Genomic DNA, 140,152 nt, shown 5'->3' with positions numbered 1-140,152 from the left:
TGGTAATTAATATATAATTAATTATAAATAATATATAATTAATTATCAAAAGATGGGCTTGGGACTCTTGGGCTCGGGCTCTAATAATTAAATTATTTAATTAATTATTTTTCAGATTTAATTAATTATTTTTTAAAATTTGAATTTGAAGTCTGAGAGTTCTTTCTGAACACAGAGCAAAGCACCCCTTGAAGAGAAGTCTCCCAACAGTCACACCCCATTCTCATACCTGTTGCAAACAGGGATCTATCTGCTACATATACATCCATCTGCATGACATTTAGAAAAAAGAAAATAATCTTCATCTTCTACATTCCTAAACCTTCTTACTGAGAGAACCACACTAAATTCTCCAGAAGTTAAATTTTCCGGTGCTGGAATTTTAACTTGATCGTTGAATCCTGGTGAAGCAGACGTCCGTAGAACTACAAGCACAGAGTAGGGACGAAATTTCTGTTTCAAGGACATTGCGGTACACAAGCCTCGATCTTCAAATTGTTTGTTTTTATAATTCATATTCTAGTTTATATTCTGTTAATTCCTATTGCATTTATTATTTATTTATTAGCATATATATATATAAATTGTTCACATACTTCCAACACCCGACAGCTTGTTTTTCGGTATGGATTTGGATTGTCTGCCCTCTAATTGTGGTGCCCTTCCCGTGCCCTCCTGTTTTTGTGGTCACGGTTAAGCCACGTCAACATTTTATATTACTATTTCTTTTTGTTTTATTATTTTTATAAAAAAATAATATAAAATATTAACGTGGCTTAACTGTGATCCCACAAAACAGGAGGGCACAGAAATAGGAGGGCAGACAATCCAAGTCCTTTCGGTATAACAAATCCAGCCCTGGCAGCAAACATGGAGACCTTTTGTGTACCAGCTGATGATGCAGGTGTCATCGTTGTACCAGACATCTCAACAGTGCGAGGTTCGACTGCGGATGCAGCGCCAACCTTTGCAGTCATCCTGTTCTCCATTCCAACGGGCACATAAATGCCGAGAAAACGTAAGAGACCAAACCGAAGCTGATAACTTTTAATCTGAAGAATTTCACTTCAACTCACCAAACACTTATAAATTTCAGTATTTCACTAAACAGACAAGACAACCACGAAATTAGGTAGACAAGATACAATTTCAATTAGGGTTTAATTTCCCAAAGCCTTTGATTTCAATGGAACTGCAAATTGCTGACCTTAATTCAAAGAATTCATTGAACTCTAAAGTAATTAAAATAGAAAATTGACTATTTAATTCACCCCACCAACTCCAATTTCTCTTCTTTCTATTATTTTCCTCAGGTTTCTCATCAGCCAAACAAAATTTTGTCGGAAAATACAACCTACCTGCCTAGAACTATAGGAAATACAGAAAGAGAGAGAGAATACCAGTGTGAGGATTAAGGAGAGAGATGATCAGAACGCTGCGTTTTGGGAGTGTAGACTCGCAAGTCGCTCGCAACCCAATTGCTATGCTCTTTTGATAAGTGTAAAGTCTCCAGAGGGAAATAAGATCATTGATGTCTACATGAAAAAAAGCTCCAAAAAGATCATTGATGTAGACATGAAAAAAAGAAATTGGCTGATGCATTGCCCACGTCTTGGATATATTGTTTTTTAATAAGCAAGTGTTGAGTTTCCACCTTGACAAGACAAAAAGAAGGGGATCCAGTACAGAAGGGGGATCAAGTGTCGAGTTTGGGCCCAATTTAGAAGCGGATCAAGTGTTGAGTTCCCCATTTTGACAAAACAGAAAAAAAAAAGCGATAGTGTTGGAAAAAAAATTTCATTATGCTTGGAACACATGTGATATACCACATATTATTATAAAAATGAAATAAAATTTTATTTTTTAAGTTGTTAATTTTTTAATACAAATATTTCACTACTTATATAATGACGTGTGATATATTACCCCGTATTCTGCACAAATTCCAAAATCTCCCCAAATGTTGGGTTTCCACTTAAAAAAAGAGAAAGAAAGAAAGGGATCAAGTGTTGACTTTCCAAGGGCCACCCTTATCATGATCCCTTCTTGCACGCAAGCATAGCTCTGCCCCAGGTGTATAAAGTCTAACATGAATTCTCTCATGGACTTAAAAATTAAACCATCACTCTCCCTTCCTCCCCAGCTGTGTAGGGTTATTAGCTACTAGTATGAACTACCATATTGCTAGTGCTTATCGGTGCCTTCGGGCATTTCTGCAGCAACTACTCAATAAGGTATTCATCAGTGCGTTGGATAATGATCTTGACCTATAAACAATAGTACCGGCTGATCAACCCCCACCGCCGTTGCTGCCAGCCACTGCCGCCAGCTCTAGGACCAGGAAGCACAACTTAGACTGGGCAAAGACTATCGTGGTGTATTGCTTGTCGACAGCCATTGTAATGGCTCTCATTCCCATCCAACTTCACTCCAACCAGCTCCCTCTAACCTTTTGCTTTCTCGGTCTTGCATTCCTACTTGCCTTTGCTTGTATCATGGTTAGCAAATTTATTCAGCACTCCAACTCTCCACGGATAATAGTTCATCTCTTCCATTATTTCGGGGTCTTCTTCGGAGTCACTGTCTTCTACATCTCCGTCACGATCCCATTTCCTGTCTGGTTCAAATGTATGGCCTCTCTTATCTATGTGGCCTCAGGCCTTGTAGTACTCTTTTGTCAGCACTACTATAAATAAAGCTATAGCAAGCAAGGAGAAAACATCATAAACAAAACGTTCGATAGTGGAAACATAGTTGTAATGTACTAGCTAGATATCTGCATAAAATTCCATGCAGACTCGTTTTTTTATGTCGGGAACGAGCAACATTTGCTTTTTTAATATAAGTATTTTCTACATATGATGGTCGATTTCTTTTTAATAAGATCAGTGTGAGGATTATGGTTGTTGGCCAATTTCTTTTTAGTTTGGGTTGCAATTAAAGTATTTCATTCCGTATGGTATGTCATATTCAACGAATGTTATTTTTCCTTTGCCACGCGTCGATTTGTTACGTATGTTGGGATCGGGGTGTGACAGCTCTTAATCGAGAACTTCATCAAAAACACAAACTTACCAAAAAGAAAATCTATTATAGCATGCAAAGATACCCACAGTGTATTTTTTTCATTGCATCATCCATTTTGCAACACATTAAAAAAAAAATTTGTTTCAAAAAGAAGAAATAATACCAGCCTTCTTCTCTTCGGCATCCATAATTCCATCATTGAATTAAATCACAGAATGGAAAAAAACCAGAAGAAATCATCACATAGAATTAAATCACCCAAGTAAAATTAGATCATGGACACAAAAAGAAATGAAGGCAGTTTTATTTGACTTAATCAATGACTTACTGAATAACCTTCGAATCTGTGTCACACATGCGTTTGACTTCAACTCCCATCCTCGTTGCCCCTATGATAAGCAGACACAAAGAAAAAAAATTGACTTTAAATTATAAGTTTAAACGCATTACCTGTAAGGATATGCCCCTGTGATAGATGACATATTACTTGTAAGGATGAAGACTTGGTAAAACCATCTACCATATGAATTTAAGAGAATGAACTTACTCATGTTAAACCCAAAGCAAACACAACCACCATACATTAACTAAAAGAAAGACCATATTCTTATAGGATAAGAAATCGTCTCACTCTTCAATTCATCCAATTTGCCACCCAGCTCTGTATCTATATTCTATAGTTCAGTCATAGGAATGAGCTTATTGTAGTGCCTGACTACGCTAATAATTGATAACCAAACAAAATTAAAGATGAAAAGCCTTGGTACCTGTAGCAAAGGCTCAATCTACCAATCTCTTTCTGATCAAAGTAATAATAGCTGCAAAAAGACAATTTTGTCGACATAACTTGATAAGTTAAAAGAGCAGAACATATATAAATAGTTACTTTCCATGTAAACCGTGTACGAAGAGAGCTAAGATTTAACCTTGAACTTGCCTTTGCAGGCGATTGCACTTGGCAGACAAACTCAGCTCTTACAACCGAAAGAAAAGATTAGGGGTTCTTAGTTTCTTACCCAAATCCATAAATTTGAATAAAATCTCAGCAGCCCAGCTTGAGATCCCTTTGAAATGACCTCTATGAACACAAATCTTATACATGCAGAACATTTTAGATGAAGTTGTAAGAAGGGGTGATCAACAGCGAGAGAAGAGGCGAGAGGCAAGGCAGAGGTGTAATCAACTCAGTTAACATTTTGCGAGGCTAACCTATAGACTATTGATATACGTTCAGTTCCTAAGCAACACACAGTATGCAATTGTAGCTCAAACTAACTTTCTACATCACACTTTCTTCTCTCATAAGTGAAATACAGGACTGAAATTAAGCAAAAATTAGTCAACAAAAAGTATAAAAGAAATGTACCTGTGAACAACCGGTAAGCATTAGGCAACATCCTATTCTGTGTAGCATAGAACATGTCAGTTTTCTCCTAAAGATACAGAGAGGAAGAAAGTACCAAATACTGAATTTGGGAAAAAGGAGAACATCAGTGCAGTTACAATTTTGTCAAGCTCTGCACCAACAATTAAAAAAAGATAAAACCATCAAATAACACCTTATCCTTTATCAGTCATCTCAAGCATTGATTCTAGGAAGATTCTACATCACGCAGCACAACAAAATGTAATTTGACAAAACATAAAAATGTATCCAAAATCTACACAAAGATACATTCACCATTATTACCGGAAGCTTGGCCGCTTTCTCTAAAGCCTTCTGCTTTTCAATTCCACTTCTCTTGCCAGCCCAAATATCAAAAAATCAAAATTACTTTCTCTCGAAAACTCAATAATTCACATAATTATGTCTACATTATACCCATTTCTGTAAGAATTTGAAATTAATTACATTTCAATATTACAAAGTATTGTATAAACACTGGGACAAAAACCTGGCAGCAACGAATGCAAAATCATTCACAATACAAACAGAAAACATTAACTCACACAACATGATACAAAATCCTAACACACTAATTCATCCAACATTATAATCCACCATCCCATTTGTCAACATAGTTCACCTCTCTGACTATCTCCCCCCTTAAATTATAGACCCTTAAATTAATGGACTTTGACAAGAATGAAAGAAGGAAGGACCTCAAAAAATCATGTACCTCGCATTTTGGATGACCATCGCTACTTTGATGAACTCTAGGACACCAATCTAACGCCCAAACAGGCTCTCCAACATACATCACAAAGTCTTGGCTGCAAAAATGTATAAAGGACATTTGGAGATGGGAAATTTTATTTGAATCCATGTAACTTTTTTCTACACCTAATTTAAATTTAAATTGTTAATTGTCTATTTTACCCTATTACATAATTAATATTAAGTACAAAATGAAATCAATAATAAAACTCAAATTTATCAATAAACGCATTAAACCCTACCATCACTTCTTGTTTATTCTACGTTCATTCTGGCTAAAACCTTAATAAGTCTTGTAGAGAAAAAAAAGTGTTTTTTATTGATGGATGGTGATTTTGAAGTTTTGAATCCTCCAACTAAAGTATGACTCAATTTATGAATATTTTGTTCGTTTGATTTCAATTTTTTTCATCAATCCCGAATGGTTTGTTAAACTTTCTGCAATTAGAAAATTCTAAGGAAAAACTTCTTCTTACCAATGTTCTTAGATTATAAATGTCACATCCTGGCCTAGGCCCCCACCACATCCCGTGCTCGATTCTACCGTAGCTCGATATTGTCTGCTTTGGGTCCCGACCACGCCCTCACGATTTTGTTTCTAGGAACTCACACGAGAGCTTCCTAGTGGGTCACCCATCATGGGATTGCTCTCGATCGAACTCGCTTAACTTCGGAGTTCCGATGGAACCCGAAGCTAGTGAGCTCCCAAAAGGCCTCGTGCTAGGTAGAGATGTGAATATACATATAATGCTTACATGATCTACTTCCATGGGCGATGTGGGATGTTACAATCCATCCCCCTTTAGGGGCCCGACGTCCTCTTCGGTACACATTCGGCCAGAGATTGGCTCTGATATAAAATTATCACATCCCGGCCTGGGCCCCCACCACATCCCGGGCTCGACTCCACCGTAGCATGATATTGTCCGCTTTGGGCCCTGACCACGCCCTCACGATTTTGTTTCTGGGAACTCACACGAGAACTTCCCAGTGGGTAACCCATCATGGGATTGCTCTCGCGCGAACTCACTTAACTTCATAGTTCCGATGGAACCTGAAGCCAGTGAACTTCCAAAAAGTCTCGTGCTAGGTAGAGATGTGAATATACATATAATGCTTACATGATACACTCCCCTAGACGATGTGGGATGTTACAATAAACTTCCTTGCTTGCTTGTTGATAAATATAAGGGGATGAATTGTTTGATTTGTTACTTATGTAGTAGAAAAAAAAAACAAATGTATAGGTTTGGTAGCATAAAGAAAAAGAAAAGTAGCCATGGAAATGCTAGTGGGAGGTGGGGGTGAGGCAAGGACACCTCTTTTAAAAAAGAGGTAAGAGGTGTCCTTGCCTCACCCCCACCTCCCACTAGCATTTCCATGGCTACTTTTTTTTTTTTTTTTTTTTCTTTCTGCTACCAAACCCAGACATTTGTCTTTTTTCCTTCTACTGATATGCATAAGTAACAAATCAAACAATTCATCCCCTTATATTTATCAACAAGCAAGCAAGGAAGTTTATAATCTAAGAACATTGGTAATAAGTTTTTCCTTAGAATTTTTCAATTGCAGAAAGTTTAACAAATCATTCGGGATTGATGAAAAAAATTGAAACCCAAATACTCATCTTCTAAACTTAAAAAAAAAAATTGAAATCAAATGAACAAAATATTCATAAATTGAGTCATACCTTAGTTAGAGGATTCAAAACTTCAAAATCACCATCCATCAATAAAAAAAACTTGTTTTTCTTTACAAGACCTATTAGGGTTTTAGCCAGAATGAACGTAGGATAAACAAGAAAAGATGGTAGGGTTTAATGGGTTTATTGATAAATTTGAGTTTTATTATTAATTTCATTTTGTACTTAATAGTAATTATGCAATATGGTAAAATAGACAATTAACAATTTAAATTTAAATTAGGTGTAGAAAGAGGTTACATGGGCTCAAATAAAATTTCCCATATTCAAAAAGTAGAATAGCAAATGAAATACCTGAGCCAGTGGCCGAACTGTAAATAAGTGGAAATTCTGGTCAAAATAAATGAACAGTGCAACTGCAATCCTTACGTTAGTAATACGTTTTGCTAGACATGTCTTTATAATCTCTTTTTAAAAGACATGAGACATGTCTTTTGAGATTTTAAAGGCATGTCTTTTTTAAAAAAACTTTTGTCTTTTTGCTAAATATGTCTTTTTGTACTCTTCAGGGAGGAAAAAAAACCAATGTTTCGACTCAATTATTCTTTCATTCTTCTCTTTCCATTCTCTCTTTCTCGTCTACTCTTTTCATTGACAAGGCATTTCTGCAGCCACTGCATAAGAGGATATTTCTTTCTAATTATATAAAAAAATTAAATGTACACTTAGGTTGTACATTTTCATTATTTTTAACAAACGATATAATTTACACTAATTGCAAAGGGAAAGTGGACTAAATCTCACAATAAGCTAGTCATAATGTGGTTTAAATTCACCTTTGGTGATAATCGAACTTAAAACCTCTCACTTACAAGTAAAAAAAAATACCACTTAAGAGCGTAGTATTAAGTGATTACATAATTAGATTTTTAGAATAACAACAATAATTTTTAAAAGATTAAAATAAATAATAAATTTAGAAGGGGCAAATGACGAGCTTAGCAATAGTACAACTTCCTTGACATTTCGTAGAATATGCACTAGTCGATTTGACGTTTATATGGGATCAGGATCCTGAGCCTTAAAATATGAGCTTGCTGCGTAGGGGATTGTGATCGTTGAAATTTGATCTAACAGCTGCAAATAGGGAGATTCTCTAAAAGTTATAATAATTATAATCGTTAGATCAAATTTCAACGGTCACGATTGTCTACTCAGCAGGCTCATGAGAGGATCCTGATCTGTTTATATGTGTGTACATGTGTATTTTTAATCTATATGTATATGTATCATGTGCGATTATTTGGAAATTAACAAACGTGTCTCTCCTCGACCGAAAACCAATAAACAAACCCATCTCTCCTCGACCAAAAACCAATGAACAAACCCATCTCTCCCTCTCCCCTTTCCACAAGAATGAAGGCATGTTTGCAGCAAGTAAACAAAATCTTCACTAGCGCGTTGGATAATGACCTGGAAACAACTGCACCTGCCGAGCCACCACCAGCAGCAGCTGCCGCCAGCTCTAGGCCGCCTAGGAAGCACAACTTTGATTGGGCAACGATTATTCTGTCGTATTGCTTGTCAACGGCAATTGCAATGGCTCTCGTACCCATCCAAGTTCACTCCAAGCAGCTCCCTCTAACCTTTTGCTTTCTCGGTCTGGCAATCACACTCTCCTTTTCTAGCATCTTGGTTAGCAAGTGCATTCAGAACTCCAAATGTCCACGAATCATCGTTCATCTATTCCATTATTTTGGTGTCTTCTTTGGAGTGACCGCCTTCTTCGTTTCCATCACAATCCCATTTCCTCTCTGGTTCAAGTGTACTGCATCTGTCATCTATGCGGCCTCAGGCCTTGTAATACTATATTGTCACCACTACTATAACTGATGAGATGTATCCAGCAAGAATTAAAATAATTCCAGAAAATAAAAAAGCATTCGAGAGGAGAGAATTGAATTGCAATGTTTGAATATTACTCATATGTATGTGTGTTCTAGAATTAAGACAGTTTGTATGATATGGGTGAATCTTGTTGGAAAATACTAGTATCTAAAAATTAGGATCACATCATTCTTTTTGCTACTTCATTGATTAAAATCTTATTCATTTTCAATTTTTAATCAAGGTCATTGGGTATTAATAACACCATTAATTATTTGAATAATAAAATATTTTTATTTTTAAATATATTCCTTTAGTGTTAAAAATGTTACAATTAGTATATTTATATTTATGGCTAAATTTTTTGTCATATATTTTCATTTTTAGTTTGTACCTATTTTTAATTTGTACCAATTTTTTTTTCATTTTTTATTTGTACCCATATATTAGTTTCTTTTCGTGCCCATATTTTTTAAAGTTTTATTTGTGTTTGTACCCATGTGTATACCGTCACGTGACATTATATATTTAATCAATGATAGAAAAATTACATATGGTATATTTATGTTTTATGCCTAAACTTTGTATCATATATTTATATTTTTAGTTTGTACCCACTTTTAATTTGCAACATTTTTTTAAAATTTGTAGTATTCTCTTTTCAGTTTTATTTTGTACCCATGTATTAATTTCTTTTAGCACCTATTTTTAAAAATTCATTTGCACTCATAATTTTTTAATCTTTTATCTGTACCCTAATTTATTTATAATGTACCCATTCTTCTTTATTAATGTATTACTTTGTTATATGTGAAATGTACCAATTTTTTTTAACACTATGGATACATTCTTTTGCCATTTAGTATTTATTATTTATACATAGTTTTTATCCATTTATTCAATCAAAATGTTTGAATTTTTTTATTGTAACCGTTTCTAATAGTATTATAATGAGGGATTTTAAATTTATAGGATTATAAATCTCATAAAATATCTAACAATTAATGTCAACACTATAAAACTATAAATATTAATTGTAATATAATGAGGTGTACAAAGTCAATGGACTTTGATTAAACTTTGAATATCATTAAGGTTTTAGTCAAAGAATGTTAAGAAGTAGGAACCGCATCCAAAGTATCTCTTTATTTTAAGAGTAGCTATTTGTATCCTCACGTGTATCATCTCTTTAATGGATGTAGGGTCCGCAAACTCATGTAAATACAAATAAATGGTAAGAATAACATTTTTGTTATTTTAATGTTTGGTGTTTTGAACCTAACCCATTAGTACTGGGGTTTTATTTCCTTACTTATTAAGCCAACGCATGCGAATACAAATAAATTGTAATAATAACATTTTTGTTATTTCAAATTTCAATGTTGGATATTTTGGGCCTAACTCGTTAGTATTAGGGTTTCGTTATTTTTTTCCTATTAGGGTTATGTCAGTTTTCTATATTTACATGATACTTTGTAATTCTGTAGAATAACAAGTTAGTCGCGATGTAACATCTTGAAGTTTTATAGCCATTTCGACAATTTTGTTTGTTTAATAATATTCTTATCATTTATAAAAACTACATATATCATGCGGAAAAGAACAAATCTGTCGCCTCTTCCGAACCGACAGTCGCACGATGCTTATACACAGAGGCAAGCAACTAAAGATATTAAGCCGTGGGACTCCCCAAACAATAGAAGAATATCCTTCAGTATGCAAATTCAATCTGAGACACTGTGAAAGGCACAAACTCTTCGATAGAAAAGCTTTCAGCTGAGACTCCCTGCTGTACAGTATCAAGTGAAAGGATAGAAGTTCGAAAAGAGCAAACTGCCTAGAAGAATGTACGCAGCAGAGTATGCCCAAACTATATATCCCCATCGCTTACCAGTACCATGAGATTTCATTATATACGACGCAAACCAATAGAGGGGAGGGCTGAAGGATAAGAAACGAGTAGCAACCTGTCAAACATGAAGCATTCAAAGTTATGATATCGATTTTCCAAATACAAACCTTGCCAGAAAAATAACATAAGAATACCAGTAAAGTGCACAGGCTGAAAACCAAGATGGTAATCACTAATCTATTATGCCATTCTGATTACCAGGCAGCATCATTACACCATCTCTGGAAGAGAACTTTACGCGTCATCTAAGTAAGTGAAAATCTTTAGTCTTGGTGCATACAAATTTGGAAATACATGCATAGTTCGGAGTTTTTGGTGAGTTAGTTCTATTCAAAATGTAAAACTTCAGCATGATTAATCTTTACATGATTGGTTAATCTTCATCTATCAAGCTTTTCGTCTCTGAAACAATTTGTCAATTACAAGGGGAAACAAGCAACCGATTCCCTCTAGCTTGCTTTTTCCATTGAAAGATAAAATAAATCATGATGCCAGTGATGATCGAATTTCTTTTGTTTTAACATAAGAATCCAAATATGAAACCAAAAAGTTGACAAAATTATATTGATCAAGTCGAAGAGAATTACTGACAACCATAATTTCATGAAGCTGAAATATAGTATTCTATATTTCTCAAATACTCCTAGCTTAAACTTTTTTGGCAAAATAAAGAACTTTAAGAGGGAATAAAATCAAACCTGCACATGCATGACAAAAAATGCGGTGGCTGCCATAAATCCCAAATGTAGAATACATGGAAGCACAGCAACAGACAAGTATCCTTGCTTTGCTGATACCTTATGTTCTTCTGGGAGTAAAGCAGGACAATCTTTGTTCACTTGCTTCCTTGTGCGATTTTCTGTTACATTTGCAAACGATTGATTACACGGTGTTGAAAGTCAGCATGAATGGAAGAGAAACAATATTCCAAATTGAAGGCGTTGCCCGAAGACATGCACAATTTCAACTCTCTTGAGAAATTGATTATCGACTACCATGAAGGTTTGACTTGCTACTTTCCAGCCAACCTAACATTACTTCTGATTTGGAAGTCAAGAGCTGTAAGTCATTGTGGGAGTTGGAGTGGGGGTTATGCAGACTCACCTCTCTTAGATACTTGTGGATTGGTGGTGAAGACCCGGATACGGTATCGTTTCCACCAGACATGGTCCGGATGGAGACGCTGCTCCTCAAATCTCTCACTGAACTCTCAATTGGTGGCTTCCCGAATCTGAAGAAACCGAGCAGCAGCAAGGGCTTTCAATTCCTACCCTCCCTTGAATCTCTGCAACTCTGGGATTGTCCAAAGCTAGCATCCATTCCAGCGGAGGGACTGCCTCTTTCACTTACGGAACTTTGCATCTATGAGTGCCCTGTGCTAAAAGAGAGACGTCAACCAGGAAAATGACGCTTCTGGCACAAAATATCCCACATCCCTTACATAGATATAGATTGAAGATGATTTGAAGCTGATGGTCAATTCGATCCCATTCTCCATGTCCAGGTATGATCTTCTCAAGGAACGTTTTTATTATTATTATTATTATTATTATTATATTGTTAATCATCTTTATTCTAGCTGCATTGGGCAGCTTTTTGGCGGGAGAAGGATTGTGCTGCTATGACTGCTTGTCTGGGGAACTGTTTGGAAGGATGGATTCTGTGGTCGGTGAGGCTGAAAGTGAAATCGCAATGGCTTGGAGCCGTCATCACTGGTGGTTTTAGGGGAGTGAAATTTGGAACACTTCCAGAAATGTTGCTTGCAGAGATGATGATAGAGATGTTGAAGTCAGTCCCGCTTGAGGCCGTGGAATAGAAGTAAAACTTGGTGGTGCAATAGGATGGTTTACAGAATATTACCATATCCACCGTTGATATATTTGAAGGTGGTGGCAACTGGCATGGATGTAACACCTGGTTGTGGAGCTGGTAGACCGCTTGACCATCTAGTAGAGCTCCCAACAGGCAGTGATCCAGGAGAATTATTAGACGTATGTTAGGGAAATGTAGGTGCAAACGGGCCAGTTGGTGGTGGTTGATTTCCCATGAATGTGAGTGGAGCTGGAACATTAGTTTAACTGATGCTGGCTGGGGAGCCATATATGCATGCGGAAAAAATTGTGTTACTCCAAATTAGAGCCTATACGCTACCTAATGTAACTTCATTTGTACTAGCTTTTGACAGTAATGCGGTTGCGCCATGTCGATGTTTGTTCATGCTGTGCCTATGCAACTTGTACTACTGCATTTGCAACTACATTCTCTCTTTCTGGAACCAACACCATGTAGCTGCAGTCTTTCAACACAACAAATTAAACCAATTTATAATCAAATTTCCACAAACAAACCCACTCAACCCCGGATTCGCTAGACATCAACACGATCCTACTATTTTCCCGGCTCCCAAACAGTCACCACTCAAGTATGACAATGATCTTTTCTTTTTTTTTTCAGCATTTTCTACCTTAACAAGAAATTTCAGGCTAATCTGAAAAGTACAGGAACTTCAGTTTGTTGTGTGTTTAATTTCATGCCCTAAACGGTGAAAGGTGTACGTTTATAGTGTATTCTATTTACTTAGCTCCAGAAATGTGCATCGCTTTTCAGAATTTTTTCAGGAATCAAACAAAAATCAAAATTAAAAGATATCACCAAAGTTTGGAGACAAAAATTGTGCTGTGAAATGGAAATTACAAAGTTTGTGGATAGGAAAATTACCTCGGAGGTAATCCAGGGCGAAGATCTAAAACTCTTTGAGACGAACTTCAATGGCGGAAGCAGAGCGGTAGAGAGAGAGGGTCGGGACGACGTCCTTGACGACAGATTTCCTCTAAGATCGAACGGGTTGCATTTTTGCTCCTCTCTCGGGCCCGGGGAACCGGAAGGATGAGAGTAAACCCTTCTTTTTTTTCGGTGTGTTTCCATTTTGGTTAGGTATAACAAGATTATATAACTTCATCAGTTTTTTTTTCATGGTGAGATTAATCCAATGACTCGTGTAAAAGAGGTCCTCCAAAAGTTATTAATCATATATAATATATAATATATATATATATATGGGGTGAAGTCCGTTAGTAATTTTGGTCCAAATCAAGTTTTCATCCAAATTCTTGAAAAGTTGCATGTGATGTCACATGTAAGGATATAAATGTCTGTACAGCTCATTAACCATGAGTTTTCTATTGTCATTTTCAGATTTTTTCTTTCAGTTTTTTTCTTTCTATCTTTTTTTCTTTCTATTAATCCAATGACCATGTGCCGATTTGTCATTGGCTGTGGCGGTCTATAATATAAAATGAACAAAAGTTCATTTCATGTGAGCGGCACATACAATTTTTTTGCGGCAACTTGTATGAAAGTTTTGATTTTTTGGACTAAGATTGCTAATGGACTCCACCGGAGCGGTGTACGATTGTTAACTTTTTTTTTTATCATGGGGGTCATTTTGAAAGTAACCTATCACTACAGGGACAATGACAAAAATTTGGTCTTTTTTTAAGGGAGATTATATTCACACATCTTAAATTATTTTTCTCACACTCTTTTAATTTTTTAATATTTTTCTTTCAAGTGTTAATGATTTGTATAAAATATTAAAAACTGGTGTGAGAGAAGGAATTTAGAATGTGTGAATATAATTTCTCTTTTTTAATTGTTCTCCGTGCATGTGTCGTATTTGACTTGATTGCTTTAGCTGACATATTGAAGTATTAGCAGCAACATAAATTGGGAACTTTAACGAAAAACACCCGGTACTGTTCACTTTAACGAAAAACCACATTTTTACACTAAAAAATCAATCCTGGTACTATTCACTTTACCCTTTATTTTGTCCTTATCATTAAAACTCAAAGTTTTCAAGCCATTTTCATTAATTTTCTTTATGTTTAATCCTTAATTTACTAAAAAAATGGTTCATAGAGTCCAACGATAGTTCAAAATCCTCCTCCCTAACAATTTAATTAGAAAGGGGCAAAACTAAAATTAGTTAGTGGGTTTTTAAAATTATTTGAAACTAAAAATTGAAATTTAAGTTTTTAATAAATAAAGAATAAAATGTAAAAAATATAGAATAATTAATAAAATAAACAATGACAGAGAAGGGCTTTGGGCACTCCATTAATAATACTTATATTTGGGATAAGTCTTTACCTTATACTTGTAACGTTCCATAAAAAAAAAAGAATGTAATATACCATGAAGCCACAGTGATCAGATCAGCAATCCAGTCCAGACTCCTAGTCCTGACTCTAATCCTCCTATGGCGGACTCTCTTGTCCTCGTACGACACCTCCGCCCCCATCAATCCCGATTGCCTATCTACCATCCCTGCACAAAAAAACCTTCTCTTTCATTCCCTGGGTTCGGCTATCGAGTCCAGCATTGTATGGGACAGTGTCTACTTTGTCCGGATCGCAGAGTGTGGCTACGAGTACGAGCAGACCTATGCTTTCTTCCCCCTTCTTCCTCTTTGCATGTCGTTCTTATCCCGCACAGGTTAGGCCCAGATTATCAGCTTTCAGTAATAACATTTTGGAAGTATGTTAGTTTCTACGGTTTCAAGCAATACCCAATTGGCAATTTGTGAACTTTAAGCAAATACCCAATTGGCAATTCGTGAACTTTAAGCAATATCCAATTGGCAATTCGTGAACTTTGAGCTTACCCAATTGGCAATTTGTGAACTTTGAGCTTACCCAATTGGCAATTTGTGAAATTTGAGCTTACCCAAATGACAATTTGTGAACTTTAAGCTTACCCAATTGGCAATTTGTGAACTTTGAGCTTACCCAATTGGCAATTTGTGAAATTTGAGCTTACCCAAATGACAATTTGTGAACTTTAAGCTTACCCAATTGGCAATTTGTGAACTTTGAGCTTACCCAATTGGCAATTTCTGAACTTTAAGCATATCCAATTGGTGTTTTATCAGTTTGTTGAGTTTGAATAAGTGCTTTTTTATAGTTAGGAGTTGTGCTTTGTGTTTCAGTTTTGGCGCCATTGGTTCCAGTTATTGGGCAAAGAGCTGTGTTGGGATTATCCGGCTATGTGATTAATAACATTGGCTTCGTGTTTGCGGCAGTTTATTTATACAGGTGAGCTAGTTAGGATTTTCATAATTTCAATTCGATTCGGAAAAGGTTTATCCGGACTGTAACTATTTGGCATCTTCAAGTGTGTTTCTTTCCAGCAATAATTAGAGCTTGTCTGCCACCTTAATGAGGCCCTTATTCTCTGAAATTGGATTTTGTCAATAATTAAAAGGAAAGAATGTAGATATATATCAGAATGAAGTTTCGAGAATGGGGAGCTATAAATATCAACCTGGATCCTATTGGCTGCCCTTGATTATTTTACATTGACTTTTCGATTGGTTTAAAACTTTTGATTACTTGTCTTTCCCTTGTCACTTTAACAGGCTTTCAGTTGTCATTTTGAAGGACCAAGAAGCAGCAGTGAGGGCTTCGATTTTGTTTTGCTTCAATTCAGCTTCCATATTCTATTCATCAATGTAATTTCCCTTTTCTTTTGTTTCTTTCTTGTTGGTACCTATGATATTGCATCAGGCTGAGGTTGTCATCTGCTTTATACTGCAGATATTCAGAGACATTGTTCGCCCTTTTTTCAGTTGGAGGATTGTACCATCTAATATCTGGAAAAGATGTCATTGCTGTTCTTTGGTTTGCTCTTTCGGGATTTTCAAGGTTCAATGGAGTGCTTAATGCTGGTTATTTCTGTTTTCAGACTATGCATCAGGCCTATGATGCTGTTTTCTTGAGAAAGCGTCCTTTTGTAGGTTTCAATTTTTTATTTTACATATGATTTTAAGTTGATACATATGAAAGATTAAGCTTCAGTATCATGATTATCAATAATTTATTTTGCCCACTCGGTTCCACGAAAGTAGACTTTCATTCAGCAAACCATACCACTCCATACCATGTAGACGTGGTTAGAATATTCTTGTACAGTATCAGAGGAAAACAGAACATGTCAATTATGTAGCACAAAGCAATTTGTTGGTTTATACTTATCAAAAAGATGATCGCTTAGTAATTTTCATTTCTGTGGCAGTTGGTATTGCAGGCTGTTGTTGGTGGAGCTCTGCGCTGTATATGTATATTTGTTCCTTTTATTGCATTTCAAGCATATGGATACAACAATCTTTGTCTTGGACATCTTCCATCCGATATGAGGCCCTGGTGCAATGCAAGGGTACCATTGTTGTACAATTATATTCAAAGTCACTTTTGGTATGTGATCCTTAACCACCAATGCTTGTTCATCAGACTAATACCTTTTTTTCAGGTTTAGCTAAACGTTCACAATCATTACTGTCAATTGTTGTAGAGCACTGTTACGAAAAAAGTCCTTGTCCTGCTGATTATTGGAAAAGCATCACTAAATAGTAATAAAGGATAGTCTATTATGTATAAGATGCAAATTAGTATTTGATTTTGCAAGAAATGGTAATTGGGCTAGCTCTATATACATCTGTACTGTTTCATCTTGTTATACTTATAGTTATACCGTGCAAATAAAGGATAAATGTAAAAAAATTGGAATAAAATAGAGATATATTCATAGTTGATGGTTTACGTTCATGCCAGGGGAGTAGGTTTCTTGAGATAATTCCAAGTTAAACAGTTGCCAAACTTTCTGCTGGCGTCGCCAATATTGTCTCTGGCACTTTGCTCAATCGTCCATTACGCGAAGTCAAATCCTGAAAATTTCTTCTCTTTGGGTTTCCGTGCACCTCTTGAGGATAAGGATTCTGCTGCTGTGCTATTTTCCCTAGCAGAATACTCCTCCAGAAGTCAGGGTTTTACTTTTAAACAGCCATTGCTTTGTGATTTGACATATTATTACTGTCATTGCTTTATAGCTTATTCTGTTGACGTATGTGAAGCTAGTAAATCAATCGTTTAGCATAAATCAATATGTGCACATGCATCCAATTGTTTTATTATGCATGACCTAATCAGTATTTTTGGAATATTGTTTCTCTTCCATTCATGCTGGCTTTCAACAGCGTGTAATCAATCGTTTGCAAATGTAACAGAAAATCGCACAAGGAAGCAAGTGAACAAATATGGTCCTGCCTTACTCCCAGAAGAACATAAAGTATGAGCAAAGCAAGGATACTTGTCTGTTGCTGTGCTTCCATGTATCCTACATTTGGGATTTATGGCAGCCACCGCATTTTTTGTCATGCATGTGCAGGTTTGATTTTATTCCCTCTTAAAGTTCTTTATCTTGCCAAAAAAATTTGAGCTAGGAGTATTTGAGAAATATAGAATACTAAATTTCAGCTTGTTGAAAGAGTCAAAAGTCTAGTCGTTAGGGTTCCTTTATTCTAGGGTTTACTCCTGGACGTGCTAATAACCCTCCTATACTTGAGGGACAAGTTGTTTTCTGTTTTTAACCTAGTCACTCACCACGATTTTAGGGCCTGTATAATCGTGGGTTGTTATTTGATTTCCTGTTTTGGAAAATTATATAGGACGGCAATAAGGCCAGCGATGTTGTATGGCACAGAATGTTGGGCGCTGAAGCATCAACACGTACACAAAATGGGTGTGCGGAGATGAGGATGCTTCGTGGGATGTGTGGGCACACGAGAAAGGATAAGATTGGGAATGAGGATATCCGAGGTAAAGTAGGAGTAGCCGAAATTGAAGGAAAGATGAGAGAAAATCGGTTCCGGTGGTTTGGACATGTGCAAAGAAGGCCTACTGACGCTCCGGTTCGAAGATGTGACTACGGGACAGAGGTTCAGGGCCGAAGGGGTAGAGGAAGACCTAGGAAAACTTTGGAAGAGACCCTAAGAAAAGACTTAGAGTACTTGGATTTAACGAAGGACATGACACAAAACCGAGCGCAATGACGTTCTAGGATTCATAGGCCAACCCCACTTAGTGGGAAAAGGCTTTGTTGTTGTTGTTGTTGTTATACTAGTGCTTCCATACTTTGCATTCTCAAAGCTCTTGATAACCTAGTTCAGTTCCAACACAGCTTCATGAAATTATGGTTGTCAGTAATTCTCTTCGACTTGATCAATATAATTTTGTCAAATTTTTGGGTTTATATTTGGATTCTGATGTTAAAACAAAAGAGATCCGATCATCACTGGCATCATGATTTATTTTATCTTTCAATGGAAAAATCAAGCTAGAGGGAATCAGTTGCTTGTTTCCCCTTGTAATGGACAAATTGTTTCAGGGACGAAAAGCTTGATAGATGAAGATTTACCAATCATGTAAAGATTAATCATGCTCAAGTTTTACATTTTGAATAGAACTAACTTACAAAAAACTCCGAACTATGCATGTATTTCCAAATTTGTATGCACCAAGACTAAAACTTTTCACTTAGTGAGATGACGCGTAAAGTTTTCTTCCAAAGATGGTGTGAAGATGCTGCCTTGCGATCAGAATGGCATAATAGATTAGTGATTACCATCTTGGTTTTTAGCTTGTGCTCTTTACTGGTATTATTACGTTATTTTTCTGGCAAGGTTTGTATTTGGAAAATTGATATCATAACTTTGAATGCTTCATGTTTGGCAGGTTGCTACTCGTTTCTTATCCTTCAGCCCTCCCCTCTATTGGTTTGCGTCGTATATAATGAAATCTCGTGGTACTGGTAAGAGATGGGGATATATAGTTTTGGCATACTCTGCTGCGTACATTCTTCTAGGTAGTTTGCTCTTTTCGAACTTCTATCCTTTCACTTGATAATGTCCAGCAAGGAGTCTCAGCTGAGAGCTTTTCTGTCGAAGAGTTTGTGCCTTTCAGTGTCTCATATTGAATTTGCATACTGAAGGATATTCTTCTATTGTTTGGGGAGTCCCACGGCTTAGTATCTTTAGTTGCTTGCCTCTGTGTATAAGCATCGTGCGACTGTCGGTCCTGAAGAGGCGACTGTTTTGTTCTTTTTCGCATGTTATATATAGTTTTTATAAATGATAAGAATATTATTAAACAAACAAATTTGTCGAAATGGCTATAAAATTTCAAGAGGCTACATCGTGACTAATCTTTTATATAGAGTTACAAAGTACCATATAAATATAGAAAACTGATCTAACCCTAATAGGAAAAAAAACTAAACCCTAATACTAATGAGTTAGGCCCAAAATACCCAACATTAAAATAACAAAAATGTTATTCTTACAATTTATTTATTTTCACTTGGCTTAATAAGCAAGGAAATGAAACTCCAGTACTAATGGGTTAGGTCCAAAATACCAAACATTAAAATAATAAAAATGTTATTTTTACCATTTATTTGTATGAGTTTACGGACCCTACCTCTATTAAAAAAATGGTACACGTGATGGTACAAATAGCTACTCTTAAAATAAAGAGGTATTCATCAATTTACCCCTTGAACTTGTGACCATTGGCTAATTTCCCCCCTCAACTTTAATTTTGGCCAATTTCCTTTCTCAACTCTCATAATTAGTCAATTTGCACCATACTTTAATTTTTTTTTTAATTTTTCATGTATTCTTCTGTTAAGTAGGCATCCGCATGACTGCCTTTGAAGGGCAAAAGAAGTCAATTTGCACCATGCTATCATTTTTTCAATTTGCACCCTATTGTCATTTTCCGTTAAGTAGGTTTCCCTACACCTTACCAGAGGTAGACGAGGTCGGGGGAGGAGGCGACAGGGTGTGGGCAAATGCAAACTGCAAAAGCAGCATAACAAATGGACTGGGATGCAAATAGCGGAGGAGGGAGGCATTAGCAGTAGTCACGGGCTCATCATGGAGACAAGGAAGAAGAAGAGAAAGTTGAAAAAAAAGGAAGAAGATATAAGGTGTAAGGAAAATAACTTTTTTGCCCTTTAAATACAGTCATGCGGATAGCTATTTAACAAAAGAACAGATGGAAAATTAAATTTAAAAAAAAACACTAAGGTGCAAATTTACTAATTGTGAGAGTTAAGGGGGGGATTTGGCCAAAATTAAAGTTGAGAGGGGAAATTGACTAATTATGAGAGTTGAGGGGGGAAACTGGCCAAAATTAAAGTTGAGGGAAAAAATTGGTCAATCCTTACAAGTTTATGGGGTAAATTGATGAATACCTCTAAAATAAATCTAGATACTAGTATTTTCCAACACGATTAATTTACCCATATCATACAAACTGTCTTAATTCTAGAACACACATACATATGAGTAATATTCAAACGTTGCAATTCAATTCTCTACTCTCGAATGCTTTTTTCTTTTCTGGAATTATTTTAATTCTTGCTGGATACATCTCATCAATTGTAGTAGTGGTGACAAAATAGTATTACAAGGCTTGAGGCCGCGTAGATGACAGAGGCAGTACACTTGAACCAGAGGGGAAATGGGATTGTGATGGAAATGAAGAAGGCGATCGCCCCAAATAAGACACCGAAATAATGGAAGAGATGAACTATGATTCGTGGGCATTTGGAGTTCTGAATGAACTTGCTAACCAGGATGCTCGAGAAGGAGAGTGTGATTGCGAGACCGAGAAAGCAAAAGGATAGAGGGAGCTGCTTGGAGTGCAGTTGGATGGGTGCGAGAGCCATTCCAATTGCCGTTGACAAGCAATACGACAGAATAATTGTTGCCCAATCTAAGTTGGATGGGTCAAGGTCATTATCCAACACGCTTCTGAATATCTTGTTGAGTAGTTGCTGCAGAAACGCCTTCATTTTTTTTCTGGAAAGAAGAGGGGGAGATGGGTTTTTTAGTGAAGCAACTTCTTCACACCTCGTGTAGTGAACGGGGCTTTGGATCCCTATCCCTTTTTATAGAATATGAGGAAGAACTATTATATATATGTGCATCTAGAGAGAGAAAGAGGGGGGAGAGAGAGAGAGATGAGATGGAGTCGGGAGTGTGAGAGTTTGTTTCAGTTGGACCTGGAGACGAGGCATTTTATAGCAAAAACATAGAGCGTGGGCATTTTGGTAATTTAATATCGGCTCGATTGTTTGGGTGAAGAAGGGCATGCTACAGCAATTCGGTTTGTGCGCATAATTTGAAAGATGTTTTGATGACATCAGCATATTTAAATTAGGGGGTTTTTGAACTTTAATTCTTAAAGAAGATAATAATTTAAAAAAAAACCTGGTGTTAGATTGAATATTGATTTTAGTCCCTAATGTGTCTTTAATTCAAAATAATTAATGTGCATTTTATTTAATGTCTCCCATTAAATATTTAAATTTATTAATACACAAATTTTAATTTATTTTTTGACCAAAAAAAGAGTTTTTTAATTTATTAATTTTATTTAACATTCTTCAAACTTGAAAGCTCAATTAATGTACCTAAATGTTAATACCGAAATATATTATATTGAACTAATATATTTAAATGTTAGTACCGAAATGTATGTACCTAAATATATGCACCGAAATGTATTAATATTAAATTAATGTACCTAAATGTGTGTACCAAAATGTATACACCGAAATGTTAGTACCAAAAATGTATTATATTGAATTAATGTACCTAAGTGTACTGCATCTGTCATCTATGCGGCCTCAGGCCTTGTAATACTATTTTGTCACCACTACTATAACTAATGAGATGTATCCAGCAAGAATTAAAATAATTCCAGAAAATAAAAAAGCATTCGAGAGGAGAGAATTGAATTGCAATGTTTGAATATTACTCATATGTATGTGTGTTCTAGAATTAAGACATTCGAGAGGAGAGAATTAAAATTTAGTCTTATTCAACGTATTGATTTTCAATCGTTAATTGATATACTATAATTTGGAACTTCAACGCCTAGACGCATGCTTATGTGTAAGAAATTTAAAGTGTCAAATTCGGCACATTATTCTTCATCATTTTATTCACTTCCCTTTTTTTTTTTAATATCCTAAATAAAACCTCCCAATATTGTACTAATTAATTATATATAAATGATTATGGTGTGTTTAAACTTCTTTCATTAATTACTACATATTTTCTACACTCACAATGTTTGCCAGCTCGCTATATAATCAACTTAAATCAGTTAAATCCACCATGCAATGCATTTCCTTCCAATTTTTTGTGATAAACTAATAGATAATTGACTAAATAAACATCCTGCAAAGTTTCATTAAAAATTTCCAAGTTTTTCTTACAATTTCCGTGGTTTCCATGTAATTTTTATCGATATCGATATTATCCCGATATTTCCATCGATATTTCCGTGTTTTCGGACTACCGATATTTCCGATATTACCGATATTTTCTTCCTTGGTTGGTACCATAGACTTTATCTTGGCTCTGGTTTCCTTATTTGCATTGACCGATCGAAAATAAACTCTTGACAAAACACACACGACACATAGATAGGGATGGGCAACGGTTATGGTGGGTGGGTATCCTTAATCGTTTATGTTCATATTTTCATAACCGTTTACCCGTTGGATAATTGTATAAACAGTTATACTCATACTCATAACCGTTTATAAACGGTTAACCATACTCATAACCGTGTACCCATTTAACCATAATCGTTTACCTATTTAACCATAACAATTTATCCGTTTACCTCTTTTTCAACCAGTTTATCAATTTTTTTACCCATTTACCCATTTCTTCACCCATCTACACGTTTTTTCTAACAACTTGAAAATTACAATAGAAAAATTTGTCATAATTTTTGTTTTATGACAATTAAACATCATTATAGGTACATTTTAGCATGCATTTCCATATTTTAATCATTTAAGTCCCCATACAATTCCAATAATTGAAATAATAGTTTACGAATGATATTTTTTCGCTACACCCAAGCAAGTCTTTAATTATAATTCATATGATTACAAAGTAAAGATTCTAAAACCATTAAGTAGTCATTATCTTGAATACTAGATGATTCAAAGCTCCAAAATATTCCGAAACTAAACATTTTCGAACACTAATGCTTTAGCACGTTCAATCACAAAGTCTCATAGACTCGTTATCACCAAAAGAGGCATACAAAAGAAATGTATAAATTGAATTAGTATCCCATTTAGAAACACCAACACCAATTAACATGAATCCAACAGAGGTAAGTGATCACAGAAAGTTTATATTGTACACTCAGTTTACATTGATCACAGAAAGTTTACATTGTACACTCAGTTACAGAAAGTTTAAATGGTTAAATGGATACCCATTATAACTACGGGTAATACCCATAACCGATAGATACCCGTTATAACTGCGGATAATACTCATAACCACCCATTTAAATTTCATGGATAAACGGTTATACCCATAACTGTTTGTTCGTCTAAACAGTTACCTATAACCGTAATCGTGAACTTTAAATGGACGGATAATCGCGGTTACCCAAATCCATGGGTATTTTGCCCATCCCTACACAGAGATCATCAGCACATGCACATGCTCTTTTGGCATGACATTCATAAAGCATTACCACAAACTTACCTACAGCGGCACCGTTTCCCCATCTCTGCCTAATACCAATTGGTTTTCTCCAAAAATATATTATAAATTGGTTTTATAAAGGAGAAAAATACTTTTGTAAATCATTTTTGTTTATAATTTTTTAAGGCAAAAATTTATTAGGAATCCTGGTAATATAGTATTTTCAAATTGACCTCGTAATAAAAAGGTTATTAAACATATATGTGTGTGAAGTCCGTTAGTAATCTTGATCCTAATTAAATTTTTCATCCAAATTTCGTTGAGAAGTTACACGGGCTGCTCACATGTAAGGGTATAAATGTCTTTACAGCTTATTGACTATGGGTTTTCTATTGTCATCTTCAGATTTTTTTTTTCAGTTTTTTTTCTTTCTATCTTTTATCTTTTTCGATTTTAAAACATTAATTTTATGACCATGTGCCAATGTCATTGGTCGTGGCGGTCAATAATATATAAGAAGCTTTTGTTCATTGTGTGTGAGCGGCACATACAATTTTTTTACAGGAAGGAACTTGTATGAAAGTTTTGATTTGACCTAAGATTGCTAATGGACCTGCATTACAGGTGCACGAATGATAACTTTTTTATCATGGGGGTCTTTATGGTAGATCAGCGTCAACTGCTTCTTCAGGTCCCTTGTACATGATAGAAAAGTGAAGTGGTAAGATTAAAAGGGGAAGAAAAAAAAAAAAAAAAACCCATACATGCACAATTTTTTTGCTGCAATTAAAGGATTGACAGAACAATTGGAAAATTAAAGGATTGACAGAACAATTGGAAAAATCACAAAAAGAGATAATGAAAAGTACATGTTAAAAGTGGGGTTAGACTCCTCCGTTGGAAAGTAAAAAAAAAATAAATAAATAAATAAAATAAAATCGAAAATACATCCGAATTTAAGATCATACCCCAAAAAAGGAAAAGAAGGTGAGAGATTTGATGATACATGCAATGTTTTCCTGGATTCATGATTTTCTTCGCATGCAATTTGTTAATTTGTGTGGGAAAATTGACTGATTGAAGCAGAAGAGCCTTTTGGAGTTGTAGAAAACAACTCACCAAAAGAACATCTGTTACAATGAAGCAAAAGCAAAAATGGAGTTTTTGTAGTAGAGGCAGAGGATTACAGTGCCGAACTGCCGATGGGTGAATGTTGGGGGTGGATGGAGAAGCAAATCTGAAAAGGTTGAAATTGAACATTCCAATCTCCTTTTCAGAACGTGGGTCGTACATGGAGACAACAGTTTCCATCGTCAAATCCTTGCAACTGCCTCGTCCAGTCCTTTTTTTTTTTTTTTTTTTAATATATCATGTTTGGGATCACTAATCTAAGGGGCCAAATTTATTGATGAAATTTATGATGAATCTGCGAGGGTGAGTGTGATTCATCCAACCAATAGTAACAATCTTTGCTGAGTGTGCGTAAACAGTATCCCCCAGGCAAGCATTTCCCATCAATGTTGTGTTTCATTTTTACTATTTTACCTCTATTATAAGCGGTTAGTTTTGAGTTATCTCTCTTATTTAATGAGGATATTTTTGGCATTTTCAAATGCTTTACCAAACTGGGGCTCTCACTTTATATATATAGATATAGATACTTATATTTGGGATAATTCTTTACCTTATTTTGCTAGAAATGTTTTTTTTTCTTTAACTGTATGAGGTTCCACTCTAAATAAATTTAATATTTCATGAAAAAAATAGCAGATGACAAGACCAAGTACAAAGACTTGTCTTTTTGTACACTTCAGTGAGAAAAATGAACCCAAGTTTCGACTAAATTATTCATTAAAAAAAAAGAGAACTAATGTTTTGACTAAATTATTCTTTCATTCTTCTCTTTCCAAGCTCTCGCTCTCTTTCTCATCTACTTACAAAAAGGAACCAAGGTTTTGACTAAATTATTCATTATAAAAAAGAAAACCAATATTTCGACTCAATTATTCTTTCATTCTTCTCTTTCCAAGCTCTCGCTCTCTCTCTTGTCCACTTACAAAAAGAAACCAAAGTTTCAACTAAATTATTCATTATAAAAAAAATAAAAAATAAAAAAGAATCAATGATTCGACTAAATTATTCTTTCATTCTTCTCTTCCCAAGCTCTCTCTCTCTCTCTCTCTCTCTCTCTCTCTTACAAAAAGGAACCTAAGTTTCGACTAAATTATTCATTAAAAAAAAGAGAACCAATGTTTCGACTAAATTATTCTTTCATTCTTCTCTTCCCAAGCTCTCTCTCTCTCTTGTCTACTTTCTCTCTTCTCTTTCATTCTTATATTATCCATCTCTCTTCTCTTCTCCATCTCTCTTTACATTGATGATCATGATTGAACAAATATGTGGTGTACGAATGCGGGCTTATAAATATCATGTGATATTTGGAAATTAACAAACTCACTTCTATTTTCTATAGTTTTCAAAACATTATAAATTTAATTTCTCTAGCATTGCTTAATTTAATATTCCATAAAATAAAAAAGATGAAAAGATGAAAAGATGAAAAGATAAAGTACAAAGCAGGTGAAAAGATTAAGTACAAAGCAGATGACTAATATCAACTACGAAGACTTGTCTTTTGTACACTTCAGTGAGAAAAATGGACTAAAGTTTCGACTAAATTATTCATTAAAAACAAAAGAGAAGCAATGTTTCGACTAAATTATTCTTTCATTCTTCTCTTCCCAAGCTCTCTCTCTCTCTTGTCTACTTTCTCTCTCTTTCATTCTTATATCATCCATCTCTCTTCTCTTATCCATCTCTCTCTACATCGACGATCAAGATTGAACACGTATGTGGTGTACGAATGGGGGCTTATAAATATCATGCAATATTTGGAAATTAACAAACCCATCTCCCCCTCTTCTTTCCAGAAAAAAATGAAGGCATTTCTGCAGCAACTACTCAACAAGATATTCACTAACGTGTTGGATAACGACCTTGACCCGCCGAACGACCACCACCACCAGATGCCGCCAGCTCTAGGCCGCCTAGGAAGCACAACTTAGATTGGGCAACAATTATTCTAGCGTATTGCTTGTCAACAGCAATTGGAATGGCTCTTGTGCCCATCCAACTTCACTCCAAACAGCTCCCTCTAACATTTTGCTTTCTCGGTCTCGCAATCACACTCTCCTTCTCGAGCATCTTGGTTAGCAAGTTCATTCAGAACTCCGAATGCCCACGAATCATAGTTCATCTCTTCCATTATTTCGGTGTCTTCTTTGGGGTGATCGCCTTCTTCATTTCCATCACAATCTCATTTCCCCTCTGGTTCAAGTGTACTGCCTCTGTCATCTACACGGCCTTAGGCCTTGTAATACTATTTTGTCACCACTACTATAACTGATCAGATATATTCAGCAAGAATTAAAATAATTCCAGAAAATAAAAAAGCATTCGAGAGGAGAGAATTGAATTGCAATGTTTGAATATTACTCATATGTATGTGTGTTCTAGAATTAAGACGGTTTGTAAACTGCATGGACTAAATCCGATGAAATTGATATGATATGGGTGAATCTTGTTGGAAAATATAGTATCTAGATTTATTTTAAGAGTAGCTATTTGTACCATCACGAGTAGCATCTCTCTAATAGATGTAGGATCCGTTAACTCATGTGAATACAAATAAATTATAAGAATAATATTTTTGTTATTTTAATATTTGGTATTTTGGACCTAACCCGTTAGTACCAGGGTTTCATTTCGTTGCTTATTAGGCCAACGCATATGAATACAAATAAATTGTAAGAATAACATTTTTGTTATTTTAATGTTGGGTATTTTGGGCCTAACTCGTTAGTATTAGGGTTTCGATTTTTTTCCTAGTAGAGTTAGGTTAGTTTTTTATATTTATATGGTACTTTGTAACTCTATAAAATAAAATAATAAGTTAGTCACGATGTAGTCTCTTGAAATTTTATAGCCAGTTCGACAATTTTGTTTGTTTAATGATATTTTTATCATTTATAAAAACTATATATAACATGCGGAAAAGAATAAAACTGTCGCCTCTTCAGTACGGAAGAGGATCCGGTCCGGATCTCTCCCATCAAAGGCCCAGGATTAAGTGATCCGGACTATCGAAATTTGATCTAACGGTTACAAACAGGAAGCCCCTCTAAAAGTTATAATAATTGTAGCATTTTTATCAAATTTCAACGGCCTGGATCACTTGATCATGGGCCTTTGATGGAAGAGGATCCGGACCTTCGGGACCGACAGTCGCACGATCCTTATACACAGGGGCAAGCAACTAGAGATATTAAGCCGTGGGACTCCCCATACAAAAGAAGAATATCCTTCAGTACGCAAATTCAATCTGAGACTCTCTGTGAAAGGCACAAACTCTTCTATAGAAAAGCTCTCAGCTGAGACTCCTTGGTGTACACCATCAAGTGAAAGGATAGAAGTTCGAAAAGAGCAAACTGCCTAGAAGAATGTACGCAGCAGAGTATGCCCAAACTATATATCCCCATCTCTTACCAGTACCACGAGATTTCATTATATACGACGCAAACCAATAGAGGGGAGGGCTGAAGGATAAGAAACGAGTAGCAACCTGTCAAACATGAAGCATTCAAAGTTATGATATCAATTTTCCAAATACAAACCTTGCCAGAAAAATAACATAATAATACCAGTAAAGAGCACAAGCTAAAAACCAAGATGGTAATCACTAATCTATTATGCCATTCTGATCGCAAGGCAGCATCTTCACACCATCTTTGGAAGAAAACTTTACGCGTCATCTAACTAAGTGAAAAGTTTTAGTCTTGGTGCATACAAATTTGGAAATACTTGCATAGTTCGGAGTTTTTGGTGAGTCAGTTCTATTCAAAATGTAAAACTTCAGCATGATTAATCTTTACATGATTGGTTAATCTTCATCTATCAGGCTTTTCGTCCCTGAAACAATTTGTCAATTACAAGGGGAAACAACAACTGATTCCCTCTAGCTTGCCTTTTCCATTGAAAGATAAAATAAATCATGATGCCAGTGATAATCGAATTTCTTTTGTTTTAACATCAGAATCCAAATATAAACCCAAAAAATTGACAAAATTATATTGATCAAGTTGAAGAGAATTACTGACAACCATAATTTCATGAAGCTAAAATTTAGTATTCTATATTTCTCAAATAATCCTAGCTTAAATATTTTTTGGCAAAATAAAGAACTTTAAGAGGGAATAAAATCAAACCTGCACATGCATGACAAAAAATGCGGTGGCTGCCATAAATCCCAAATGTAGAATACATGGAAGCACAGCAACAGACAAGTATCCTTGCTTTGCTAATACTTTATGTTCTTCTGAGAGTAAAGCAGGACCATCTTTGTTCACTTGCTTCCTTGTGCGATTTTCTGTAATATTTGCAAATGATCGATTACACGGCGTTGAAAGCCAGCATGAATGGAAGAGAAACAATATTCCAAAAACACTGAATAAGTCATGCATAATAAAACAATTGGATGCATGTGCACATACTGATTTATGCTAAACGATTGATTTATTAGCTTCACATATGTCAACAGAATAAGCTATAAAGCAATGACATTAATAATATGTCAAATCACAAAGCAATGGCTGTTTAAAAGTAATACCCTGACTTCTGGAGGAGTATTCTGCTAGAAAAAAGAGCACAGCAGCAGAATCTTTATCCTCAGGAGGAGCAAGAAAACCCAAAGAGAAGAACTTTTCAGGCTTTGACTTCGCGTAATGGACGATTGAGCAAAGTGCCAGAGACAATATTGGTGAAGCCAGCAGAAAGTTTGGCAACTGTTTAACTTGGAAGTATCTCAAGAAACCTACTCCCCTGGCATGAAGGTAAACCATCAACTATGAATATCTTTCTATTTTATTCCAATTTTTTATATTTATCCTGTATTTGCACAGTATAACTTTAAGTATAACCAGATGAAACAGTACAGGTGTATATAGAGCTAATCCAATTACCATTCCTTAAAAAGTCAAATATTAATTTGTATCTTATATACAATAGACTATCCTTTATTACTATTTATTAATGATTTTCCAATAATCAGCAGAACAAGGACTCTTTTAACATTGCTCTTCAACAACAATTGCCAGTAATGATTGTGAACCTTTAGCTAGACACACAAAAAAAAGGTATTAATCTGATGAACAAGCATTGGTGATTAAAGATCACATACCAATAGTGACTCTGAATATAATTGTACAACAAAGGGACTCTTGCATTGCACCAGGGCCTCATATCGGATGGAAGATGTCCAAGACAGAGATTGTTGTATCCATATGCTTGAAATGCAATAAAAGGAACAAATATACATATACAGCGCAGAGCTCCACCAACAACAGCCTGCAATGCCAACTGCCACAGAAATTAAAATTACTAAGCAATCATCCTCTTGATAAGTATAAATCAACAAATTGCTTTGTGCTACATAATTTACATGTTCTGTTTTTCTTTGATATTGTATAATAATATTCTAACTGCATCTACAAGGTATGGAATTGTATGATTTGCTGAATGAAAGTCTACTTTCATGGAACTGAGTAGGCAAAATAAATTATTGATAATCATGATACTGAAGCTTAATCTTTCATATGTATCAGCTTAAAATCATAAATAAAAGAAAAAAAATTAAAACCTACAAAAGGACGCTTTCTCAAGAAAACAGCATCATATGCCTGATGCATAGTCTGAAAACAGAAATAACCAGCATTAAGCACTCCATTGGACCTTGAAAATCCTGAAATGGCAAACCAAAGAACAGCAATGACATGTTTTCCAGATATCAGATGGTACAATCCTCCAACTGAAAAAAGGGCGAACATTGTCTCCGAATATCTGCAGTATAAAGCAGATGAAAACATCAGCTTGATGCAATATCATAGGTACCAACTAGAAAGAAACAAAAGAAAAGGGAAAATTACATTGATGAATAGAATATGGAAGCTGGATTGAAGCAAAATAAAATTGAAGCCCTCACTGCTGCTTCTTGGTCCTTCAGAATGACAACTGAAAGCCTGTTAAAGTGACAAGGGAAAGACTTTAGTAATCAAAAGATTTAAACCAATCAAAAAGTCAATGTAAAACAATCAAGGGCAGCCAATTGGATCCATGTTGATATATACTATAGCTCCTTATTCTCTAAAACTTCATTCTGATATATATCTACAATCTTTCCTTTTAATTATTGACAAAATTCAATTTCAGAGAATAAGGGCCTCATTAAGGTGGCAGACAAGCTCAAATTATTGCTGGAAAGAAACACACTTGAAGATGCCAAATAGTTATAGTCCGGATAAAGCTTTTCCAAATCGAATTGAAATTATGAAAATCCTAACTAGCTCACCTGTATAAATAAACTGCCGCAAACACGAAGCCAATGTTATTAATGACATAGCCGGATAATCCCAACACAGCTCTTTGCCCAATAACTGGAACCAATGGCGCCAAAACTGAAACACAAAGCACAACTGCTAATTACAAAAAAACACTAATTCAAACTCAACAAACTGATACAAACACCAATTGGGTGTGCTTAAAGTTCAGAAATTGCCAATTGGGTAAGCTCAAAGTTCACAAATTGCCAATTGGGCAAGCTCAAAGTTCACAAATTGCCAATTGGGTAAGCTTAAAATATGTCATTTTGGTAAGCTCAAGTTTCACAGATTTCAAATTGGGAAAGCTCAAAGTTCACAAATTGCCAATTGGGTATTGCTTAAAGTTAACAAATTGCAAATTAGGTATCGCTTAAAACCGTAGAAACTAACAATTCCAAAATGGTATTACTGAAAGCTGATAATCTGAGCCTAACCTGTGCGGGATAAGAACGACATGCAAAGAGGAAGAAGGGGGAAGAAAGCGTAGGTCTGCTCGTACTCGTAGCCACACTCTGCAATCCGAACAAAGTAGACACTGTCCCATACAATGCTGGACTCGATAGCCAAACCCAGGGAATGAAAGAGAACGTTTTTTTGTGAGGGGATGGTAGATAGGCAATCGGGATTGATGGAGGCGGAGGTGTCGTAGGAGGACAAGAGAGTCCGCCATAAGAGGATTAGAGTCAGGACTAGGAGTCTGGACTGGATTGCTGATCTGATCACTGTGGCTTCATGGTGGAGTTTCGGTGAGAATTTGGTCGGAGGCATTTGGGTTTGGTTACAGAACTCCTATCCGCTCGGAGAAGAGGGACAGAAATGATCGAGGGTCTATGCAATTTCACGGACACCGCTAATTTACGGTTGCATATTCATTAAGAACATCAGAGGCTCGCAATGGGTTGCTCCGCCTCCCTTCCAGGTAAATCCGCGTGTAAAGTCAGATCCTTTTAGGGATTTTATTTGAGTAAATTGTAACAATCTCTCAATTTTATCTCAATTTTAACTTAATTAGAGCAATGATATCTCAACTAAAAATTCATTACCATTGGTCTCTCAACTTATCAAAGCGAGCAGCAATTATCCCTCAACTAAAAATTCATTACTAATAGTCCTGCAACTTTAATCCAATTACAAAAATGGTCTCTCAACTTTAATCTAATTGTAACAATAGTCCTTCCAACCTGACTCGTTTTGACGAAATTTTGACGAAGTTGACGAAAATGACCATAACTATAAGTTTTGATATGTTGACCAATGATAATGGATTTTTAGTTGAATGATCATTACTCCAATTTGATTAAAGTTAAAGAACTATTGTTATAATTTACTCATTTTATTTGTAGGATTTTACTGTTTCGATTCGATCACATTGAAATTTTCATCTGAGTGCTCTTTATTTGGTCTATTTCCTTTTTCTAAGCTCCACGAAATTGAAATGATAGAAAGGGAGGGGGTTGTTTGTTTGCTTAATTAGAATTTGAGTTTCGCTAATTGCTCTTAAGTATAAGGTGTGATTTGTAACTAACACCTATGTGCTGGTGTGATCTGGTTATATGGTTTACTACCTGTTTTTGTGATCCACGCACATGACCTAAATATTGATAGAGAGAGTGGTCCATTAATCTACCTTAAACTAGGAATATATGTCCGTACATTATTTGCCTTTAAACTTTGCAGGAAAAAGGAATATGCAAATGCATATTTAATTATACAACTTTACCTAATCTTGTCCATACATTATAAATTGTTGAATTTTATGTTCATCTCCTCGGGTGGTGTTAGCCATAATATCTTTGAGGGATAAAGGATTATCATGTCCCTGCCGTCTTAAGTTTGTACATGATAATTCTTTATTTATTTATTTATTTTGCTGCCAATAAGTTTTCCGTTTTGCAAGAATAGCTTCAAAAAAATTAAAAAATTGTGTGAAAAGTTTTTGAATTTCTATCATTCGATTGCTTTATAAGTATTTATTCTCACTCTTTTTTAGAGCTATTTATAGAAAAATCACTTTAAAACATTAATCATGGTACCAATCATGATGGACTTGTGAGATTGCACTTTTGGAATGGAAAGAAAACCAATTGGAGAATTATAAACACTCTTTTTATTTTTATACATACTCCGCTTAAACTTATTTTTTTAAATTTATTTAATAGATGATAAAAATAAATAAAAAATAAGTGAAAAGTCTTAAGAATTGTGTAAAAATCAGCTCCCAACCAAATTTACCGCATCATGAGCACATTGAAATTTCTGAATAGTAAAAGCAATTTATCACATGTGGAAGAGGTGAAAGTTGAAACCCTTAGAGCAGTTCCAGAGTGGGAGTCCTCCTCCCAGATAATTCACTATTCAATCCACCCAGTGAACAGTAACTGCCTTTAATGAACAGTAACTATCTTTTACATCTCCACCGTTGCACTTGAATAGCCCTGACAATAGGTATTAAAACATTAGTTTTTTTTAAATAATACAAAATAATTTTATTTGTAATTTCGGATATAATTTTTAATCGGTCTCGTTGTGTCATTTTCTATTAAAAAATTATTTTTATTTTTTCTTTTCCCATGGTGCATCACACCATTCCAAAACCTTTTTTCTTCTTCTTTTCACATGGTGCCAACGCACCATTCCAAAAGCACCCAAACCCTTCTTTTCAACCCGTGTCCCCCCACTCCCCCCAACGCAGCCAAACCATCATCGCCTCTCTTCCTCCATCTTCACCACCCCACCGTTGCATCTCTTCCTCCATCTTCACCATCCCACCCACCTCAGCCTCCATCAATTGTCCCGATCTTCCGCACTCCCTAACCAAACTCTCTCTCTCCTCTTTCCCCCAAAAACAAATCCCAAATCGTGCAATCTGGGCGTGCCAATGGAAGGAGGAGGATCGCGAGTGCGTGGCGGCGAAGGCGGTTTGGGGTGCTGTAGAGGAGGAACTAGATCTCTGCCATTTGTCTATGGGTGTTCATCAACCTCGACGACGAACTCCGGTGAGAGCCGTTGAGTTCGAAGCCTGGGTTTTACAATTTTTTTATTTTTTTATTTACTTTATTTTATTAATATTTTATATTTTTATTAATTTTATATTATAGCTGATGTCAGCCCACGTCACGTTGCCTTCGGGCTCTCGGGCTGGCAACTCGTGCCGGGCCTCTTCCTTGGGCCCGCTCGGGCTCCATCGCCAGCACACGCTGGGATTGGTTGCTCGGGCTCTCTACCACTGTTCACGGGCCTGTCCCTCGGGGGAGAGCACACGCTGGAAGTGCTCTTATGTATAAAATCAAAACAAGTCCACGTGGGGAAAGAAGGGGATCCTCTCCGGATCCCTTTTATCAAATCTACTAAATATATCAATTCGGACTCTTGAAATATGATCTAACAACTAAAGTTATTATAACTTCTAAAAGGATTCCTGTTTTTAACCATTGGATCAAATTTTATAAACCAGAATTTGTGGATTTGATGGAAGGGAATTCCTGTCCGTGGGGAAGAGGTGAAACCCAATTTTCTGGCAGTGAAAGCTTCTTTATGGCTTCCTTCTTTACCAGCATCATTGCGAAGGCAGAATTGTCTTTCTCCAAAGAATATTAGAAATATAAAGTAAGTTGTCTTCTTATTTCCTAATTCTTTTACTCATATAATTATAATATGAATGAAAGATTTTGTTTGGGGCCGGGCGCATAGCTTAATTAAGTACTATCTAATCACGGATGGATGAAAATGGTCACGGGTCCAGGATTTTAATCCAGATTAATTATCACGAGTTTCGATTCCAAAACTAAATACGTAAAAAATGATTTTGAGTGAAACAAATTAGAGAAATATTTAATAATTTTGTGTTTTCGCCTTCTGGTTTTGAGATTGATACTGCAACTCATCCTCCAGCCAACTGAAAGATCCCAACTTTCTCTTCTGTGGTCCAGATCTGTCTAAAACATAGAACACAAATGAAAAAAAGAAAAAAGATTACCATATTGTACTTTTAAGTAGCATGTACTAATTCAACGATTCTGAAACATACAATCATCGTAATTCACATCCCACGTAATGTATGGATCTATAAGAGTTACATATAAGTTACCATATGGGTGCTTCTTTACAATGGTAGTTTGCTAACTCAACAATTTTGATACACATAGTCACTGTAATATTCACATTCTATGTACGATAAAGAATTTCAGAAGTTACCACATCAATGTATCTTCACTTCAAAAGTCTTACTAATTAATTGAATATTTTGAATACATACAATCACCGTACGTAGATTTTACATATAATTAAGAGATACAAAAGTTACCACACCAGTGTCTCTTTTCTCTAGATTATTTTTGGAGGGTGGGGTCGTTATGTTGCAATGACAATATTTCAGTTCATTTAGGGTTTTGGGTAAATGGTAGGGCACTAGTGCTGGCAATGCGTTATTTCTCCATTATTTCTCCATTATTTCAGTTCATTTAGGGTTTTGGACAATATTTTCTCCATTATTTCTTCTAGTTTTAGATGCGTTATTTTAGTGCACAATGTGACAAGTATTAGCCATTTCAGGACAAAACATGTCCTTCACATAATTCACATGTGAAGCCTCCAATGAGATCACTTTATACCAGATGCTTGCATAAATAACAATTACTGCCACTCCACCACCCAACTACTTCTCAAATTGCATAAAAACCAAAAGGGCAGCCAAGAAAAAGCACAAAACCCACAAATAGCGCCCCATTTCTTCTCTCCCACCCTCCCTCTCTCTCTCTCTCTCTCTCTCTCTCTCTCTCTCTCTCTCTCTCTCTCTCTCTGCACTACAATGAATAACTCAAAGAATGTGAGTGTGCAGGTACTCTCATGCACCTTGGTGTTGATATTTCTAGTTGGTTTTGGCAGCTGCAACATAGACCAAGATAAGGCAGAATGTGCAGACCAACTAGTAGGGCTTGCCCCCTGCCTTCCGTACGTCGGCGGCGATGCCAAAAGTCCAACCATAGACTGTTGCAGTGGGATTAAAGTAGTGGTGCAGAAGAGCAAGAAATGCCTGTGTGTCCTAATTAAGGACCGCGATGATCCAAAACTCGGCCTCAAGATCAATGCCACTCTTGCCTTAAACCTTCCCAGTTCCTGCCATGTACCTATCAACATATCAAGATGCGTTGGTAAGTAGATATATATGAACTGAAGTATATATACTAGTTAGTTTAATTTTTCTAGAAAGGTACATGATTATATATAGCACTAGTTTCATCATTTTCAACGTTGGTGATGGATTCAGATCTCTTGAATTTGCCATCAAACTCTCCGGATGCGAAGATGTTCCGGGATTATGAAAACAAGACTGAAGCTAGAAGCAGCACTACTGCCCCTATATCCAGCGGTATTATAACAAATTTCCTCCAGAATTTTAACCTATTATTTTTTATGGTAATTAGTTTTCTAGAATTTAATAGCTCTTTATCTAGTAATATATGTTTAATTTACTTGGTTTTATGTTAATTATTATAGGGAATTCTACAAGCAGTGGTACAGTAGCTCAAGAAAAGAGTGATGGTGGGAGCCTGGGAAAGAGCTTGATGGGAATAGAGATGCTCTTTGGGAGTTTACTGTTGTTTTATATTCCACACCTGGTGCTTTCTGTTTGATGTAAGACTGGCTTGTCCTTACTGCTGATCGTTTTGTGTGTTGTGAGATCTCTCTCTCTCTTCCTGTCTGTCATCATCTGCACTTATTTTGGTGCGTGTATGGATCAATTGGAATTATTTGAAAGCAGATTCACAGAATCCAGAAGCTCTCATTATTTTGATTAGGGAACTGTTGTCTGCATTTTTTTATTGGGCCACTTGCCGTAGTTATAGTCTTAAAAGATCTCATTGGGATGTTAAATGTTTTGGCAAATGATCATATTTTTCTCTCTCCCTTTATATCAAAAAACAACAACTGGTGCCAACGAGTCTCACACACACAAGTCGAATTGCCGATACTCCCCCCATTTTAGCTACTCAGAAGCAACAAGTATGGAATTTTTATCAAAAAACCATCGACAGTGTATGTGTGTGGAACCATTCCTTATAAGGGACTTGATGCTCTCCTCACCCACCCATGTGGGCCTCCAATTTTTGGCTCAATCAAAGCCACACCAACAATCTTTTATTTATACATTCGAATTCTCCTTTTTTTACTAAAAAAAAGCTTACATGAAACAATAACATTTAAGTAGTGGTATTCCATATTAATCATATGATTCTACGTGAAAAAGTTAAAACATGTAACAACTTTTAATTAGCGTAAAACACCGTCACTTTCTCATTCCTTATCCCATAGGTCGCTCACTTCACTCACCTTTTTCTTTAGTGTTCGTAAACCACAAACCCTTTTTCATTAGTGTTCTCCAATTCAAGCCCAAAGTTATGTACATCATATATTACCATGCCACACACGGGATCCATGTTTCTATACCGGCATTGCATTGAAGGAAAATATCATATGTATGACCATGAGTAACTATCCAGAACCACCCCTCGCATTATCTTCTAACAAAATTTACAAAAAGTTTAAGGAGATGGGAGACTACCTCATCCTAGTGTCAAAGTATACCACAAGTTTCTTTAAAGACTTACAGAAGGGGTCTTAGCCATTTTTTTTATTTTTATAGATCGCCCGTATTGCTAACAGCAAAACTCGAACATAGATAGGCCTTAGTATAGTATAAAGAAGAGAATGATCTTTACCTACTCAACCAATTCTTATTGGCTTATCTTCCAACCATTTTACCATCGTCATTTACTCACAATATGCATTATAAGTCTTGCATGCTTCAACAATAAAACTATATCAAGGCTATGTGTAGTTGTAAAGCCTCAAATTCTAATTGTGCTTGATCATGAAATGTAACCGATGCATTGGTATACCTTTCTATTTTTATTCCTTTCCCTTTTTTTGGTTAAAGCATAACATACTCTGATACTTTAAATGTTAAATTCAACTCTTTAAATTAGATTGAATATCTCATACTCCGATGCACCGTAACTAGGGGTTTTTTGGTATTAGATCCTAAATAAAAAATGGGATCCTGAATTTCAAACCAAAAATTTTTGGGACGGAAATTTGAAGACCAATCTCAAACCAAAATTTCGGTATTCCTGAAATGGTTTCGATATTTCGGAATAGATCAGGATTTGATTTTCAGTATTGGGTTTTTGGGTTGAAATTTAGGATTTTTGGGTTGTGGGTTAAAATTTGGCCATTTTTCCTAAAATTTTGTTCCACAATTTCATATCAATTAAAATTTAGGCTTTTTACCTCATACCAATTTGAAAATTCATACCAATTAAAATACCAATTCATTCATACCAAGTCAAATTGATGTTTCAAAATTTCAAACTACTTAATTTCATACTTTTATTTCTAAATATAGTCTACTATCAAACTACTTAAATTCAACATTCAACATGCATGCAACCAAAATAAATATATATTTTTTCAGTTCGATTCAGAAATCCCGAACCATTGAATGTGAAATCCCCATTCCTGTACCGAAAGGTTCAAGATCGGTTCGATATGGATCTCAAAAAATTCGGTATTATCGGTTTGAGAATATTTCGGTATGGGATTGAAATTTTTTTTATTTGGTTTGAGATTTTCGAGAAAATTTTCCAGCGCTAACCGTAACTAGACTTCATGTACAAGTCCTAATATCCTTTTCTTTTTGTTTTTATCCCAAATCATTATCCATTTTCTGATTGGTGTTATTGACACATCTTTGTGCACTAACCCACCAAGACACCAGGAAAAACCCATGACTTCCCATAAATACCACCAACAACAAACTAAATCCAAACCGTTCAAATATTTAAAATCCAACGGTCCACACTCCTCCAAACCCCTCACGTCCTCAATATATAAACCCAAAAAACTTGTTCTGGAAAATCCAACCTGCAAAATATACTCAAAAATCCGCCAAATCCCGCACACTTTCTCTCTCTACAACCCGACCCGAATATGTCACCGACCCCGAAACCCCAACTGGGTCTGATCCCGATCCTCCTCCTCTCTCTCTCCGTCATCCCAAGTCTCTCTCTTTCTCTCTCTGACTCCCCTCCCACAGTGTTTGACATTTTACCCAAATTCGGCCTTCCCCGCGGCCTCTTACCGGCATCGGTCTCCAACTACACGCTCTCCGACGACGGACGATTCGTCGTCGTTTTGCCCAAGACCTGCTACCTGCAGTTCGATTACTTGGTCTACTACGAAAAGACCATAACGGGCAAGCTCACGTACGGGGCGATCACCGACTTGAAGGGCATTCAGGTCCAGAGGTTCTTGTTCTGGCTCGGCGTCGGCGAGATCAGGGTCGATTTGCCGCCGTCCGATAACATTTACTTCACTGTGGGGATCATCAATAAGAAGCTGGATATCGGTCAGTTCCAAAATGTCCGGCCTTGCCGTGACGGGTTATCGGGTTCTTGCGTCGGGTCGTTCAAACGGGGCATTCAGGTATTGTATTTATTTTTTATTTCTTTTGTTTTGTTTTTATTTTGTATATTTCTGTTTTTCTTTAATTATTGCGTGAAATTTGAATTTTGAGTTTTGCATTCATGCAACTTTATAATTTGAATCGTTGAAGTGATTATTTTTGTTAAAAAGAATCAATTTTGTTTTAAAGATTTCCCTTTTGTTTGTGAATATATGAGAAGTTTAATTCAATTTCTGGATAGTCATTGTGTTTCCTGGTGATTGAGGAGGTAGTTTTCTTTGAGTCTGTGGAAGTAACCGATACGAACCGAAATGGAAAACAACAAAAACATAGAATTGAGTGCTCCCATTGAGGGAAGCTACTCAAGAAATCTCCTAATCATCAGCTTGCACATAAAGCCAGAAAAGAATGATACTTTAAGAAGCTACTGACATAGTTAGGTGGCTGCAAGCGGAAGGCATCAGCTTGGACAGTTATTCTGTCTGCTGCCTAACGAAACTGCAAAACCACCAACACCGTGTAACAAATGACAGCTTGCAGAGTCTGCAAACATGAATTAGAAGGATTCTATGGCAGCTTTCATTAGAAGGATTCTTGGCTTATGTTGCTCCTTTGTGACTGAAAGGTCATGGGTTCGAGTCGTGGAAACAGCCTCTTTGCAAAGCAAGGGTAAGGCTGCGTACCCCCAACCCTCGCAAAGCAGGGAGCTTTGTTGGCTTGGGGTAAATACCCAGTCGTGTTTTAAAGTCTTAAATGGAATAGGAGTCTTAGTGTGGGAGTATCATGAAAACCCAGTCACCCAATTTTAGAAGCATGTTATTGTAAAGATATTGAGTTCATTTACTCACTAAATTCTTTTATGCAACAAAGGGACTGAGATATTCACGTGCATTTTGTATCCTTTGCTAGTTTGTCTGGTAAGATACTGCAAGGTCGTTTTGTGGATTATGATTGGTATGGTACTATATAGTGGTTTCAATTTGTGGGTGGGAACTGGGATGGAGGATTGCGGAGGTTCAATATTGTTTGTCATGCATAACGTCTTCAGTTCGAACTCCTGTGTATGTTGTGCCTTTAAGATTAATGTAGAATCTACGACATTAAATGAAAGATAGGAAATCGGGTGGTCCCAGCCCTCCCGGGGTCCCACCATGGGAAAGGGTGTGTTGATATTTATGCATTGTTATTTCTCTTTGAAAAATGTGAGAAGTCTGGAGTTTGGGGAGCAAGTATCAGCATAGGTTTGTCTTGTGGGAACGAGATTGTTGCGTCTGTGACTTTGTATTGGTAACATAGGAGTTAAGGACTAGGAATGTACTCTATAAAAACTCTAAATCCAACAAGTTAATTTCACCAATCTCTTCAATCACGTGAAAAATTAATCCCTCCATTTGGTTTCTTTTCTTATTTACACTGACAGTGAGAGACCACGGTTTTAGAGATATTAAAGATGAAAAAGTATAGTTATCTTTAAGTCGTGTTGTTCTGTAGGGAACCTTGGCAGAAATAAGAACCGGGTGAATAGTGTTGTCTTTTATTTCCTTTAGGCAAGGAAAGACCTATGATGAAGAAAACATACCCATTTTGGTTTTAAGGAGGGAAAACATACCCTTAGTATCACATGATTACAAAGTGACCAAACTTTGCTCTGGGGAAAAATTGTATTATGATGCATTATTACCTTTCTCCTCTAACATAAAAATTAAACGGTTACTGAAGTTTCTCAGGAGATACCGAACATTCTAAGGAGACTCATTTTTTAGTTCTATTATTTAAATTTGATTTCTCTCTTTGTTTATGGGTGCATTTAGTATTCTGTTTTAATTTGCATCTGTTTCTCGGAAGGGATGTCCGGAGATACAGAACGTTTTGCTTTTCTAGCTGTTCATCTCATTGTGATCACTTCTTTGGACATTTTGTAATTTGATTTTAGCTGATTGATTGTCTTAATCTCTGCATTAAGTGAGCTTTAAAGTTAAAGTCCATTTTCCTGAAATTTTTATGCCGCTTTCAAATTGGAATACGTACTTGTTGAGCACTTCTCTCCCTACTGATGTTTATGTAACTTTTTATTGTCCTGTGGTGATTTGCAGCTTCCATCTCCAGTGGAAGAAATTGAGATGCTAATAACCGAATAGATAGACACCAACGAGTGGTTATATTGTACGATGTGTAGTGGCTGAGCAAAGGCTCTCCAATAGTAGTTCACACTGTCAGACTCACAAAAGCCGTCGAGTTTGGTTTTAGTAGAATTCAGTGTGTTATGTACTTCATAAGGGAATACGTACTAGTGTTCCTCGCTCTAACGTTGTAGTTTGTTGTATCTGCTGTATGTGAAGGAATCAGATCTTGTATATTAAGCTGGATGTTAAAACTCAAGACTGTTACTTGTACCCATTAATATCAAGGGTGAAGGTTAAAATGGATATGTGTGCTTCTTGGTGATATTACCTTGGTAGCGTTGTCGCAAGTGTGTCGGAATCGGAGGCTAAAAATCTCCTCTCTTTCACATCCTTCTGGAATAAATGTTCGTTTTACGACTAGACAGACTAATCTGGAAAAATCAACATAAAGACGATACGTGAACGCTGTTAGCTGAAGATTTTGCAAATTAATCAAAGTATGCATTATGAAGCGTAATCAAATTCAAACCCTAAAGCGTGCATGTTGAAATTTGATGATCGGGAACTCGAAGATTTTGGTATCCATCAAGCTCAACCATGCCATTAATAACAGCCGGCTGGAATTTGCTCGCCAACATAATTGCTTGTATGAGGAAGGGATAGAAATACAAGACGTTTGCGATACCATCGACGTACATTGGTCGATTTGTTGCCATCGAGCGAGAGGAAGGACAAGGATTTCGAAGAATATGAGATTTTCCTCTATGTTGATGGAGCCCAGTGACTCAGTCGCAGATTGCTTTCAAGGATTTCATTCATTTGTGCGCAGACTAGTTTACAACAATGGGTTTGTTTCCCTGAAAATTCCAGTTTCCGAGGGGTTTTAAGATGAAAAGTTATATTACAATTTAGTTTAAGATCCTTCTCTGCATCCTGGTCATCCACCCGGTTATCATCACGTAGAGCCTATCTTGTACATTGTCTGTGGCTCGAAAATATGCATATCGCCATGTTCTCTTGAGCATTAGAGGACTGCAAACTCCCCAGAATCCAAAAAGGAAACCAAGCACAATGGAAATATGAAACCATGGAATTTGAAGCCCATTGTCCACATCTTCATTGTTCTTGCCATCTATGACAGCGCTATGAATCGGTCTGCACTCATTTGGAAGTGGGGCACCACAAAGTTTCGGATTCCCCTCAAAGGCAGAGGCATTGAAGCTTGGGAACCGAGTGCTTGCTGGTATTGGTCCCTCGAGATTATTGTATGAAACATTAAAATGTGACAAGAAATTAAGACTAGACAATGCATCGAAATTTTCCCAGACAAATTATTGGTAGAGAGGTACAACATCTCTAAGTTCTTTAGGTTAGATATTTGATCTGGAATGTTGCCGAGAATTGGTTGTCTAGAGCCAACCGGAGGAGAAGCTTCAACTGACCAATTTCAGTAGGTATGCTGCCTTTGTTGGTATTGTTGTATGCCGGAGGAGAATCTCAGGTTGTATCTGACCCTTAAGAAAGTTACAGCTCAGTCGAATTGCTTTGAGCAAATGACATGAGTAAAGGCTTGTTGACAAGTTACCATTAAAGTAAACAACATAACATACGTAATCAACAACATAATCATCTTTTTATATATCGACTCAAACTTAAGACCTTTCGTTGCCCAATTTAGCAATCTACATCACATAAACCTTGTGGGTTAGCTCTATTATTCTGTGTCGTTTGCTTTCACATTTGTCCTTGGGCATGGATGTTACAATTTCGAATAATTGAACAGGGGTAAAATTGTCATTAACTCACCCTAAGAAGTAAGAAGTGCACTGGACTTTCCTTCCAACTAAAGATACCTACCAACAACCATCCAGCCCAATCATAGAACAAAGTTCCCTTCCCATATTACCCTTCACAACTCTCTTAGACTTGCATCTCTCTCCCTCTGTTCTTCCCCAAGTGAAACTCCACCTTTCTCCCTCAGAGCTCTGCAACAATGGCATCAGCCTCCGCTCAGATCTCTCTCTACCTTCTCCTCCTAACCCTTTTTTCAAAAACCCATCTCACTCTATCCCTCAGAGACCTCAAACCCAATCCCAACGGTTCATCCAACACCTCCCAATCAATTGCAGACGTCCATGACCTCCTCCCCCAGTACGGCCTCCCAAAGGGTCTCTTACCAAACAACGTAAAATCCTACACTCTCACAGAAGACGGAAGCTTCGAGATCTTTCTCGAAAGCCCGTGTTACGTGCACTTTGATCAGTTGGTTTACTACAACAAGCATATTAAAGGGAAGCTGAGTTATGGGGAAGTTTCTGATGTGTCTGGGATTCAAGCCAAGAAGCTTTTTATTTGGGTTTCTGTTACCGGGATTCACCGCGATAAAGGATCGGATTCCGTTGAGTTTTACGTTGGTGCCTTGTCGGAGAAGCTGCCGGCGAAACAGTTTGAAGATATTCCTGATTGTAAGAACAAGGCTTGCCATGGGATCAGAAGTGGTTCTGTTGAATCAATCTGAGGTATTATTCTTTCCTTCTAGAAATACAGAATTATTGGTTTTATTGGATCAAATGGGAAAGACAAGAATTTTTTGTTACTGGTTTCGCGTGTAGCTCGAGTGGTTATGAGCGTTTACTCATGCGCCTCGGGTTTGTGTAAATCCACCTATCATAATATCGCTTGTAGCAACAAAACAAACAAAAAAATCCACAAACATTTTTTATTTTCGGGAAGTTCAGCCTTTTCGTTTGGATGTATTTTAAAATGTTTGAAAGCATTTTAGAGAAAATATTTTTGGGTCCCAAAAAAACTTAAAGTGTTTTCTATAATAAGCATCAGTTATGTGTTTCTTTCAAGAAGCACTTTAGGTGCTTTTCCAGGAACTACTTGTATTTTTACTAAGAATTGTTCCAAAAATATTTTCCCCAAAAGCGCTTTCAGTAATTTTAAAAGAAAATTCAAATGAGCTCTATATTTTTCCTCTGAGCTTGATCTTCGTAAGATTAATTGTAGGCTAGGCTAATAAGAACAATACTCGAATCAGACCGAAGGAAACTGAATGTTTGTTGATTATTTGTCTCGGCGGATTAGATTATTGGACCAACAGAAGGATCAAAAGCTTTATTGCAGACAGATTGAAAGCGATATTTCTGCTTTTGATAAACAGCGAAGTTTTTCTTTTTCCGATTAACGACTTGCTCGATTTGGATATGGAATTTTAGCGATCATGCTCGAGAAAGATCAAGGATTTCAATCATAATAAGGTGATAATATAGGCACTTGACATTTGAATCACCAAAGTTTGGAATCTCTGATTCTTTACTTTCATATAGGCACTTGACATCTAAACTGCAAATCTTGTTCCAATCTTCTTGGTTTGTGGCATTCGGTCTCAGGTCGAAGGGTTAACTTTATCAACCCCATCTTGGACCTTATTTTCTTAATTCCTGGTACAGGAAGTTCACAGTCCTTGATGATCTGGTACATTTCTGATGTGTCATTTTGCACTTTGTACTAATGTTGCTCTAAATCTGTTTATCGTTATGGTTGGTGTTGCATTATCATTTCTCCGTTTAACGAGATTTGGTGGAGCTATGCTGGTGAAAATCTTTTAATCTCTTCAAGTTTTCTTCAGGGATCATTCAAAAAGAAATTTCTAGTGATGCTGCGTGATGAAAAGGCTTCTAGGTTACCATAAAACAAAACCAAAACCAAATTTGTATTGTTGAAGCCTGAAACCTGCATATGTGAAGCGCGAACCATACAGCTGAGAAGCTAGACAACATTGCGCAGCTTCCCGGCTGTATGTTTGACGTTCGAAAGATGACATTTCAAAAATTAAAGTTTCTCTCTAGATTTCTTAAGCAAAAGTTAAACTCTGACTTGCTTCATTAAATTGGTTTCATTGGCATTGACCACCTAATGTAGGCTTTACTTGCTAAGGTCGAAAAATTAGGCTAATCTTTGGAGGACTAATGGGCTGCCCCGATATTGTTGCAGGCAGAAAGAGCACAATGCAAATTATGCAATTACTGCATGGAAGAAGGAAACCATCTGCAGATCTTTCCATCGATCTCTTGCAGTCGTCTTTATGAATATACCGGTGGCCAGTAGAAGCAAATAAATATGCATATGAATTCTTGTTGGTAGAGAGAGAGAGAGGTGTTATTCTGGTGTAAACCTGGTATAAACCTTAGTAAATATATGTATATATAAATTTCATGCTTGTCAATAAATTATTTGGTGGATCTTTCGGTCTCTCATTTCTTCTTAAATTATCATGTGAACAACCAAGTAATTACCTTTTAAGAATATTTTTGTCAAATCAATCACTTTACCTAACCGACATTCACCCATGAGCGGTAGGTCTTGGGTTCGAGACTTGGGAGCAACCTCTCCATAAATGGGGGTAAGGCTAGCCGACATTCACCTCTCCCAGACCCTGCGTAAAGCGGGAGCCTTGTGCACTGGGTACGACCTTTAATCACTTTACCTAACCAGGATATCGACAAATTTTTTACGGAATGACCAAAATGATTTACGATGGACAAACTCAGGGACCACTCCTATCGATTTTCATTGTTAGGGATCAAAATAAGGAATTATGTCAATCATGGACCATTTGGCTAAAAAGCCTATCTTTTATAATGAATCCAAACGCAAAGTTGTTTCCTTAGTAACCAATCCGACATCGTTTTTGTAACGAATCCAGACGCAAAGCTGTTTCCCTAGTAACCAATCTAACATCATTTTTGTAACGACTCAGAACACAAAGATGAAATGATCAAGAGAGAGTCATGCAAACACAAAAGAACTTCAAATTCAGCCACCAAAGTCACCTAAAAATCTACTCAAACGACGACCCACAATATAGATCGACCGTGTAACGGCATAAAGCAGCAGATCTGTACTGAAAGCAAGGAAAAAACTCTCTTAGAGAGATTGGTTAATGTCTGTACTATGAAGTATGAAGTATGAACTAGAACCAAACCATTTTGGTCAACTAGTACGTAATTAGATTAGTTGAGAAACCTAAAACCTAATTAATCCTATTTAATAATGTGTTTTAGAACCAAATCCAATGTGAACCCTACAAATGACACCAATTTTATAGTCTGGATGGTTGAATCTTGTAGTCAATAATGGCTGATATTATTTAAGGTCAAAAAAATTATTACCAGGACGTGTACGTGTAAGCCCTCAAATACAAATAGTGTGTACACTAATTAACAATCAGCATGGACTATTAGTCTATGATTAGGTCGTCTAATCAGCCTAATTAGTTAATGTTTAAGGTCTCAATCATCCATATTTATCCACGAGGAAATCCAAATATTTTACTTATGTTTTTTTCACCAACTTGCCAATAGAATAGTTATTTTAGATACAATCTTTGGCATAATTAATTATTGGGTCAATCTTTGGCCTAATTAACAAGCATAAAATAATAAAAATGCTCTTTTTCACTTTTTTTTAGCCTGAGGTATCCTGCACCGCCTCCAAAAAGTATTATTAATCAATAGGCTCGAAAAGTCTAAAGGTATTTCAGCTCATCCCTGATTACAGTCAAATGATACAGGTTCTCTCAAAACTTTCAACTAGGCAATCACCTGTATTTTTGCTAGTTTTGTACCTCGAATTCAAAACCAGAGAGCTAATCTGACTTGAAATTCTACCGCAACTCCATTGACGGATAAACATAATTTTGTTACTCTTGTGTAACTTGTTTGTGCTTTCTTTCTTTCCCCTTTCCTTTCCTTTCCTTCAATCCATATGAAACTCATGCTTCTAAGTTTTAGAAACGTTTGAAGCTATAAATACATTCATTGTGCTCATTCCCCAACACAAATCGACTTTGAGTTTCGAGGCACGTTTCTCTTCAATCCCTTGCCGAATCCAACGTCAAGAAATTGATCAAACCCTTTTGGTTATTGAACTTTCCGAGCAAGCTGCTGCGATGGATGTTCGTCAAGAGGTTGCTGCTGCCGGCGGGAGCAAAAGGATGCAGAAGGAAAAGGAGAATACAGTGAAGAAACAAACGGTGAACCGCAGGATGAATGCGGCGGATGATCAGGAAGGCGACGTGAATGAAATGGCTGATGCCTTCTGTGAACACGGAAAATTCCTGAAACGAAAGAGACAAGAACAACGCGCACAAACAAATATTTAGTATTTGATGATTTTGGGTTACAATCTCTCTCTATTTTGATCCTCTGATTCGATCTCCGTAAGGTGTTGATTTATGGGTGTTTCGTTGGTCCAAGGGCCGTCGAGGCTTGATCTTGGATGAACAGTTGGAAGTTTCTTCAAAGGGCCGTGGGCTTGATCTTTGAAGGTGGATTTGAGCGGATCTTCAAGGAGCCGTTGGGGCTTGATCTTGAGGATGAATGTTTCTTCAAGGGCCGTTTGAGGCTTGATCTTGAATAACGGTGATGAGCGGATCTTCAAGGGCTTTTGGGCTTGATCTTGAAGAAACAGTGATGAACAGATCTTCAAGGGCTTTTGGGCTTAATCTTGAAGAACGGTTGGATGTGTGTGGATTTGTCGACGTTGTTGATCCAAAGGGCCGTTGGGGCTTGATCTTGGATGAACGGATGATGAACGATGGTGCTTTCTTCAAGGGCCGTCGGGGCTTGATCTTGAATTGGTGGATGATTGTTGATCCAAAGGGCCGTTGGGGCTTGATCTTGGATGAACGATGAACGAAGAACGAAGAGAGCTTTCTTGATTTTTCGGGAACCTGGATGCTTGAGAGCTTCGGAGTTTCAGAGCTTCAGAGCTTCAAGGTGTAATATGAATTCGTCCCCGTCAATGAATGAAATGGGCTTGTATTTATAGAATTTTCCAAGGCCTAACTTTGAATATAATATTCCAGATGAAATAAGTCGTTTCTGCCAGGTGTTGACACGTGTCCCATTTGATGACCTTTCCAACTCATTTCAATTTTCGTTGAGTCACACGCTACGTGTAAAATTTATGTAATACATGAGCGTTGACACTTTGATTTATCGGTCAACATTTATTTACCGAAATTTCGATGTCTACAAATGCCCCCACTTCAAGGCACGTCGTATACATGTGCTTGTCACGTGTAGGAGATGCGTTTTGAAGTCCCTTACTGTAGATGTCGATCCAAGGGCCGTTGAGGCTTGATCTTGAATTGGGCTGGAGATTTCTTCAAGGGCCGTTGAGGCTTGTTCTTGAACTTTTGTTTGAAATTTCTTCAAGGGTCGTCGAGGCTTGATCTTGAAGGTTGAAATTGGGCCACAAGGAGCTTCATGTGGTAGATGATATTTGGCTTTGGTAGTGGATGAATCGGCACGTATTTTGTTGCGCTTGTTGACTTTCCACAGCTTTGATCTTGAACTGGGTTAGAGGATTTTCTGGATTCCTCCAATTGTTGATTTTCCACAGCTTGTTCTTGAACTGGATTTGATTCAAATATGGTGAACGCTTGATCTTGAATCGGACTTGTGATTTCCTCAAGGGCCGTCGAGGCTTGATCTTGAATTTGGCCGGAAACTTCTTCAAGGGCCGTTGAGGCTTGATTCTTGAAGGTTGACTCGAACACATGGCAAGCAGGCACGAGGTGAAGGTGACAACCTGTTTCTTTGTTCAATCTTTCTAATTCACACCTGAGCAGTTTGGTCAACGGTATGATCTTCAAGATTGATGGGCTTTTCTTCCAGTTGGTGACTTGATCTTTAAGGATTCGATTCAAGGGTGGTGAATCGGCACGTGCAGCCCACAACGCCTAGTAAGTCGACCCAAGAATTTGAGGGTCAAAACGAGTTCTTCATCTCAGACTCTTTCTGCCGAGTTGGCTGTGCATGCTGCATTCTTCTCTGCTTGTTTCTTCAGGCAGATATGGCAGCTTCTCGAGTTCCTCAGTTCGGACTCCTTCTGCTGAGTTGACTGTGCAAACCGCATTCTTCTCTGCTTGTTCCTTCTGCACTTTGTCTCCACATGCTGCAAGGTATCATTTTCACTTGCCTTATCTGTTCTCCAGGCAGATGTGGCAGCTTCTTTGGAAGTACAGCAGCAGTGCGAAACGAGTACTCGAGAGCAGTGTTAGGTAGGCAATCAGGGAAGGGTTCCAAGCAGTCGGTTCCTTACCCGAGTTTGAGTGGAAGTTCCGGCATATTGTTTTCTTTATCCTTGTCTTTGTAGGTAAGAACAAGGACAAAGGAAAGGACAGAGAGAACGCATGATATGAGATACTCTTGCTTTCTACCCTGGTGATATGAGATACTTTTGCTTTGGAGTCATTGGCTTGCAGAGGTACCCCAAGGAATAAGGAACACTGAATGACTCGAGAGGTTTCGTTGGGAAAGCATTTTTGGAGATGAAGAAAAACTCTGTGTGTCTGCCTTGCTATGGAAGGTGAAGGTGGACAGTTATAGGAGGTCCCTTAATACCTGTAGAGGTACTATTCTTTCACTCGTGTCGGCAACTAACGCGTGATTGAACAGTAAACTTAACGTGCTTTCTCCTTCACCAAAAATCTTCGACAAATTGCCCATGATTTGCGCAAAGTTGAGTGTGCATATGACAGGTGATGACGCGGCTGAAAAAGACTGGCGCCTCTTCGATATCTGGGATTGGCGCTTCGACAAATTACCCGTGATTTCTGCAAAGCTGAGTTTGCGTATGACGGGTGCCGACACGTCTGGAAAAGCAAGATGCTTCTCCGATTTCTGAGCTTGCCTCTTCGATTTTTGAATGGCCTCTTCGAATTCTGAGCTCGCCTCTTCGATCTCTGAAATCCCGTCGAGTGCTGATTTTTTATAGAGGTATGCAGTTCGTTTCAAAGCACACTTGAATTTTCGCTTGTGAAAACTCCCCTCTTGTACTTCTAAGATCTTGATTTGTCCGATCTCTTCTTCCTTCAACACTTTGAAAATGTCTGGACCCTCCGACCGTCGTTTTGATTTGAACCTTGGTGAAGAGGTAGTCCCGTCTTCTCCAGATAACATATGGCGCCCATCCTTCATATCCCCTACTGGTCCTCTTACTGTTGGGGATTCGGTGATGAAGAATGATATGACCGCTGCGGTGGTGGCCCGGAACCTTGTCACTCCCAAAGATAACAGACTACTTTCCAGGCGGTCTGATGAGTTGGATGTTAAGGAGTCCCTGGCTCTTAGTGTGCAGTGTGCGGGTTCTGTGTCCAACATGGCCCAACGCCTATTTGCTCGAACCCGTCAAGTTGAATCGTTGGCGGCTGAAGTGATGAGTCTCAAACAGGAGATTAGGGGGCTTAAGCATGAGAATAAACAGTTGCACAAGCTCGCACACAACTATGCCACAAACATGAAGAGGAAGATTGACCAGATGCAGGAATCTGATGGTCAGATTTTACTTGATCATCGGAGGTTTGTGGGTTTGTTCCAACAACATTTGCCTTCGTCTTCTGGGGCTGTACCGCGTAGTGAAGCTCCGAATGATCAACTTTTGGCTCCTCTTCTTCCTGGAGTTCCGCCGAGTGGCGAGGCTTCAAACAATCAACCTCCAGCGCTTCTCATTTCTGGAGCTCTGCCGAGTGGTGAGGTGGCACCTGATCGTCTTTGAAGATCCCCTCTTGTAAATTTGATTTGATTTGATTTTTTTTTTTTTTTTTTTTTTTTTTTTTTTTTTTTTTTTTTTTGTATGTACAATGCAAATTTATGTAAAAAATTCCAGAAAGAAATAAATAAAAACGGACTTTATTTCTCTCGATGTTTTTTTGTTTTTTTTTTTTTTTTTTTTTTTGCTATATACATACATATCATGCACATACATGTATATGTATATTTACATGGTGCAATCCGCACCATCCCACCTTCCTACTTGCTTTCCCCTTTTTTTATTCTTTTATTTTTTTATTTTTAGGTATGGTGCCAGATCAATCCAGATTTCCTTTTTTTTTTTTTTTTCACATGGTGCCAGAGCACCAAAGACTCCACCATCCCTTCTTTATTCACGTGGTGCCAGACGCACCACCACCCTTTTTTTTTTTTTTTTTTTTTTTTTTGTATTTCTTTCTGTATAAATTAGGATGGTGGTTAGAGGAATTTGCAGGGATGAAGCCGAGCTTCGGAGCACCGCCGTATAGCACCGATGTTCAGAACAACCCCAGGCCCCAACTTCTGCGTTGCGACCCGACCCATCTCTTTCCGCCTGCACTCTACCCAGATCTCCACCTCCGCCGTCGATGTTGCCGCCTCTCTATTGCCTATGCGGTTGGCCATATTGCCGTTGGCAGCCTTTCCGCTGGCAGTGGCATTGCGCCGCAGCTTCATGAGCCGAAGGCAGGTGTTGTGGCAAGCATCAATGACGTAGCGCAGGAACTCATGAGCGTCCTCCTGTCGATGCACTATATCTGTACAGCGAATGCGATCCCTGATGCAACCGCTCCCGCGTAGAGAATGCTGAAGACTTCACCACCGTTGTGACAGATCCAAGCCTGACCGTCTCTCTCAAAAACTGCAGCAATTATGATGAACTGTATCAGCCCAAAGAAACACGTGTACGATGTCACTGAGAGCCGGGCCGGGTATTTCTTCAGAACCGGCGCCTGCAACACGAGCCAACCGGACCACGACAGGCAGTGTCCGATCAGGTAGAGACAGCCCAGAGTCCAGCTCTTCCCCTTTGCATCGCCAAGCGATGAGCGAGTCGACACTATTGCTGACGAAGATGTTGTTGAGATTGCAGAGGTAGTAGTACTGCTCATCAATCTCATCATCTGGAGTAGAGGAGTTGGGCTGTACATGGTGGGGCCCTTGTAGAGCGTGATTACAGACGCTCCGGCGACGCAGAAGACCGTTCCGAGCACCTTGGCAATACCATCTTTTTGGGTCCAGTCTTACGTGCTCTATCCTGAGTATGGCTGCCATGAGGAAGGTAATGGCAGGGACGGAGTTTTGGATTGCAGAAGCAAAGGTGGGTGATGTGTTGTCTAACCCCAGCAAGTAGAATCCTTGGTTTGCTGTAATTCCAACAAGCGCAAGGAGGAAGAACTGGATGAGAAAGTTTAGAGTGATTGCAGGCCTGTCCTTCTTCTCTAGAAAATAGGCAAAGGGAAGGAGGAGGAGAAGAGCGATGATGTTTCTGTAAACCGGGAAAACGAGCTTGCTAATGCCTATTTTTTAGGGCATCTCTTGAGACGACATGAAAACCTGCATAGCCAAACTACAATGCCAGCATGGCACCATGCAGTTGGAGCCTCTCAGGCACCGAACACATTCTCTTTGCAGAGGCCGGACCTGCTGCGTCCGCCATTCAATCACTCGCCATGACCTCGTGGAGCTCGACGATGTTGGGCTTGAGGGGTGTACGGACTGAGAGAGAACCGAGCCTGGGCTGGTGCCTTTTGTTACTGCTGGGCCTACACACACACACACATATATATATATGTATATATTTCCTTATTTTTTTTTTTTTTTTTTTTTTTTTTTTTTTTTTTTTTTACACAATAACACATGTATTCATTTTTTTTTTCTTTTCTTTTGTAATAAATTTGACTTTCTTTAATAAAACGTTTATTTTTTTTATTTTTATGTGACTGAACTCGAAATTTTGAATATTCAAGCTGCCTACGTACCCCTCTAAAGAAGAGATCAAGTCGTAACGTAGTTCAAATACATACATTTTTTTTTTTTTGGTGCCGTTTGCAGTTTCAACTCGTGCAGACAAGGAGTGTTGGGGTTGCCTTTTATGCTCGTGCAGACCAGGAGCGTTGATGTTGCCTTTTATGCTCGTACAGACCAGGAGCTTTGTGCCATGCAGTTTAGACTCGTGCGGGCGAGGAGCCTTGTGTCTTGCAGTTTAGGCTCTTGCAGACAAGGAGCTTTTGTTCGTCAAGTGATCTGAGAGAGTCGTTCCTCGCAATCTTCGTAGCAAGGAGCCTTGACTGAGTAGTTGAAGAAGTCTTCTGGGAAGATGTCACGCATCGTGATGGGGATGGATGATCTTCGTGTCAAAGTTTCATTATCTCCAACACTTTCACATTGTTCTAGAGGTGAACAGGAGCTGTTTTGCCCCATTTCCCATTGGTGAGCTTGTGGAGAAGACATATGCTTCTTGTGCAATTTCTTCGGAGTGACATAAGTCCATCCTTCAACTTCACTCGGCTTGACTGGCATGTTTTTGGAGCATGCCCCCAGCGATTGAGGTGAAGATTTTGAGTTGACAGAGCCGGAAGTGACGTCTTCTTCCAGGATTTCGTCTTCTTTGTCTTCTCGGGCCTTCTCTTCAGTGCGGTCCTCTTGGGTTTGTTGCCGTGAAGATTGGCCGGTGTAGATGATGGTGCGCCTCCTTACCTTCAGTGGTCCTTTTGTGTCGACTTCCAAAGTTGTTTGGCGCTTCATCCTTGAAGGAATCAAGCTTTGAACATTGTCTTTTCCTGCTAGACTGTCGAGCTTCTCTCCCTTTGGCGTTGTCTTCCTGTTTCTAGAAGGCTTCTTAGTTTCTTCAAGTCTGTCCAAAGCCGACCGTTGCGGAGGAGATCTAGCTGTGCCGCTTTGTTTCTTGGGTTTTGATAACCTTTCAAAGACTGATCTTTGCGGTGTTGGCGTCTCAAGCCTTTTGAAGACGGAATTTTGGTCTCGACCACTGATGCGATCAAGTGCTGCAATTCTAGGTTTTGAATAATTCAGCCTTTCGAAGACCGAAGTTCGATGGGCGGGTTTAGGCTCCTCTTTTGGCCTTGTGGCTTGTGGTCTTGGCTTCCTCGTTTTTTCGTAGGTCACCAATGTCCACCCTTTCTTATCACCAGTAGATGCATCTTGGTTGCTTGCCCCCGGTGATGGTTGTGTAGGAGGTGCCATGTGACTTGAACATTGACGGGAATGGTCATGCATGCTTCGGAGATGCACAGGATCGAGTGATTCAAACACGATAGTAGTAGTGTGTGCCGCAACCGTGTCTTCGAGGTCAAGCTCGATTTCCCCTTGCTGTGCTAGCTTCAGGATGAGATCTTTCAGTACGAAGCACTTTTCCGTTGGATGACTGATGAAGCGGTGGAATTTACAGTATCTTGGGTTGTCGGTACGATTCATCTCTTCCGGCCGTCTGCACTCAGGCAAACTGATCACCTTCTTGTCCAACAAGTCATCCAGCATGGCAACTACATCAGAGTCGGGGAATGGATAAATCTTTTCCTCAAGCTCCTTCAAAGTGCGTCTACGCATCTCTTGATCACGAAAAGCTTTGGTCTGAATCGCCTTGCCTCGTGTGGAGATTTTGATGGGAGCTGTGTTGACCGTCATTGCTTCCTTGGGGGATTTCCCCGTAACCTTCTCCACCTTTGTCTCAAGATGTTTGTCGTTCTTGTAGTCGGCGATCGGTTCCTTCTTCCCATGATGGGCGATGCTCAACTCCATGTCATGGGCGCGAGTAGCCAATTCCTCGAAGGTCCGTGGTTTAATGCCTTGAAGGATGTATTGCAAACCCCATTGCATGCCTTGGATGCACATCTCGATTGAAGAAATCTCGGAGAGTCTGTCCTTACAGTCGAGGCTTAGATTACGCCATCGGTTGATGTAGTCCATGACTGGTTCTTCCTTCCATTGCTTCGTGCTCGTCAGCTCTAGCATGCTCACAGTGCGGCGGGTACTATAGAAGCGGTTGAGGAATTCCCGCTCTAACTGCTCCCAGTTGTTGATGGACTCAGGCTCTAGGTCTGTGTACCACTCAAAGGCGTTTCCTTTCAGCGAGCGCACAAACTGCTTGGCGAGGTAATCCCCTTCGGTTCCTGCGTTGTTGCAAGTTTCAACGAAGTGGGCAACGTGCTGTTTCGGGTTTCCCTTTCCATCAAATTGCATGAACTTTGGTGGTTGATAACCCTTCGGCATCCTTAAGGCGTCGATCTTCTTTGAATACGGCTTTGAGTACAACCCGGGGGTATTTGAGCTCCCTTCGTACTGTGCCTTGATGGTGTTGGTGATCATCTCTTGCAGCTGCTGGATAGAAAGAGATCCCATAAGTGCCGCTGCTTGGTCTGGCTTCGGCTTTGCATCGTTTTTCTCCACCTGAGGCTCATCTTCTTCGTCATCTCTTCTCTTTAGTGGATCATTCTCTGGGTCGGGTTTATCGCCGTCCTGCGCCTCCAGTCGGTTGACTAGTGCTGCAATTTGCAAGTTTTTTTCTTCCACAGTTCGGGTTAGCCTTGCGATCACTTCATTCATTTGAGCCAATTGTTCTTCAACGGAGGTAACGCCGATAGTCATGACTTGTGCGACCAATAGACGTGACTTTCCTTTAGACATCCAGGATGCTGATGAAGAACGTCGTTGGGTGCTTTGGGATGTCAACTTGTGTGCCTCAGCAGCATGCTTCGGTGCCCCCAGCAAGGTCAGGTTGATGACAGACTCACACCTTTGATGCTCCCCTCGCTCTTTTAGCGGCACCAATTTTGAAGTGGCATGTTGAGGAGCGGTTGTGGCACCAATGGATTGTCCGTTTGCGGCAGAAGTGCTTAGGATCCTTCCCTCAGTGGTTGCGAGAACGGCTTGTCCCTTGCTTAATGCCATTGACTTTGAGGTGTGTTTGGATTCTTTGAACGGAGAAAGAGATGAGAGGCAGAGATTGTCCCACTGGGCGTGCCAATTTGTGAACACGGAAAATTCCTGAAACGAAAGAGACAAGAACAACGCGCACAAACAAATATTTAGTATTTGATGATTTTGGGTTACAATCTCTCTCTATTTTGATCCTCTGATTCGATCTCCGTAAGGTGTTGATTTATGGGTGTTTCGTTGGTCCAAGGGCCGTCGAGGCTTGATCTTGGATGAACAGTTGGAAGTTTCTTCAAAGGGCCGTGGGCTTGATCTTTGAAGGTGGATTTGAGCGGATCTTCAAGGAGCCGTTGGGGCTTGATCTTGAGGATGAATGTTTCTTCAAGGGCCGTTTGAGGCTTGATCTTGAATAACGGTGATGAGCGGATCTTCAAGGGCTTTTGGGCTTGATCTTGAAGAAACAGTGATGAACAGATCTTCAAGGGCTTTTGGGCTTAATCTTGAAGAACGGTTGGATGTGTGTGGATTTGTCGACGTTGTTGATCCAAAGGGCCGTTGGGGCTTGATCTTGGATGAACGGATGATGAACGATGGTGCTTTCTTCAAGGGCCGTCGGGGCTTGATCTTGAATTGGTGGATGATTGTTGATCCAAAGGGCCGTTGGGGCTTGATCTTGGATGAACGATGAACGAAGAACGAAGAGAGCTTTCTTGATTTTTCGGGAACCTGGATGCTTGAGAGCTTCGGAGTTTCAGAGCTTCAGAGCTTCAAGGTGTAATATGAATTCGTCCCCGTCAATGAATGAAATGGGCTTGTATTTATAGAATTTTCCAAGGCCTAACTTTGAATATAATATTCCAGATGAAATAAGTCGTTTCTGCCAGGTGTTGACACGTGTCCCATTTGATGACCTTTCCAACTCATTTCAATTTTCGTTGAGTCACACGCTACGTGTAAAATTTATGTAATACATGAGCGTTGACACTTTGATTTATCGGTCAACATTTATTTACCGAAATTTCGATGTCTACACCTTCATCAAAAAGTTCAGAAACCAGCTCAAGATTCAAAGGGAAGAGTCGTTCAAACGGTTTCAGGAAATGCTTGCTCGTGGAGTTTGAAATATATGTCTTGCTATGAACAAAAATAACTAAAATTATGTGCGTCGTGGCTACAAATTCATAATTTTTGTTGTACAAAAAGATAGGTGACATTGATATTCCAGCAAAATTAAGAAATTTGATGTCCCGTGATATTAGAACAATTCAAAAGATTATCATGGCCCCTGCACACGGATGACGCACATCAAAAAAGAAGAGATGATGGATTAATGGAAAAGTATATATTGAATGATCTCTAATGACCCATGTATATTCACAAAGGCATCTAAGATTACATGCTACTAAACATAAAATCCCCAAAGCACAAGACAAAAAGGCCTAGACCAATATAACTAGATTTACAAATTTATCTGCCCTCTCTTGATCATGAATATAAAGAAATGACATCAAAAATCTATTTCCGAGACCAACAACCTCGAAATTCTATTTCCGAAACCAGTATTCGCCAGTCGCATACCAGATCGCTTGCAAGAGATGACTGCCTTGGCTCTGCAGATGCACCAACAATGCTTCTCATCTCAACTCTTGCTTCACACAAAGCATAAGCAACACCGAGAGCAGTTGTCAGCTTGTCATGCTTGGAGCACTTGACAGTGTACAATGTGACTCTTCAAACCAGTTCGGCCTGCTATACTTGACCATATATTTGAGACTAGAGTTCTGAAATGACCTTTGCCGGCGATATTTTCCCAAAGGTGAGGGTTGCTTTCGACATGTTTATCCGGACTTGAAACATCAACTAAACTGATGCTCATGTTATTACGAATAATGCAAAGCTTCCCGTTAAGGGGAACTAGCGCAGCAGCCTCCAAAGCACAAGAACTCCCTAGATGAACCTTGCTATCTATAAATTTGTTCCATGAATCTGATACTCTATCATAAACCCTAAGCTTGCACCCATCACGGCAGTCCAGAGCATAGAGCTGCCCATTTAAAGAAATACTCGGGTTGCGCCACCCAGCAACCATCCCGTCACTAATAGGGGTCCAGGTATTGGCTTCAGGAGTATAGGCTTCACTCATTACCTCACGGTGTGACCCAAGTCCTTTTAGGAACCACATTCCGTCATGAACCACCCCAATAAATGGCACCATAGCTGTGCTCATATCGGAAATAAAGGTCCACCGATTTTTGTTTGGATCATAAATTTCAGCAGAACGAAGAGTCCTTTGAATTCCTTCACACTCCCCACCAGCTACATAAAGACAATTATTAATAACACAAGAGCCAAAGAAATGGCGTTTCCGAAGCATATCTGGTGCCCTGTGCCATTTATTTGTCCGAGCACTGTAAAAAATGACCCGTCTCATAGATCCCCTTAATGGATGTTTTCCTCCAAACAAGTACAGGTGACAACCGCTAAGGACAGCACAACCAAAACCAAGCGCGGCAGAATACTCACCAGGAACGGGTGGAAGTGGCTGCCAGAGCTGGTATGTAGGATCAAAAGCATGCCAAGAGATCCTTCCATCACGGTCTCTTTTGATAACATAAACCCATTCTTCCGCCATTCCAAGACTTTTCCTAAGCGAATAAAAGAAGTTTCCCGCTAGAAGGTGATACCATCTTTTGCAAACTATACGGAGTTTCCTATGCTCAACACGGGGGACTCTGATTAAACAAGCAATTGCAAGATCATCAGGTAGACCAGGCAGGAGGGGTGGCTGGATTCTGGTCCTTTCCCGGCGTAAATTTTTTCCCCTGTGTGCATTAGGATTGATATCAGGCTGGATGCAAATCTTTGATCCTGGGACAAACTTTCTTGCCCCTGCAACAGTTTTGAAGCCTGCATCTACTTTACAATAGCATGATACAGAGTCAACCTGCAAAACCAAGGCATGTCAGGATGCATGAAATAACAAAAGTAAAAGGTAAGTTAGAAACATCGAGGGGAAGCTAGTGGCCACGAGTCCACGACATATATTTTGATGTGCTTGTGATAATAGATATACGGTAGGCATGGATTTGGAGACATTATATGGAACTGCTTAGTTAAATAGCATAATTAAAAAAAAAAATCTGGGATGGTAACAAAAGTATAAAATACAAAAAAAATGATAGTAGCAATTGAATCCTTTTCCACAGCACCAAAGGGGTGGAGGGGTTAAAGGATGCAAGTATCTATCTACAATGTAAAGGATGCCAGTATTTATCTACATGTAATTTATCATGCAAAAAGAATGATATTGTTGACAAATGAACTACTCAAGCACTAAAAAGCTATTACCAAAATGCTAGAAATACGCTACAAAGACACTAAACAAAGGACTTTCAAATGACACCTTTATGGACCTCTAAGGAGTCATTTGAAAGTTCTCTCAAGGCTATTGCATCTGGTCCTTTTGAGATCCTATTTCTAATTTGGTAGTGCATTCCTAACAAATTTGGCCTATGTTCCATGGCACTTTAAAGTCCCTCATCCAAACGCACCCTAAAAGATATACCAGAGAACAAGATAGAAATAGCTTGAGTAACCATTGAGGTACTGAAAAGTAAATGCAGTAATTTCATCCAAAGTATTTGTAAATGTTATAAAAACGTAACTGTAACTCATGTGGAAGGCAGTTAATCGTCAAAGAACAGTAATTTCTTAGCAAAGAATGACCTCCTTTCTCTAACTTTATTCTTTAAAACGGACGTTTAGGAAGAACACACTTTCTCATTAAACCAAGAGAGATATCTCAGGTTCCAATTTGATCATCACTGAGAAGCAGAAAATACGATCCCAACACCACGAAATCAGAATACTGCACCTCAAACTTTAAAAATAAGGCACCTATTAGAGAACTCAAGAAGAAAAAACAACCAAATGTCCAATCTTTTGTCAACAATTTTGCACAGTTCAGCTAAATTCTCATAAGAATCAAAGTTAAACATTTCCCCCATCCCCTACGTTCATACAATAAAAAGTCAAAACCTTTCCCCAAAGAATCACACATGCAACAAAAATACTTGCTGAGCAGCTCTAAAATCTTAAGAAAACAAAAACCCAGAAGCAAAATCCAAAATTTCTCCACAATTTTTCACAATTAAGCTAAACTTTCATCTGGGTATCTCTAAAATGCCATGAATTCAGAGGAAAAATTATAAAAACATAAAAAGGAAACTGGGTTCAGAGATCAGTGAGGAGACTAACCAGCGGAGCTTGAACTCTGAAGCCCCTCTGAGCATTGGAAGAGTGTTCAGTGTTCTGGTCCATGAGCGAATCACAAGCTCATAGAAAAATGGTTGGATGAAGCTTGGATCGAGAAGCCACTTTGGAGCTGGAAGTTCAATTTCTTGAATCCGATCCAGCAGATAGCATAAATGAACTAAAAGCTTTGGTTTTTTTCTTCTGGGGAGGTTTGTTTTTCCATTTTATCTGCAAATGCAAACAAAAAATGCAGAAAAATAAAAAGTCTGCCTCCACCAACTGGGAAGTTAGACTTAGAACATCAAAATGTGAGGGCACGTCTTCTCTCTCTTTCACTGTCTCAATCTCTCTCTAGAAGAGAAGACTTGCTTGCACTCTCGTGTTTCTTTCTCTCTCTAACCTAAAGAGTACAGCTGGACCATGGACTTGACCAACTTCTGATGTTGTAATTTGATAAGTAATTTTTGTATTTTTAGGCTGAAAAACTTAAAATAATATAGAGGTGGATCTTGAAAATTTTGAACTAATTTAATTTAATGCACTTTTGAAAAGGTTAAACCTTTTTGTTTTTTCATTTAGTTTGAGTGTTACAGTGACACGTTACACACATACAGAGACTCGCGCATAAAAATTAACGTCAAAATAGATAACATGGACCAACAACATTATTGACGAGATGAAACACAATGACCTAATTGGTTAAATTCAAAACACAAATTTGTTTATACAACGAAATTGGAAGATGATTTTGGTTAAACTGCATAATTAATCAACATAAATAGGTATTGAATTCTTCATTCATTGATGTTGAATCTAAATCTTCACACTTACAAGTGAAGAAAAATATTACTAAACCATAACACTATTTGAAAGTTAGATGTAAAACATAATAAATCAAACAATATGCAAGTAAATAGAGGAACCAAAATGATCTTTTAACCCCTTCTAAAATGTTTTAGTTTAATTTCAACTCCAACAAGGGGGAAAATTTTTAGTTGTGACGGGAACACAGATGGTATATCAAGTATTTTTATGTAAGTGGTGGAAAATTTTAATTTTTAAGCTATTAACCTTTTAACACACATATCCAATCATTTACATAGAGATATGTGGTGTACCGTCTTGCGTAACTGTTACACTGAAAAATCTCTCTAACAAGGGTGACAGAGCTCATGCCCAAAACTCAATTTAGGAGAGAGAACTAGTATCAGAGAGAGAGAGAGAGAGAGAACTAGTATCAGAGAGAGAGAGAGAGAGAGAGAGAGAGAGAGAGGAAGACAACGGGAAGGTTTGAATATTGCTTTTGGTCTCACAAAATATTAATAGCTCACCTCCACCACTCTTTAATGAGCTTACCTATCCATTGGTGACTGTTGAATGAAATATCATTTTCTGTTTCTCACTTCCCCCCAATTCTCTTCTTATCCTTTTCTCCAAATTTTAGTGTCCAATTATTTCTATGGGAGATAAATCAATTGAAATATACTACTTTTAACGTCACTTATGAGGTCCAAGTTCATGACTTACTCCAATAAATTGATGATTGGGTATCGTTAGACCAAATTTTTATTATATTAGTAGTCTGACTCGGTAAACCAATTTTTCATTAAGGAATTTGTCTTAGGTAGTCCAACCTCCCAAGTAATCAGACTTTCTAAACAATTTTCACATTCGATTTTTTAGAGTCAATCTTCACCATTTATTTTCTAAACTACTTAGGGACTGAAGAAAAATTGGGGGTTAAGAAAAGGAGGGGGTGAAGAGAATATAGAAATGGACAAAGAGTTGAAAGAGGAGTTTTCCAGCATTTTGATTTGGATGTGAGAAAGAATAACATAAAATGTGTACTTGCTCTTTTGGCTCATATGCACTTGTCAAAGAAGCTTCGTTTAAGTTCTGATACGTCAAAAGACTCAAGGGGATTAAAGAACCTCTTTTTTCTACGTGATTAACCACTTAATTGAGTTGTCGTTGGTCACTTACCTCCTCCTTATGTCCCACACGCCAAAAAAATAAAATTTAAGTCTCTCTCTCTCTCTCTCTCTCCCATTCTCTTTGGTGTTAGGCTTTGACAATCCAACGCTCTAAATTGTTGTAATATAAAAAGAAAATCGGCAACTTAGTGCTATAATCTAACGATATTCCTCCACATTTACAAATGAGAGATCTTAAGTTCGATTCTCGCCAAAAATAAATTTGAATTACATTATTGTTAGCTTATTATAAGACTAAGTCTACCCTCTCTCCTTATGTAAATAATATTGTTTGTCAAAAACAAAAATAATAATAATCAAAAGTGCAAAAATGACAAGCGTGTTGCCCACTCAACTAGCCTAACACACATTTGCATGTTTTTGAATTCATTATGTAGCCATTTTATATATATTTAGAAATGATATTAGAGAAGAGAGAAGACGAGCATAGAACCTCGAGAGTCGGATACAAAAGTGAATTAACCAACTGAACTACCAGTCAAACTTAAAAATTAAATCGATGTTAACTTAGAAGTTAAAGACCTTTCTTCCCTTGCTAAAATTTCTCATTCATAAGAAGAAGAAAAAAAAATGCATTCAAAGCAAAGTAGGCAGCCAAAATAAAAGAAAACCGATCTGAAAATACTTGGCCCTTCTGAATTCACATAGCTTGCATAAAAACAACAAACGTTTCGCGTTCAACAACGACTGGCAACTAAGATTACTCCGGTCCAATTGGTACCGGAAGTTCCCGTTCAAATCGGAGAAATCTGGTTTTCAACGAGAGCTTTGTATTTATTTCAGTCAGAACCAAAATATTACAAAAGCCCTATATAACTCCTCATGTTCAACTCCTTGAAAGGAGGAAAGAATTGGCAGGAACAGAAGAACCCTCAAACACTATAAACCCGACAAACTGGGTTGAAACGAACATGCCTATGAGATAAACAAAGATTGTGGCCGAAAAGAAACCCTCTCCCCTCTCCCACTACATATTCTACAACCCATCTGAACTCACACGCCGGAGTACGTAATAAGGGTACAGAATGACTAAAATGACACTAATCCCTACTATGTTAGCACCTTTTAAATCGACACCTACGAACGTTACACAAACCTTCTATTCCAGTGGCACCAATACCAAATATAAGTACCCCCTCCCCTCAAAACATTGATGAGCGTCTCCGACAGTGTGAAACATTGGTCGTTCAAACCAAACATTACATAAACAAAAATATGACCTTATAAAGAAGTCTGCATCCATTACCTACGACACTGTAGCTGCTTTGAGGAGTTAGTGGTTAGTCCCACGCACTGGCCACCCCAGCACCATATCCTCCAGAAGCACCCCCATATCCACCAGAAGCACCCCCATATCCACCGCTGCTACCCCCACCACCTCCAGCGTAGTAATCATTGCCACCCCTGCTGAAAGAGGAATCCCTTCGGAAGTCACGGCCACCAAACCGGCCTCCCCCAGAACGACGGTTCCTCCCACCACCAAAAGAAGCTCGAGCTGCGTACCGGGACAGCCAAGCAGGTACTTCTTGATTTGATTCTTGCATCAATTCTGCCAAAGACCTAGCAAGTGATGAATTGTTCTCATTAAAGAAGGCAGTAGCCAAGCCAGACTTCCCAGCTCGTCCCGTACGACCAATGCGGTGAACATAATCATCAATGTCATTTGGAAGATCAAAGTTGACAACATGTGCAACATGAGGAATGTCTAGCCCACGTGCAGCCACATCAGTAGCCACCAAGATCGGAGTGTTCCCACTCTTAAATGACCTCAATGCTTGTTCTCTTTCCTGCAGACAAGTACAGATAAACAAATATATAAACAAAAGGTAGAATTTAAACATTAATCTTACAACAATGCGGTACACCGTAACTACTAAATGACCTCAAGCCCCTGGCTTAACATCCAATCCTAAGTTCAAATTGATTATACAAGGGTACATTCTTAGACATCAAGCCAATTAAGTTTCTTCTAAGCTGAAAGTTCAAAACAGTGTATATCCTAAAAACAGCTTTTCCATACCACTTTATCACCCAATTCATATTTCATTTATCAACATAAAAGAGGAAGAATGCATCTCCAATCACTGCCCAGTGCACCTTGACAACAAATCCCAAACCTAAAACTCATAAGCTACGCAATGTGATGTACGTGGGTCAATAACCAAAATAAAAGGGCCAATGCATGCTTATAACCACCAACAAGCCCATGGAAAGCCATATCATGACAAACACAGTATCAGCAAGCAGTATAAGATTCAAACAAGGCATTTAATATTCCTCGTGTTCTCTATTGGTTATGTACCTTGTCATTCTTTGCTAACATGCTACTTCATGTTCACTGGAATCTCAATATCCAGGAAGGAGAACCCTAAATACAACATTCCCAAGCATGAACAATCTACTAACTAAAAAATCTGAGTTAGAATATCCATGTTTGTTCTTCTACCCCAAGAAGCCTGATTCTGATAACTCGCCATGTTAGTGAGGTGTGTGTTGATAGCAACAATTACAAAACCACACCAATGTAACCCCCCTTAAAGTTAAATATATACAGTATATCAAGACATGTACCCCCGGAATGATAGAAACCAGATAGCAAAACCAACGTACCTGCTGTGATCTGTCACCATGAATAGTAGTTGCAGGAAAACCATTCATACACAGCCAATGTTCCAGCGAATCAGCTCCCTTCTTTGTCTCCACAAAAACTAATGTCAGAGCTTGCTGCAAAATAAAAAAAAAAAAACAATGTAAGCAACCAATGTTTTCACATTATTAAATGCAGGAGATCCAGAATCACACAAATTTAAATTATCCAATTAGTAATAGTTTTCACATTAGTAGCTAAAAAGTTCAAAAGAAGTTCCACAAGAATACCTTGCCCTGTGCGCCATTGGCCCTCTGTGCATGAATAAGGTCCATGAGGTGACTTCTTTTATCAGATTCATGCACAAATTCCACTCTTTGGACAATCAAATCAGTACTAGAACCCACCCTTCCAACCGCCAGAAAGATGTACTTTGCAAGAAAATCAGAGGCCAGTCTCTTCATGCAAAACGAAAGTTTCAAATATAACGCATTAAAGCTTTTCAGCATAAGGCCAGAACATAAAACCAAAAAAATAAAAAAATAAATTTATCAATTCTACTTAGTTTCTACAACATAAATTCATCTGGAAATCCCAACACAGATCTACTGAGGCCTGATTAATTAGTTGGTTAGATTAAAGAAGTGTGATACACTGATACTGTTCTAGTTCGGAAAATGTCTACAAAAAATCTATGAAGAAAGTCTTGCATTTATAAACTTCTTCCCACAAAAAGAAAAATTACCTGTATTTCCTTCGGAAAAGTGGCACTGAACAGCATAGTCTGTCGCATACCTGGAGGAGGCATGTCCATTTGCTCCACAATTTTCCTTATTTGTGGTTCAAAACCCATATCCAGCATTCGATCAGCCTCATCTAGGGCTAAATATCTAATCATCTGCAACGAAACCCTGGCTCTCTCCAGCAAATCCACCAATCTTCCAGGAGTTGCCACAAGAATATCAACACCTCTTTCAAGCTCCCGCAGCTGTCCAAAAATACATCATCAAGATCTGCTAAATATCTCAAAAATAACAATTCGGTACGGTAAACAAGAAAATTTAGATGCACCAGAATCCAGTAAAGCAGAGTAAGGACAACAGAATAGAAAAGTTCATAGGCATAAGGCATATGCGTGTGTGTGCCATGTATCTGATCCCAATAAAAAAATATGTATTACATGAATGATCTCAATGAATAAACAGTTTGGAAAAAAATATCCTAAACCAAACTACGCATCATTTCATACAATACCAACATAACAGCAGCAAGATGTGAGTATTTAATATGCTAACTATAATGCAATCATGTCGTTTACTTATCAGCTATAGACTATAGCTTACAAGTTAAGATGTCACACTACACATCTGACAACTGACAACTGTATCCGACTACAATGCCTTAATGGTTTGCAATCGGTGTCCAAACCTTTCCTAATACCTTTCCAAAATACTAACCCAGAATGAGGAATGAACCTCCCTGGAATATCTTCTGCCCCTTCTCTATGACAGATTTGACTCCAATCAAGCTTCTTCACAGTTTCAGTCCTAACCCAAATCTCCCAAAAAAAAAAAAAAAAAAAGCCCAAAGAGGCCTACACAGTAATTTGCTTATTGAACTTAACTGTGTAGATAAACCCAATGCAACACATGAGCTCACTATTCAGTCCAAAATTCTTAGTCTCTGAAATTTCTAATGTATTTCATGCATATATATTAAAAGAGCTATTTAAGCAATTTCAAATTTAATAACTTTGCCTTGCTTTTTCAAATGAAGCACAACTGAGACACAACAATTTAACAACAAAATGCAATCAAGAAATTAAACAAGCCACAAACTTTCATAATACGGCATAACAAAAGAACTTCATGTAATTTCTTTCAATTATAGTTTAAACAAATAACGAAAATAGAGGGCACAATCATAGCTTGGGTAAATGAAATTGCAACAAATAAGACCATAGGTTCTAAAATGTAAAGTTCATAAGTTGGACAGAGTAATCACCACTCTAACAAGTGTCATTAGAAACGTAAAGTCATCATTATGAAACAGTGCATGAGGGCAAAAGCCAATCCAACATAGGGCTAAAAACCAAGTCAACAGAAAGAGAAAAAAAAGAATGAGAAACCTGTTGGTTAATTGGTGCTCCTCCATACGCAACAACCACCCTAACACCTGTTTGATACGAAAATTTCCGGGCTTCCTCATGAATCTGAAACACAGAGAAAATTTTAATTCTCATGGCCTGCAACAACATGTGAGGAAATCAGAAGGTCACTTTTTTAAACATACTTGAATTGAAAGCTCCCTAGTAGGAGATAGAATGAGAGCACGCGGATGAACTGTATGTGCACCACGGGGTGGTCTCTGTGCAGGTTGTCCCTTCATAATTCCACTGATGATTGGGAAACAGAAAGCAGCAGTCTTTCCAGAACCAGTTTGGGCACATGCCATCAAGTCTCGGCCTGCAAGGGAGATAGGAATGGCATGACGCTGCACAGGTGTGGGTTTCACATATTTGCACCTCTGAATATTTTTATTAAGTGCGTCCCCCAAGTCAATATCTGCAAAGGTATTCACAGGAGTGGGAACATTATCGCCACTTGTCTCAACCGGAATATCTTCGTATGCATCAAAGTTAATACCACTGTTCTCTTGCTCACTAAACGGCTGCTCTGTTTCATCATCATCTCTAAAGGGGTTCACTTCTCGTGCTCTCCCATCCCAACCACCACTCCTGCTTCCCCATCCTCCACCACGACCAGCATTGCCACCATAGCCAGTTCGACTGTTGTCGTTTCTGGGACCACCCCAACGAGGTGCACTGAACCCACCTGGGCCACCTCGATCATTGGTAACCGGCGCAGTATATGCTGGAGCAGGTGGGTCCGAGGAAGGTGGACGGTTACGGAGATGTGGGGGGACATAGGTGGACCGATTAGAAGCAGGAGCAGGAGCAGGAGCACTCCCTGAACCAACATTGCCAGAAGAGCCAGAACCTACATTCTCAGCTGCAGAATTTGCAGCCAAATCTGCCCATGAAGTTCGCATAGTCGGTACAACTGGGACAAAATTATCACTCCAAAATAGCCTCCAAAAAAATATACAATCTTTGAAACCACTTCAAAAATTCTCCACAACTGAATCCCTAATTCAATTACAATTCCAACAAAATCCAATCAACGCAGACGATAAAACCCTGCACAAATAAACACTAAGTAAGAAAAAATAAACAAGCAAAAAACTTTACACAAATATCAATTCAAATATGCTAAAGGAATGATCACCAAACACAAAACCAACAACTCAACAACAATGCACCCAAAATCACCAAAAAAAGAAAACCCATTTCACCACTGAACTCAATTAATAAAATTTTCCCTCATTTTCTCTTCTCCTTTGATAAAATTTTCCCAGCAACAAACAGAACCCAAACAAAAGCAAATGGAGAACAATCCCCGATCTAAATGCAACGAAAACAGCAGAATCGATGCTAATGCAAGGCAAGAGATTGACATGCACAGAAGAGAGAGAAAGAGAGAGAGAGATCTGTACGGAAGCAAAACCCTTTAGCAGTAGCGCGGACGTGACGACGACGGAGGTTGGAAGAAGAAGGAAAAAGATCTGAGAGAGAAAAAAAACCCTAATGTTTTGTTGGTGCAGCACGCTGACAAAAATATCCCAACCGAAAGCCGCTCCCTTTTCTCTCTCTCTGAAAAAAATAGAAATTATTAATTTAATTATAATTATTTTTTTCGATTTTATTGCTTTTTTCAAAGGAGGAGGAGGGGGTTTTTTTTTTTTTTTTTTTAAATTAGGAGGAAAATAAAAAGGAAAAATGGGAGAAGAAAAGGAGAAGCCGAAAATCCAACAAGTATTGCGGCTGGCGAGTTGTTGGTGAATTAGAATGAGAGGTCTTAAAATTTTCACTATATATCCTAATTCCTAATATCTATCAATTCAATCCTATTTACATTCACCTCATCTCACAACTTAACCATTATTTATGGTAATTTTGCGTGATTTACTGCGCCGTAAAATATATAGTGAATTTGTGTAATTACTTGCATATTGAACCTTACATATGAGCCTTTGTCATTTCATCAAAGTTGTGCCCAATGGATGCACAACCAAACTCTTGTTTTTGGGGGTTATCCACCAAGATTGTATTTTTAGGCAACGGAACTTTATAAATTTCAATTATCAAATGAAAGAAAAAAAGTATGCATCTGCAGTGTTCTAAAAAACGCCCTAGGCGGCCGCCTAGGCGCTGGACGCCTAGCAACCGAGGCGTTTTTGGGCAAATAGGGAGGAAAAATCGGGTTGGGCCTAGGCAGGCTAGGCAAGTTGGGCGGCTAGGCAGGCTAGGAGGGCTAGGTGGTCCTAGGCGGCCCTAGGCGGTCCTAGGAGGTTTTTTTTTATTTATTTTTTATTAATTGTGTGCTTTTTTCTTTTTTGGTTTCATGGTGGTATACTTATGGAAATGGTGTATCTAATTTGCAAATGATGGATTTACTACAAGTTCATCCAATACTTATGGAAATATTGTACCTAATTTGCATTTTATCATTATTTTATTATCCATACAAGTATAGTTTTTTTTTAAGTGTCAATATGCACTTATTTACAAGATATACAAGAAATTTACCTAAATCCGCCTAGGCGCTCGCCTAGGCGCTAGGCGCTAGTCTGCCGCCCGACTAGCGCCTAGCGTTTTTTAGAACCTTGTGCATCGGATTTGAAGAAGCCAAAATTTCACCTCTAAATTCCACAAAAAAAGGGAAATTTCAAAGTTCAACCATATGAATGGTTGATTCGGCATCGGAATTCATACAGTTTGAACCTTGCCCCGGTGTAGGAGCTTGTGATCTCGGCGGTGCAACCTCGATGCCTAGGACCAAACCTAGTCTTTATACACCGAAGTCCAGACCCGACCTATAAAGACGCTGCACCCTTAACTTTGTTGCCTGAAATTGAACCTATAAATCTAACTATCTCCCCAAAACTGAACCTGATGACTCGTGTCCTGGGATTTGATTTGGGGCGTCGATGCTTGAAATCGAACCTACTGACCTTGTAACCTAACACCTAGGACTTGGGGACATGGCTCATATGACGCGGGGATCAACATGTGTCATGAGAGCCCAATTCTCACCCTAGATTGGACTTAGTGACCTAATGCTGGCAAACGACTTCATGGACGCAACCTCTGGACATGTGTCCATGAGTAACCAACCAGCAAGACGGAGCCCAATGACAAATGCCTACAACTAGACCTAAGAACTCGATGCTCGAGATTGAACCCGAAGACCCTACGCTCCGGTCCAACCATCCATGATCTAATCTTATCTCACTTCAAATTTCTACCACAAATATCACAATTGCTATTACCATAATGCATGAAACCAAACTCAAAGTCATTTGAATGTGGATTTAGTTTCGTGGATTTAGTTTCTGAAGTGAAAGTCTTCAATTAAAAAAGAATGGGCCATTTCAAGACTTATGATCAAATTCATACATTTTGATTGTATTCTCAGTATTTCTGTAATATATATGAACTTGTTTTTTAAAATTAAAACATTATAAAAACACTATTGACGTCGAAACATGCACATCTCGATTGGGACCGTGTTTATGGGTGTGTCATTCCTTACTCCACAACAGATACTGTTAAAGGCTAATCTCCCCTCTCAACTAATCGTCTTTCATACATCAGAAGTTGGAAGTCAAACCCTTCATACTAATATAATCCCTTTGATAATACTATAATTATCCATTTCCCAATTCCAGCTCATGATGGTATAAGAAAGAACCGTATCCCTTCCGGATCCTTGTAAATTGAGCCTCCTGATAAAGGGGTCCAGACCGTTGAAATTTGATTCAACAGTTACAATTATTATAACTTTAGAGGAACCTCCTGTTTGTAGTCGTTGAATCAAATTTCAAAGGGTTTAAAGGGATCCGGTTCCATATAAGAATTTAGGTTAGAGTTGGGATGTCATGTCCGTGATTAGACATGAGGCTGTTGCGGCCCCGAGCTCGAAAATCTCCTTGGGAGTATGCTCATGTATGAAACTTGTACAGTTATTTGTGTTTATAAAAATTTAATCTATGGGGCTCCTCACATGTGAAAGTCTAGATTCGTAGTTACTTTAAAGGTGTGTTTGTTGCACCAGACTATCTCAGACTGGACTAGCTTTATAAACTAAGCTGGACTATCTTATACAAGACTGAGCTGGATTAACTTAGTGAAGCGTTTGATGCAGAGTTGGACTTAAAAGCAGAATTAAGGACAAAAAGGAAAAAAAAAGTTTTTGTTAACAAAACTTTCTCCATAATTTTCTAATACAAAGAAATTGAACCCAACATCAAAATTTTTCTACAGAATCCAACTACGCTTGGCAACCAAATTTTATATTCTCTCAAAAAACGTGATTTGAACCCTCAAATTTTACATTATCTCAACCCATAAACAAAACTTTCCAATAAATCAATGAAACCCAAAAGCCCAATTGAAAACCCTTCGAATTTTTCAATTGGGAACTCAACTTTCTATTGAATTACCACTCATATGAATTAGAAGAACCCAGATAAAAATCACATTGATTTTTCAAACTTTCATCTTTCCATTGATTTTCAATCTTTCCTCATTTTCCAAATTACCCCTCCACTCCTCACTCTCCCCATCCCCCCTCAAACTGTCAAATATGTCCCCAAAACTCAACCCCTTTTCGTTTTCCCCAATTTTAATATCCAACCCAACCTGCAAATTTCTCAAGGCAGCAAGAAGCCAAACATCCGCTTTCTAGAAAAGAGAGAGAAAGCACTAAAATTTCCATAAAGCTTCAAGACTTGTCGCTCATTTAAGTTCTTCAAATTCAATGTGATTTTTCAACTGAGGACTCAAAATTCAACTTGCAAGTGGACGTCCGCCATGGCCAACCTCTTGATCCGCTTATCGGCTCATAACATCGGCAGGTTCTCCACCGACATGCCGATTTTGGCAGTAACGTCAATCGACAGCGGCGTCGCTTCGACTGTGAGCTGCAGTTACCCCCCAAGACTTGGGCCACGAAAGAGTAAGCACTGCGATGCCCTGGTGATGGCGTCGCAGAAGAAGATGGGATTGGATGTCAGTGAGCAAAACTTGGGGATAGGATGTCGGCTTTCCTTTCTAGTCCCCCTTAATACCAAGCAAAAGCTTGGGATTAGATAGCCTGCTTTAGCGAACCCCAGAGGGCCTCATAGTCGAGGCGAGTCCCATTTATTTTAGTCCGATGACATACCAAACACAATATTATAGTCCTACTTAAGCCTGTCCAAGACAGTCCCTCCTAAAGAGGTGAAACAAACGCACCCTAAGGGTTTAGAGTTAAGTTATTGAGCCTCACATAAAGGAATGATGAGGATCTTGTGGATCATCCAATCACGTCCATTCATCGTAATCCTGAGGCCAGTTTTTGTTATGTATTATTTATATTCAATTTTAAATAATAAACTTTAGAATGATTTCTGACCGCACGATGTACGATGAACGAACATGAATGGAAAATATCTGAAATCCTCACAAAGCCGGATCCTCATTCCATATAAAGGCTCAAGTTTTGGGTCTCATATATGGTTTCTCTAGTTTATGTCACGAGTCTTGAGCTTAACTATGAGCCCAAGTTTGAGCCACGATCAAAGTCTTAAATTTGGCTTAAAGTAAATGTCAAAAAACGAATCCATATCCAAAGTGTATGCGCATATAACTCTAGATATATCTAAAACCTTTTTCCTTATTAGATAAAATAAATTTGATCAAATAGAAAGAAAGTTCAACATCAACCCTAAAGCAATAAAAGAGGCCCCCCCCTCTTTTTTCCTCCATCTAGCTACACTTCCGTACTATCTCTCAAATAAATTCGATCAAATAGAAAGAAAGTTCAACATCAACCCTAAAGCAATAAGAGAGCCCCTCCCTTCTCTGTTTTCCTCCATCTAGCTACACTTCCGTACTATATCATGCTTAAAACATGCATAACCAGTGATGATCTTATTACAATTTCTAGGATTGAAACAAAACAAATGCATGAAACATGAAAATTGAGTCATTAAACGTTGGATGCTATCAATAATGGCACAATGATAATCAACATTGCAATATTCTTTCTTGATCGATCACTGAGTCACCAACAGTTTATCCACAATACGTTAACCACAATAATTTTAAATTGAACTTGGCATCTTTTGAATACAAGTGTTAGAGACAACAATCTCCCTCTCCTAAAGGCAAAGCAAGGGCTATGAACTTGTCCTTCAGCCTAAAAAAACCTCCACCAGTCCAATTTGTGGAGGGTAAGTGGTGAGCCAACACTAGTTCGTCCAAAAGTCGAAAAAGATAAGTTTGGCTTTGTGCGAGTGGCCAACATCACCTGCAGGAGTGGGCCCCACTGTAGTAGGCCAACAACAGAGCCCAACTGTTTCCTGACGTGGCTTACTGCTGACCTATCTGATTACATTTTCTAGGACTGAAACAAAATGAATGCAAGAAAAATTGAAATTGAGTCGCTAAACGCTCGACATCATCGATAATGACACGATTAATAATAATCAACACTATAATATTCTTTCTCAATCAATCTCTAATTCATCTGCATGTTATTCACAATACATTAACCATAATAATTTAAATTTAAACTCGCCATCTACGTGAATCAAATTGAACACATTTCAACAAATTTGAATACAAGTGTGCGAGAGAGTGATCTCACTCTCCTCCTTTATTGAAAAACATCGCACACTAATGGCAATTCATTATTTCGGATTTGGATCCTCTCTTGAGCTAATGGAGATGATCCTCCTAACCAATCATCGTGTGCCGTTGAATTTTTATCAAACGGCTACAAACATGAGGTTTCTTTAAAGTTATAATAATTATAACCGTTGAATTTTTATCCAACGACCCACGATGATTGGTTAGGAAGATCCTCTCCAGGAGAGTATCCAAATCCCATTATTTCCGCATTTGGATCCTCTCCTGAGCAGGAGATCAGGATCCTCGGGATCAAACAACATGGGTCGTTGGATTTTAATCCAACGGCTATAATTATCAAACAACATGAGGTTTCTTTAAAGTCATTAGATCAAAATCCAACGGTCTATATTGTTTGATCCCGAGGATCCTGATCTCCTGCTCATGAGAGGATCCAAATCCATTATTTCCGTCCACAATCTCAAATAGCCACAAATATCTTTGTCTTTCACGCGCTTTGGAAACCCAGTGTTATGGACCGCCCAATCACAAAACTCTAACGCCCGGCGCAAAGCCCCTGAACTGGTCCAGTCATCCCCACGCGCCTACCCACTCCGCACTAGCGGTTTATCGTTTCAAACTCCCGAGACCAATAAAAAAACTAAAAATAAAAATAAAACAAATCCAAAAAAATAAAAAGAAAAATTCAAAAGAACTGAAAGGCCTTTGGTTTCTCCACCACCGCTCTCTCTCCCTACTCTCTCTCTGAGTGGCTCGAAGAAAACGAAGAAGACGAAGAGGGAAATCTACGATTGCCTACAGATCTAGGGTCAGGGTTTCGGAGGGGCATCTTGATCTGTGAAAACGGTGCGTTTTGGGGGAAGAGGAAGAAGAGGATGGATTCAGTCCCTTCGAACTCACATGGGAACCTGGATGAACAGATTGCTCAGCTCATGCAATGCAAGCCCTTGTCCGAACAAGAGGTACCCAAAGCCTCTAACTTTTCAGATTTTCAATTACTTTAATTTTAATTTTAGTCCATTTCTTTTTATTTTTAATTAATTTTTGCGTGAATGTGTTTTTGGTGAGAATTTGTGTTGAGTTTTAGGAAATGAGACGGATCGAGCTCTGAAATGTTAGAGCTTGATGGGGCAGATCGAAAAATGTGGTGCATTTCTTTGTTTGCGACTATGGGCGTGGTCTGTGAATTGAATTTAGCTGAATTAGGGTTCTTATGGGACCGATCTAGGGTTGTGATTTCATATAATTTGGGGATCCATGAATGAATGTTTTGATTTCACTTAGGTGGGTCGATCTTTTTATTGGATTTACCAATGGGTTAAAAATTCTAAAGAAATACATGAACTTGGTGGTTTGTAAAGATTTGTTCTGCTGTTAGGTTTGGGTATTGGGAATGTGGGTCAGATCCCCTTTTCCGTGGCACTGCGGGCTTCTGTGTGTGGATTTGTGAACAAGAAAAGCAAAATTTGGGTTTCTAAGTCTAAGGCCACACAATCTGAATCTTTCAATAGATTTTTAAACCTATGTGGAGTTATGATTAGCAGAGACTTTGTGGAGCGTAGTATTTGAGTATGGTTTTGGCTAAATGTGATCATTGCAATACATTGTTAAGGAGATACCTTGAATTGTCCTTGTTTGGACAGTTCTGAAATCAGTAATGTTAAACGTCCTTAGTTTACGTTCTATTCTATGAGGAACCTCTATACACCTTCTGATTTGCCAAATAATGTGCACGCTGCGGTATATGCTTTTTAGTGCATGTAAGCATACCAATATTTCTTGGGGAGGGATGAAGGGTTGTGTGGGTATGCAAGGCTGATAAATACTTTACAAGAGTGGTAGCTTCAAAACTGAGTTGCTTTAGTGCTTCTTGAATTGCAGAACATTGGCTATGTTCTGTGGTACATGAACCTATACACTACTACACGTTATAAGACCAAAAAATTGCTCATTGAAAACGCTAATGAGCAAGAAAACGGAAATCGTTATTGAAAGTGTGTGCATGTTCAATTTAATGTTTGTTGGTTTCTTGGGAGTTTATTTAAGATGTAAAATAATTGTCATCTTAATTTTTTTGTTTAATATAGGTAAGAGTGCTCTGCGAGAAGGCCAAGGAAATATTAATGGAAGAAAGCAATGTCCAGGTGTGCCTTTTTAGTTGCAAGTTTCTGTTTCATGTCTTTCTTTGTATTGTTTCATACAGGTTTTGGACCTATAATGATTTGGACATGTCTTGAGGTAAATGAATAACCATTTTGGATCTTATGTTTTGCAGCCTGTAAAAAGCCCTGTAACTATCTGTGGGGATATTCATGGACAATTCCATGATCTGGCGGAGCTCTTCCGCATTGGAGGAAAGGTATTTGTTCTGATTGGTCTATTTAATTCTTCTTACATTTGCTTAATAGGTTGTTACTTATTGGTGATGTTTTCTCTTTCCTAATTTGTAGTTTTCTGGTTTGTTCTGTTGGATGTTTCACTTTCCAAAACTAACATTTATTTCCTGTTGTTGCAATTTTGTTTGCAGTGCCCAGATACAAATTATTTGTTTATGGGAGATTATGTGGACCGTGGCTATTATTCAGTTGAAACAGTGACAGTAAGTATGAGTATTTTTATTTCTACTTATCTTTCAATTAGTTAAGCTATAATTTTAGGGTGGCACTAAGATAAAAGATATTTTGGAAACTCTGAGCAATGTTTTGGTTTGATTATTTAGGGTTTTGGTCAATACAGTAAGTTACAATTCCTAATGAAAGACATTAAAGTTTTACTATTGAGAGTTGGATACATGTTGAACATGAGCTATAATGAAATAGTATGGTTGGGATATGTTAGCGCTTCCAAGATTATGCTAGCAGGGGAGACTGAAATAGGGTAGTACACATTAAGATAATGAGATTGGCCCCTAAGCTATATTGCACTTGAGAACTTAGTGTTCTTATGATGGGAATTTCTGGGAAAAAGGGGATGTGTCATCTTCCCTTTTGGCATCCATTTATGCATATCATTATGCTCCTAACTTTATCTTTTTAATTCAGCTCCTAGTGGCCTTGAAGGTGCGTTATCATCAGCGTATTACTATCCTAAGAGGAAACCATGAAAGCCGTCAGGTATTTTTACCATCCGCTTTCTTGTTCATATAAGTTTGGTAGTACTTGCATGTGTGGTCTTTGATTGTGGCTTTTTGTTTCCCCATTGCAGATTACTCAAGTTTATGGTTTTTATGACGAGTGCCTACGGAAGTGAGTTTCTTAGCATCTTTTGTTTTATGGGTCAATTTTGATACAATTAAGATTTATGTGTGGCTTGTGACTTCTGGAAGAACTCCATTTTCCATTTTGCCTATGTTCGGGCCTAAAAACTATATACATGTAAAGGTTTGCTTTTTATGTTTAGTTGTCTTCTAAGTTTAGGTGTAAAAATTTTAAAAATGACCAGTGAGCTATCGTGTGCATATATCTGTACATGCATGAATGTAGGGTATTGTGTGCTTTTATCTGTACATGCATAAATGTAGGTAGGCATATTTATGAACGCATGTTGATATAGTATATTTGTATTTGCAGTTTCTGTGCTACATTAAAACCTCCACATATCACATTCACATTCATTTGATGTATTTTCAGTTTGATTTCATGATCATACTTCTTTTACTGGATAAAAGAGTAAAATATGAACCAGGAATTAAATTGATGAACACTATAGTGTGAATCAATCCTTGGGGTGTACCAAATCAATATTATGTCAGAAGTGTATTACCTTAAAGAATTCAACCTACTGTTGGCCTTTATTAATCTCTTATGCCCATGAAGTTGACTGTTGATCAGTCATCTAGTTTTTGTCTTCCCGCTTGTCCTTGATTGGATGTATCGTATTTATCAAGCATGTATAGTGACCCGTTCTATTTCTCTTTGCAGGTATGGTAATGCCAATGTTTGGAAGATCTTTACAGATTTATTTGACTATTTTCCACTGACAGCATTGGTTAGTATAGTTATATGTGACTTAATTATGATGCTTAAATGGTCTGTGTAGGTTAGCGAGCCAGTGCCTGCACTTGGATTAAGTTAACAGTCAACATGACCATGAACATTCTTGTTATTGTATCATTTGAAGATAAGCACCCTAGAAATTTCTGGGTGCAACCTTCTAGTTCATTGCTACCAGTTTAATTGCATGAGTGCCTCTAGTTCCTTTTCTACTTGCTGTCCTCAATCATGTTGCTCTGCAGCATGACTGTAAACTGCTATTACTTTACCACCACCTGTCACATTGATCTACCCTTGCATCTTTTGTTATACACTCATTGTTGATAGTTGTAGGTGTAAATAGTTCCTTTTCCAAGTATTGACATATTTTCTTTTATTTGTTTAAAGGTTGAAAGTGAAATATTCTGTCTGCATGGAGGGCTGTCTCCATCTATTGAAACCCTTGATAACATACGTAATTTTGACCGTGTACAAGAGGTTCCTCATGAGGGTCCCATGTGTGATCTTTTATGGTCTGACCCTGATGATCGCTGTGGTTGGGGTATCTCTCCCAGGGGTGCTGGATATACGTTTGGTCAGGTACGTTACCCATTCATTTCGTTTCTTGTTGGGGTTGGTGGTTTGAATCAGTTGGCCAGTCTTCTAGAGTCGTGGCCTTGTAGGCTGATTTGCGTCCTTTTGTTGTTTTAACAGGACATATCCGAGCAGTTTAATCACACAAATAACTTAAAGTTGATTGCTAGAGCACATCAGCTGGTCATGGAAGGATACAACTGGGGTCATGTGAGTATTTATCCTAATTCTGTGGCCGTTTTTGCAAATTGTTTATTTTGCGAAGGAAAGTTTGTGTAATTGATTTGTTTACCTTATAAAGGAACAAAAAGTGGTCACTATATTTAGCGCACCCAACTATTGTTATCGCTGTGGAAATATGGCATCCATCCTGGAAGTTGATGACTGCAAAGGTCACACATTTATTCAGGTTGGTCCCTGCTTTCTCTCCCAAAACCCAACCTCTCCCCCCCCCCCCAAAGGGAGAAATGCTTGAAACTTTGTTATCTTGTATTTCAGTTTGAGCCAGCTCCAAGGAGGGGAGAACCAGATGTGACCCGAAGAACACCTGATTACTTCCTATAATGAGGGTGTCAAATCAGTTGCTGCTGCTGCCTGCAAGGTCTACGTATTGAGGGGTATTCTTAAATTTAAGATTATGAATTACACAACAGTGGTGGTGTTCGGTTTGGGAAAGAAATCGTGTATGATTGGCAGGTTAGGCTTCCTTGGATGGCGCACGAGTCTGCAAAAAGGAAGTAGCGGAGGTGGCGACACTGTTGCAGCATATGTACCATTTCCAGCAAACAATGTGGCATCTTCTGTTCTGATTTTTCATATTTTTTTTCTTATTTTATTTAATTTTTCTGTAGAAGGATATGGTATTTTTGGGGGGGTTGGTGATCTGTAGAGGGATGATGAGCTTGCTTCCTATGATGGGTGCTATTTTATTTTTTTAAAATTTTCCCCTTAGTATTGAATTCTAAATGTTCCAATAGGTTTATTTTATCTCAATTTTGTTTCATAGTCCAATTGATAGTCTTGTTGTTTTCCACTACACGAATCTATTGTTTCGCTCTTGATTTTGGCCGTTTGTATTCAATAAATCAAAGGATGGACGTTTGAAGATTCCGATTAGCACGTTTGAAGATTCCAATTATGTTTCTTTAATCGGAAGCCAAACTTCCCAAAACTCGGGAATAAAATAGAATGGCTTTGGCCAAGGGAGAAAAAATTGCCCTTGGATGGGAGAGTTCTTTAGATGAGCTATTCTTTTCTTTCGGCAAGAGAATGTCTCTATTGATAGAGATGATATTCTACATTAAATTCATTTAAGGTACGGGAGTGAGATACGAACTTGGATGCAGAGGTGGGAGTGCATTGCTCTAACAGATCAACTATTATATTCTATTGAGATGAGGTACAAAGAGAAGGAAAGTTCAAACAATCATTCTTCGCACCTTTGTTATGAATGTGAATTTTCGTTTGATTCTTTGTTTCAATTTATACAGGCAGTGAACGCTTTTAACTGCTTGAGTTACAAGTCTTTTGAAATCTATAACGACCAAAAATGTACACAATTTATACATAGCTCGATTACTCGCAAAACATGTTCAAGTAATTTGATGTGTAACTTCATGTTTTTATTATTGGGACATCAAATTATGTGTTGATAGAGATCTTGTGTATGCCAAAGGCAGCATGAGAAGTTTCTTGGCTCTCTTTACGTACGCTCTCTTTGTCAAGTTATCGTAATCATTGTCTTCGATCGCGTCTAGTATGTTTCGATATATCAGTAACGATGACCATACCTGCAAAAGTATAGCAGATCATTAGATAGAAAAAGGGAGATGACTTCTAATCTATCCTGCATGACAAGAACGTGTATTGTTAATGAATGAACAGGTAAGACAGCAACAAAGGGACAACAACTTCGACAACATATTTGTTTTGTTGTTTGTCTTTGTATATTCTCTTAGTTTATATACCCTATGAAGTAGAATGTTTTGTTTTCTAACCGTTTAGAATTTGCTTCTGTATGAAGCGCTTTTGTTAGAAGTTCGTATGCTAGAAACACGTTAAATTCATATTTAATTTCAAGTGTTTCTTGAAGAAGCACATGCCTAGAAAGCTCTTCTATGAATCAGGACTTTCAAGTTTTTCTAACAAATTATGGTTAGAAGTGCTCTTAATTATCAGAAAACGCTTTTAGCCCTTCCAGATTAGTCTCAAAAAGGTGATGGAAGGATTTCTTTTTGGTCCATGACATCAACGATGCTAGTAATGGAACAAAATCAATTAATGAAATTTTAGCAAAGAGGTATATACCGGCCAACGGCTAGCCTTATCAAGCTGAGAAGCTCCTTCTTCTGCTACGTTGAAATAAAACCTTGCTCTTTTAATCTGTTTTTTCATGAATGCTCTCCATTGATCAGTCACTTTTCTTGAAAAAACATCGTTATCGCACAACCCAAACTGCGCAAGCTCATCTTGGGGAAGATAAACTCTTCCTCTCATTGCACTGAAAAAACAATAGAAAAAAAAATTCAAATCACAGGCAAAGTGAACTCGAATTTGTGTGCAAGAGAGGGGGACACATTGCCCTAATCAACTAACTTAACTCACGTTAGGCAATGAGGAACATAGAATGAGAAATTAGTACACATCAAAGAAACTTACTCCTCTCCAACATCTCTAAGGATGTTTGTGAGTTGGTTTCCTATGCCCAAATATAATGCAGAATCATATGTACTTTGAGTAGAAATTCGAGAATCTGGTGCAATTCCCATTATAGGAACACTCATTAGGCCGACCGTCCCTGCCACATAGTAGCAGTAAAGATAGAGCTCTTGAAAATTATGGTATCGGCATTTTTGCGTGTCCATTCGCATACCCTCAATCATGTCCCGAAAAGGCTTTTGGTCACAAGAAGATGAGTTCATGAGATTAAAAATTTGACAAGAATCAAATGATGATAAGTTTAATGAACTAAATAAGATATTTTATAAGCACCTTGATGTCTAAAGGAAAATTAAAAACGGTATGAGTCAGCGCAGCATCAAGCATGTCATAAGGCCGTCCTTCGAAAATGTCTTCCAGTCTCTGTTCCCATCTATCAAGAACTTCCGAGCTCATGTAATCGGAATGCGGGCCATCCACCAGTTCATCTGTCCTCCTACACCAAACTGCATTTCATTTTCCTAAGAATCAAATTTATATTCATTCAAATTTAATTTTTGGCAACGAATGAGGCAACTTAATGAACATGATTTTTCTTCCAATTATATAAAGTTGTACGTCACCATTTTTTTTTAATTTTTTTTTTAATTTTAACAAAGTGATACTCTAAAATAACCTACCACGTGATACTACATGAACATAGAGAGTTGAATTCTCACCATAGATTGCCCATATTGCCTTTTGACGCTCTTCTGTCATAAGTAAAGTGCCTGCATCAAAAGAGCACACCATAATTAAATCTCATATTCATGAAAAAATTATCATTATTTATTAATTCAGTAGCCTGGCAAGCAAAAGATCCAATAAAAATATTTGATGGAGAAAGAAACAAGGGTGATGAAGTTGTACCTAGATAGAATGTCTTGGCATATTCTGCACAAAGGTTCTTGCACCTCTCATATGCTTCTTCAAGAAAGCTAGGGTTGAACTGCGGCCTGCGCCGGCCGCCTTCCCCGTCCACACTACGAGTCTGAGACTGCCTTTGAACGATTTCTTGCACGTGTAAATCAGCAAGAGGAAAGCCTTGAATCGAAAGCTCAGGAAAAACAGGCCTGCTTCTTTGCTTGGGAGCTGTAATCACTTGAGCTTTTGCTGCTGTGACCATAGATATTCGACGCCGAATTCTTCCATTGCTCTCTCCGATGTAAGTCTTTCCTGCGAAGGAAATTGTAGAACACATTTGGAAGTTTTTCACTTCTTTTCGAAAGGGTCTAGAGAGTAAGATAGAAATGTGAAATGGAAGACCTCCTCTGCATTTAAATATCCCTCGCTCGCTTTCATGATGTGATAATTGAAGATAAAACGTTAAATATAATGCAGAAAAAAGGCCCACGAGTAAGACAAGCCAAATCTTGGATTAAAAGTCGATGACATTTCCACCTCGCTTTCTTCCCAAACGCTTCTTGTTTCTAGTAAATTGAAAGTCCAAAACGTGTTTCTGATGGTTTTTACTATGGGGACACTAAGCATGCAGTAAAATAAGTTTTAGTGCTACCTTGTCGTCGGTTTAGTGTCCCTCTAGTGAAATAGAATATTTGTAAAAATAGAATTAAAGGAGCACTAAATGAACAAGAAAATGACTCTAAATTATTTTATATAGCAAATGGTGAATTACCCTGGTGGATAAGATCTTCCTCTTTAATTAGCCCAATCCGTCTTGGATCCAAAACATATTATATATAAGCAAATTATTCTGTTATTTTAATGAAAAGTTTGTAACTGGTTTTGTTTGAGCATATTTCCGTGGATTATACGGCGTCAACTAACAAATACACACACTTGAGTACAAAACCCTTGTTGGGTAGGAGAATGTGACGTGATTTACAAAGAGGCTGTTGTGTTGTTTTGTGCTGTCTTTAGCTTATCTACCCAAACGTTGTTGCACAAACTGTCTTCTTCTGCAAATCTCATCGACAGAATCTTTCTGAATTCATCAGAATTTGATGCTCCTTTGAGCTTCTTGACTCCTTTTTTAGTATTTTGTCATGGAGTGACGTTTCAGATTTAAGATTTTGGGGCTCCAAGTCGAAATTAACTTTGAAGGAAAAAGATGCTTATAGTGATTAAATAAAGCATGATTCAATAAAATAATGAGGAAACAGATTAAACCGTCGTCATCTGGTATGAATTTGGAAGCTAAAGATGGCGAGGGAAGTACTTAATTATGAATGAAGCACTTTGGATCCAGTATTAGTATTGAATATTTTTGTTTATTGTTGTTTATTTAGGAATTTCAGCCGCACTGCAGACGGCTATGAAGTAGAAGATGAATCAATCATGAAATAAATCTACTTTTCAGTCGCCATAAAATGATAAGATGTCAACACTTTATAATTAGACTACTTAATTCCTTTGGTTTGGTAATTTGGAAGTTGACATTCATTTCTTACTGCAACATACATATAATTTTAGCGAGTTAACTAATCCATTCCTAGGCACCAAATGTGACCTATGGTCTCGTTTGATGTCTGTGGTTGGATTTGATTGGATAATACATTGGATTCAATATATGTTAAAGAAATAAATGGATTCAATTTTGAAATTGTCCAAGTTGAAGGTAGAAGATGAATTAGTCACGAAATAAGCTTATCGCTCACAGTCTCACCATATTTTATAACGATTGGAAGGAAGAAGTTTCTTTAGTAACTAATTCAAATCCAACTTCAGACACCAAACGAGGCGTATATGTACAAAGATGTAAAGGAAGAAGTTTTGTAGATAACTAATTCAAATCCGACTTTAGACATCAAACAAGGCCTACATGTACAGATGCACAATATTTTATATTTCATCTTGCTTTCAGTTCTCCCCACTTTTGTTTGACAATATCGAGTCAGATTAATAAATCTTTTGCTAACTAGAGGGCGGTTGGGGGGCACACATTTGTTGACAATATCCAGCCAGAGGGAATAAATTGTTTTGGAACTTGAAAATATCATGTGTAAAATGATACGTTGGAACTCAAAGTTTTGTCCAATCCTCAAATTAGTACTGCATCCGCACATGAAGATGCCATGGGTTGATCAGGAGATTTCTGGATTAAGTGAGTAGGTTGAAGCATACATAACAGCACTATTTGTATGCCGATTAAGTAACATATAAAATAAACTATGATTAAGTAATAATATTCAACCTTCGACTCGTGAAACACATCTTCAATTCAAGGCATGTTCATCTACTGTCTTAATCCTCTTTAAAAAAAAATTGAAGACAAAATACTATACATGACATGCCTTCACTTCGTATTTTTTATTTCCAGATACAAGTGATATCGAGGAAGGAGGATTAGAATATGAGATCTCATGTGAAGAGTGAGTAAATGTTCTTAACTATTTGAGCTACAAATCATTTACGGATTTGTGAATTTCCCAATTATGCAAGGGTTTTTGTTGTTTCAATGACAACATCGAGGTAATGAAGGCTAAGGCAAGCAGAAACAACCCCCAAAGCCGGAGAGATAGTTCAGTATGACTGATACACGGGATGGTATATCACGTGTCATTATACAAATGATGAGATATGTGTGCTAAAAAGTTAATAACTTAAAAAATAAAATTTCCCACCACTTCTATTAAAACATGTGGTGTACCACTTGTATTCCCGTCGCAATTAAAAATTTCTCCCCGAAAGGACAATAAGAAACGGGTAATTGGGCATGCCCGGCGTCAAGCAACTTAACTTTGTCCTACGAAAAAACTGGGTACAAAAACAGAGATCAAGAAAAATATAGAACAGTTTTGTATCTATTAACTTATAGTGAGGTGTAATTTGCAAGAAACTATGAAAGTATTAGCTGCAATTTCATTTTTCCTAATATATACAATACAACTATTTTGTCTATACTGAAGATATATCACTCGTTTATCTTTAGACTTATTGGCAAGGGCTTAACTGCTGCCAGGACCACAGAAACTTTACATGCAAGAAATCCAATCATCCCGGCTATAAGTTGTTTCGGAGTGAATACGATTGGAACATCCCCGGAGCCATACTTCACTGTGAGTAAAGTAAAACCAATAGCCAATGCAAAGACAAATATTGGAACCTTAGATCCTCCAAAGGTTTGGTTGGTCTGTCCTATGTTTGTGGAAGTCAATTCTGCAGCGGGCAATCCATCAACCGACCTTTGCAGTAGCAAGAGATAGAAGAAGCCGCCCATCCCACCTGTTAAAAATGCAAAGCTTATGTTTTCCCCAGCTGAGAAGGATGCGACTGATGTACCAACAAAGATCAGCATGGCATCATAAAGTAGCAAAGATAGTTTCAAATCCTCGTATTCTCTCATGGTTTCCTCGTTTGATATCCCACTCACAGGTAGAGTTGATTCAGGGAGGCCTTTGGTGAAGATGGTGACGGGGTCAACCCCAGATAGCTCGGTCACAAGGCAAGGTCTAAGCTGCACCATGGAACTGTCACTTCCCTCACCCAGCAAGATATCCTCAACAGCAAAGTTGTAACTGAAACCAGTATACTGAAGTTTTTCTTCGTCTTTTTCTTCTAACGAACTTTGTTTCCCACAGATAACGGTCAAGCTTACACTTCCTAACCGCCATTGACCTGACTTCGGAGAGTTTACAGAACAATTGTTAGCATGATTTGGTAAAACATGCGTAATGTCAGTTTTTTAAGCTCACCTTTTGATCCTACAGAAATTCAACTAGTACGCATACGCAGAGACAAGAATACATATAGTTAATCTGCAAAGAGTAAGCCACAATATAACATAGGCAAGCCAAATGTAATTTTTCGGTATGCATATTCATTGTTTCATACTTAGCCTACGGATGCTAAACTAATTCTAGTCAGTCTAACCTGATTCAAGACTGATCCAAACAGCTCCAACTTTTCCAAGCTTAGGTCCCTCAAAGGTGAACTCATCAACAGAACCTCTTTGAAAGTGAAGCACGCCATCCTCCGACTCTGTAGCATGATTTGTTATGATACTCGACGGTATCCTCTGTAATATGGAGTCACCATTTTCGTCTATCACGCAAAGGAGGATCCCAGCATTCAAGTCAGAGAGACTTGAGCCATAAACATTACTAGTACCTAACTTAACCTTGTATAAAGACTGAGATCCGTCATCCCTTAAAGACGAGAAAAGCTTTTCCACTGAGTTATCTGTGCAGATTTTCACTTCTGTAGCTGGCAAGAGACGCGAAGGCCTTGCATAGCCCTTGGAATCTGAACAAAAAAAAGGGAAATATTATAGCATACAGTTACAACATTAATCCCTGCATACATGAAACGCCTAATGTCCCGCGCTTCAGTTCCCCCTCCCCCAATGTTGTTTGTTTAACGGTACATATTTGACAAAAGTATAGAAATTCAAAGATTTCACAGGCAGGTTATCCAAAAATTTAAACTTTTGATATTTGTATTGGATTCGTTACAACCTAAATGAAACCATCTCGAAGTCAAATTCGTATTAATCTCAATTCTCTCTCTCTCTCTCTCTCTCTCTCTCACACACACACACACACACACACACACACACACACACACACAAGTAAATGGCCTGCACACAACAGAAGAAAGTTCAAAACCAAGTGAACGAAATCTAATAAGAATTCAAACCCTTTGTCTTTAACTTCTAAACAAGAAAAAAAAGCATTAAAGCCAATCCCAAAATTTACAAATTTTCCTGAGTTTTCTCAGAAACCAAACAAAGAATTTATCTTTCTTCAAATGAAGGAAATCCCATTAAGTGGAAAAGAATTTGGTGGGTGTCTGTTTACCTCGAAAACCAGAGAGTTTGGAATGGATTCGAAAACGCCGAGTTGGGGTGTGAAGGTGAAACCTTCGGCTGCTGCTCTGAAATTGATTTTCTGGGTCTCTTTGTCTTTTTAATAGAAAGCTCTGATTGGTTGCAGAGATTGAATGCCTCAGAGGAATCGACTCCATGGCTGCAGTTTCAGAGCCAGACGCAAGCAGCTGAGACACAGAATGAATGAGAGTTCGTATGGATTCTGCATCATCAAAAATTAAAAAATTAAAAGTAACGAAAAAATGGAAAATTAACGAGTATTTGAGATTGTTGAACATCTGGGCGTTTGTAGTCCAACGGTTAGGATAATTGCCTTCCAAGCAATAGACCCGGGTTCGACTCCCGGCAAACGCATTTTCCTTTCTTTTTGTCGTTTTTATGTTTTCAATTATGAAAAGTGCACAAAAAGGAAAGTTGTGAATGAATAAAGAGAGGGATGCGTACATTTATGGTTGCATTCGAAGAAGTTTAGTTTTCCCCTTAACACAAAATTGAAATGAATAATCAATGTGAAACGTGAGCGTATGTCCTAATTATTCAATTCACACGAAATTAGTTATGAAGTACACGAAAAGGCAAGTTGCATATGAATAAAGAGAGGGATGCGTGGAACATTTATGGTTGCATTCGAAGAAGTTCAGTTTTCCTCTTCACACAAAATTAAAATGAACAACCAAGGTGAAACTCAGGTACATGTCCTAATTACACGTTATACACGAAACGTATCTTTTCTTCTTCGGATATCATACGCAAAATACATCGTGGTAATTTGACATATATAATTCCAACTTGTTCATCCAAAGGACTTTTACATAATATCACACTAACTTCTTGAATCTTGATGATCGATTTTATATGTAAATTTAAGATGCAAATTAAGGGCACTTTTATATATAACTTTACATTTCAACAAAATGTAAATGTGAGTTCTGCTCCATTTTATAGAGATCTTTTGTAAGCCTAAGGCAACATGAGAAGTTTCTTAGCTCTCCTTACATATGCTCTCTTTGTCAAGTTATCATAGCCGTTATCTTCAATAGCATCCAAGATGCCACGATACAAGAATAACGCTGACCATATCTGCAGAATTACTGCACATCATCAGAAGGAGGCAACCTTTCCCACATGCAGCACGATAACTTTTATTTTATATTTACTTTGAAAGAAATATTAGTTCAAGAAACAATGCAATGCTGCAGGTACGTTCATTGTTGTAAATTCGTAGTGTTATATAAAGAGGTATATGTATATACCGGCCAACGGCTAGCCTTATCAAGCTAAGAAGCTCCCTCCTCTACCAGGTTGAAATATATCCTAGCACTTGCAATCTGTTCTTTCATGAACTCTCTCCACTCATGAACTCTCTCCACTGATCAGTTACCTTTCTTGCAAAAATATCGGTATCGGATAACCCAAAATGCGCAAGCTCGTCTTGGGGAAGATAAACTCTGCCAAGAGTAGCACTAGCAAAAAAAAAAAAAAAAAACAGAAAAAGGGACATTGATGAGTTAGACAAATGGAGTGAGTGAAGAAATTAAAACTGATATTTGTTTTAGAATGTCAGCATCCAACCCAAAAACGATTGACAATAATAAAGAGAGGTTCAATATGATATAAACCACTAAGGCAAAGCTTCATATTTCAATGCTGGACAACTCTCAACATGATGTATACACATATTAAAGAAGCTTACTCCTCCCCAAATTCTCTAAGGATGTTGGTCATTTGATTTGCAGTGCCAAAATGATTTGTGCCTTCATATACACCTTGAGCAGAAATCAGAGAATCTGGTGCAATTCCCAGAACAGGAACACTCTGTTGGTATTTAGACAATCTTTCATCATTAATAAAACTTGAATAAAATGATAAAGATTGAAAATAAAAAAAACATAGTGCAGAGAGCTTTTGAAACAGAGGGCTGATGCTTTTTCTTAAAACAGAGATCTGATATTTTCATTCAGATATTTCTGATATATATGGCTCAATACATAAGCTGACTGAAGTAATTGGGTCGACTGATAAATAGAATGGGTTGACTGATAAAGGCAACAGTCAGCCCTTTTACATAGAATCAGTTTAAGTAAAGCATTAACTTTTAACACTCCCTCTTAATGCTTTGCTGCTTCACTCCCAAAAGTTCTCTTAGGTAGATGAATCTGTCCTTTGGTAATGCCTTGGTGAAGATATCAGCAACTTGATCTTCTGTCTTGCAGTATACCACATCCACTTCCTTGTCTTCCATAGCACCTCTGATGTAGTGATGCTTCAGAGCAATATGCTTTGATTTACCATGACAGACAGGATTCTTGCTCATGGCAATAGCTGACTTATTGTCACAAAGGATATGAGTTGCTGATTCTTGTTTCTCACCAAAATCTTGCATAATTCTTCTCAGCCACACTGCTTGAGAAGTTGCAATTGAAGCCGACACATACTCAGCCTATGCCGTTGATAGTGCAACTAATTTCTGTTTCTTAGATGCCCAAGAGAATACACCAGTCCCTAGTGTAAAAGTATAGCCAGATGTGCTCTTCAAGTCATCCACACTACCTTCCCAGTCACTATCACAGAACCCATACAATTTGGGCTTAACATTTATTTCATACATATTACCAAAGTCAAGTGTACCTTGTATGTATCTTAGGATCCTCTTTGCAGCTCCATAGTGAATGCAAGTAGGCTTGTGAATAAATCTGGACAACAAGCTTGCATCATACATAATATCGGGTCTAGTCGCTGTCAAATACAACAAACTCCCAACTAGGCTTCTACACACAGATTCATCAGCATCACCACTACCATCTTCTCTTTGAAACTTTTCATTCACAACTAGAGGTGTTGCAACAGGCTTGCAACCAACCATTTTGAACTTTTCTAGAAGTGTTTTTGCATATTTCTTTTGAGTAATAAAGATACCATCATTTGATTGAATGATACTAATTCCCAAAAAATAATGCAACATGCCTAGATCACTCATCTCATATTTCCTCATCATGTCATTCTTGAAATTCAAGATCATATTATGACTACTTCCAGTATAAACCAAATCATCAACATATAAGGAAACAATAAGGATATCTGAAATACCTTCTGTTTTGACATAGAGGGCAGGTTCATTCTCACTTCTTTGAAAACCTCTTTCATTGAAATATGAGTCGATCTCTTCATACCATGCTCTCGGAGCTTGTTTCAAGCCATACAATGCCTTCTTAAGTTTATACACCTTGTGCTCTTGTCCTTTAAGAACAAATCCTTGAGGTTGATCAACGAACACCTCTTCTTTTAGGACTCCATTTAGGAAATCCGACTTGACATCAAGTTGGTGTATAAACCACCTCTTCTGAGCAGCTATGAAAATAAGGCCTTTGATTGTTTCATGCCTAGCTACCGGTGCAAATGTTTCTTGGAAATCAATCCCGGGTTTCTGAGAATAACCCTTTACTACCAATCTAGCTTTGTTCCTTTGAACGGAACCATCTTGATTGAGCTTAATCTTATAAATCCACTTCACTCCAATGACGGAGTTGTCACAAGGTCTGTCCACTAGTTCCCATGTCTTGTTTTTCACAATGACATTGATCTCCTCTTGCATTGCAGCCTTCCATGTCTCTTCTTTCATTGCATCATCAAAGTTTTCTGGTTCTTCAACACAGAAATTGCAACTTTAATAGACTTCATTTAAGCTCCTTAACCGAACCGGTGTTGAACTTGGACTTGAAGGTGTAGGAGAGTGAACTTGAGGACTGTTTTCAGGTGATAATTATGGAATTTCTGGCTCAATTTCTTCCTCATTTGGTTGATTTTCTTCTTCAATTCTAATTAGTGCAGATTCCTCTCGGATGGTTGCTTGATTCCAATCCCACGAAGATTTCTCACAAAAAAGAACATCTCTACAAACCACAACTTTCTTCCTTTTTAAATTGTAGAGTCTGTACCCTTTTGTGTATGAAGCATAGCCTACGAAAATGCATCTTTCACTTGACTCATCAAGTTTTTGTCTTAGTTCTTTCGGAACATAAGCAAAGCAGATTGACCCAAACATTCTCAAATGATTCACGAAAGGCTTTCTTCCACTCCATGCCTCAAATGGTGTCTTATCTTCAACTGCCATTGTTGGATGCCTATTCATCAAGTAGACCGCTGTATTAACTGCCTCACCCCACAAATATTGAGGTATTCCCTTGTCATGTAACATTGCCTTGGCCATTTCGAATATGGTTCTATTTTTTCTCTTAGCTACTCCATTTTGTTGTGGAGTGTAGCTGACTGTAAGTTATCTTTCCAAGCCAATATCTTGACAAAACTTATCAAATTATGTGGATGTGTACTTTCCTCCTTTGTCACTTCTAAGAACTTTGATTAGATAGCCAGATTATCGCTCAACCATAGCTTGAAACTTCTTGAAGATTGAGAACACTTCTGATTTCTGTCTTAGAAAGTATACCCAAGTCATTCTAGAATAATCATCCACGAAGATTAGGAAATACTTGTTTCCCACTTGAGTAGAGGTCTTCATGGGTCTGCAAACATCTGTATGAATCAATTCCAATGGAACTTTTGCTCTTCAAGCTTTACCATGTGGAAATGAATCTCTATGACGCTTCCCAAGTGCACACCCTTCACAGATTTCTTCATTTTCTTGGATACTCGGCAACCCATGCACCATTTCTTTTTCTTGTAGCTTCTTGAGACTTTGAAAATTCAAGTGGCCAAGCCTTTTATGCCATAGCTTTGAATCTTCTTGCACTTCCATCTTGAATGCAGATTGAGTTGCATACTCAATTGTGAGAGGAAAAACTTCTAATCTTCCTCATCTCAATCTTAGCCACGAGTTGTTGACGATTCCTCCTATCATATATCTTGCAAGTATTGTCTCCAAAATATAAGTAGTAGCCATGCTCAATGAGTTGTCCAAGACTTAGCAAATTTTGCTTCAAATCAGGAACTAACATGACATCCTTGATGAACATCTTTCCATTCTTCGTATGCACGGCAACAGTACCTCTTCCCAATGTATCGACTAGCTGCCCATTTCCCATCTTCACTCAAGTTAGGTTTGTAGTGTCAACATTATGGAGAATGTTCTTATTCGCCGTCATATGATTGCTATAGCCGCTATCCACAAACCAAACTTTAGCTTCTTCTTGGACGGTTGTATCATGACCAACATAAAACATATTGGTCTCTTCATCTTCTGCTTTGGTATAGTGAGCTAGCTGATTATCTTTGTAGGTACAATCCTTTTGCATATGCCTAAATCTGCTACACTTGTGGCGTTTCACTTTTTCTTTGAACCAACATTCACCGGAATGAGCTTTGTCACAAATTTTGCACTTCGAAACATACAAACTCTTCTCAACCTTTGTATTCTCTTCAAAATTACCCTTTCATTCCCAAACTTTGTATTTGCCTTTCCAATTCTTGTTGGACTTGGCTTTGCTTTGACTTGAACTAGCTTGAGTTTTTGGATTCACTGTAAGTGTTTGGAAAGCATTTTCTACATCATTGTTGTCATGTCTAGATAGTCTTTGAGCAAAACCTTTGAGAGAACCAATCAATTCTTCAACACTCAAAGTTAACAAATCCTTAGTCTCCTCTATGATTGAAACTGTGTTGTCATACTTTCTTGGCAAGCTAATTAGATACTTCTGAACTATTCTCTCATCAGACAAGATTTCACCATAGCTTTTCATTTGATTAATAATCTCAGACAATCTACTCAGGTAATCATCTAGCAATTCATCATCTTTCATTCTTATATACTCAAAATCTCTTCTCAAAGATTGGAGTTTGACAACCCTTACCTTAGTAGAGCCTCTGTAGACTTTCTCCAGCACATCCCAAGCTGATTTGGCACTTGTCTCATTTGAGATTCTCAGAAAAATTTCATCTGAGATAGCATTTTGGATGACCCCAAGAGCTTTTGCATCTCTCTTGATGTTTTCCTTCAGCTCCCTTGTTTGAGTCTCTGTCAAAACCATAATACTTTGAGGTACAATATAGCCATCTTCAATCAAGCTCCACAAATCATGAGATACAAAAATTGTTCTCAACTTTGTCCTCCAGAAGTCGTAGTTCACTCCACTGAAGATAGGAGTTCGAATCTCACCACTGCTACTTGAACCAGCCATCAATTTGAAAAATTTTGATTCTAGGGTTTCACTTAGAATTTTCCCCCTTTTTGAGAATAAAAAAACGCCCCACTCTTTGATCAGATTGGCTCTGATACCATGTTGGTATTTAGACAATCTTTCATCATTAATAAAACTTGAATAAAATGATAAAGATTGAAAATCAAAGAAACAGAGTGCAGAGAGCTTTTGAAACAAAGGGCTGATGCTTTTTTCTTAAAACAGAAATCTGATATTTTCATTCAGATATTTCTGATATATATGGCTCAATACATAAGTCGACTGAAGTAATTGGGTCGACTGATAAATAAAATGGGTCAACTGATAAAGGCAACAGTCAACCCTTTTACACAGAATCAGTTTAAGTAAAACATTAACTTTTAACACACTCATTAAGCCAAAAGTCCCCACCACGCGGTAGCTGTAAATATAGAGCTCTTGAAAATTCTGATAGCGAAATTTTCTTGTGTCCATTCGCATTCCCTCGATGACATCTCTAAATGGCTATGATCAAACAAGGATATTCTATATGAGAAAGAATCATGGAAATAATTTTTATGAAACTATGATTGCGCGAGTTGACCTTGGAGTTGAGATCCCACTTGAACAGATTCCAACAGTCCAAGAGGAAATAACCAATGTCTCCAGGCAGTTAAACAAGCCGGTAATTGTAGCTTCTCAGTTTCTTGAGTCAATAATTGTAGCTTCTCAGCTTCTCAGTTTCTCAGGAAGGGGTAAATGCAAAGCTTAACCTTTGGAGAGAAGTGTTGGAATCTAAAGGTCTTCGCCTAAGCCGATCAAAGACAGAATATATGGAGTGCAAGTTCAGTGCAAATGGAGGCCAAAACGAGTTAGGGGTGAGGATCGGAGATCAAGAAATACCAAAGAGCGACCGTTTTCGTTACCTAGGATCTATCTTGCAAAAGAACGGAGAATTAGATGGAGATCTCAACCATAGAATACAAGCTGGATGGATGAAGTGGAAGAGTGCATCCGGCGTGTTGTGTGACCGCCGTATGCCACTGAAGCTCAAGGGAAAATTTTATAGGACGACAATAAGGCCGGCGATGCTGTATGGCACAGAATGTTGGGCGGTGAAACATCAACACGTACACAAAATGAGTGTAGCGGAGATGAGGATGCTTCGTTGGATGTGTGGGCACACGAGAAAGGATAAGATTAGGAATGAGGATATCCGGGGTAAAGTAGGAGTAGCCGAAATTGAAGGAAAGATGAGAGAAAATCGGTTACGGTGGTTTGGACATGTGCAAAGAAGGCCTACTGACGCTCCGATTAGAAGATGCGACTATGGGACAGAGGTTCAGGGCCGAAGGGGTAGAGGAAGACCTAGGAAAACTTTGGAAGAGACTCTAAGAAAAGACTTAGAGTACTTGGATCTAACGAAGGACATGACACAGGATCGAGCACAATGGCGTTCTAAGATTCATATAGCCGATCCCACTCAGTGACTTGGATTTTCCAAGTCTCCAACCGAGAAGTTTTCCTCACTCGGGAAATTAAGGGAACACTACCCCAACCTACATGCTCCACTCAGAAAGCTTCAACATACAAGCTTCAACAAAAGAAAATTCAAAGACCTTAGCGAAGAAGGCTTTGGTGTATTTAACACAATACGTTGAAATGAAGGAAAGCTTATTTATTGATATCCCCGATAAGCTACAAATATGTACATATACATGAGTCAAAATAAACACACAAGAGGGAGCCTCCACAAAGGTTGCTTAGGAGAAGTCTCAGCAGTCGGTAGAGCCCCAGAAAGAGAAGGCACCGGAGGGGGATCATTTGGAGCCTCAGTACTGGACAGAACCCTAGAAGGAGGAGGCATCAGAGGTTGATCATTCGGAGCTTCATTACGCGGTACAGCCCCAGAAGACGAAGGCAATAAATGCCTTTGGAACAAACCCACAAATCTCTGATGATCAAGTAAAACCTGACCATCAGTTTCCTTCATTTGGTCAAGCTTCCTCTTCATGTTTGTAGCATAGTCATGTGCGAGCCGGTGCAACTGTTTATTCTCATGCTTGAGCCCTCTAATCTCCTGTTTGAGACTCATCACTTCAGCCGCCAATGATTCAACTTGGCGGGTTCGAGCAAATAGGCGTTGGGCCATATTAGACACAGAACCTGCACACTGAACACTGAGAGCCAGAGAATCCTTAATAGCTAACTCATCAGACCGTTTGGAAAGTAGTCTGTTATCTTTGGGAGTGAGAAGGTTCCTGGCCACCACCGCAGCGGTCATATCATTCTTCATCACAGAATCCCCAACGGTAAGAGGACCAGTAGGGGAGACGAAGGATGGGCGCCATATGTTGTCTGGAGAAGGCGGGGCTGCCTCTTCAACAAGGTTCAAGTCAAAACGACGGTCGGAGGGGCCAGACATTTTCAAAGGTGTTGAAGAGAGAAGAGGTCGGACAAATCAAGATCTTAGAAGTGCAAGAATGAAGCTTCTACTGGTGGAGATTCAAGTGTGCTTTGGAACTTAATGCCAGCCCCTATAAAAATCTGCACTCGACGGAGCTTCAGAAATCGAAGAGGCACCTGCTTAGAAATCGAAGAGGCGTTTGCTTTCTCAAAAGTTGGGCTGCTCAAAGACCACGAAGGCCGATCTCAGAAATCGAAGAGGCGCTCGCTTTCTCAAAAGCTGGGCTCCCCAGAGACCACGAGGGCCGATCTCAGAAATCGAAGAGGCACCTACTTTTCCAGCCTTGTCAGCACCTGTCACACGCACACTCAGCTTTGCGGAAATTATGGGCATTCTGTCGAAGACTTCTGGGGAAGTAGAAAACACATGAATCTTACTGTTCAATCACCCACTTCCCACACGCAACAATAGCTCATGGGTACCACATATAATTTTGCCAAAGTTCTCTGCCAAAGTTGAGCACGTGAAGCTTGCAGCTCCCACTACATCGCTCTGACCAAGAAGGGTAAAAGAATAGCAAAGAAACAGCACTAACAAAGTTTAGACCCATAAATTTTGAAGGTCTAGCTACCATATTATTACCCACAAGGGTAAAGGAACAGTACCACTGCTGGATAATTGGAAAGTCCCTGTGTGTCAACCTCTGTGCTTCGTGGCAAGGTAGACTAGCAAACATGCCCAACCTTTACTCACATTCGAGAAAACACTCCCAATAAGATTGCTTGCTCCAAAATCGAAGAGGCACCGTCCTCCGAATCTCGAGAGCCAGACTCCCAACATGACTACTTTCTTAAAAATCGAAGAGAGGGTAAAGGAACAGTACCATTGCTGGATAATTGGAAAGTCCCTGTGTGTCAACCTCTGTGCTTCGTGGCAAGGTAGACTAGCAAACATGCCCAACCTTTACTCACATTCGAGAAAACACTCCCAACAAGATTGCTTGCTCCAAAATCGAAGAGGCACCGCCCTCCGAATCTCGAGAGCCAGACTCTCAACATGATTACTTTCTCAAAAATCGAAGAGACACTACTCCCCGAATCTTCGAGAGCCAAACCCCCAACATGATTGCTTTCTCAAAAATCGATGAGGCATCGTTCTCCGAATCAATCGAAGAGGGGCTCGCTTTCTCAAAAGCTGGGCTGCTCAGAGACCACGAGGGCCGATCTCAGAAATCGAAGAGGCACCTACTTTTCTAGCCTTGTCAGCACCTGTCACACGCACACTCAGCTTTGCAGAAATTATGGGCATTCTGTCGAAGACTTTTGGTGAAGTAGAAAGCACATGAATCTTACTGTTCAATCACCCACTTCCCACACGCAACAATAACTCATGGGTACCACAGATAACTTTGCCAAAGTTCTCTGCCAAAGTTGAGCACGTGAAGCTTGCAGCTCCCACTACATCGCTCTGACCAAGAAAGGTAAAAGAATAGCAAAGAAACAGCACTAACAAAGTTTAGACACATAAATTTTGAAGGTCTAGCTACCATATTATTACCCACAAGGGTAAAGGAACAGTACCACTGCTGGATAATTGGAAAGTCCCTGTGTGTCAACCTCTGTGCTTCGTGGCAAGGTAGACTAGCAAACATGCCCAACCTTTACTCACATTCGAGAAAACACTCCCAACAAGATTGCTTGCTCCAAAATCGAAGAGGCACCGTCCTCCGAATCTCGAGAGCCAGACTCCCAACATGACTACTTTCTCAAAAGCGAAGAGAGGATAAAGGAACAGTACCATTGCTGGATAATTGGAAAGTCCCTGTGTGTCAACCTTTGTGCTTCGTGGCAAGGTAGACTAGCAAACATGCCTAACCTTTACTCACATTCGAGACAACACTCCCAACAGGATTGCTTGCTCCAAAATCGAAGAGGCACCGCCCTCCGAATCTCGAGAGCCAGACTCCCAACATGATTACTTCCTCAAAAATCGAAGAGACACTGCTCTCCGAATCTCGAGAGCCAGACCCCCAGCATGATTGCTTTCTCAAAAATCGAAGAGGCATCGTTCTCCGAATCTCGAGAGCCAGATACCACAGACCACTTTTTCAAAGTGCTCTGACAGAGTTAAAACATGTGAAACTGGCAGCTCCCACTACCGTGCTATGACCAAGCAGGGTAAAGGAATAGCATTACTACTTGTTGTTAGGGAGACTCCTATATATGTCGACCTCCATCCCCAACGGACAGGCAGACCTGCAAAAATGCTCAACCCTTCATCATATCTGAGAGGGCACTCCCAACGAAGCCTTTCGAAATATTCAGCTTTCTTTCCCCCCGATAATACCTCTGCAAACAAGCTATACTAGAGCAAGAATATCTCATATCATCAGGGTTAAAAGCAAGAGTATCCCATATCATGCTTTTTCCCTGTCTTTTCCTTTGGCCTTGTTTTTACCTGCAAGACAAGGAGAAAGAGAGCAATCAATCAGCACTTGGAATCAAGCTTCCAGCCAGGAACTGACTGCCTGGAACCCCTTACTTGATTACTTACCTGGCATTGCTCTCGAGTACTCATCTTCAACATCTTATGTTTCCAGGGAAGATTCCGCATCTGCTTGAGGAACAGATAGGGCAAGTGCGAAGGATACAAGGAAGCATGTGGAGACAAGGGTAACAACACACGTGCCGATACATCCATTACTCTGTCAAAAGCAAAAGTATCCCATATCAGCAGGGTGGAACGTACTCTAGATTTGATGGACTTGTTTTGACCCTCAAATTCTTCAGTCGGCCTTATACTCTGGAGGAAACCAGAAAACCCTCCAGCTCAGTTCAAGAATAAGCCTGTGGAAAGTTACTTCTTCAAAAGCAAAAGTATCTCATATCATCTCTTCTCATTTTTCTTCTCTTTATCCTTCATGCTGCTGCAAGATGGGGAGAAGGTGAACAATCAGTCGGAGCTCTGATTGCTTACCTTGTCTGTCACCTCTTTCAGCAGACCCCCTAGCTCGGCGACTTGGGGGACTCCTACTACATGGTTTGTATCGCGCTTGACCAAGCCTGAAACTACAAGTAAGCTTCAAGTGAAATTGATACATTACCTTGTGCATCTCCACCAGTTGAAGATACCACCCCTGGATGGAGGAAGAGTACTTCCAGAGAAGATGCCACATCTACCTATGAGACAGATAAGGCAAGTCAAGACGACACCACACTCCGATACTTAGAAGTTTCGTGATTACGAGATCATTCTCCCACAATATTTCCTAATGTCATTTGTACTAAATCATTCACTTGTACTCACTAAAGGAGAGCTTGAACCTATGTACTTGTGTAAACCCTTCACAATTAATGAGAACTCTTCTATTCCGTGGACGTAGCCAATCTGGGTGAACCACGTACATCTTGTGTTTGCTTTCCTATCTCTATCCATTTATATACTTATCCACACTAATGACCGGAGCAATCTAGCGAAGATCACAAAAAGCGACCGTTTTCGCTACCTAGGATCTATCTTGCAAGAGAACGGAGAATTAGATGGAGATCTCAACCATGGAATACGAGCTGGATGGATGAAGTGTAAGAGTGCATCCGGCGTGTTGTGTGACCGTCGTAGGCCACTGAAGCTCAAGGGAAAATTCTATAGGACGGCAATAAGGCCAGCAATGTTGTATGGCACAGAATGTTGGGCGGTGAAGCATCAACACGTACACAAAATGGGTGTAGTGGAGATGAGGATGCTTCGTGGGATGTGTGGGCACACGAGAAAGGATAAGATTGGGAATGAGGATATCCGAGGTAAAGTAGGAGTAGCCGAAATTGTAGGAAAGATGAGAGAAAATCGGCTCCGGTGATTTGGACATGTGCAAAGAAGGCCGACTGACGCTCCGGTTCGAAGATGTGACTACGGGACAAAGGTTCAGGGCCGAAGGGGTAGAGGAAGACCTATGAAAACTTTGGAAGAGACTCTAAGAAAAGACTTAGAGTACTTGGATCTAACGGAGGACATGACACAAAACCGAGCGCAATGGCGTTCTAGGATTCATATAGCCGACCCCACTTAGTGGGAAAAGGCTTTGTTGTTGTTGTAATGGAATATATAAATTGCATGTTTGGAAAAGAATATCCAAGCATGATTAGTTGCATTAATAAATAATTAAACACCTTGATGTCTAAGGAGAAACCGAAAACGATATGAGTCAGTGCAACATTGATTATGTCGTGCGGGCGTCCTTCAAAAATGTCTTGCAGTCTCACTTCCCACATATCAAGAACGTCCGAGCTCATGTGTACAGAATTGGGGCCATCCACAAGTTCATGTCCTCCTACCCCAAGCTGCATGCATTTCAATTTGACAAGAATAAAAAGCAAAATTTATCACTTAACGACTCCTACTGGTTACAAGATCTTAAACTCATAGTTGCTTATTTTGCATAAACCCAAAGATATGTCTTTGTTGAGAAGGATCATGCAAGATTAATTCCTCAATAACGGTCTACAGAGCACCCACAAACCACATCCAAAGGAGTGAGGACATTCCGGGAGTCCCCTGCCCATCAAAACTTCCCCTTTCATCTTGATTTGAAAACTTTATATGTACACCACCACTTATTATGTATAGAAATTCTTTTGAGTAGGACGTTCAGATTTGTTTAAAAAAAAAAGAAGAAGATTGTGTATCAACAATGGATCAAAATACGTTGAGACGTTCTGTTATTGAAATTTTATCGACACTGAACATAGAGAGTTAAATTTTTACCACAGATAGCTCATATTATGTCTAGGACAAAACTTCTTGTTACTCTATGAACATAGAGTTAAATTTTTACCATAGATAGCCCATAATGCTTTTCGGCGCTCCTCTGTCATCAATAATGTGCCGGAATCAAGACTATGCACCACTAGTCATGCAAATGTGACAAATAGATTGGCAATGAAAGATCATGTAATGCTATATATAATTAAAAAGTTTTGATGGGAAATAAAAGAATGAAGTTGGACAGTGAACCTAGATAGTATGTCTTGGCATATTCTTCACAAATCTTCCTGCATCTTTCAAATGATTCTTCAACAAAGCTAAGATCCAACCCTGGTTTTCTACGGCCGCCTTCTTTGGCCATCTTACATGTCTGGGACTGCCTTTGAATGATATCTTGTACTTGTAAATCAGCAACAGAGGGAATGACTTGTATTGATAATTCCAGAAAACAGGCATGCTTATAATTTGCTTGGGAGCTCTCCTTCTTGTTGCTATGACCATATATTTTCGGGGCGGGAATTTTCCATTGCTGTCTCTCGTGTATGCCTTTGCTGCGAGGGAAAATGTTGAGCACATTATACAATTACAATTCTCAAACTGTATTGTGAATATATAGATTGAAACAGGAAAGTTCTCTTAAATATATGAACACAACATCTTCTATACATTTTATGTTTAATTATGGTCAATGGCATGTAACACATTTAAAAACTTAAATGCTATAAATTAATCTTATCTGGTGTGAGGGGAATTGCATATTTTACGTATCTTACGTACTAACTACTCAATTATTGTTGCAAATTAAGTGTGTCATCAAATTTGATGCATGTATAATAGCACCATTGTCAGTTGATTGAGTAAAATATCAAATAGCTTTCTAGAATAATCATACAAAATAGTTATAATAAAAAACAACAACGAAAATCTTGACAGATGAAACAAAATCTTCCCTTATGTGAGTGTGATCTGTCTTTGTTTTATTATCACATGAAAAACGCGCTTACATTAAATTTTGATGATCCCAGTGAATTAAATAAGCATGTTTATACCACATATGACAAAGGTTAAATTACACTAAAAGCAAGTCTGGTTGAAAGGATAGTCTGCTAGGTGACCCTTCTCAACATATATCCCGTTTTCCGCCCTCTGTTGAAGGAAAGGCGCACGACCGGCAAGACCATGCTGATCATGACGGTCCATTCCATACCAGGAAGAAGGCCAACCATAACATGTCCCTCAGCGTGTGGCTTGTATTGAAACTAATATATACTGAAGTTTTTCTCAAGTTTTCCTTCAAAGAACTTTGGTATGACAAATAAACGGTCAAGCTCATACTTCCTCACCTCCACTGACCTGACTTTAGAGAGTTTAAAGAACATTGTAGGCACTTAGCATAAACCTTAAACCCTATATGACATGAATTTGTCCCATTATTTGCACAATAACTAGAGCTACAAGAAATTGTCACTTTTTTTTTAGTTGTGACAACAAATACGGTATCTGAAAGTCTTGAAATTTGTATGAAACAACGTATTGATACAACATTTGGCACTACTTATGATGTAGTCTTTAAATAATATAAGGTTACATCAGTTGACCATAATAGCATCTCCGTCTCCTTGTGTTATCAAGGTACTTGTTAGTCAGTTTTAGTAGTTTTGGTTGTTAGTTTGTTAGGCCCCAAATTGTGGCCGGGATTTTGGAATTAGCTTATAAGCAGTATTTGTGTTGAGCTCTCTCATTGTAGTTAATCCCATCTTGTTAATAAGAATTGCAGTTTTACATCATAAGTAAGGTACAACAGGCTCTATCACTTTGCACTCAAGTTCGAATTCAAATAATAATAGTTATTTAAAACCCTAGAAAAATGAATCGATTTGAATCGTAGTTAAACTCCTAGAGTTGTTTACCTCAGGCGAAGGCCATATCGATCTCACGAGATCGAAAAGTAAGAAGAGGAGAGAAGTATATGACTTGGGCGCAATTACTCAACACACCCACCCACTTATAAATCCTAGTTACATTAAGAAAGGGTAACTTTAATCCAAAGAAAATCCATCTCTCCTAGCCTAATATATATTGTGTTTGCTGTATTCAAACATTCAAGATGGATATTGGCACCATGGACTAGAAGCCATTATAAAGAACAATAGGTAGAAAAATTTGCTAAATCCAACACAAAAATACAAAACCAATCACTCACTTGTAAGGAAAATATATCTTTCTCTCTGGAAAAAAGAGAGAATATATCTCAATTTCTCAACTTGCATGAATTATTGACTTTGTATTTTGATTTTTAATGCAATGCACGAATGACCTTGTATTAATCATAGACTCTAAGTTATGCGACATGTCCATCCAAAATATCACCCACACACAATATGAACAGAAACAGATGCATTCTTTGCTATATTGGTAAACTTGATATGGACCGTCCAGAACTATCAGCTGTCTTCATTGGTTTTATGCAAAGGGCAGGTGTCTATAAACCCTAATAAGATTTGCTACAATAATTATAATGAAAAGTTGGCTACATATCATATATGAGCGGATAACAGTATTAATATATCTTTTACATTCAAGAGAAAAAGGACTTGAACCGGAGATGCAGTAGGTGATAGAAAAACATTCTAATCACTAGAGAAATCAACCACTTACAATGGAGTTGATATGTTAAGAAGATAGAGTAAATAGTTCAATAAATAAGAATATAAGATACATGTATTTTTTATGAGCAAGATACAAATTACGGAATAACGGTCACCACGGAAAGTTACCAAGGCTCTCCGCGATATTGGATGGCGAGAGCATCCAGAATCTTATCTTATTAAGGATTCACTCATCAGAATCCAACTGCATTCCTATTTGAATGACACAAAAAAAAAAAAAAACAGATTTCCAATGGGACTCCTTCTTCTTATATATATATATATATATATATATATATATATATATATATATATATATCCAGGCCAAGTCTTTGATTCATCGAACAATCAAACATGCCACAAAACCAAGAGTCCACTATGGAGCCTTCTTCAAAAACTGCAATGGTTCCTCAAGACCTTCCCGTCACCACCGCTGCCACCACCACAACCGCTACCACAAACCGAAAGAAGCTCACCCTCATCCCTCTCATCTTCCTCATCTACTTTGAAGTTGCCGGCGGCCCTTTTGGAGAAGAGCCTGCAGTGCAAGCCGCCGGACCCCTTTTCGCCCTTCTCGGCTTCCTCATCTTCCCATTTATCTGGAGTGTCCCGGAAGCTCTCATCACTGCCGAGCTCTCCACCGCCTTCCCTGGAAATGGCGGTTATGTCATCTGGGCCGACCGTGCTTTTGGACCTTTCTGGGGCTCTTTGATGGGCACCTGGAAGTACCTAAGCGGCGTCATCAACATTGCAGCATTTCCAGTTCTTTGCATTGATTACATGGACAAGATAATCCCTGCTTTAGAATCCGGTTGGCCTAGGTATCTTGCAATATCTATTTCTACTCTGATTCTATCTTTCGTAAACTATACTGGTTTAACTATTGTTGGATATGCTGCTGTTCTTCTTGCTATCGCTTCACTTTCTCCTTTTATTTTGATGTGTTTGATTGCCATTCCGAAGATTCGTCCTCACCGTTGGTTGAGTCTCGGGCAGAAGGGTGTGGAGAAAGATTGGAACTTGTTCTTCAACACCATCTTTTGGAATTTAAATTTTTGGGACAATGTGAGTACTTTAGCTGGGGAAGTAGATAACCCCCAAAAAACTTTTCCGGTGGCTCTTTTCGTGGCGGTGATCTTTACTTGCTTGGCGTACTTGTTCCCGCTTTTTGCTGTTATTGGTTCTGTTAATGTGGATCAAACTAGATGGGGTTCTGGATTTCATGCCGAGGCTGCTGAAATGATTGCTGGAAAATGGTTGAAGTATTGGATTGAAGTTGGTGCAGTGTTATCGGGAATTGGACTTTTTGAAGCACAACTAAGCAGTTATGGTTACCAACTTCTTGGCATGGCGAATTTAGGGTTCTTGCCTAAGTTATTTGCTCTTCGGTCCAGTAGGTTTAACACCCCGTGGGTTGGAATTTTACTTTCCACAGTGGTAATTCTTGCAGTTTCCTTCATGAACTTTACAGATATTATTGCATCTGCAAATTTCTTGTACAGTTTGGGAATGCTGTTGGAATTTTCTGCTTTTCTTTGGTTGAGGAGGAAGTTGCCAGCATTGAAGAGGCCTTATCGAGTTCCGATGAGGCTGCCAGGTTTGGTGATCATGTGCTTGATTCCATCTGGGTTTTTGGTCTTTATCATGGCTATTGCTACCAGGACTGTGTACTTGATCAGCGGTTTGATGACCGTGGCGGGAATCGGATGGTACTTTTTAATGAAAATTTTCAAGTCTAAGAAGTTTTGTGTGTTCAGTACTATTGAAGTTGATGAAGGATCACAAGCAGAAATTGCTTGTATTTAGCGAACCATTTCTAACGGCGTCAAATTGGGAAACCGGTTGTGCATGATTGAATCTCTTTGTTGATAAAGAAATCCGAGATTCCATTGATCAAAGTAGAATTTGTTTATATTGAGTTCTATTCAAATTGAAAAAAAAATGTCGAATGACATGAAGTTGCATGGTTTCTGCTGTAACTTGTTTCGATCTTATGATCCTTTCTCAAGTAAATTTTAAACATGCAGCACTCTCTTCATGGAACTCTTCACTATTTTCTTCCTCAGTTCTCTAAACCAATCAATCTCTAAACCAATACGCCACCACTACCCCCACCGTGTAAGACCACCACTTCACGGCTGAAAAGTATCATGCTGACCGTTCCTATCATGACACGCCCCGATCCTGATGTCCTCGTGACATCGGGATGATCACGTGCTGGCCGACACCCAAAGGGTGACGAAAGCCATTAATTTAAGTAAAAACTCATAAATAAGCTAAAACAGGCAGCAAGACTAGCCACAATAATACTACCAAATCAACTTCTAATTAACAACATTAGGATCCACGCAAAATGTCAGAGCATACGTCTATTACAGAGTACAAACAGAATATAAGATAGAGATGTGCTATATTACAAAAGATGTCGAAGCAGAAGAAGTATAGCACTGGATCACTGGTAGGGAAATGCCTCGTAGCTTATATCGTAATCCTCGTTCGTAGGTCCTGAAGGGGGCGCAAAACAAACATGAGTGGACCAATTTGATATAAATATAATAAAACAGTTATCAACATACTAACCCCCAGGTTTTATGAAAACATATATATCATGATCAAAATAGATTTTCCGAAACCTAGCATGCTGTGCAATATCTCAAATTCATAACTTGTATAAGTAATAAACACTAGTGAATTGTCCGATAACCTGCAGGCCCCATGCCGGCTCCCCGTCTCTGAACAGACAATCAGAGGAAAATACACTACAGGCCCCATGCCGGCTCCCCGTCTCTGTGCTAAATAGCCAGAGGAAACACACTCCAGGCCCTATGCCAACACCAAACCGTCGCCCGGGACGGACCGGAATCTATCCCTACGTCCCGTAGCGGAAAGGACCACTAGGTAAGTACAAAACCATTGAGCATAAACATATTGAAAAACAACTTCGTAGTATAAAGTCATCCATCATCTATACTACAAAGAGGTGTTCTAAACATGTTCTAATATCATATCGTCATCCATCGGATATTCTATAAGAACATGGGTTATAGAAAAAATAGTAATAATTCAATCTAGCCTCAGTAAGCATATATCTCATAAGTACTTCGTAAAACATAAGTATTAAATCATGCTTTTCATGTATGCATTTCTATTGTTAAAACATGATTTTGAAGGGGTCCACTCACCGTACACCGACGGTGCAAAGCTATACCAAGAAGGTATAACAGAATCACCGTTAATAATTGCACCTATTCACATAAAGGAGTACCTTAGGTCAAACTCTATTCAAACGATTGAATTTGGGAAAACGGACTTCAAAAACGGGTCCAGGACGTCGAAATTAGCCTAGAAGAGGTCCTGAACGAAACCCCGAAAAGTCAACTCAAAAAGTCAACGTTGACCGTTGACCGGTCAAAGTCAAAGTCAAAGTCAACGTCAAAGTCAACTCTGACCGTTGACCGAGTCAACGTTGACCGTTGACCAAGTCAACAGTCAACAGTCAACTGGTCAGAGGTCAAAGTCCACTGGGCTTTGAATTTGGGTTGGGCCGAAAGGCCTTAAAGGTTTTGGGTTGAAAACCCAACTCAGATTGGCCCAAGGCCTAATCTGCTTGGGCTACACACACGGGCCTAATGCCCTAAACATAACCGGCCCAAGGGCCTTAATCTATAACAGCAATTAATTTAAACAATTAAAAGGAAATGGGTTGGATTGGGCTGGCCTCACCACACGGGCCTAAGGCCCGCCTGCTATTCGAAACCGGCCTGGGAGGCCTGGCCTCACCGGAGCACCACCACCGGAGCTTCACAGCTCCGGCCAACTACCACACACCATCCTAAAGTCCGATCTAGGTACCAAAACGAAGAGCAAGACGAAGGGAGTGTTTTTATACCTTCCTTTCGTCGTGGAACGACCGGAGATGGCCGGAAAAAGCCCCGACACCCTCGGGATCGCCGGAGTTGGGTGTGCTTACACCCGGCTTCGATTCGTCCTAAAAACCTCGAAAAATCACAAAATAACCTCCATTAAAACTCATTCACCAGATCTTAGGACGAAAAAGTGAAGGTTTGGAGCTTACCCAACCGGGAAAAATAAAGGTTTCGCCGGAGTTCCTCTCCGGTTTCTGGGCTCGCAGCACGGGACAGAGGGAGAGAGAAGAAGGAGATGGGTCTTCTTCGCGCGGGGGAGACGGGTGCGTGCGTGCGGGTTGCTGCAGAGAAGAGAGATGAGGGAGCTATGAGAGAGAGAGACGAGAGAAAGAGATAGAGTCGGGAGGGACAGAGACAGACAGAAGAAAGAAAAGAAAACAGAAAAAGAAGAAGAGAAAGAAGGAGTCACGGAGGGGGGGGGGACAGAGAGAGAAGACAGGGAAATTGCTAGGGAGCTGCCACGTGGCAGTTTGAAAAGAAAGAAGGATCCAAAGCTTAGATCCTGATAGGGTAGTCCAAAAAGGGTAAAATTGATAGATTTATAATATTTAGGGAATATTACACACATATAATTTTATAAGTGGGGGCGGGTGTTACATATCATGATCTGAACAACAAGTTCACAAAATAATTTGTTGCGGCGACAAACTGAAACTATGAGAGAGATGATACAAATGTAATATGAAAAATGTGATAAGTATAACATGTCTGACCGTTTCTAATTATTTTTTTCTATTGAATCAAAACCCAAGTGAACATAATTCAGTGCAAAAGCACTTACAAAGAGCCTATCCAACCATCCATCAAGCCCAGGAGCTAATTATGAGAACTTATATGAAATAAAAATTCCAAGAGTGTCTCAAACTAATGATTCGAGGCTATGCGAGAACATTAGAACAATGACAACCTGTGATATTTTTGGGATATTACTAATGAACTTCTCGATTTCTAGTATCTCTTTAATACGAAGCCTCATAGATTTCAGCCCAATAATTATTTCTAGTCAGTTAAAGCTCATTGAATGTTTGGGTCAAGCATCTTCAGAAAATAATTTCTCGAGAGGGAGATATGGTCATAAAATTTATGGACTTGAACAATAATTCGGAGTAGTTCTTGAATTGCACACCAGTCGCATGAACCATATCGTCCAAATGAAGCACCTAAATTGATTCCAAAGGAACCGCGCCAGCGAAATGAATATGCAAATAGTCTCTGCTTACAAATACTCGTTTAATTTGTTTTCTTTAGCTGACACCTTCTTTGAAATCTTGGGTACTTTAGTTGAAGTATACAATTCATACAAAGCTATTCCTTCTCTCTGTTTGATTCCGTCTCCATTTTTTATCTTTGGGATGACTATTGATCCGATGACCGTGGTTGGAATTGGATGGCATTGATCCTTTCTAGTTAATGTTTCTTACCAACAATTTGATCCACGGTCATCACACCATATTAACAACTAACGAAGAGAATGTTTGAGGAAGGCAGCAATGAATTGCTTGGTTAGTTTGTTAATATGGTCATCACATCTTATTCACAAGTTTTATTTTTTTTTATTTTTTTAACAAACGATATTATCTATACTAAAAGCCAAGGGTGGGCGGGCTCAGCCTTACATGGGCTAACAATAATGTGGTTCAAGGCGAGAATCGAACCTAAGATCTCTCACTTACAAGTGAAGAGGAATACCACTAAACCGTTGTACTAAAGAGCAACTTACTCAAAGGAAGTTTGCGATCAACAATTTTAAATATGTCGGTTTTTGGTGTAAAGATATAGAGCCACCAGATGGTGACAAGTGTCAACAGATAGATGAATGAGTTTTTTAAGTCGGTTAGTAGTAGTTTACTTAGTGTGCAAGGAAACTTGTTCATATATATACTTGTACTGTGAGCTCTAACAATTATTCATTCAATACAAGAAGATAATTCAGTTGTACTTCTCTCTATATTTCTCTCTCTCTCTAGATTACATAGAAACCGTCATTGATGTTCTTCACAATCTGTAGCTTAACATGGTATCTTCGACCGTCGTTCTTCGATCCTGAGGATTTCACTGCTTCCGCTCTCGATTCTTGAAGATTTGGTGCGCTGTGTTGCATATTGCTGCCGTTTCTCTTGGATTTGAGCTCTGCCTTCAACGTCGATATCGATCTGCACAATCGATTGTAAGCATATTCACTACTTGCTTGAAGAAATGTCTGACTGGAGCTTTCTCTTTGTCTCTATGTCCTCTATTTGAATCTTGTAACATCCCACATCGACCAACGGAGAGGGGGTCATGTGCCTTATATATACATGCTTACCTCCTATAGCACGAGGCATTTTGGGAACTCACTGGTTTCGGATTCCATTGGAACTCCGAAGTTAAGCGAGTTCAGGTGAGAGCATTCCCAGGGTGGGTGATCCATTGGGAAGTTTTCGTGTGAGTTCCTAGAAATAAAACCGTGAGGGCGTGGTCCAAAGCAGACAATATTGTGCTACGACGAAGCCGAGACTAGGATGTGACTGAATGGTATCAGAGCCACTTTGCAGTTTGGTGCGAGTGTGTCGACGAGGACGTCAGGCCCCTGAGGGGGGTGGATTGTAACATCCCACATCGACCAACGGAAAAGGGGTGATGTGCCTTATATGTACATGCCCACCTCCTACAGCACGAGGCCTTTTGGGGATTCACTGGCTTCGAATTCCATTGGAACTTTGAAGTTAAGCGAGTTTGGGCGAGAACATTCCTAGGATGGGTAACCCACTAGGAAGTTCTCGTGTGAGTTCCCAAAAACAAAACCGTGAGGGCGTGGCTCAAAGCGGATAATATCGTGCTACGGTGGAGTCGAGACTGAGATGTAACAAATCTTCTCGTTGATTACGATATGTTCTTTTGAAATCTCTTGAAATCTTTCTTTGAAACCCTAATTTTCTCAATTCCTTCAAGAAAATATGGTGACGGCTGCACAATTGCACATAGTTCAGTTGTTGATCATAACTCTTATTACAAATATGTCTACTTCTTTACTGTAAAGCTTGATGATACGAAAACTATCTTGTTTGGCAATATCAAATTCGGTTGCTTCTTGAAAGCCATGGCATTTTAGGCTTTGTGGATGGTACTAGGCGCTGTCCTAAACGATTTGATGATGATGCTAATATTGAATGTGCTGAAACTGATGACTATCAGATTTGGAAAATGCATGATCGTGCATTAATGATGCTTATCATTACTACTTTGTCTCCGACTGCTATGTCATGTGTTATTGGCTGTTTGAACTCTTATGATATGTGGATTAATCTGAAGGATAGGTTTCTACTGTTACAAAATTCAGTATTTTTCAGTTGAAAACCAAGTTACAAAACATCAAGAAAGGGTCATATTATGTCTCAACATATCTGCAACAAATTAAAGATGTTAGAGATCATCTTTCTACAGCTAGTGTTATATTTGAAGATGGTGATATTGTAATTTTGGCATTGAAAGGGCTCCATTATGAGTACAATACTTTCAGGACAGTTATAAAGGGTAGGGAGAATGTTATCACTCTTAAATAGTTTCGATCCCAGTTACTGGCAGAAGAAGCAACTGTTGAGCATAATTCTACCTTTGAGCCTTTTGTTAATGCAATGGTTGCACAAGACAAACAAGGTAAAGGCAAAGCTTTCATGCTCGGAGAAGGGTCTTCCAGTGGCTCTTCACAGTATACCAATTACAAAGGTGGTTTTCCTAGTGGTGCGTATCATGGTAGTTCCCAAATTCTAATGGAGGCTATACTACAAATGGTTTTCGAGGACGTGGTAGGGGCACGAATAACTTCCATTCGAGGTATAATCCAAGATCTCCAAATCCAAGTGCTGGAATTCTTGGCCCTGCAAAGCCTCACATTTCAACTTGTCCAGAACATGGCTATAAAGTTCCTATCTCTTAGATATGCAATAAAATAGGACATATTGATGCATATTGTTTCCAAAGACACTTTTCTTCAACTTCTACCACATCCAAAGTTTAAAGCCAAATTTGCTAGAAATTTGGGCATACTGCAGCTCAGTGTTAAAACAGGGGCAACTTTACTTTTCAAGGCAAGCCTCCATCTTCCAATCTTTCTGCAATGCATACGACATTTCAACCATCTGCACCACATGAGCAATTATGGGTTGCTAATACTGGAGCAACTTCCCATATGACTTCAGATCTCTCTAATCTCAATCTGGCAACACCATTTTTTGGCAATGATTCAGTCACAACTGCAAGTGACTCAGGTTTGCTAATATCTCATATAGGCTATTCTACTCTACATACACCGTAATATACTTTTTAGTTAAAGAAAAGTTTACATGTGCCTTAGTTATCACAACATCTGCTATCTATATATAAATTGTGTAAAGATAATAAATGCAGATTCATTTGTGATGAATTCGGTTTCTGGATCCAGGATAAGATCATATGGACTATCATTCTTCAGGGACTGTGTAGAAATGGTCTCTATCCTATACCTTTTCATATTCCACAACATCTCATTTCATAAGCACATAAATACAATGTAACTTTTCAGCAACAAAGCTGCTATCTTGGCAGTCAAGTCAAAATAAACCTGTGACACTAATGATTAGGACACCCTTCTAACATTGTCACTTCTGCAATGTTAAAACAGTAAAAAATTCCTACATCTTTATATCATGTGTCTTCTGTTTGTAAATCTTGTTTGGAAGGCAAGTTTGCCAAACTTCCATTTACCTTAGAGGTAATATACAGTGATGTTTGGGGTCATTCGTCTATTGTTTCAATTGAAGGCTACAAATTCTATGTAAGCTTTGTGGATGAATGTACCAGGTTCACTTGGATTTTCCCTTTAATGAATAAAAGTGAAGTTTTTGGTGTTTTTGTACATTTTCACATCTTCTTAGTTACTCAATTCTCTGCAACTGTGAAAGTTTTTCAAAGTGATGGTGGTGGTGAATACACCAGTCACAAATTCAAAAACTACTTACTGGATAAAGGAATCATTCATCAAATGTCATGTACCTATACTCCCCAACATAATGGTCTAGCTGAAAGGAAGCATAGACACATTCTTGAAACTGTCATTACCTTGTTGCAAACTACCAGATTACCCCATATATTTTTGTTCCATGCTTGTGCCATTTCTGTTTACCTTATTAATAGAATGACATGTCCAACACTTCGCATGTCATATCCTTTTACCTGTTTATTTGGCATAATTTTATATTTCATCTCAAAATGTTTGGCTGTGCTTGCTTTCAAATCTTAAAATAGTATAATTCCAGTAAGTTGCAACCTAAGACTTCAAAGTGTATTTTCATAGGGTATGCATGTCAATACAAAGGTTATATTTGTCTTAATCCACTTACAAACAAAATCTTTGTCTCGAGACATGTTTTGTTTGATGAGACAAGTTTTCCTTATTATCTATAGTTGCATCCGACATCACATTGTCTAGTTCTGCATCTACATCAGCACCAATGCATAAACTAGTTTATCCTTCATTAATTGATTCCCAAAACACTGTCCAACCACATATACACTCTTGAGCCTCAGAGTTTTCAGTCTTTACTACCCCTAATGCCTAAGAGTTTTCCACATCTCATTCCAATATAGCTTCCTAATGTTCAAATTTAAGTCCTATTACACCTACAACATATGTGGAATCAATTACAAAAGCTACACAGTCCCCAGTCCCAGTTGATTCGGATTTTCAACTTGAAAATATGTCCATTGTCCTTCCTATACCATCAGTAAGTTTGCATCCTATGCAAACTCAATCTAAAAGTGGCATATTGAAGAAGAAAGTGTTTTCAGCCACAATTCAGGTTCCTGCAACGGTTTCAGAACCTACAACCTTTAAGTCTGCCAATAAAGTGCCTGAATGGATTGCTGCAATGGAAAAAGAAATCACAACCTTGAAGTCACAACATACTTGGTCTTTAATGTCACTGCCACCTCACAAGAACCTAATAGGTTGCAAGTGGGTGTATAGAGTCAAAACCAATCCTGATGGTTCAATGGCAAGATATAAGGCTTGCTTAGTTTCCTCCTTTAGTCCTGTAGTGAAACCTACAACATTTAGATTGATTTTGGCTTTGGCAGCTCAGTTCAAATGGTCATTACGACAAATGGATGTGAAGAATACATTTCTTCATGGTGATTTACTTGAAGAAGTGTATATGTCTCAACCACAAGGATTTGAAAGTACAGAACATCCATCTCATTATGTTTGCAAGTTACATAAGTCTCTTTATGGCTTGAAATAAGCTCATCGAGCTTAGAATGAAAAATTTACAAGTTTTTTTACCAAGTTGGGTTTTAAATCTTCTCTTGCAGATCCATCTCTTTTTGTACAACACACTAGTCTTGGCACTGTTGTATTACTTCTCTATGTGGATGATATCATCCTTACTGGTAATTCATCCCAGTTGATTAACAAGGTAGTTCAAACTTTAACTCAGGAGTTTGAAATGAAAGACTTGGGGCAATTACAGTATTTCTTGTGGTTACAGATAACATATCAGAATGATGGTCTTTTTGTTTCATAGTCAAAGTACATCAGAGATTTACTTGAAAATGTTGATCTGCAAGATTCCAAGCCTTGTGCAACACCATGTTTGCCATATCACAGGTTGTCTAAAAATGAAGGCATTTCTTATCATAGTCCACACCAATATTGCAGTATTGTGGGAGCTTTGCAATACTTGACCTTTACTCGGCATGATATTTCTTTTTCTGTGAATCAGTGTTGTCATTTCATGCATAGTCCCATGGATACTCATGTTGTGGCTGTTAAGAGGATTTTGCGATATCTACATGGCATTATGGACTATGGTCTTCAATTTCAATCAGGATCCTTACAGTTGTAGGCTTATAGTGATCCGGATTGGGCAGAAGACCCCAATGATTGATGATCTACTTCTGGTCACATTGTTTATCTTGGTTCCAATCCGATATCTTGGGCCTCTAAGAAGCAACACACAGTCTCTCGGTCATCTACAAAGGCTGAATATCGAGCTTTAGCCATTGCTGCTGTTGAGTTAGCATGGATAAGGCAATTGTTATGTGATCTATGTGTACCTATTCTAGTTGCTCCAGTTATTTATTGTGACAACATTTTTGCGATTACTTTATCATCTAATCCTGTTTTTCACTCAGGGGTGAAACATATTGAAATCGATTACCATTTTGTAAGGGAGAGAGTCATTCAAGGAGATATGCATGTCTCTCATGTGTCTTCAAAAGATTAGTTTGCAGATATTTTGACCAAGGTTCTTTCTGCACCTTTGTTTCAGCATCATTATTTCAATCTTATGCTTGGCTCCTCCAAGCATATAATTGAGAGGGGATGTAAAGATATAGAGCCACCAGATGGTGACAAGTGTCAACAGATAGATGAATGAGTTTGTTAAGTCGGTTAGTAGTGTAGTTTACTTAGTGTGCAAGAAAACTTGTTCATATATATACTTGTACTGTGAGCTGTAACAATTATTCATTCAATACAAGAAGATAATTCAATTGTACTTCTCTCTCTAGATTTCTCTCTCTCTCTCACTCTCTCTAGATTACCTAGAAACCGCCATTGATGTCCTTCACAATCTATAGCTTAACATTTGGGAACGGGTTTGCCGTACAAGAAAATAATGTAAGATAACTTTAGGAATCTAAAGTTACTTTTGTCCATCTTTTGTTGTTAGGAGACGAAGAAATTTCCAAGAAAGAAGCTGCATGATCAGTACAAGAAGCGAGAAGGAGAATGAAAGGAGGCCATATTTTGTATCCATATGTTTTATTTACATCAGACTTTTTGTTGCCACATGAAAATTATTTAACTAGATGGTGAACCTACTTTGTAACGTACATGTGCATGGAAGTTGTATTCTGGTGATGAATTATAGTTTATTGTACAAACCACTTAGAGAAAAACTTAGGTGTTACCGTAAATATATCACTCATCATTCTGTTTCACTCATCACATCCCCTGTCACAGTGTAAAAGTTAATCATACCCCCTTCTCACAAGTGACAAGAATGTGTACTGGTATAAGCAATTTCCGAGGAAGCAGCACACTCAGTACAACACCACAAAGAGGCAGCAGAAGAGTTGAAACATTGTTTGAGTATATTAGTTGCATACATTCTGACAGTATTGACAGCATTTTGTTGCATGCCACATGGACCAATTTATATATCCGATGAACTAGCAAGCAAGGCAACCAGCCTTCCAATCCATCCTCCGCCTTCAACCTTGGAATCCAATCACATAACTCTTGAAATTCCCATTGAAAATCCAGCAAATCCCAAAGGAAAAAAGAAAACACCATGAAATCTCCCCAATCTTCTCCAAAATCGAAAACCTCTCTTCTTGAAAATGAAAAAGAAGTACAAGAATATCCAATGTTTAGCAACACCAAGATCAAAAGCAAAAAACTAGCATTCATCCCATTAGTTTTCCTCATTTACTTTCAAGTCTCCGGCGGTCCCTATGGCACTGAGTCCACTGTCGGTTCCGGGGGGCCTTTCTTTGCCATCCTTGGCTTTCTCCTCTTCCCCATCATCTGGTGCATTCCTGAGGCCCTTGTCACTGCTGAGCTAGCCACCGCCTTTCCTGGCAATGGCGGCTTTGTCATATGGACTCACCAAGCCTTTGGTCCCTTCTGGGGCTTCCTCATTGGTTTCTGGAAGTTCCTTAGTGCTGTCATTAACCTATCGTCCTACCCAGTTCTCTGCATAGACTACATTGATCCGATGCTACCAACTTTGTCCCACTTGCCTCACTATTTTCTCATCTCTCTTTCAACCCTTTTGCTCTCAGTTCTTAACTTCATTGGTCTGCCTACTGTTGGCCATGCTGCAATATCTTTAGGCATTTTATCATACTTGCCATTTGTAGTAATTTCGGTTTTTGCTATTCCCAAAATTGACCCAAGCAAATGGGTTTTTTCTGGCCAGAATAGAAAGAAAAAAAATTGGCCATTGTTTTTTAATTCCTTATTTTGGAACTTAAATTGTTGGGACAATGTTAGTACTTTAGTTCTGGAAGGTGTTAAAAATCCCCCCAAAACATTACCAAAAGCATTTCTCTCAGCTGGGTTGTTGACTTTTTTTACTTCCCTAATACCTCTACTAGCTGCAACTGGTGCCATGTCTCTTGACCTAGATGATTGGGTTGATGGGTATTACACAGTTGTGGCAGAAAAAATCGTAGGGAAAAAGTTCAAAAAATGGGTTAGGGCTGGAGCCTTTTTGTCTAGCATTGGTGTCTACCAGTCCCAATTGAGCAGTTGCTCACACCAGCTTTTAGGCATGGCTGAATTAGGGTTGTTGCCTAGACTTTTCGGGGCACGGTCAAAATGGTTCAACACTCCTTGGGTGGGAATTTTGATATCAGCAGTGATATCAAACTTGGTTTCTTACATGAAGTTTAGGCATGTCACATCTTTAGTGAATGTTTTGTTCAGTTTGAGCATGCTAGTCGAATTTTCGGCTTTTCTTTGGTTGAGGGTGAAGATTCCGGATTTACAGAGGCCCTTCAAAGTTCCAGTTACAAGGCTGAGAGGGTTAATAGCAATCTTATTTATTCCGTTTGGAATTTTGGTGTATGTAACTTGTGTTGGCACAAAAGTTGTGTACTTGGTGATTGCTGTGCTGACTGTGTTTGGGATTATTTGGTACCACTGCATGAAGATTTTCCAGGATTAGATGTGGCTTGGCTTCAACCATGTTGTGGCAAAACTAGCAGATTATGAAGATTTGGGGTGAGTTTATGATATTAGTGCTTCTTAAAGACATTTGTTAAAATAAAATTAAAAAACAAAGTCTATCTATCTATATTTTCCATCTGTTAATGATGGTGCTGATTCCATTTTTGTCCTTGGTATGATCTTGCAGCTACTATGACCAATTTGTGAAGAAGTGATTAAGTATTCAATAGATCAAGAATGGAGCTGACTAGTTGTATATGCATTTTAGTGAAGTTTTAAAGTTTGACATATCCCTATCAACTTGATTAATTTATCAGAAGAATAATGTAAGGTTTGTGTTATAAATAAGCTATCAATAAGGTGGTTATTAAATTTTTGCTTTGGGTCAACTGTGCTAGAATGCATAAATTATATATAGAAATTACTACTTGGTTCAAAAAACAATATTCACAATAGTGAAATGACAAAAATATCCTCAATTAGCTCTTCATTCTCCCTCTTTTTTCCTTCTTGGCAATGTCTGTGTCCACAGCTGCCCATGGGTCGATCGTTGTCAAATGCTCTGCTTCGACTATACGATCTCGACTTTTCCCTTCGTTTCCACTTCTCTCTTTCAAATGTCTGTTTATGTCGATCTCAAACCTCGCTTTCTTTCGCTCTCAAACCTCTGGGTCCGTTGCTTACTAGAACGTTCAAGATTTTATTAATAAGCATTTTTAGCAAGTAAGTTTACTTACGTGAGTAGAGAGGTGTTCACAGGTCAATAATTCATTTCCTACATATGGCCGATCAAATTGACTGATTCATTCCAATCCAAACAATATAATTTATTTTGTTGTACGTTTGGATTAGATTAATCACTGAAAACCGATTTGATGTGATTGGTTTGTCAAAGAAAGCGGAAGAAAAAGCATTGCTTAATATAGTAAATTGTGATGGGTTGAAGAGTTGTATACAAATCATACAATAGAATTATTGAGAGTATCCATTCTTAAGAGGAAATGGCTTTTAATTTAGCCTCGGGCTTTCAACTCAAAGAGTGTCACACGCCAAATATATCTTTGTTTGTTTTTTTTTTTTTTTCAAAAGGGAACAACTAATGGCAAATCATAGTTATCCATCTTTTTCGGAGGCCGAAAAGACTCATAAAGGCATTTCAGCCTCCTTTTGACCACAAGTCTGGTTTCCATACCAGCAACGGGTTTCGAACACGAAACCTCCAGTTTTTAGTTTGAAGGAAGCATCGCAATCCGTCCTTTACCACTGACCATCAATTTGAAGGAAGACTCACAATCCACTCTTTACCGCCAAATAGATCTATCATAACTATAACTTATGAACAACTATGTCACGCTGTTCGCCAAACCATATCTAAGCATATAAAATCAGCTGCTAGATAGAAAAAATAGAGGAAAAGTTCTTATAGCCGCGGATCCTTGTTTTTGGCTTTGAGCGGTCGGAAGCAATTCCTCTGGACACCTCTTTCCCTCTTTGCTTATCTATCTTCTCTATTGGTTGTGATTGCTCCTTCGCACAGTCGAAGAGAGTCTTTGTGGTTGTGCTCATTTTTTTACTTTGTTGAGAAAAGTCTTTTATATTTTTTGTTTTAATTATTTTTTATAATTTTTGTTCTTAGGAAATAACTAGAGGAAACTCGACCTCTGTTGCATTTGATTAATAGCAATTTTTTATAAGTTTGCAATTGTAGAGCCGTGTTTCTTTAGTAGTGTGGCCCCCTTGGTAACTGCTCTAAGGAATGTTTTTCCCAAGTAATTCTATCTTTTCAACCGACTCGGACAATCACTCATCAACTCTTGCAACAGGAGAGGATGAAATCAACGAACCTTATCTTAAATTCTTTTAGCCATTAAACCCATGCGCTCGACATACTGTGCTTGTCAAGAGAAAACTAGTACTAAATTTCACTTTCACTGACCAAATATTTATAAATTGCACATTACCATCGTATCAACTTTTTCCTGCTTTAGATACGATAAACTTGGAATATAACATCCAATCACTCGCAACTTGGCATGGAAAAAATCATTATTGTCCCAATCCAAAGGTTGCAAGCGAGTAAGCAATAACTAATAATTGAAACTTATCCTCATCCTCATCAAACAGTAATCCCATACAAAATTACAATTAAATTCTATACACACAGCTAAAGACACATATCCACTTATCTGCCACGTGGCAGGCCGATTTTCACCATGAATTGTCTCACCGCTTCTTGAATTTGATTGCGTTTTGCCACTAAGTCATCCCTTCCTTTCCGACCCTTATCCCCTTTGTTTTCATCAATCAATTGAGTAATAGTTGTAGGGTATTGAATCAATATCATGCAATATAATTAGTTTCCATAATATGATCAGTGCACATTTTAGTGATATATTTTCTCAGTTTTGAGTAATAATAAGTTAGCAATTTAGTTTATTTTTATCTTAAGGAATGTTTAGTATTTTATGTATTATGATTTTCTATTAGGATAAAGATTGTGATTGTTTTTCTATTTGTTAGTAGAGTTCGAGACTATATTCATGTTTGTTTCAGGATTAAATCTTTGTAAATGTACCTATTTTGTAAAGAATGAAGCCTTAGTAAAGATGTAAACGTTTAATTATGAGAGGCTGAAATATTATGTGAATCTTTTCGACCCGTAAAAAAATGAATTGTGGTGAGAAAGCAACTAATCGGTATGCTTTTAAAGAGAAGAAAAAAAAAAAAACTGAATGTAACGTTTTCATGATCTAGTATAGAATCATATGGGGCCGGCGGCCATTTTTAATATATGGTTTTGAAGGGAAAAAAATAATATTTGCTGTCAAATCCGAGACTAGATGTTTTCGAACATGACCAATGCAATATGTTTCCTTTTTACAGTGTACACCATCTATCTGTTTCTATAAATAATTAGTCCATGGCCTACGACGCAAGTGCACAATACACTTCTTTGATGCAAAACAACACTTCTTTTTTTGGCAAACATAACTTTCTCCTTAGCTGCAAAAAGCACTTCTTGCTTAATTTGCTTTGCTGCAAAAGCACACTTCTCTGCTAAAATGTGGAGTATCGAGCTTACCGATTTGATTCCGGGTCTGCCTGCAGAACTCGGACTCGAGTGTCTGACTCGGTTGCCCTACTCAACTCAACCAGTTGCTTCCCGGGTCTGCCGTCCATGGCGGACTCTGTTGGAAAGCCAAGAATTTTACCATCACAGGAAGAAAATCGCACGCACCCACAAAGTTGCATGCTTGGTTCAAGCTCTTCCTCGAAAGCTTGTTGCATCAGAATCTGACGTACCCAAATCCACCGAGTCACCGAGTTTCGGAATCACCGTGTTTGACCCGGTGAGTCGTTCGTGGGATAGACTCGACCCGGTTCCTCAGTACCCAAATGGTATGCCCTTATTTTGCCAATTGGCAAGCTGTGAAGGGAAGCTTGTGGCGATTGGCGGGTGGGACCCGGTGAGTTACAACTCGGTCACTGACGTGTTTGTGTACGACTTCACCACTTCACATTGGAAGAAAGCCAACGACATGCCGTCCAAGCGCTCATTTTTTGCCATCGGATCGGACGCGGGACGGGTCTACGTGGCGGGCGGGCACGACGAGTACAAGAACGCGTTGAAGTCTGCATGGGTTTATGATGTGAGACTGGACGAGTGGACTGAGTTGACTCAGATGAGTCAGGAGCGAGACGAGTGTCAGGGGGTGGTGATTGGGAGCGAGTTTTGGGTGGTTAGCGGGTATCGCACCGAGAGTCAAGGAGTCTTCGAGGGAGGTGCCGAGGTGTTGGAGTTGGGGTCGGGGCGGTGGCGGCTGGAGGACGAGGCGTGGAAGGCGGGACATTGTCCGAGGCATTGTGTTGGAGGACTAGGGGAAGGTGGGAGATTGGTGAGTTGGGGTGAGTTGGACTCGGCGGTCCGAGTTGGAACGTGCGGTATCATGCTTGGGGGTGGGACCCTGGTGGTGGGGTCGGAGTACCAAGGGGCAAGTCAAGGGTTCTATATGGCGGAAGAAATGAAGGGAGGGCAAAATGGTAACTTAGATATGATTAGTGTGCCTGATGGGTTTTCAGGGTTTGTTCAATCAGGATGCTGCGCTGAGATTTAGATATTAACTAATAAGGATAATGACACATGAGTATATGTATGATTTTTGGGTGCAACCTTTTTTCTTTATTTGAATGTATAACATATAGTTTAGGGTTTAGGCCTAGCATGCATTATATATACAAGAATTGTATAGGCCTTTTCGACTTGAAAATTTACACGCAACTTGCAACATAGACATAAAATTTATATCTCTAGTTTGAGAAATTTGATATCTTAACATCTTATTATTTTAGTTGCATGTAAATTTTTATCGTGCAATTTTCTATAAACCCTTATTACAGTTTGAAACAGTTTATTTGCAACTGATGAAATGCAAAGCTTGAGATTGCCTCGAGATAGTACCACCTTTAGCATCCTGTTGACCTAGTTGCATGTGAATTTTTATCATACGGTTATCTGTTTCCTTATTACGCTGAATGAAAATTTAGATGCAATTGAAATACAAAACTAGATGTCTCTATTGTCCTAATTGCATGCAAGTTTTTATGATGATGTTTGTCTGCTAGTCCTTCCTTCGTTTATGAATCACAATGCGTTGACGGTTCAAGGTCGGCACCAACGAACGTCCTATCATAGCTCACTAGCAAGCGTGCTTGTGCGATACTGCAAGTTTTAAAACAATACAAAAATGTAGTAAGTACATATACGTGGAAATCTATATACATACATGTGAAAATTTATTTACACCCCTATTTACAATAAGAAACAAAATAGGTGTTGCGCCAAACAATTTACATACATGTGAAGATCCGTACTTTGGTTTTGCTACATTCAGAGTGGCACCCAAACATGATGTTTGAAAAGAAAATATTTGGTATTACACAACGATCGAATATAGAGGATCAACTTTGGATACATAAACCAAACCGTAATATTTCGGGCAGAACATCAACCCTGTTGAGATGCCACAGCTGAGGATGCCAGTTTAATTTATCCAAAGGAGCCAGGGGATTGATCTTGGCAAGTCAGCCGGAATGAACAACAGTGTATTCACCGAAGGTGGATGTGCCAAGAAAATGATTAGTCGAAGCCCCGTTTATAGAAAACCTCGGTTTCTGGTCGCTAGGCATGACTCTATCTGTATTAATTCTTTAAAAGTCACATATATTGCTTTCCTCGAATTTGCAATGCACACAATCCCGGCATTCCCTAGTGAAAACTGGTAGCACATCACCAACCTGGAGGCCTTCAACACCTTTTCCAACACTCTCAGCAATGCTGTAAAAAATTAAGCATTTCCATTCATAATTTGGATTAATTCATAGTTGCAAGCAAGAAAAAAAAAAGAAAAAAGAATCACGACTAGAAAGCAATAAGAAAATTATAAAAATAAAACAAAATAAACATTTCCACATAACTTGAAACACAATTTGAACAAAAAAGAGAGTTCTCAATCAGAGAAAACTTCAATTTTTTTTTTTTTTTTGTTCTAATTTTAGGGCATAACAATGCAATGTTGGAACTTGCATTTGGTTATTTATTGAGTCACAAATGTATTTTTAGTAGAATTTAAGCTGAAGTTCAAAAATAAAAAGAAAAACAATTATAGTGGAGACCAAAACATTGCTAAAATGGGAATCCATCCTCAAGAATATCAACGAAAAATCTTACATGAATTTTCAAGACTTTACGGTGCTGTACGGTGAAAGGCTATACATTTTATGATGAATTTTGTACAATTTTTCAAAACAGCCTAAAAATTGTGATGGTTAGCCCACTTTTTTGGAGAAAATTCAATTTTTATTTTCGCAAAATATTTTTGGAGGTCATTAAGAAAAACTTTACAAGACAATTGGAAATGGTTTTACCATGTATTGATGCACAAATATATTTTTAATATATTTAAGCTAAAAACATAGTAGGGCCCAAAATATTGCCAAAACGGGACTCTATCCTCAAGAATATCAACGAAAACTCTTACATGTTTTTGCGCAAGACCTCACAATGCATTGAAGGTGAAATTATATAGTTTTTGTAACGATTTTTAAACTATTTTGAAAAACTGCCAAAAATTGTGATGGTTAGCCCTTGTTTTTAAAGAAAAATTCAAACAAAAAACAAATTTGCAAACTTTTTTCCTTCATGATGATTAAGAATAAGTTTATAAGCATTTCAAATCAGTTTTACCCTTTCTTAAACCACAAATGTATTTTCAAAAGAATATTTAAGTCGAAATATGAAAATCCTTTCTTTGCCTCCTTGCAATACTTATCAGTCTTTACCGCAATTCTAAGGCCTTAAATACTTTCTCCTCGCCGTGTACATTTGTACCTCCACTACACATCTCATAATACTTGCAATACATTTCTTTCAAATCCAGTAAAATGTCCTTCAGTTCACCATTCTAGATTTCTGATTTTGAAACTTTTTCAAGGGTTTGGAGAATCCATTGCTCTCCAAGAATCGAGCCATTGAGCGGAGTGTTTGATTATTGAACGTAGGTTTATAGATAAATTTTGGTTTTAGTTTCAATTGAATTTTGTCTTTAATGGTAATTGTGCAGTAGAAAAAAGGGACAATTTTTCTCAATCTCATGGCCAAAAAAAAAATAAAAATTCTCAAACAACAGACAAGATTAATATATACCACTTTGATTAAATGAAAGCACAAAATGACATAAAATAAATAAAACCTAAAATGGTGATGTGGACAAATTCAAAGTACTTTAACTAAATCTTGAATAGGAATAAAGAGACAAATGCTTAATCATAAAATATGAAAGATAAATAGGGAATTCTAATTTTCTCAACAAAAAATACAAAATAAAAAATCCTAACAGACCATAATAAACGTCTTGCATGGGTTGAAAAACTACTTAGTTGACCTATATGACAATTACAGATGAGCCAAATTCAATGTGGATATGTCAATTCATAAGTGGGTATGTATTAATATTGCGTGTTACACCACCTACCCACGATAGAAGAATTTATATGCACACTGTTTCTTTTTTTTTAAATGGGGATAACTGATGGTAAGTCACGGTTATCCACTTCTTTTGAGATCAAAGAGGTTAAGAGGAATTACACCCTACATGTGACCAGGATCAAACAGACTCGCCAGATCGGAGCATTAAACTCGGGACCTCCAACATTTTTTTTGTTTATTAAAAAACCGCAGTCAGCGCCCTTACCATTGTAATTTATATGCACTAAGTTTGTGTGACTAATAGACCTATCCCACAAGCTAGGAAGATCTATTTATGTGCCTTAATTTGTCGTAGTCGGACTCTTACCTATGTATGCGAGCCACTAGTTAGTTGGCTAAACATAACTGATTTACATGAGCATTATGCGAATTTTTTTTCTAACAAGTGATTGTCATACTATCACATTACACTTAAAAATATTTCTGCACCTTATCGTAGCACTAAGGTAAAGCAGCACCTAGCACTTAGGATTAGGTAATTTAGTGCCCAACCTAAAGCTCACGTGATCAAGCTAGCATTCTAATTGCATTTGATGGTAGGTTAGGTGTTAATATACAGAGTAGAAGGGTAGATATAGAATATCCAAGTATATGTATTAGTCACTGGATCAAAACTTTACTATATAGATAGTAAACTAAGTACTCTCTTCTCCCGTACCCAGATTGTAGAAGACTTAACAACTATGGCCAAAACCATCTCCGACCTCTCAGATATCACTGACTTTGTTATAAACAAAGGCAATGGAGTAAAGGGTCTCTCAGAATTGGGCCTCAAAAGCATCCCCAACCAATACATCCAACCCCTTGAAGAAAGAATCAGTACTATGATAATGTCCCAAGACTCCATTCCTATCATTGACATGTCGAATTGGAACGACCCGAAAGTGGTAGAATCTATTTGCAGTGCAGCAGAGAAGTTGGGGTTCTTTCTACTAGTGAATCACGGGGTGCCGGTTGAAGTGCTTGAGAATGTGAAGGAAGCAACTCATCGCTTCTTTGTATTGCCAGCTGAGGAGAAGAGTAAGTACTCGAAAGAGCATTCGCCTTCGAAAAATGTCCAATATGGCACGAGCTTTAATCCTCAAGCAGAGAAGGCTCTGGAGTGGAAGGATTTCCTTGGTCTCTATGCTTATGAGGACAAGATGAGGCCTCTGCGTTTTGGCCTCCTGTGTGCAGGTAAGAAGTAAATTAATGCACCCTAACATGTACATGAAGTAAAACTCACCCTATCATGTACATCCATTTTATAAATTCAGGTATACAGCATGATAAACTATGTTGCACAAGTACTAGTAGAGATACGCTACAAGTACGAACACTATAGAAAATAAATTTCCATAAATTAGGACATGACTACAGCTATAAAAATAATAAATGATACACATTCAAACACAAGATTGCTGATAAGTACATTCATATCATGTTCATTTTCCATATCATTCCGCTCATAAGAAAGGACTAATAATCATAACAAATATGATCACTTGTAGGACAGTGGCTAGTTACTAGACACCAAATCTATGGTACATGCTGTATCATGGATATTAATTTGGTTGATATATTTTGTCAATCATGTCAAATATCAACAAAATAGTAAGTATCGACCAAGTATGGACATCATACCACAAATGATAGATTAGTACGTAATAAAAAATTCATTTCTCATCGCCATCATCTTAAAAGTCATTATATCTTCTTTAGATTTTTTAACTTATTAATCTGAATAAAAGTATTTATACGACTATGTATATATGTATGTATGGTTTTAGGGATGAAGTACTTGAATATATGAAGAAGTCTGAAATTCTTACAAAAACGACTCGTAGAGTTGCTAATGAGAAGACTAAATGTGAAAGAAATAGACAAAGCAAAAGAATATCTTTTAATGGGGGCCAAGCGTATCCAGCTCAACTACTACCCCATTTCCCCAAATCTTATAGAAGTATCAGTCTTTAACCCTAATACAGAAGTAGGGTTAAATGGTGGAAGAATAATGCAAGCTTTTATCTAGCCTTGATGGATAACAGCTCAACTTGCATTCAGCTAGTCTTAGTGCTAGTATTAGCTGGTTGTTATTCCCTCATCATTATAAAGCTTGTTAGTGGCTGTAAAGCTTGTTAATGGTTTAAGTTAGAGAGAGTGGAGGTCATCATTATACTTGCTTAGCTGCCATTGTCCCCTACCTTTTGTTCTCCTCTCTCTTTCCCGTTTCTTCTTCTATTTATGTATGAACTTGTAACTGTTTTATACATGAAATATACATCAGATATTCTACATGGTATCAGAGCAGTGATCCCTCTTGGACCTGCCTCTGTGTTCTTCCGAAATCCTACCAAACCCAAACCAGTTAAGCCATTATGGCAACACCAGCAGAGAAAATTTCAAAAAACGAAACCATGGATACCAACCCAATTCAACGTTTGAGCTCTGTGCTCCTAAACGAATTCAACTATCTGCCCTGGTCACGAGCTATTTCTCTCACTCTTGGAGGACGTGGAAAGCTCTCGTTCATTCAAAAGGATGACATCATGCCCGAAACAACTTCACCAGATTATGCAGCATGGGTGTCCCAAGATCAACTTATCATGTCTTGGCTGTTAAACTCTATGGAACCAAAGATGGCTAAGATTTTCAGTTATTCAGTGTCATCTCACCACCATTGGAATTCTGTACGAGACATGTATGGGGATCTAAACAATATTGCGCGAGTCTTCCAGCTGAAGAAAGACCTTACGGAAGTACAACAGGGAAATCTCTCCTTTGTTCAACATCTTGGCAACTTGAAGGCCAAATGGAATGAATTGGATCTCTACAGACGTCATACCACGGACACAACCATTCTTTTAAAGCGTGCTGAAGAAGACAAGGTGTTCCAGTTGCTTGCCAGCATTGAATCAGAGTATGAAGACCTTAAAAGTCGTCTCTTGATGACACATGAACTTCCCACTTTCCAGATGGTCTGCAATGTTATTCAACGTGAAGAAGTAAGAAAGAAGGTCATGAACGCAGACGTGGTCGTTGGAGAATCAGATCTTAGGCCATCAGAAGCGAGAGCCTTCATCTTCTCCAGACCATACAAGGGAAAACGACCAGACTTAAAGTGTTCTTACTGTGTGAAGATAGGTCGTCCAGGCGTTGGACACATAAAAGAAAAGTGTTGGATTCTTCATCCAGAACTTAAACCCAAGTTCAACGATGATGGAAGAGCACCAAGAAACCAAATGAAGCCTGCCTACACTCCTAGAGGAAACCTTGTTTGCGACAATGTCTCCAATAATGTGATAAACTCTTCCTCTAGTCCCATTACTCTTATAAATGAATTTGCTAACTTCTTGCAACAGAAACAAGGAACAACAAATCATGAATGTCCTTCAGCCATGCTCGGCAAGTTTGCTGGCTTCCTCGAACAATCAAGCTCAGTGTCACAAAATGACGTGCCAGGTATTGTTGCAACTATTTCCACTGCATTGGATCTTAGTAGTAGTCGTGATTTTTGGATAGTCGACTCATGAGCTTCTGATCACATGACTAACGATGCATCTTTACTAAATGATTTTCAAAACTTCTCCACTCCTTCTTTTGTCTCCGTAGCTAATGGCACTAAAGTTCGTATAGTAGGTAGAGGGAAACTCAAAATCTTTTCAAGTCAAAAAGAATCCCTTGTCATGCATGTCCCTTCTTTTCCTTTCAAACTGTTGTCAGTAGGAAGAATAACACAATTGCTCAATTGTCTTGCAATTTTCTCCACTCACTGTGTGATTTTCCAGGATCAAGTTTTGAAGGAAACGATTGGTAAAGGGTTCTTCCTCAATGGACTGTACTATGTCAACTTCTCTTCAAGTTTTCCAAAGAGTTTCTACGTAAACTCAAACACAGTAAACAAGGAGCAGATGTGGCACATGAGATTAGCTCACCCTTCTTCACATGTTATGTCTTTTCTTTTTCCTAGTTTCTGTAAAGTGGTCCCAGATTGTGAAGTTTGTCACAAATCTAAGTTTACCAGGTTACCCTTTCCCCATTCTCTCTCTAGAGCTACCAAAGCTTTTGAAATTGTCCATTCCGACATTTGGGGACCTGCAACCTTAGAGTCTTTTGATGGTTACAGATTCTATATATCTTTCATTGATGATTTCTCTAGAACTACCTTTGTGTATTTACTTAAATTCAAGCACGAAGCTTTCCAGTGTTTCAAAAAAATTCATAACTTAGTTCAAAATCATTTTAACTCTAATATTGGCATCTTAAGGTCTGATAATGGGTCTAAGTACACTTCCAAAATCATGACAACTTACTTAAGTGAGCATGGAATTTTGCAACAAACAAGTTGTGTAGGAACGCCACAACAAAATGGCATTTCAGAAAGAAAGAACCGAGATTTGCTTGAGAAAACACGATCACTAATGTTACAAGAAAATCGTCCAAAGAAGTTCTGGTCTCAAGCTATACAAACCGATGCATACATCATCAATCGCCTTCCTAGCATAATCTTGAAGTTTAAATCTCCTTACCAAATTCTCAAGGGGAGAGAAATTGACATAAGTCATCTCCATGTGTTTGGATGTGTATGCTATGTGCACATTCAAACTATTCACAGAGATAAACTTGATCCAAGGGCTATCAAGTGTGCATTTGTAGGCTACTCAACTTCCCAAAAGGGATACAAATGCTATAATTCTAAGACCAGAAAGGTGTTTGTATCCAGGGATGTACGTTTTGATGAGACGCACTCCTTCTTTCAGAAGCATGATGATGAACCTCAGGGGGAGCTCTCATATGAAGTGTTTCCCACTCATCTCTTCCCTGATGATCCAAGGCTATCAACACCGCACAATGAAGCTGTTGAGATAGAGCCAGCTCTTGAAAATATGGAAGCATATGATGAAGAAGTCCTTCATGAAAGTAGAGAGCCCCAACTTGAACAACCTCCTCCTCCACGAAGGAATCCTTCTCGAAACAGACAACCTCTAGCCAGGCTTGATGATTTTGAAATCTACACGCCTAGATATCCTATTGGACAAATGGTTTACCATAGCAAGGTCTCCCCATCTCATGCGGCCTTTGTTACTGAGTTATCTCGAAACTCTGAGCCTCGATCATTCGAAGAGGCAAACCAATCTCCTGTATAGAGGCGTGCCATGCTTGAAGAACTGAAGGCACTCGATGAAAATCAAACTTGGAGCATTGTTTCTCTGCCGAAAGATCAACGTATGGTTGGGGCAAGATGGATTTACAAGACGAAATTTCACTCAGATGGAACCATACAACGGCACAAGGCAAGGTTAGTTGCAAGGGGCTTCACGCAAACCTTCGGGGTAGATTACAAAGAAACCTTTGCCCCAGTGGCAAAGATGAACACAGTTAGAGTGCTTCTTTCGGTGGCTATCAATTCACACTGGTCTCTACATCAAATGGATGTAAAAAACGATTTCCTAATGGGGAGTTAGAAGAAGAGGTGTACATGCGTCTACCACCTGGTCATGAACGAGAGAATGAACAAGGAATAGTCTGCAAGCTTCACAAGGCCATTTACGGTCTCAAGCAATCTCCAAGGGCTTGGTACTCAAAACTGAGCTCTGTCCTTATGTCATCCGGTTTTAAACGAAGCAATACAAATTCTTCAATGTTCACTAGGATTGGTACGCATGGAAGATTGGTGGTACTTGTTTATGTTGATGATCTTATTGTCACAGGAGATAATCCAGAAGAAATAACTGCTCTCAAAGCCACCTTACATTCAACCTTCTCAATCAAAGATCTTGGCAGACTCCGATACTTTCTTAGAATTGAAATGGATCAATCTCCAACTGGTCTGTTTCTAAATCAACAAAAGTACGTTCTCGATCTTTTAGAAGAAGCCAATATGATGCATTGTAAGCCTGCCAAAACACCACTACCAACAAATTTCAAGGATGAAACCTCAGGCATCCAGCTTGAAAATGCATCGGAGTATCAAAGGTTGGTAGGAAAACTTATCTATTTGACTATAACCCGACCTGACATTGCTTATGTTGTTAGCTTTGTCAGCCAGTTCATGCATTCTCCCTCATCTCATCATCTGCAACTAGTTAAAATGATCCTTCAGTACTTGAAAAGCTCAATGTCTACCGGGATTTTCATGCAAAACAACGGACACTTCACCATTGAAGGATACACAGACTTTGATTGGGCAGGCAATGTCCTTGATCGCAAGTCCACAACTGGTTACTGCAGTCTTGTTGGTGGTAATCTCGTCACGTGGAAGAGCAAAAAGCAATTCGTTGTAGCTCGGTCAAGCGCAGAAGCTGAGTACCGTGCAATGGCATTTACTGCATGCGAACTAATTTGGCTAAAGAGTTTGCTACGTGATCTTGAAATCATCTCCTCCAAGCCAATTCTCTTTCACTGTGACAATCAAGCAGCGATGCATATTGCTGCCAACCCCGTCTTCCATGAACGCACAAAGCATATCGAGGTTGACTGTCATTTCGTCCGCAACCAAGTCCAGTCCAAGCTGTTACAAACTGTATTTGTTCACTCCAGTGATCAACTTGCCGATGTGTTCACCAAGCCTCTTCCTTCTGCACAACTTGATCGTCTTCTCTTCAAGCTTGGATCCAGAAAATCTCTCGATCCAACTTGAGGGGGAGTATTGAAGTATCAGTCTTTAACCCTAATACAGAAGTAGGGTTAAATGGTGGAAGAATAATGCAAGCTTTTATCTAGCCTTGATGGATAACAGCTCAACTTGCATTCAGCTAGTCTTAGTGCTAGTATTAACTGGTTGTTATTCCCTCATCATTATAAAGCTTGTTCTTGTTAATGGCTTAAGTTAGAGAGAGTGGAGGTCATCATTATACTTGCTTAGCTGCCATTGTCCCCTACCTTTTGTTCTCCTCTCTCTTTCCCGTTTCTTCTTCTATTTATGTATGAACTTGTAACTGTTTTATACATGAAATATACATCAGATATTCTACAGCCGTCACTCTGATATCTCAACGCTTACAATCCTCCTTCAGGACGATATTGGTGGCCTTTACGTGCGAAGGAATGACAATGGCAATGACAATGATAGCGGTTGGATTCATGTTCCACCTGTGAAGGGGTCCTTAGTGATCAACATTGGTGATGCACTGCAAATAATAAGCAATGGGCGATACAAGAGCGTTGAGCATCTAGTAGCCGTCAGTTCAAGTAAGAACAGGGTTTCGATTCCCATATTTGTCTTCCCAAGGCCATCTGAGATGATCTCTCCGCTGCCGGAGGTGCTTGAAAGTGGCGAGAAACCAGTGTATAAGTCAGTTCTCTTTTCTGATTATGTCAAGCATTTCTTTGCGAAGCCCCATAATGGAAAGACAACGATTGAGTTTGCCAAAATATGAAGATTATGCACTACGCACGAAAATGTTCTCATGTACTAAGAGAGGTGATTAAATCTCTTAAATGTATGCATTCTTATCCTACTACAACTCATCATATCCAATTCTAAATTGAACTGAGTATGTGATCTGATTTTCTTCTTCTTCTTTGTGCCAGCTTGACGAATATGAAATATCCTTCTTTTATTGTTTATATTGTATCTTTCTCCTTTCACACTAAAGGCACACAAAGAAAATGTTGCAAATCCAACTGTTCACAAGGAGTCTATGACAATTATAACCTCAGAAAGTTTAAACTTACAAACTATGCCTAAGCATGGTGGCGAGAGAAGAAGACGAGCGTGTCACCTGGGACGACTGCACGACTGCAGGTCGTCTGTGTGGTCAGAGATCATAGATCTCCACAGGATATCGCACGAAGGCGATGAGGTAAACGGAGAGATCGAGGGACGAAACGGTTCGTATGGATCTCTGCTGGGTTTTGGCCGTCGGCTTGGTTTACACGTTGCGGCTTCAGGCCGCAGTTATGCATTATATTGAATGTTCATGCAATTAGGTTGAAAAAATTTCGACTATGTTTTAAAAGAACTTTGATTGTGATGATAAATATTGTGAACGAGTTTGTAGGAATTCCTCCTCCAATTTCTTCCATCTTCAAAGCGTGTATTTCATTTGACATAAAAATAAATTGAAATTAATAATAGTATATGAATTTAAAAAAGTAAAATTTTATTCATAATAATGATTGAAACGTAATAATCGTCTTATTGAAGATGGACAATTTTTTTTAATGCAGTGTCAAGAACATGCTGGTGTTGTGGCCTATTTTAGAGGAGGGGGAGAGACGGATTTTGTGGCCTATTTTAGAGAAGGGAGAGACGGACGGCGAAGAGAGAATATGAAGACTAGGCTTGAGGAATTCTGTATTTTATTCCCTGATCTTGTGACTTTATTTATATTTATAGTAAATCAAGTATGATTTTCTGCTTTGCAAGTAATACAATTCTAAAGTGAAATTATCTTATAGTATCCTAAATATAATCTACTAATAATTTACACAATCACATATATGCTAAAAGTATATTTACAACACTGCATAAGTAATATTTCATTGTAAGAAGGATGCTAGCTACCTTTCTTAACCTGTCTTTCCCAACTCTTTGTTACCATGTGAACTCTACTATTGTTTAAAACTTAATATTTAATATGTTTAAAATCTACTTCGTGTATATATATGTACAATTTCAAATACATCAAACTCATTCTCAATGTACGTATGTCAGTGCATGATTAGATATGTATTAATATTGCGTGTTACATCACCTACCCCCGATAGAAGAATTTGTATGCATTGCGAAAATTGGCTATAAAATGGAACAGGATGCTCTCCGGATTCACTTAGTAGAAATCTTAGAGATCATCACATTCTAACCGTTTATTGTACTTCGTCCAATCAATTTTCGTTTGATACTATTTGTGTTTAATTTTAAATTAAAAAAAGTCAAATGATTTCTGACCGTACGATACACCATGAATGACTAAGAAGTAAAAATTCCTAAGATCCCCACAAAATGAATCCGAAATCAGTTCACTATAAAATACCGTTCTATATGGGAAATAAAGTTGGTGTGCCTGAAAAGTTTGCGTGACTAATAAAATTAGTGTGAATATATATACACCTTAATTTGTTGTAGTCTTTGACTCTTACCTGTGTATGCGAGCCACTAGTTAGTTGGCTAAAATTAAATGATTTGAATGAGCATTATTGTGTAACACTTAAAAATACAGGGGAAGTCAATGGCTAATTTGGAATGGGCAAAGACTTAACAACTATAGGCCCCAAAACCAACACCAACCTCTCACATATCACTGACTTTGTTATAAACAAAGGTAATGGAGTAAAGGGTCCCTTAGAATTGGGCCTCAAAAGCATTCCCTACCAATATATACAACCCCTTGAAGAAAGAATTCAGTACCATGATAATGTTACAAGACCCCATCCCTATCATTCACATGTCGAACTGGGAGGACCGGAAAGTGGCAGATTCTATTTGCAAGGCAGCAGAAAAGTAGGGGTTCTTTCAGTTGGTAAATCACGGGGTGCCCATTCAAGTGCTTGAGAATGCGGAGGCAACTATCGCTTCTTTGAGTTGCCAGTTGAGGAGGACTAAGTATTTGAACGAACATTCGCCTGAGCATTCGACTTCATACCATATCCAATTTGGCCAATGCAAGCAACAATATGGTTTCAGTTCCCAATGCCAGCAATAAGAGCAGTGAGCATCGAGTGTCTGCCAATGCAAGCAACAACAGGGTTTCAGTTCCCATATTTGTCACACCAAGGCCTTCGGAAATCATCTCTCCGCTGCCGGAAGTGCTTGTGAGTGCAGAGAAACCAGTGTATTAAGCAAGTTCTGTATTCTGATTATGTCAAGCATTTCTTTGCGAAGCCCCATGATGGGAAGAGAACGATTGAGTTTGCCAAAATATAAACATCAAGCACTACGGACGAAAATGTTCTCATGTAGTAAAAAATGTGATGAATAATGACCATTAAAGCCAAGCTCAATAGCAAATGAGATATGTACCACCAAATAAACAAAATTAAAGACACTAAACTTGAAACCATAAGCCACTACATGGAATGACTGACCAAGAATGCTCTCTGAAATCACCTCTAAAAGACCTTTAAACGTGAGACCCCCGATTTATAATTTTTTTGTAATCAACAATTTAGAATGTTGCCAAGTGACTATTATTAAACAGAAACATCCTCTTTATAATAGCATCAATTGCGTTCTTCGCTTATTTCAGCAAACTGAAACTTACAATGTATTGCTAGCAGAAAACTTGTCCTATTCACCCATACAAAAGGAAGTGGGCTCTGTTGGTTGACAGTCGAGTCTGCTCGGCGCTGCTACATTCTGCTCCGAACAGAGAGCTCATGCTTAACTTGGTCCCTCAAAACTCTTCTTAGTAACTTGTTGGACGCTGTTCGAGGAAATTCTGGTACAATCTTGACCAAGCTCACCTGTTCAGTCCATTAAATGTTTGAAAACTTCAGAACCTTCAGAGAAAGAAAAAAAACAACTAAAAATGCCGTGAACATGCTTTGGTTTCTGAAGCAGCAACAAAGAAACACAGGCGAACTGTCACGGGACATGTTTTTGTTTTGAAGATTGTTAGAAGTCAAACCTTAAACAAAGGGTTAAGGTTGCTTTGAATGGCTTTTGAGAATTTCTTCTTCAGCTCGTCTGGTTCGGAGTTATATCCCTTATTTAATACGACAAATATAATCAACTGTTCAGGACCACCACTCTTGGGTGCAACACTGACTGCAGCTGTCTCCAAGATGCTTTCATCAGCCCGGTCACAGACGCGCTCAATTTCAACAGAACTTGTCTGAAATTCAAGAAAGATCGAAGGCATTTAATGTTTCGAAAACAAGTCCGAGCATATCAGTTTAAATGTAAACAGATGATCAGGCAACAAAGCTTGCACTTGCTCATCAAATAAAGGGTGCAGGTGAATTCTTTACCTTGATGCCACCGAGGTTCATGGTATCATCGGACCTGCCTTGAACAATCAAATAGCCTCCAACAGTTCTTTTCAGTATGTCTCCGTGTCTCCTAAGTTGCTGCCGATCATATGTCAAGTAATAGAAAAGATTCTTACTTTCATCACATATCAATTGCAGTACCAAACATAAATTCAAAGGATTCAATAAGATCACATTTAAGCATATGAAGAGGTTCAAGTATTGTAAGAAATGTAGTTCTGATCTTACCGTTCCATTATACATCGGCATTCCCTTGAAGTAAACTTTTTCATGATCAGCATTTAGCAGCCTGTCAGTCGCTCCCATTAATTGCGGGAACAAACCCACTTCCCCAACACAAGCTTGCTCCTCTGGCTGTATGATCAAGGAGATCAAAGATATTGACATACAATATAGTTTGATAATATAAATGAGTTGACTTTGTTCCTTGATGTTTGTTCTTATTATTTTTTCCCGCCTGTCACCCATCATTCAAGAAAAACATATCCCCGGGACTAGCATGATGTAAACGAGTGACAGGTAGGTTAAAGGAATTGAACCACAATTAGAAACCAGCTAGTCATGTGCTTACATAAGGAATTCCATGTTCATCAAAGATGACAAGGCCTGTTGTCATCGACTTTGTGCTAAATGCTCCAAAAGCTTGTGGCTGTAGCTGACTTCCCATGATGTAGGACGAAGCAAGCTCTGTGCCCCCACAACATTCAATGATGGGTCCATAGTAAGCACGGGAAGCGAGCCAAAGGTCATCATCAACGCTAGACGCTTCACCAGTGGAACAAAATGATCTGCACAAACCATGCTTTAAGTCCATAGTCTCGGTCTCATGTTCATAAATCGTTCTGAAGTTTAAATAAAAAGATTACCTTATCTTTGTCCAGTCTAGGCCTTTCATACACTGTGTACTCTTCCAAGCCTTTACTAAGCTTGGAACTGTGCCCAATATAGTTACTCTGGCATCCTGAACAGATACAATAGACGAAAGTAAGAAGGCATTGGATAGCATGGTACTCGTAGGTAGTTACTAGTTATAATACATGAAGTTCTTGCACTTTTTATATGAACTTTGAAAAAAAGTATATAGGTTTCACCTGAACAAATTTTCCAAAGCCACGACTGAGAGGAGACCCATGATACAGAGCAAGAGTTGAACCAGTTAGAAAGCACGAGTAGAGTAAGATTGGACCCATAACCCATCCCAAATTTGTTGGCCAGCAGAAGACATCCCCAACTTGATTATCATTGTGAGACCATGAATCAGCAGCACATCTAATTGGTGAAAGTTGTGTCCATGGAATAGCTTTCGGATCTCCTGATAAACACCAAAATATAAACCGAAGATCAAAAGATGAAATGTGTTGCAAAGTAGAGCTAACCATAAAAGTTTTTTTTAAAAGCAATTTCTTTACCTGTGGTTCCAGATGAAAAGAGAATATTAGTCACGGAGTCGACTGGCTGATAGACTGGAGAGTAGTAGTTCTTTCTGCAAAGAAGAGAATAGCGTTACATGGATATACAAATTGGTTTGAAACTACATTGATTGAGAAACAAGATAAGTCTCTCATTGCATAACAGAGTCTAATTGGCCAGATCAATATCGCTGGTATACTAATTACCTTGGAAGGTGATCGACACGAGAAAGAAAATCATGCCAGGATAGATCCTGCTCTCTTAACTGAATGCCTACATTGCTCCCAATTGCTGGAAGCACAATAGCTAAATGTGGAGCGGCCTCTGCAACTCGACTGCAAGGAAAGAAAAATCATATCCATGAACATGAACATGCAACATGCAACATGCAACATTCACAGATGTAACAGTTAAACTAGCATTTATATGTATAATTAACACTTTGACATTTCAATCTCTGAAAGAGCAGAGAGATAGCATTATTTATAAGGAAGCAGTATCTACCTGTAGAGAGGAAACTTCCGGCCTCCCCTTAGTATGAAATCCTGAATACAAAGTGAAAGTAGAAATCATTTGCTAGAAAAAGAGCCAAAAAAACACACTGCAAAATATGAAATCCAGAGAGAATTGAAAATTATAGTTTGAAAACACACTCTTAATATGAAATCCTGTATCCTGAATTTTCAGCACTTTCAAGGCTCTTAAGTCAAATAAGTGGATTATTCAAAATTTAATCAAGCAGATATGTTATTGAAACTTGCTGCCATGAGAATTCATCATGATACTTTAGCAAGTAAAAAATTCCTAGCAGAGAATAATCAGCGCGATCCAGTGCATTTAGCTACCAGTCACGGAAACTCACCTGGGTAAAGACACCCTTTGCTTTAGACACGCGTAGACGAGTTGCAATTTCATTTGTAGCAAAACTGTCTGCTATTGATACAACAACGAATCCTGCTAGTACAATTGCTAAATATATGATAACCGCATTGACATTCATTGGCATGTCGATAGCAATTGCATCACCCTTTGAAAAGGTTGCATCCAGTGCATTAGCCACCAACCTGTCAATTATGTCGTAGACAACATCAAAAAACGAGGAAAACTAAAGACATCGTGTATACAAAGGGAATAAAGCTCCGGCAACATTACAAGCAGAACGATGGAAAAGTTCGGAAAAGATGGAATCAAAAGGCTTAAACAATTGTCAAAGCAGATATTGCACTGATCTGAAGCATATGTCACTGTGCTAAGGAAATCAAATAGGAGCATACATTACTTGTTCCCGAAGTTCCTTTAATGTCATATGATTAACAAAAGAATCATCGTCGCAACCTTCATCCCTCCATACAACAGCCAAACTATCATCCTCTTTTCTTGGGTGGCTGGTGGGTAGCAAACAACATTCAGCAATATTGAAAACTGAATGTGGAAGCCAGGATCCACTGCGTTTTGATTTGTCAGTCCTATCCAAAATACACTTTGGGACTTTTCGAAATGAAACCGAGAGCTCTTTTAGAACAAGTGACCAGTAAGCCTAGAACAATAACAGCACAGCTCGTTCAATAAAAAACATGCATCAAGCCTGCCAAAACTCAAGGATACGAATGAGTAGTTACCTCGGGATTCCCAACAGAGAATTCCTGGAAGAGTGTATAACTTGTTATGGGATCCTTATATGATGTTCCTAAAAGCTCTGAACCGTGCTTTTCCATCAATCGCCCCAAGTTTGTTTGTCGCGACTGGTGTCTGAAAATAGAGAAGAACAGGGTTCGGTTAGGATTTAGAAACAAAATTAAAAAGTAGAAGCAAGAAGACATTCCATGTCTGCAGAATTATTTCTCCAAGATCCACACATTCATGATATATATATATATATATATATATATATATATATATATATATATATATATATATACACACACAGAGAGAGAGAGAAGCATCAAATATTTGAATTAATCAAAAGTGACCTCTTATATCCTCGATATTAATATGTTCTAAAAATCTCATTCTACACAATATATTTTTCTTTTTAATTATATTTAAGGTGCAAAATGAGATTTTTAGAATGCGAATAACAATCTCTTTAATTTTATAGATTTCGGATTTCATTCCTCACATGCCAAGTTAAAAAGAACAAAATCTTACGACAAGAGAAAAAGTGAGACAGAGAAAGGAAAGGCAAAAGAAAAGTGGGTGGGAGAATGGAGAAAAGTGAATTACAGAGAAGGGAACCAGTAGAGAGGAGGGCCTTTGGTGGAGGCATCCCAATTGGCATAGACTGAGTAGTAGATCAACTGGTGCAGCTCATGAGGGTGTGATGGTTTCAGCAATCTCTCAGCCACTATCTGCCGCCATATCTCTTTTGGGTCCGTTGTGTTCGTGCGGGAGATTGTATTTTTGAGGACTGTATCGAAATCCTTGGCCTCTTCAACGTCTAGCCCTGCCTGAACAAAGTTCTCCACTCCCACCTCACTTATGTTCTTCACCATCTCTCTCTCTCTCTCTCTGGTTTTGCAGGTTTTTGCATGTGTTTTAAGGACGATTTGTGTTCAAACTTTGAAAGTTATGGGTGTGGTCTGCCTAATGTAAGGAGTAGGTGAGAGATGTGAAGACAGAGGAACCACGTGCTGATCATATGGTCGTCACTAGCTTCGGACTATGGTAACAACTAAAAGAAAATCTAGTTAAATTAGTAGTTGATGACTTCTTGAATTGGGCATGAGTTTTCTTTATTAATTTGATTAAATTAATCTCCTTAAAAAAAATTGATTGTATTAATGATTGTCCATATGTGGTTTATCAAATATTTTTCTTTATACAAGTTATAAACACACGATCTCGGATTCCTTTCAAGTTACAATTTTACCATCTTATTTTTCGACGAAGATTTTGTTTTGGCTTTTTAGCCAAAATAGATTTTAAGATTTGCATAACTCATTATTTTGATCTCTAAAATTTAAAATTAATATATGTAGTCTCTGAATTTGTCTATCATCAATCATTTTGATTATTAATGAAAAATCTTCATTAAATAAGGCTAAAATGACACAAATACGTTAAATTTCTATTAAATCATTTGGCATATTGTTTATTAAACTGAGGGTATTTTTGTTATTTTGATCGTAATATAATTTTTTATAGAATGATCAAAATAATTAATAATGGACAAACTCATAACCACTTCTATTAGTAAAAGATAATATTATAGTTTTTTTATTATAGTAGTTATTATTATCTTTTAATGTGAATTATCTTGGTACTTTCTTCCATGGAATAAATAGGATGCGAATTATATCTCCAAGGAAGCAGTAGAGTTCAAATTGATTTGGAGAAACGGATTCCTTTCCACATAATCCACTTAGTTCGAGATCTAGTTCATTGAAATTTGATACAACGGCTACAAGAAGAGAGCTCTTTTAAAAGTTATAATAATTGTAGTCGTTTGATCAAATTTCAACGATCCGGATCCCAGACTAGGTGGGATTGGATTTGGGATGATTGGCTTGTGGACGTGTGGATTGGATCAGTTTGGGTTGGTTGACAAATTCAAGTGGTATGCGTAGGGGTGGAATTTTTTGCCAAATTACCATACTAAAGTTGTGCTAAAAATTTTGTACCATTGGTAATGGTACGGTATTTGTACCGTACCATACATTTTTTGTACGGTAATGGTATTCAAAATCATTACCAGGGGTATATCGTACCGTACCACTACTATTAATATTATATCATTTATTTATTCATTTATATATATATATATATATATATATAATTATGTATTATTATCATTATATATGCACTTTATATTTTTTTTCCTAGTCATTTATCCAATCATCTCACCCTCTAACCTTTACTTTCCCAATAAAAAAAAACCTAAGTCTTCTTCCGTTGCGACTCTTCATCTTTTCACTTGTCTAGCCATCGACTTCATCTCTGTTGCTCCCTTTCCAGCGACTCTCTCTCTCTCTTCGCAATCCATCTCATCTTCTCCTTCATCAAATTGGGATGTTTTTCTCCCTTGCTTCGTTTATCAAGTTAATTTTTGTACAATTTTAAAGAATATAGAGATGAAATTTAGGAATCT

At 38.3% G+C, this 140,152-nt stretch overlaps 15 protein-coding genes, 1 long non-coding RNA gene, 1 other non-coding gene and 4 pseudogenes across 23 annotated transcripts in view; 11 read left to right on the top strand and 10 right to left on the bottom strand.

Moving 5' to 3' along the window:
• The window catches only part of LOC126617313 (uncharacterized), a 5,123-nt gene extending 3,771 nt beyond the window's left edge, over positions 1-1,352 (bottom strand). The window contains exons 1-2 of the mRNA XM_050285341.1: positions 847-1,352; positions 604-628 (exon numbers count right to left, since the gene is read on the bottom strand). Of these exons, the coding sequence (XP_050141298.1) occupies positions 604-628; positions 847-989 (168 nt within the window). The 5' untranslated portion in view covers positions 990-1,352. The remainder of the gene's footprint in view (positions 1-603; positions 629-846) is intronic.
• An 8,903-nt stretch (positions 1,353-10,255) lies between these two features.
• Positions 10,256-32,355, bottom strand: LOC126617305 (uncharacterized). 5 transcript variants are annotated; one of them, XM_050285332.1, is made up of 8 exons: positions 31,860-32,355; positions 31,395-31,500; positions 30,973-31,065; positions 30,691-30,886; positions 30,228-30,406; positions 29,658-29,869; positions 29,257-29,417; positions 10,256-10,681 (listed from the first exon to the last, which is right to left on the bottom strand). In XM_050285332.1, the coding sequence occupies exons 1-8, from the start codon at positions 32,191-32,193 to the stop codon at positions 10,514-10,516; spliced, it is 1,449 nt and encodes a 482-aa protein (XP_050141289.1). In that variant the 5' UTR covers positions 32,194-32,355; the 3' UTR covers positions 10,256-10,513. The 5 variants fall into 5 exon arrangements, with proteins under 5 accessions (XP_050141289.1, XP_050141288.1, XP_050141290.1 ...); XM_050285331.1 differs by lacking the exon at positions 29,257-29,417 and adding an exon at positions 11,325-11,485 and having other exon boundaries at positions 31,860-32,354; XM_050285333.1 differs by lacking the exon at positions 10,256-10,681 and adding an exon at positions 28,309-28,613 and having other exon boundaries at positions 29,664-29,869; positions 31,860-32,352.
• Positions 14,801-19,653, top strand: LOC126617306 (uncharacterized; annotated as a pseudogene).
• A 3,732-nt stretch (positions 32,356-36,087) lies between the features above and the next one.
• On the top strand, positions 36,088-37,196 carry LOC126614286 (non-specific lipid transfer protein GPI-anchored 6-like). The gene is made up of 3 exons (XM_050281868.1): positions 36,088-36,575; positions 36,692-36,793; positions 36,922-37,196. Exons 1-3 carry the CDS (start codon positions 36,233-36,235, stop codon positions 37,056-37,058), a joined length of 582 nt encoding a protein of 193 aa, XP_050137825.1. The 5' UTR covers positions 36,088-36,232; the 3' UTR covers positions 37,059-37,196.
• A 2,131-nt stretch (positions 37,197-39,327) lies between these two features.
• On the top strand, positions 39,328-42,315 carry LOC126615067 (uncharacterized). The gene is made up of 2 exons (XM_050282782.1): positions 39,328-39,909; positions 41,983-42,315. Exons 1-2 carry the CDS (start codon positions 39,415-39,417, stop codon positions 42,025-42,027), a joined length of 540 nt encoding a protein of 179 aa, XP_050138739.1. The 5' UTR covers positions 39,328-39,414; the 3' UTR covers positions 42,028-42,315.
• Positions 42,316-43,888: 1,573 nt separating this feature from the next.
• LOC126615068 (uncharacterized) lies at positions 43,889-46,269 on the top strand. The gene is made up of 2 exons (XM_050282783.1): positions 43,889-44,531; positions 46,012-46,269. The coding sequence occupies exon 1, from the start codon at positions 44,006-44,008 to the stop codon at positions 44,528-44,530; it is 525 nt and encodes a 174-aa protein (XP_050138740.1). The 5' UTR covers positions 43,889-44,005; the 3' UTR covers position 44,531; positions 46,012-46,269.
• A 5,330-nt stretch (positions 46,270-51,599) lies between these two features.
• Positions 51,600-53,274, bottom strand: LOC126615066 (protein WALLS ARE THIN 1-like; annotated as a pseudogene).
• A 4,563-nt stretch (positions 53,275-57,837) lies between these two features.
• LOC126615065 (F-box/kelch-repeat protein At1g55270-like) lies at positions 57,838-61,175 on the bottom strand. The gene is made up of 2 exons (XM_050282781.1): positions 60,768-61,175; positions 57,838-59,454 (listed from the first exon to the last, which is right to left on the bottom strand). Exons 1-2 carry the CDS (start codon positions 60,828-60,830, stop codon positions 58,204-58,206), a joined length of 1,314 nt encoding a protein of 437 aa, XP_050138738.1. The 5' UTR covers positions 60,831-61,175; the 3' UTR covers positions 57,838-58,203.
• Positions 61,176-63,358: 2,183 nt separating this feature from the next.
• On the bottom strand, positions 63,359-69,058 carry LOC126615709 (DEAD-box ATP-dependent RNA helicase 37-like). The gene is made up of 7 exons (XM_050283586.1): positions 68,901-69,058; positions 67,638-68,544; positions 67,474-67,557; positions 66,091-66,333; positions 65,636-65,803; positions 65,369-65,482; positions 63,359-64,545 (listed from the first exon to the last, which is right to left on the bottom strand). The coding sequence occupies exons 2-7, from the start codon at positions 68,394-68,396 to the stop codon at positions 64,039-64,041; spliced, it is 1,875 nt and encodes a 624-aa protein (XP_050139543.1). The 5' UTR covers positions 68,397-68,544; positions 68,901-69,058; the 3' UTR covers positions 63,359-64,038.
• A 5,705-nt stretch (positions 69,059-74,763) lies between these two features.
• LOC126615217 (serine/threonine-protein phosphatase PP2A catalytic subunit) lies at positions 74,764-79,676 on the top strand. Its single transcript, XM_050283013.1, has 11 exons — positions 74,764-75,062; positions 76,188-76,244; positions 76,376-76,459; positions 76,628-76,699; positions 77,142-77,213; positions 77,305-77,345; positions 78,021-78,087; positions 78,480-78,671; positions 78,786-78,875; positions 78,967-79,074; positions 79,164-79,676. Exons 1-11 carry the CDS (start codon positions 74,976-74,978, stop codon positions 79,227-79,229), a joined length of 936 nt encoding a protein of 311 aa, XP_050138970.1. The 5' UTR covers positions 74,764-74,975; the 3' UTR covers positions 79,230-79,676.
• A 429-nt stretch (positions 79,677-80,105) lies between these two features.
• LOC126615216 (phytoene synthase 2, chloroplastic-like) lies at positions 80,106-82,638 on the bottom strand. Its single transcript, XM_050283012.1, has 6 exons — positions 82,233-82,638; positions 82,043-82,093; positions 81,657-81,829; positions 81,324-81,559; positions 80,973-81,165; positions 80,106-80,455 (listed from the first exon to the last, which is right to left on the bottom strand). The coding sequence occupies exons 1-6, from the start codon at positions 82,561-82,563 to the stop codon at positions 80,291-80,293; spliced, it is 1,149 nt and encodes a 382-aa protein (XP_050138969.1). The 5' UTR covers positions 82,564-82,638; the 3' UTR covers positions 80,106-80,290.
• Positions 82,639-85,108: 2,470 nt separating this feature from the next.
• Positions 85,109-87,356, bottom strand: LOC126615215 (uncharacterized). The gene is made up of 3 exons (XM_050283011.1): positions 87,122-87,356; positions 86,196-86,567; positions 85,109-85,940 (listed from the first exon to the last, which is right to left on the bottom strand). The coding sequence occupies exons 1-3, from the start codon at positions 87,285-87,287 to the stop codon at positions 85,237-85,239; spliced, it is 1,242 nt and encodes a 413-aa protein (XP_050138968.1). The 5' UTR covers positions 87,288-87,356; the 3' UTR covers positions 85,109-85,236.
• A 76-nt stretch (positions 87,357-87,432) lies between these two features.
• Positions 87,433-87,504, top strand: TRNAG-UCC (transfer RNA glycine (anticodon UCC)). Its single transcript has one exon. It is a non-coding gene; the product is annotated as a tRNA-Gly (tRNA).
• Positions 87,505-88,089: 585 nt separating this feature from the next.
• LOC126615218 (phytoene synthase 2, chloroplastic-like) lies at positions 88,090-101,011 on the bottom strand (annotated as a pseudogene).
• Positions 101,012-103,383: 2,372 nt separating this feature from the next.
• On the top strand, positions 103,384-105,119 carry LOC126616190 (probable polyamine transporter At3g13620). The gene has a single exon (XM_050284196.1). It carries the CDS (start codon positions 103,431-103,433, stop codon positions 104,880-104,882), a length of 1,452 nt encoding a protein of 483 aa, XP_050140153.1. The 5' UTR covers positions 103,384-103,430; the 3' UTR covers positions 104,883-105,119.
• Positions 105,120-105,383: 264 nt separating this feature from the next.
• On the bottom strand, positions 105,384-107,594 carry LOC126616510 (uncharacterized). 2 transcript variants are annotated; one of them, XR_007621178.1, is made up of 3 exons: positions 107,152-107,594; positions 106,966-107,064; positions 105,384-105,581 (listed from the first exon to the last, which is right to left on the bottom strand). It is a non-coding gene; the product is annotated as an uncharacterized LOC126616510 (long non-coding RNA). The 2 variants fall into 2 exon arrangements; XR_007621177.1 differs by lacking the exon at positions 107,152-107,594 and having other exon boundaries at positions 106,966-107,137.
• Positions 107,595-115,163: 7,569 nt separating this feature from the next.
• On the top strand, positions 115,164-117,068 carry LOC126615983 (probable polyamine transporter At3g13620). Its single transcript, XM_050283935.1, has 2 exons — positions 115,164-116,750; positions 116,884-117,068. The coding sequence occupies exon 1, from the start codon at positions 115,315-115,317 to the stop codon at positions 116,692-116,694; it is 1,380 nt and encodes a 459-aa protein (XP_050139892.1). The 5' UTR covers positions 115,164-115,314; the 3' UTR covers positions 116,695-116,750; positions 116,884-117,068.
• A 2,526-nt stretch (positions 117,069-119,594) lies between these two features.
• Positions 119,595-121,045, top strand: LOC126615984 (F-box/kelch-repeat protein At2g44130-like). Its single transcript, XM_050283937.1, has one exon. It carries the CDS (start codon positions 119,759-119,761, stop codon positions 120,809-120,811), a length of 1,053 nt encoding a protein of 350 aa, XP_050139894.1. The 5' UTR covers positions 119,595-119,758; the 3' UTR covers positions 120,812-121,045.
• A 3,134-nt stretch (positions 121,046-124,179) lies between these two features.
• On the top strand, positions 124,180-131,239 carry LOC126615596 (feruloyl CoA ortho-hydroxylase F6H1-3-like; annotated as a pseudogene).
• LOC126615595 (uncharacterized) lies at positions 126,099-127,587 on the top strand. Its single transcript, XM_050283441.1, has 2 exons — positions 126,099-127,182; positions 127,509-127,587. The coding sequence occupies exons 1-2, from the start codon at positions 126,099-126,101 to the stop codon at positions 127,535-127,537; spliced, it is 1,113 nt and encodes a 370-aa protein (XP_050139398.1). The 3' UTR covers positions 127,538-127,587.
• Positions 131,240-132,927: 1,688 nt separating the features above from the next.
• On the bottom strand, positions 132,928-138,628 carry LOC126615594 (probable CoA ligase CCL12). 2 transcript variants are annotated; one of them, XR_007620869.1, is made up of 15 exons: positions 138,289-138,628; positions 137,685-137,814; positions 137,340-137,602; positions 136,928-137,129; positions 136,570-136,610; positions 136,272-136,400; positions 136,065-136,138; positions 135,747-135,967; positions 135,522-135,616; positions 135,227-135,443; positions 134,884-135,009; positions 134,635-134,733; positions 134,292-134,498; positions 133,926-134,127; positions 132,928-133,387 (listed from the first exon to the last, which is right to left on the bottom strand). XR_007620869.1 is itself a non-coding variant. In XM_050283440.1 (14 exons), the coding sequence occupies exons 1-14, from the start codon at positions 138,555-138,557 to the stop codon at positions 134,014-134,016; spliced, it is 2,187 nt and encodes a 728-aa protein (XP_050139397.1). In that variant the 5' UTR covers positions 138,558-138,628; the 3' UTR covers positions 133,836-134,013. The 2 variants fall into 2 exon arrangements, 1 of the variants encoding a protein (XP_050139397.1); XM_050283440.1 differs by lacking the exon at positions 132,928-133,387 and having other exon boundaries at positions 133,836-134,127.
• Between the last annotated feature and the right edge of the window lie 1,524 nt (positions 138,629-140,152).

Source organism: Malus sylvestris, chromosome 3, assembly GCF_916048215.2.
Source record: "Malus sylvestris chromosome 3, drMalSylv7.2, whole genome shotgun sequence".
Taxonomy (NCBI): Eukaryota; Viridiplantae; Streptophyta; class Magnoliopsida; order Rosales; family Rosaceae; genus Malus; species Malus sylvestris.
The sequence above is the reverse complement of the archived record's forward strand: the minus strand, read 5'-3'. Positions and strand labels throughout refer to the sequence as shown.

What these genes read in the sequence shown, in the direction of transcription:
- LOC126615984 (XM_050283937.1), top strand. Translation starts at nt 119,759, where the DNA reads ATGTGGAGTATCGAGCTTACCGATTTGATTCCGGGTCTGCCTGCAGAA.
- LOC126615983 (XM_050283935.1), top strand. Translation starts at nt 115,315, where the DNA reads ATGAAATCTCCCCAATCTTCTCCAAAATCGAAAACCTCTCTTCTTGAA.
- LOC126615067 (XM_050282782.1), top strand. Translation starts at nt 39,415, where the DNA reads ATGTCACCGACCCCGAAACCCCAACTGGGTCTGATCCCGATCCTCCTC. An exon ending in CGTTCAAACGGGGCATTCAG is followed by an intron (nt 39,910 to 41,982) that starts GTATTGTATTTA and finishes GGTGATTTGCAG; the next exon opens with CTTCCATCTCCAGTGGAAGA.
- LOC126617305 (XM_050285332.1), bottom strand. Translation starts at nt 32,193, where the DNA reads ATGCCTCCGACCAAATTCTCACCGAAACTCCACCATGAAGCCACAGTG. An exon ending in TCTTGAGAAAGCGTCCTTTT is followed by an intron (nt 30,407 to 30,690) that starts GTAGGTTTTAAT and finishes TTTCTGTGGCAG; the next exon opens with TTGGCATTGCAGGCTGTTGT. An exon ending in TTTTTGTCATGCATGTGCAG is followed by an intron (nt 10,682 to 29,256) that starts GTTTGATTTTAT and finishes CATGTTTGACAG; the next exon opens with GTTGCTACTCGTTTCTTATC.
- LOC126615709 (XM_050283586.1), bottom strand. Translation starts at nt 68,396, where the DNA reads ATGCGAACTTCATGGGCAGATTTGGCTGCAAATTCTGCAGCTGAGAAT. An exon ending in CTAGGGAGCTTTCAATTCAA is followed by an intron (nt 67,558 to 67,637) that starts GTATGTTTAAAA and finishes TCTGTGTTTCAG; the next exon opens with ATTCATGAGGAAGCCCGGAA. An exon ending in GAGCACCAATTAACCAACAG is followed by an intron (nt 66,334 to 67,473) that starts GTTTCTCATTCT and finishes ATTTTTGGACAG; the next exon opens with CTGCGGGAGCTTGAAAGAGG.
- LOC126616190 (XM_050284196.1), top strand. Translation starts at nt 103,431, where the DNA reads ATGCCACAAAACCAAGAGTCCACTATGGAGCCTTCTTCAAAAACTGCA.
- LOC126615068 (XM_050282783.1), top strand. Translation starts at nt 44,006, where the DNA reads ATGGCATCAGCCTCCGCTCAGATCTCTCTCTACCTTCTCCTCCTAACC.
- LOC126615065 (XM_050282781.1), bottom strand. Translation starts at nt 60,830, where the DNA reads ATGGACCAGAACACTGAACACTCTTCCAATGCTCAGAGGGGCTTCAGA. An exon ending in TCAGAGTTCAAGCTCCGCTG is followed by an intron (nt 59,455 to 60,767) that starts GTTAGTCTCCTC and finishes TTGGTTTTGCAG; the next exon opens with GTTGACTCTGTATCATGCTA.
- LOC126615215 (XM_050283011.1), bottom strand. Translation starts at nt 87,287, where the DNA reads ATGGAGTCGATTCCTCTGAGGCATTCAATCTCTGCAACCAATCAGAGC. An exon ending in CAAACTCTCTGGTTTTCGAG is followed by an intron (nt 86,568 to 87,121) that starts GTAAACAGACAC and finishes TTTTTTGTTCAG; the next exon opens with ATTCCAAGGGCTATGCAAGG. An exon ending in TTGGATCAGTCTTGAATCAG is followed by an intron (nt 85,941 to 86,195) that starts GTTAGACTGACT and finishes CTCCGAAGTCAG; the next exon opens with GTCAATGGCGGTTAGGAAGT.
- LOC126615216 (XM_050283012.1), bottom strand. Translation starts at nt 82,563, where the DNA reads ATGTGTTCTACAATTTCCTTCGCAGGAAAGACTTACATCGGAGAGAGC. An exon ending in ATTTTCCTTTAGACATCAAG is followed by an intron (nt 81,560 to 81,656) that starts GTGCTTATAAAA and finishes TGTGACCAAAAG; the next exon opens with CCTTTTCGGGACATGATTGA. An exon ending in CTTAGAGATGTTGGAGAGGA is followed by an intron (nt 81,166 to 81,323) that starts GTAAGTTTCTTT and finishes TTGTTTTTTCAG; the next exon opens with TGCAATGAGAGGAAGAGTTT.
- LOC126615594 (XM_050283440.1), bottom strand. Translation starts at nt 138,557, where the DNA reads ATGGTGAAGAACATAAGTGAGGTGGGAGTGGAGAACTTTGTTCAGGCA. An exon ending in TCTCTGTTGGGAATCCCGAG is followed by an intron (nt 137,603 to 137,684) that starts GTAACTACTCAT and finishes TTATTGTTCTAG; the next exon opens with GCTTACTGGTCACTTGTTCT. An exon ending in GAACTTCGGGAACAAGTAAT is followed by an intron (nt 137,130 to 137,339) that starts GTATGCTCCTAT and finishes CATAATTGACAG; the next exon opens with GTTGGTGGCTAATGCACTGG.
- LOC126614286 (XM_050281868.1), top strand. Translation starts at nt 36,233, where the DNA reads ATGAATAACTCAAAGAATGTGAGTGTGCAGGTACTCTCATGCACCTTG. An exon ending in CAACATATCAAGATGCGTTG is followed by an intron (nt 36,576 to 36,691) that starts GTAAGTAGATAT and finishes TGATGGATTCAG; the next exon opens with ATCTCTTGAATTTGCCATCA. An exon ending in TACTGCCCCTATATCCAGCG is followed by an intron (nt 36,794 to 36,921) that starts GTATTATAACAA and finishes TAATTATTATAG; the next exon opens with GGAATTCTACAAGCAGTGGT.
- LOC126615217 (XM_050283013.1), top strand. Translation starts at nt 74,976, where the DNA reads ATGGATTCAGTCCCTTCGAACTCACATGGGAACCTGGATGAACAGATT. An exon ending in TATGACGAGTGCCTACGGAA is followed by an intron (nt 77,346 to 78,020) that starts GTGAGTTTCTTA and finishes TTCTCTTTGCAG; the next exon opens with GTATGGTAATGCCAATGTTT. An exon ending in ATTTTCCACTGACAGCATTG is followed by an intron (nt 78,088 to 78,479) that starts GTTAGTATAGTT and finishes ATTTGTTTAAAG; the next exon opens with GTTGAAAGTGAAATATTCTG.
- LOC126615595 (XM_050283441.1), top strand. Translation starts at nt 126,099, where the DNA reads ATGGCAACACCAGCAGAGAAAATTTCAAAAAACGAAACCATGGATACC. An exon ending in GTCACAAAATGACGTGCCAG is followed by an intron (nt 127,183 to 127,508) that starts GTATTGTTGCAA and finishes GTGATTTTCCAG; the next exon opens with GATCAAGTTTTGAAGGAAAC.